The sequence below is a fragment of the Sceloporus occidentalis genome, unplaced genomic scaffold (assembly GCF_023333645.1).
Source record: "Sceloporus occidentalis isolate IW3139 unplaced genomic scaffold, rSceOcc1.0.p SCAF_4, whole genome shotgun sequence".
NCBI lineage: Eukaryota > Metazoa > Chordata > Lepidosauria > Squamata > Phrynosomatidae > Sceloporus > Sceloporus occidentalis.
The window spans coordinates 20,503,147-20,647,325 of NW_028316984.1; the positions used below are offsets into that span (position 1 = coordinate 20,503,147).

Below are 144,179 nucleotides of genomic sequence, written 5' to 3' on the forward strand. Positions count from 1 at the left end.
GCAAGCAAAGCGATGCTCAAAATTCTACAACAAAGACGTTTAACATGTTTGGGGTAAGAAATGACAGATGATTAAAATGGATTCTGAAAAGATATAGACTCTTACATGGGATTACACTGCACACCAAATAATTTCAGAAGAATCAATTATCAGCCTTTGATTATGTAGATCATGAAGAACTATGGCTCACCCCTGCATTTCATCATGAAATTTGTTTAACTTGTATACTGAACATATCATATGTAAAACAGGATAAGATTCAGAGGAAGGAGACGTGAAAATTAGGAAGAAGGGACCTCAGCAGTGGCACCATTTTACTAGCAGAAGACTTGGAACAATTACTGAAGAAAGTCAAGGAAGAAAGTACAAAGGCAGATCTACAGCTGAATATTAAGAAAACAAAAATAATAACCACAGATTATTTACATATTTTTAAAGTAGACAATGAAGACATTGAAATAGCTTAATCTTTCCCATACTTTGGCTCAGGTATTAATCAGAATGGATATTGTAGTTAAGAAATCAGAAGACTGGGATTTAGGTGGGCAGTATGAAGGAACTAGACAAGATCCTGAAGTGTAAAGATATATAATTGAATACTGATGTTAAAATGGTCTGTGCCACCATATTTCCCTTTTCTATGTATGCGGTGAAAGCTGGAAAGTGAAGAAAACTGACAGGAAGAAAATCAACTTATTTGAAATCTGGTGCTGGAGAAGAGTTCTACAGATATCGTGGACTGCTAAAAAGACAAATAAATGGGTCCTTGAACAGATCAAGCCCAATGTCTCCCTAGAAGCCCAGATGACTAAACGTTGTTATTGTTGCACTATGTGCCTTCAAGCTAATTCTGTAATTACTCTCTCATAGAGTTTTCTTGGCAAGATTCATTCAGAGGAAATTTGCCATTGCCTTTCACTTAGGATGAGTTGACTTGCCCAACCAAGACCACCCAGTGGGCTCTCATAGCTGAATGGAGTTTCAGACTCTGGTCTCCCAGTTCAACCCTCAAACCACTCCACCATGCTGGCTCCACTTCTTTACTCCATTTCCCCCCCAAATACACACACGCCATAAATGTGCTGAAGAGGTTTCAGGAGAGTGTTTTGCATAGGTCCCAGTGGGAGTTTCATCAACATTTTCCACCCCACATTCACCACAGAGTTTGAGTAACCAGCAAAACAATCTGGGAACTCTGACAAAACATGTAATCTACTTTTACCACTGAGTGCAAGGCAAAAATCCACAATACATTTTAACTGCTGCCACACTGCAGAAATAAAGCAGTTTGACATCACTTTAACTCCCTGGTTCAACACTATGGGAATTCGGGAGTTTGTAGTTTGGTGGGGCAACAGAGCTCTCTCACAAAACTGCATATCCCAGAATTCCATAGAACCATAGCTGCCACCTCCTCTTCTTTTGGGACACTCAGGCTGTACAACCCTTTCAACATTCAGCCCAGAGGTCAAGTCTTTGAAATTTCATTTGGCCTTCTAGTCTGGCTATAAATTTCTCTTGCCTAGTTTAATACTTGAACCTCCTCCAAGTTTTATAGTATGTGAACTGTATATTATTGCTGTAATTAGTCTGTTTTTTATATTTAATGTTTTACATGAATGCTGATTGTGCTGCTTTACATTCTTACTGTTAATTCTAAACAATAATAATTTAATGTATCAGTTCATGTGAGCACTAGAAAGCTGTGATTTGAACAACCCTTTGGATAGCTATGTGACCTCCGAGCTGTGGATTGTTTTAAGATGCATGTGTCTTGTCTGTTCTTTTAATTGATATGTGTTTTTAACTGTTATGTATTTGTGGTTTGTTGTTGTTGCTCCCCTTGATCTTTGATAGTAGTGTTATGGTTCCTGTCATGGTTTATTGAGAGCCAGGAAGATATGTCTATCCCTCCCGCCCTGTTCTTCTTTCCTTTTTCTTTCTTTGTTGTTGTTGTGTGCTTTCAAGTCGTTTCCGACTTGCGGCAACCCTCAGACGAACCTCAGGAGCCAGCATGGCATAGTGGCTTGAGTATTGGACTATGACTCTGGAGATAAGGGTTGAAATCTTGTCTCGGTCACAGAAACCCACTGGGTTTTTGCAGCAAGTGATATATACCTTGGGCAAGTCACACTCTCTCAGCCTCAGGGGAAGGCTTAACCCCTTCTGGACAAATCTTGCCAAGAAAATCTCATGATAGATTCCCCTTTTGGTCACCATAACTTGGAAACAACGTAAAATAAATAAAAATATAAATAAAATAACTGAAAATAAATAAAAGGAAGGACATCCCTCCTGGGCAGGAAAGGCTGAAATGGAGGACAGGTCCTGCAAAAAGGAGGATGTGTCTGGTTTATTTATATTGATTTTATTTATACCAAGGAGAATATCAAGGAGGAAGACCTTTGGCCACTTCAAGAGAGAAAGACTGAGAAAAGATAAAGACATAACTATAGATATAACTATAGCAGATGGAAAGAGGGGAGGCCTTTCTTTCTTTCCTTCCTTCCTTCCTTCCTTCCTTCCTTCCTTCCTTCCTTCCTTCCTTCTCCATTTCCTTCCTCGCCCAGGAGGCCTCCTTTGAATGGAGCCCAAGGAGGAGAAGGAGGAGAAGGAAGGAGGCGCTGAGGGGAAAAGGGCGGCCTGCAGGAGAAGGAGGAGGAGAGGCCTGTTCGCCGGAAGTGAGCGCCGCCTGCCAGCAGCCTGTGAAGGGAGGGGAGCGCCCTGGAAGCCCGGCCGGCGAGGAGAGCCACTGGTGCTGCTGCTCCTAGCGCTGCTGCTGTGGCAGCCATAGCAGAGACCAGGAACTAGGCGCTGCTCCTGAGAGGGAGCATTAGGAGAAGGATTAGCAGGAGAAGAGGAGGAGGAGGAGGACCCAGGAGGCGCCTTCACGGTGAGTCCCCCATCCTCTGCCCTTCTCTACTCAGGGAGCAGGAACACCACCACGCCTTCCTTCCCTCCAGACCTCCATTTCCCTTGTTTCTCCAAATGAATGGGGGGGCAAAGGGATTCAGCCTGGTTGTGGGGGGAGAGGGGGCTCTTCCTCCTCCTCCTCCTTCATCCCCCTTTTCCTCCTCCACTTCTTCTTCCTCTTCCTCCTCTGCCCCCCCCCCCAATTTTCTTCCTGGGGTTGCTGGGAATGAGGCTTCCTCTGGGGCTGGGTTTGGGAGAGGAAGAGGGAGCCAGGGGTAAGTGGTTTCCTCGCCTTGTTTTATTGTCTCTGGTTCTGGGTCACACAGAATTAACCACCATCACCCCCCAGTTACTCCCCATTCCTCAACTGCTGTCACCCCCCCAGTTTCTCCCATCCCAGAAACACCACCCCCATTTCTCCCCAACCCAGAACTACTATCACCCATTTCTCCCCAACCCAGAATTGCTATCACCCCATTTCACCTCTCTCCAGACCTACTATCCCCCCATTTCTCCCCACCACAGAATTACTATCACCCCCTTTCTCACCAACCCAAAACTATTATCACCCCCATTTCTCCCCACCCTAGAACTACAATCACCCCCATTTATCACCAGCCTAGAAATACTACCCCCCAAATTTCTGCCATCCCAGAAATACCACCCCACTTTCTCCCACCCTATAACTAACATCACCCCAGAACCACCATTAGCCCCAATTTCTCTCATCCCAGAACTACCCCCTCCTATTTTCTCTCTACTCCAGAACCACCACTACCCTCAATTCTCCCATCCCAGAACTACGACCCCCCCCCCCATTTCTCTCCAATTCCTCCCCACCCCAGAAATGCACCCTTCCAGAGGGAAGAAATACATTAATAATATGTTGGCACTGAATCCCCCTTCCTCCCTCATCTCTTCTTTCAGTCTATTTGGAGGCACAAAATGTGTGCGCCCGCCCTGTCTGTCTGTCTGTCTGTCTGGGTGGGTGTTGCATGGCTTCTCTGCTATATTTGAGGTGCATGGAGGGAGGGAGGGAGGGGGTTATTTGCTGGATATGTGTTTGTGCAATATGAAAAAGGCACTGCCAAGTCCTCCTTCTTCCCTAGGAAAGAAATGCTGTGGGGCTTCTGTCCTCCTCTTCCTCCTCCTCCCTCCAGCCTGCAGGAGAGGGAAGAGGGTGGGCTTGCGACAGAAAAAGCAGCATCACATCCTTTTTCCTCTGCCTGGGAGTGGGGTCCAGACTCCACACCCAGTCTCTCGCCTTCTTCCTTCTGGAAACAGTCAAGCACCGGCTTGAAAAGCAGAGGAGAAAGGTGGAAAATGAGAACCAGACATCCTCCTTTTCCAGGACATGTCCTCCATTTTAACCGTCTCCCACAAGGGATTTCAAAATGCCCTCCATTTTGAGCAAGTTTGAGAAGCATGGGTTTACATTTCTCTTGGGTGCTTTCAGCTTTTATTTTGTAACGCCCTGCATTTTTCTCCAAGGTCCTACGTTTTGCGGCGCCACGTCCGTTCTCCTTGGCGGGTATGACATCTGGTCACCCCTCTGGTGTGGGTCTAAGGTTCTGGTTAGCTCTCCCCATCCATCTGAAATCTGCCAAACCCCCACTGCACACATACACACAAGGATCGCTGTCAAACCAACAGAGGTTTGCACATCAAAAAATAAATAAATGCATGGAGAAGCAAAAATATCACTGAGCTGAAGCTTTGGAATAAACTTAAGGGCTGCAGGAGAAAGGATTGTGCAGGGCACACACAGAGAGGCATTCAGACAGTTGTCAGTTCCAGCAGGGACTCCACCCCACCATTCCCCTCTACAAGGATATGCAGATTCATGTGGAATAATTCATGAACACTTAAGGATATTAAGAACGGGGTGTTAAGGGCTCGAAAGTGTTGATGGGTGTGAAATCTGTGCTTCCTTTTAGAATGCATTGCGATAACTGGAGTATAAGTGGGCTGGTGCGTTACGGAAGACTCTTGCAGGCACAGCTGGTGGCTCCCTCGATTAAAATGAAGAGAGACACGTCTGATGTGTGGTGAAAATAGGACTGTTGCTATTCCCGAGGGGGTATTTTGTAACGTAGAGGATTGCCCAGCAAATATTTGTTCCTGGCAACTTACCCTTTTTTCAAGCATATTTTAATATTGGCATTTTGTGCAAGAAGACATAAAACAAGCCCTTGAATGCCATTTCTGTTCTCACTTCATTTACACCAGTAAATCTCAAACCTAGTTGTGTAACGCAGAATATGTTACAGAACCTGGAAGTTCTGTAAGGCTAATCTGTTATATTTGAAAGTCTGAATGGAAATGTTTTATACAATTTGTGATACATTAGTGCTATTGCTTTTGACAAAAATGAATGTTATGATTTATTGCCTGCACAACTGGAATTGAGTGTATGATGCTTCAGACTGCTGGATAAAACTGAGTGATAACCCAGAGTCAAGTGAATTTCATCCCAGATGGGTTTAGATTATCACAGTTTTACTTTGGTTGAATTGCAGCTATATGTGTGTGGATAAACTTTTAGCAAAAAACCAAAAGTGTATTTCTTTTTCTGGGACCCGTTGTAGTGAGACTAACCATATGTATAGAAATGAGTAGAGAATAGTTTTCTTCCTCTCTATGTAGCCTGTTAAATTATAGCTCTCTGCATGCTGAACAACCCCTTGTAAATGAAGGAGGTGGAGAAGTTGAGGAACGTGGAAAAATGCTGAATCAGAATCCAGTGTCTTGGTGTCTTTTCTCCAGTGACTAAATTTAACAGTGTTGGCTGTTCATGTGCCAGTTTCTCTTTAGGGGTATGCATGCAGAATATAGAGCTAATTGTTTTACCATGCTTCAGTTGGCATGTATCCCTCCTCTGTATGTCGCACTGGTTCCTAATGGAGTTTCTAAGAACAAGCACATTTAAGGAGACAGCTCTTGGGAAATGTACCACTACTTGTGATTTTTAGCATGTGTGTAGGCAGTATTGTGTGAGAGAGACTGGGGCTGCTCTCCTTTCATGTTTATCTGGCAGAAAATTATAAACCACAGTGAATACACTTGAGTAAACATGTCCATACATAGGCTGTGACTATAGCAATCAGTTCTGGACTTGGCAGTAACCATATGAACATGCAACCGTTAGCTCGTTTTTGTAAAGCAGTTTTTGGCAGGAGAAGACATCTTTAAATATGAGAATATATTTAGTAACCAAGGGCAGGTGAATTCTGCATCACAGAACAAGGCCAGTATTGGAATAATTGTAAGATGAATATGGCAAGGCATGGGAGACAGTCAGTGAATACCAAGTGCTGACAGTCAATGAATACCAGGTACTATAGGATATATTTAACTGGCAAAACCACCTCTGAGGATTCCTTGCCTAGGAGAACCCTATGAAATTCATGGGGTCACCATAGGTCGACAGGTGACTTGAAGGTACACTCATATAGACACTACTCATCATTCTTTGAAGATTTGTACAAAAAACTACATCAGATCTGAAATAATTGCCATATAATTTAATATTTTTGTGAATTTCCCATCAAGTCAGGGGCGTGTCTTCCCTTCTCATTTCACAGTGCCTAGTGTCATCACTATATGTTAAAAACTCTTACATAATGTATCTTTCACCCCCTTTTTTGTTTTCTTATGTTCTAAGTGTCTTTTCAGAACACAGCAGCATCCAGTCTTAGGGACTCCAAATACACACGCATAATTATAATGATACATACACCTCGTAACCTATGCTTATCTTGCCATTTCTTCATGCCAAGACAAACATTTTAATGATCCATTTGTGTTATATTTAATATGCACTTGCAGCAGCAGCTGTGTATAAATTCCTTTAGTTATATTAGGTAGGGTTGTTGTTGTTGTTGTTGTTGTTGTTGTTATCATCTCATGGTGCTTTCAAATCATAAACATTGGGTTTACTGCTTCCTGCACATACCATCAAGAGGTGGTCATTACGTCTAAATGGTTATTCTTTAGGGGGGGGGGGGGTCATGCTTTGGACACTAGCTTTAGCATGGTTGCCCATTTCTGTTCATATGCCACATCTTCAAAGCACTCCTTCATGCTTCTGTAGATACATTTGATAACATCTGTAGAAATCCAGAAAACAATGCAGTACCACCCCAGATAGCTTTTGAATCTCTTCAGCTAGTATTTTAAAAATGTCTCTTCTTTTTTGTTGCAGCCAAATCCATTCTTCTAGATATATTTTGTTTTCATTTATTCTGTCCTTCAGGCTATGCTTCCATTTTCTTTACACTGAGAAACTACCCTGACTTTCTGGTAAATTGCACCTTTAATGGTAATTTTCTGTGGGTATTGGAACAAGTCTCCCTGATCTTCATCTTTGTCTTGTACTACAGCAGTAAACCCTTTATTCTTGTTCTATTTGTGTTGCTTTTTCCATTTTTCCCCCATTTCAAAATGTGCTGCTGAAATCTCACATAGGACAGTTCTGGGCACCAGTTTAAGAAGGATATCAGCAAGCTGGAATTTGGCCAGAGGAGTTAAAAGTAGATAGGAAGGCTCAGGGAACTAAAGCCCAGTAAGAGAGTGGTTGAGGGAGTTTACCATGTCTAGTCTGGAAAAGAGATTAATGAGAGGTGATATGATACTCATCTTTAGATATCTCAAGAGCTGTCAAAATTGAAGATGAGGCAATCTTGTTTTTTCCTGCTCTGCAGAACACAAGACCCAAACCAGTAGATTCAAATTCCAAGAAAGGAGGCTCTGTTTAAACATTAGGAAGAATGTTTGGATTCAGTTGGACTAGATTAGCCTTGGGGTATCTTCCTATTCTGCCATTCTGTGATTCTATGAACTTACTTACCAAACTGGTATTTACCATACAATTTCCATTAGTCAGCTTTTATTTAGAGGAAAGAGCCAGTGTGGCGTAGTGGTTTGAGTACTGGTCTATGACTCTGGAGACCAGGGTTCGATTCTCAGCTTGGCCATAAAAGTCACTGGGTGACCTTGGACAGGTCACTCTCTCTCTCAGCCTCAGGGGAGAGGCAATGGCAAATCTCTGAACAAATCTTGGCTAGAAAACCCCATGATAGGTTTGTCTTAAGGTTTCCATAAATTGGAATCAACTTGAAGGCTAATAGGTTGTTGTTGTGTGCCTTCAGGTTATTTCCGACTTATGGGGAACCTAAGGCAAACCTATCACTGGGGGTTTCTGAGGCTGAGAGTGTGTGACTCATCCAGAAGAAACCCAGTGGGTTTCCATGTCTGAGTGGGGAATTGAAGTCTGTTCCCCAGATTTGTAGTCTAATACTCAAATCACTACACCATGCTCGCTCATTGAAAATTATGCCAGCCACAGTGGCTATGAACTTGGCTTTGCTGGGGAAAGGGGCTCACCTACAAATAAATGGCCTTTATAAGGGTAGGGGGGATATAAGTGGTGACATAGTCTAAGCCAGTGGTCCCCAAAGAGATTTTGGACTTCAGCTCCCAGAAGCCTCAGCCATGTTAGTCAATAGTTCAAAATCCCTTAAAGAGCACAATTTGGGGACCACTGAATTTCTAAAACAAACTCTTGCGTTTGAATTGTCTCTTTATTTCATTTATTATTTTAAGACTAGAAAACGAGCACAAATAGTAATACAAAGAAAAGTGAAGCAAGGCCACAGTCTTCCTTCTTTTTCTTTTACTGTATTATTACAATTATTACAACCTCATGATGGTGTATTTTATTGATATGGTGGCATTCTTGTCAAATTAGGTGTAAGTGCTGTAGCCTATCTTCATTTAGTGTCTGTAAACCATTGGCTCATCATTGTCTCATATTTGTCATCTTGAGTATTTGTCATCTTGAGTATCTATTTCATTTCTCTCCTCATATTTTGGCTTGCTGAACTAGTAAGCTATGAAAGCTACCACTTAAGACAATTTAATGATTTGTTAAATAACAAATGCATTATTAAAATAGCATAATATGATTACATTATGTTGTTGGATACATAAGGGAAGATATGTATCTGCCTTATTACTATACCATCATCACATAGTAAATTTGAATTAGTATCTTTCTTAGGGCTACTGGTCTTGGAAAGGCCTTGTTGGTCCCTGTCTATGGGGAAGCATAGGAGTTTCATGCTGTAACTAGTTGTTTAAACCAACCTATCTGTTTGGTCAGTCAGCCTTTCATATCCATGGACTTTTTTATCCACAGATTCAACCATCCATGGCTTGAAAATGTTATCTATCTATCTATCTATCTATCTATCTATCTATCTATCTATCTTCCAAATTTCAAACCTTGATTTTGCCATATTATACTGTATAAGGGACACCATTTTACTAGGCCATGGTATATAATGGGACATGAGCATCCATGGATTTTGTTATCCATGGGATCCTGGAACCAAACCCCAGTGGATACCAAGGGCCTACTGTACTTTACATACTTCTAAGTAAAAATGCATGCTCATTAAGTTGACGTAACTATTAAAATGCTAATTTACAATTAAGGAGGTAATTTATACTAGCTTACCAACTGGTAGTATATGATTTCTTCTGATGTTGTAGAAAATTATTTAATAGGTGATGACATGTCCTGGATCCAGAGGGTAGGTCTATGACAATATGCTGTTTTCTGGTTCACAGTACTGAGCCCATAATAAATACTGGTTCTGTTTGTCCATAGTGCTAAGGCAGAAATTGTGGTTTAATATACTAGAATGTACATGAATGACATCCAGCTTCATTCCTCCCTTTACATGAAAGAGTAGACAAGGCATCAGTAAACCAGAGATAAACAGGGGCCAGCCCCCCTCCCCCATGCATATATTTTAACGCTTTTTCAACTTCTTTTGGTCTGATTTCCAGATACGTAGAAAGGTTGAGGGATTGGGATTAAGGCAAAACACTGATCCTACTGGTATTTTGGGAAGGATGTGTGGTTCTGAGAGCTTCAGTGGGTCTTGGAAAACTTGGACAGGCTGAAGAAAAGCTCTGCAGGGCTGCATTTTCCCCTACCCCTGAATTAAAATACAGCTTCCCGTAACATGCAAGCAAGCCAGGTTCAGAAGCCTGTTTAAATTTGACTTAAAAGTCCCATGTACTGTAGTTTCTTTTAAAAGCCATTTTAGCCACGCCTTTCAGCAATACCTTTTACAAATTGTATGTTTGAAGAAGTAACATGTGACTAGTTAATTCTGATACCAGAAGCATTTGCTAGGCCTTTACTGGAAGCAGATCATGGAGAACCAATTTCCCCCAAACTGAATATAAGAAAGAGATAGAGCCTAACGTCCACGCATCTAGCCCCATTTGCTGCAGTGCATGGTGTGTAGTGCTCAGATTTCCTCTTATCAGAGCAGACAGCTGACTTAGGTTTGCAAACAACACTATTCTCTGAACACCTGATATTAAACATTTACAATTTCTTAAAGGTTTGTTTAATTACCATAGCTGATAAGAGGAACTTGGGTGGGTCAGGTATGAGAAGCTTTGAGTAAACTGAGGTAGGCAGAGATCTGGTGGACAAGGCTAGTAGGATTTGTCAAACCCCCTACTTTATGCGGGTGCCAGATATCAGTAAAATATTCATAACACCTGACCTTAAAAAGCATATTCTCTCTCCCACATTTCTCTTTTGCATTGAAGAGGTCAGTGTGTTTAATACTGGGTCATGGAATAAATGTGTAAACCGCATAAGTATAGGCTTAATTTTAATATAATTACCAGGTTATCTAAAGAAAGACGCAGCTACTTGGGAAAGGCATAAAAAATCTTACTTGTGTAAGATTTCTCTCATTTTATATGTTATCAATCTGTTTTATTTCTCTGTTTCCTGTTTTCTTACTCCTTATAAATCATAGAACATACCTTTAAAAAAATCATTTCCCTACAGTGATAAGATATTTCTGTAGGAAAAATTAATAGGGTGATATTGCCCTGAAGCTGCTTGAACAAGTTATACAGTGTGAAAAGTCTACTATTGGCATTTTTTACATAGTTATTTATTTTGCGGTGATGGCTCAAAAATATAATATAATCACATTCAACAGCCTTCTCAAGGTTGAATATAGACAGCTAGCTTAAGTGGTTTGGGGAGTCTATTTAAATTTATTGTCATTTACACTTTTGATTGATGTTACACATGATCCGGAACAAATGACACCTTGACAAGATTTGAGACTGCTGTGGACTGCCTCATGCCATTCTGGAAAGAAGTCCAGGAGATAACAGGAAACTCTTGATATTCCCCTGGGAACCCATGTAGAATATTGCTGGGTTCTATCTTGACTTTTCTTTCCCCTACCCCAAAAAATAGCCACTGAAGGCATTGGCCAGTCTTATACCACTAGTTGTTACCCATGATCTGGCTGCACTAGAACAAGTACTTCAAACTGAGGGGCTTCTCTCTTTCCATTACAAATAGAAGTGTCTGTGTTTACAGTAATTTCTTTTCACACTGCACTTTTTCTAAAGGTGTTGCTGTTATTCTACTCTCTGCTCCATTGTTCTATATATATATAATTCAGCTCTTTCTCTCTTCATGTTTATATCCTTTTATTTTATATGAAATTGGTTAACAGTTACTTAACTGGCTGAGAGAGTTTGCTTCTCCTTGGCACTCACATGCAAGATGCATTTTCCACAACTTTCTCTGGAGAATGGATAAACTATTGCAGATCTAAGGACTATTTCACAAGAAAAACTGTTTGCCAATAGAATCCTCTGTCTTTTGGATAAATGCCTATTTTTCCCTTGCTTTATACATCCTTCCAGCTGTATTTAATTTAAATAAAATGTGGATATCCTGATTCTTCCAAAGTGTGTAGTTTTTGTCAAGAACTGTTTTTTGTTGGAATCTGCATGCAAGTAATTAATTTGGAAGAGTAGCTGCTTTAGTTCCAGTTATTTCAGAGCATAATATAATTATGCCAGTGGCAACATGGATCACAGAACATAGTTGTATGTATTATTAAACTTTTTACTCTGCACATTCACAAGCAGAGACTCCTTGGCGGGATACAGACGGGCAAAAAGGGGTGTATTCATGACGTCATGAAGGTAGAGCCTTCAGACGGGCCTTACCTGAATGCCGCCATGAACACGCCCCCCGCACGCCCCAAGCGGGAAGAGGCGGCATTAAAAAGGTGCTGCTTTTCTCCGCTTCTTTTCCGTTTGATGCGCAGCTGCGCAGCTCCGTCTGTAAGCTGCTGCACCGGTACGCCAGAATTGCTACGCCGCTAATTTAAGTTGCCCATTTAAAAGCTCTGTGTCTGCTGTGTCGCATAATGAGTCAGGGTCCTGGAACATGCACAGTTTGCAGTCAGGCTTTAATTGCAGCGTCAGCTGCCATGCAGGTGTGGAAGCTGCAGCACAGCTCCAGCGCATTTTAAGACTCGTAACCCTAACCCTAACCCTAACCCTAGAGCAACATGTACGCATGCGCTGCTTGGAAAGTTTGGACTTTAAAGTGAGCCCCTACACACATTCCTGTGCCATTTTCACCTAACAATAAAAACCCCTAAAACTGTAAATATTTACATATGTACAAGGGAGGTGATGGGGGATGGCAGGGGGACAGCGGTGGCAGCGGCGACAGCTGTAGCTGTGCATTGCAGATTCAGCAGGAGCGCGGGGACCAAAGGAGAGGAGGCATCCATGATGCTGGTGACACTGGCAAAGTGCAAGCGGGCAAGGATGCCAACACCAACTGATCACCAGCTGGCAGGAGACCACCATTGTTCTTGGGCAGAGCGGGGAAAAAAGTTTTAAAGGGGCTTGGGCACTTTAAATGTGCCCATAGGCTTTCTGCCGCCGCTGCTTAGCGCTGCAGCTGCGCATCCTCCAGCCGGCAAAGGAAAAAAAAAGCCCCGTTTTTGGCCGCCCGTGAGGAAGCTGCCTCTCTCTTTGCAGCGTCTTCCGAGGTGGCGGTTTGGAAACTGCGGGTCAGAAACGGCCCCAGGTGAGGCGTCTTCACTGCCCCCCATGTGGAAGCCCCATCTCCTGAGCCACGCCCCCGGGGTGGGCGGTCTGGAGGCTCCGTATTCAGCAGAATACACCTCCAAGACGTCTTCCCCTGCCCGTTTGTATCCCGCCCTTAATTGTTATTTGCAGCTCAAGATATCTTAATGCCCAGTCATGAGAAATATCTCAATATGATTATTTTGTTTGTAGTGGTGTGGGGATAACACTGTGATTCAGGAGGATGTTCTTGGTCAGTCCTGGAGACCACAGAGATGCACAGTGGAAGCAATATCCTTTTAGTGTGTAAGTCTGTAGATCAGACCCAACACCCTCCCTTTTGAAAGAGGAGTCTGTATCAAAGCCTTTCAGGTTAGGAAGGAGGGAGTCAAAAGCATTTCCTAAATCAAAGCATCTTAGCATAAACAAAAGGCATTGTGCAGATATTCTCACCTTTCCTCAATGGAGTTTATGGCAATAAAAGGAGAAAAATGAAGAGGCTGTGAGGAAAAACTGGGAATTTCCAGTTGAAGGAGATATCACATGCACCCCAGAAAATTCCATGAATTAGGTAGGACAATGGTGTGATTGTTTGAAAGCACCTTTGGTTCTGCAAGCATTAATTAGTGAATAGAGCTAGTGTCGTTTCCTGTCTAGTTTGGGATGGGGGTGGCCTGTAGTGCTGGACTGAAATTTCTATAGTCTTCAACAAGGGCCAAAACAGATGGCCCTGAAGGGGCAACTTCAAGCCACCCCAGAGAAAGCTGGACCAGAGCCGCAACAATCTCACGCCATGTCCCCGATCCAGCTTTTTGCTGGCTGAAAAAGAGGCAGCAAAATACCAGTCATTTTTGAGCCAGCAAAAAGCCAGCTTTTCCACCACCACCGCAACTTTACAGTGCTCCTATGGCATGCAGTATATAAATGCTATGCCACCAGAGTGCCACAATGCTGGCCACCATCTGGGCGAGCGGGCAGCATGACACTGGCTTGGGGGCATCATTGGGGCATACGTCAACTAAATGCCACACCCCACACCACCCCCAAGCTGACGCTTACTGCTGGTCTGTTTCAGCCCTAAAATGGTAGAATTCAGACAGAACTGTGTTAATCTGGAATATCAGGAGTCAAAGAGATCTTGCAGCACCTTTGAGACTAACTGTGCAAAAGAAGTTGTAGCATGAGGAAGAGACCATGTCTACAAAAGCTCATGCTACAACCTCTTTCATACAGTCTCAAAGGTGCAGTAAGACCCCATTGCACGCTGACTAGGAGTAATGATAGCTGGTATCTAACAAAATCTGAAGAGAAACAGGTTGCCCACCCCAGCTCCAATTCTTGCTCAATTCAGATATAGCTCATGTTAAATTATTTGTCAGCTAGGGCTTCAGCCAGGATCCTTTAAGTAACAAACTATTGGGTTTTCATGAAAATGTGTGTGTTTGTCCAGATTATTCTCATTTGTGTTCGAAAATCTACAGTGGCTAGCAGGCAGACCCTGGAGAGGTATTTTCACAGTTTTCCTAAAAAAATGTAGATTTAAGATCAAGCAGGGTGGGAGAGAGAGAATGTGTACATTAGAGCTCTGTCAACAGTATCTTATAGGGAAATTACTGCCCAGGCAAAGCATGTTTTCCCCCTAAAACTGATTGCCTTCCTACTTCTACATCAGTAGGTGACACAACTGAACCAAAGTTGGGAAGACTAATGGATTCCAGACACTGTTTCCTACTGAAATTGGGCAGAATACAAGAAGTGACTTTGGCCTTGTCTGCATGGGTCAAAAAAACTATTCCCCCCCCCCCTTGCTCTGGTGTCGCCTGTCCGGACAATATATAGCCCAAATCCTGATTCTGGTTTGGAAAGTCTGGATGCTGTTCAACACATCCCACAACAGAATCAGAGTAAAACAAGGTTAAAACACATTTTAAAACTTATGTGTTGATCCAGCTCTTCCTGGAAGAACTGGAGCTCTCCATTTTCACAGCACAGTGACTTTCTGCCCAGGTGTCCTGCTGGGGTGGCAGTTGTGTCTGCCACCACCACAGGTTGCTTGTTATGAGGTCAGAACACTGCACCTCCCGTGCGACCATTCCTGAGTGCCTTGTTCTGACCTCAGAAGCAAGCAACCTGCAGCAGTGGCAGATGTGCTGGCCCAGTGGGACGCACATGTGGAGAGATGCCATGGCATGTAAATGGAGGGCTAGGTAATGGGGGGGAATGAGGCATCTCTTGGGCCAGGATACTCCAACCTGCCCCTGGAGTATCCTGGCCAATATAGATAAGGCCTCAGTCTTGGGAAGTAGAGGATGAAACTCATTGTTTGCATGCATAGCTTTGCAGTGGAAATAACTCAAGCTCAGCAGACTGTTTACAACCTAAAACAATAATAAGATTTTAACTGAACAGAGATTTGGCAGTAGGACTGTGCTCAATTGGCCTGTTTGGTGCAGTTAAAAACTGGTCTGCTTCAGATCCGCTGTTGACCAAATGATAAAAAATAAGGGTAAGAAGTTTTATGAAGACGCTGCTGCTATCTTGTCACATGCAGGTTGTTAGTTCTGCCCAACAGTTGACATCACGCCAAGATTATGTTGATAAATAGGCAGGATTTGTGTTGATAGAAGACTCCTAAAATGACTGGATTGGTAGCTGAAATCACTCAGGAGTTCTGGTATGCTTTATTGCAGATATAAAAAGGCAATTCTGTGTGCCCTTAGAAAATAATTTTACATACCTTGATTAGATGGAAGTTTTGATTTTTCTTGTAGGTTTGTGTGTGAGACATAATTCTTTCGAGGTACCAAAAAAAGTGTTTGAGGAAGAGCCACAGGTTCATAGTTGCAGTATTCAGTCCAGTTCCCAGTTTTGAGAATTTTCAGTTGAAATGTGTAATGTAGTATAGACTGGAATAAATACTGTCTAATACATTGGACAAAGGAGATGGTACTAGGGTCCAAGCCACAGTGAAGAAATAATCCAGTTTGAGACCGCTTAACTGCCCTGGCTCAGTGCTAGAGAATCCTGGGAATTGTACTTTGTTATAACACCAGAGCTCTCTGACAGAGAAGGCTATAAATACTGTATCTCATAAAATTGCAGTTCTCAGAATTCCCTAGCTTTGAGCCAGGGAAGTTAAAGAAGTCTCAAACTGGATTATTTCTTCAGTGTGTTTTGAACCAAAGTTAGACGGATCATTGTTCTGACCTTTTGTAAGGCACCTTCAACAACAATGAAAATTTTCATCCTTTTCTGTTTTTGTGGTAATATATATATATAGCCATCAATATTTAAATATTTAAATTCTTGAATTTGGGGTGACTGGTCCTCCTAATTTGAGGCAATATCCTAGGTGCTGGAGAACCCTTATGAAGTAGGAAAAGTCAGCCAGTCTCACCATGTTGCAGTGACCATCCTGGCAGCTAGGAAATAAAAGAACAGTATTTTATTTGGACGATATGAGCTGACTGTGTTTAACAATAGTGGGTTCTCATCCAAGAGAGTGTGCCAGGAATGTCTCCAATGGTATGAATTACTGTAGCACAGAGGTTTAACTGAAATCAAGCCAGATTTCCTTGGCTTGTAGATAATGGGGAACTCTGCCTTAATATGAGACAGGATGTTCGGTTTGTGTTGAAGCTGACATGTGTTATGATGAGGGAGGTGAGGAAAGTGGGCTTGACCAGGAATGATCATCAGAATGCAGCTGAGGTGTTTTGCTTTTAGAATTAGCGTGGTAATTTACTAGTCAGAGATTATCAGTTTATTGCCTATCAGTTGACCATTTTCAGTTCTTATTTTGGAAGGCTGGACCAAAAGATGCTTTATCAGTTTATGGTTTGATAAGACATTTGCCTGTTTTATATCTGTAAATGAAAGGATGGCATTCGCAAGAATAACACTTTTGCTTTGGTCCTGGGTGGATGGATTTTCTGAATGGAGCTATTATTAAAAGTTGTAACTCATAACATTTTTTAAAAGCATCAATTGCTTGTACCACAGATATTATTAACAGAAGTTTTTAATCAGCATAAGTATCAAATCTGTTGAAGTATTTTTGTCATGTTGTAATAAACAGAATCCTTTAAAAACAATTACTTCGCATTGTTTGACATGTGAATTGACCCACAATTTTTAGCAGTCCTATCCCACTTGTATTCTTTCTGTGCATGATTGAGTGTATAATTTAAGATTTAAGGTGTCTGGGATGAAGACTGTTGTTAGTAAGATGGTGGACTTGATTCTTTAAATTATCAGAGGAAGTTCGACTTAATTTCTGAAAATCCCAGCCAGTATAGCCAATGGCTTGGCAACCTGGGAATTGTAGTCCAACAATACCTAGAGACGTCAGTGTGGGAACCACTGCTCTGTTTCTGTCCATTTCTCTATCAGAGGCATTCAAAATATATTGTGGCTGGCTTCTGGTATTTGAATCATCTGTAAGATATTCATATTCAAATTTAATTCAGCATTTTTAGGCCACATTCCTATGCTGCACTATCATTACTAAAACTTCTTTAAAGGCTGTAATAGATTAATCAGTTAAACTGGGTGATACCTTAGATATGAATTAACTTCCAGATCATTGGTACTCACAGCAGGGTCTGCAGGTTCCTCCCATTTTTTCTCCTTCTTTGCTCTGGACATATTCCTGCCCTTCCCTTGCTGGCCTTTAACAAAGGCATGTTATATCACCATAGATGTTAAATGTAGTTTGCACTGACTAAGATCTTTTAACTAGGGTTTGCAAACCAGCTCCAAAGTTTGGTTTTATATTCTAATACCAACTGCACTTATAAAACTAGTTTTCTTTCCCCCATTATTTCAGGAACAAGAAACACAGGAAGGGATTTACAAATGACTCTTCACTCACTGATCATGCTTAGATGATCTTGTCTCTTATTAATAGATACAAATGAGTGTGTCCATGTGTGAGAGCCCTTCAGGAAAACCACAGTTCAACCAGGGAATATATAAACTTGGCTCTTGTGGAAGTGGGAATAGGGACTGTATCTGTTGGCAAAGGGCTCATTTATAATGGTGTCTAGATAAGCTGAAATATGACTAAACAAACCAGGCCAATGCAGTGAACCTGATAGTGCAGATTTCAATATTAAAATCAGTCTTAATTTTTATACCTTGTGTCCTAGATTTGGCTCATGTAATTCCCAGCAGACTCACATCTTTATGCCAAAAAGGATATTTTTGAGGAAAGGAAAATAATTGTTGTTTTGGGATGTTATTCACACTCAGAAATCTATCTGAACTGTGCCAATATGTTGCACAGCTGCTGAGATGACATAATGGTTTTTTTGTTCAACTGAGGGCGTAAATAAGAACTTCCTTCCTCCTTCATTCATACTTGTTCTAACAGCACAGAACTATGATTTTGAGATTTATTATGAAATTACTTTCCACTGTAAAACACTCTACAACAGTATCTTAATGTAACAGATTTACTTTCTTGATCCATTATGGAAATAGAAAGCAGCATAATTTTAACTTTCAGATTCTGGATAAGAGGCTGGTTGACTGCTGAGCACCTAATAATTACAGGTTGAACCCAACTGCTCTGAGTGTATGTGTTCCTTCTGGTCACTTGTTGACATAGGGAACTCCCATGACTTTTATATGGTTTTCTTGATTAAGATGTATTCAGAGGTGATTTGCCATTGCCTTCCTCTGACTGCAGCCTGCAACACCTGATGTTCTTTGGTGGTCCCCCATCCAAGTACTAACCAGGCCTGGCTCTGTTTAGCTGCCCATTGTGATAAAATTAGAATTGCTCTGGGAATGTTATGAAACCTTCATCTTGATGCGGACCTTACCTGATAGGATCATAGACTCTACACCTGAATCATCCTTTTAGCATCATTTTTTGCTGTTAAGTGTTGTTGGTGCTCCAGTGTCATAGGAAAGAAAGAAACTTTTGTAGCTAAATGTGCACAAATTTAGTGCCAGTCCCTGGCACATTGGGAAAAAATAATTGCCAATTCCCCAAATCAGAAATAGTGCTTTGGAATAACATCACAGCAAAGAGAGGATTTAACTTGAAGTTAAAAAAAATGGGAAAGCTCTCACAGACAGTCCACCTTTAGTGCCAGGCAAAGAAGGTTATCCTAGTCCTCTTTGTTGTTGTTGTTGTTCCAATACAGTGGGCCCTTGATATCCACTGGGGGTTGAATCCGGGACCCTCAGTGGATACCAAAATCTGTGGATGCTCAAGTGCCATTACATTTAATGAAGTAGTAAAATGCAGTCCCTTATATAAAATGGCAAAATCAAGGTTTGCTTTTAGAATTCATATATTTTTAAATTTTAAAAATATTTTCAAGCTGTAGATGGTTGAATCTATGGATAAAGAACTGGAAAGTTTTCCACTACGAACTGGAAAGTTTTCTAAGGATCTGGCCACTTCTACAGCATTAACCAGGTCATTGCTGTTGGTTACCATCAGATCTAAAATAGCTGATCCCTTTGTTACCTCTTGGATTTACAGGCCTGAAGCAGATGGGCAGCAAGGAGCAGCCTCTGGCTGCTCCAGCTGTGATTGGGCGGCAATTGGCCCAGGACCACAGTGACTGCATGGCCCATTCACAAAGCGGGCCACTGCCAGGAGCAGATTAAATCCACTCCTTTTTCCAGCAGCTTCTGGCCACTTTGGGGAGGAGCACCATCTGAATGCCATGCCCTCGAAGTGGACAGAAACCACCACTTTTGGCCCATCTGTTTCGGGCCATTTATAATTCATATCAGGGTGGTTTTTATGGAGCAGGTGGGTTTTAGTTATGCTTTTAGCTTTTCTATATTTTTATGTGATTTTATATTGTATGTAGATTATTTTAATTGTTTTGAATTTTATTGATTCTTTTTTAAAAAAATTATCTTGGGTCCCTCCTGGGAGAAAGCTGGCATACAAATGAAATAAATAATAAAAATAATATCACTGTTGTTCCTATCCCCTCTATTTTTAACCAGATGCCGCCAGCCTGGCTCCCAGGATTCAAATCATGGATCTTTTCACAGACATAAACATGTTTGATGTATAATGCAACTCTTCCTCCTTTCTTGTTCAGTCTATTTCTTTGAAATAGGTTATACTCCTCTATTACTACATTTCCAATCATGACCCATGCCACTAGGTTTCAGTGATGCCTAATATCATATTAGCTTTGCTGTATTAAGGGTTCAAGTCCATCCTGTTTGTTTCCCATGCTCTATGGATTAATGTAGAGCTATCTAAGACCATGGGTCATTCCCCCTAGTTCAGTGGTCGCCAAACTGTGCACTTCAAAGAATTTTGGAGTTCATCTCCCAGAATCCCAGACTATTGGCCAACATGGCTGAGGCTTCTGAGACCTGATCTCCAAAATGTCTGAAAGGCCACAGTTTGGGGTCCACTGCCCTAGCTATTTATTTAAGTTTTTTCTTTCCTCCCACTTTTGGACTCTTGTACTGATGGTTACCATCTTGTACTATTCATCCAGTTCTCTCTATAACATTCAGGCTGCTATCTCCAACACTTGATGAACTCCTGCCCTCAAGAATACTGTCTCCCTCCCTGATGTAACTCAGTTTAAAGCCCTCCTGATAAGATGTGTGAGCCTCTTGGCAAAAACATTCCTGCCAGCTGCTGTGAAGTGCAACCCATTACTTGCCAGAAGTCTATCTTCATCAAACTGCAGGCCATGGTCCAAGAAGCCAAATTGTTCCCAGTGATACCATCTGGGGAGCCAATTGTTCCCCACTACTATTTTCTCTCCCTTCCTGGACTATGCCCTTCAGTTGGGAGGAGAGGCATGAAGATCCTTCAACTTCCTATCCAGATCCTTGCAATCCCCTGTGATTAGCTAAAGGCTAAGTTTTGCAATGTCATTGAGTCCCACATAGACCAAAAGGAAGAGTTAATGGTCAGTGGGCTTGACAAGTCTTGTTACCCTCTCTATTACATCACAGATTTTTGCCTCAGGGAGACAGCACACCTCTTAGGTCATCATATCAGGCCTGCAAACCACTGTTTCTGTTCCCTTCACAGGAAGCCCATCACCATCACCTCATTTTCCTTCTTTATTTCATCTGCCAACTCTGTCATGCCTCATATTGGCCTCTCACCTGGACAGTGCTAGAGCATTTTCTACCTGCCCTGAAGATGCAGCTGGCATTATCAGTGCCCAGCTAAAGAATGGATGGGGCCAGCAGCAGGTTTTTAAAATTTATATGCCAACCTCTGTTTACCAGCAGTGTGGGGAGGGCTTCCTTCAGGATGGGTCTGGCTTCTCCCATACATCCAGGACAAATTACCTGTTCATCAAAATCCACTACCCCAAAGGGGAAGAGCCAGTCCCACCTCCCCAGTTTCAACCTATCTCATCCGGAAACAGAACAGTGACCAGGTTGTTTGCCCTTGAGTTAGTGAACCAAGTACCTGTAAAGGCCTGCTAAAAGGAATACTACTGTGATCACTGTGCCAGCCAGACTGTGTGGTTATAATTCACAGACCAAGCAGAAAGATTGCCATCCTTTAAGGCTATGTTTTATTAAATAAGATAAAGAATTGCCTTTGCCTCAAGCAGTACAATTGAACAGTTGCAACACTGTTTTTGCTTACTAATTAGCTAGGTAATTACGCAGGAAGAGTGGCTCACTTAAACTACTGTTGCAGGTGAGAATTCAAAATTGCAGGTGTCTTCACACATCCAGGTTTTTCCACTTGTCTACAAACTGTAGTGGCTAGTTTTTCATCTCTTTCTGGTATGTGCTGAAAGCTCTACTTATTATATGTGTTGGGAAAAAACCTTTTTTTAAAAAAAATTATGAGGTGTGAGTGAAGAGGATGGATTATTATGGGCAGACCATTTCCCCATAGCATGCAGACATTGTAGGCACTATAGAGCAAGATTTGGATTGCGTCTTTTGTTATATTATGGCTGGTATTTTATACTTAGAACTGTAGATAAGGTTGAGAATTAACCCACTAGCTCTGAATAGATTTTACAGTGTGGTTATGAGGTTAGATCACATGAAGAAGAGGATAAATATGTCAGAATCACACACTGTAAAAATAATATGAGACCATTCTTGATCTCCAAAACATGTTCTGTCTTGATTAAAAATATATATATTCCTATGCAGATCATTACCACAAAGAACACAGGTATTTAGCCTATGGCTTATGTTGACCTTTTACTACAGTGTTGACAACACAAAAAGATACTACAGTTAGCCCTGCACATTTGGACTTTGACTTTTGCAGCTTTGATTATTCACAGATTTCATTGCTATGTTCTCTCTAGGACTCACTAAATCCTTCAGTGCGTCTCTTCTGGAATTTAACCACAGAGGCATGTTGGAGGACCTAGAGATTCCTAGAGAGAACACCTCTCTAGGCATTTAAAGGTCCTCCAGCATGATTCTATGGTCAAATTTCCACAGGTGTTGACCATAGAATTGCACCAGAAATTCCTAGAGAGGTATTATCTCAAGTTGAAAACCTAGTAGTTTCTTATTTGCAGTTTTTCCACTTTCACAGGGGTCCTGAGCTCTGAACCCCAGCAAATGTGGAGGGCCCATTGTAGTTCCTTCTCATCCTCATTCTTGAATATAATGGTTGCAACCATTTATACACTTCTCAAATTTGCTTAATATGTATTGAATGACATGGTAGGGTTTATTGCTTTTTCATGTGGTAGATGCTCAGTGCTGGTCTTCCTCTAGTATAAAGTGTTCTAAAATGCAGTGAGACCTGACTCTTAAATTACAATTACACAGATACAATACATGTTAACATACTTGAGCTTAAGTTCCATTGAACTCAGTTGGATTTGCTTCAACATGCATAAGATTGGGCTGTTAGATTCACAGTTGATGTGCATTGGTGGTGGAAGTTCTTTTTCCCATGGCTTGTAGAGAAATAGAAGCTCCTTGTCCACAGTCAGGGTCAGGATTCAGCTGTCTCCTTGGGTAAACGAACGATGAAAGCTTCAAACACTTCAGTAAAGGAATAAAACAAACAATCCTTGGCTATATTAAACTTCCTTATTTTAAAGCAGTGTTTATGTTTGTAAGCAGCTTGCATTCTACCTCTATATCATTATAAAATTCTTCTTCCCCTTCCTTAAAATGAGATCATCTTTTCCAGCACTTAGCTAGGTTGGTCTGACATAACTCAAATTAAATATTGTTATATTTTGGAACTAAGAACTTAATGCAGTTAAAACTTTTACTGTTCTACACGTTATAATAAACCACATTTTTTCTCTTGTTGTTTGGTTAACTCTAACTCAAACTATCTTCTTCTACCCTCACCATAAAGAACACAAAGCTAATACATGCACTAGTAGTCCACAGTCAGATCACCTGGAGATCCAGTCACCCCAAATCCAAGGAGGGGTTATGAAGGGCTTGGGTGGAAGAGGCAGGCACTCAAGGCTAGAAAGTGTGGGGCCAGGCTGGAAAAGGCCAATGCCACACTGTCCCACACACCATATAAGTTGGGAGAAAAATACTAGGTTTAGGAGTAGATTTCATTTCTTGCAAATTTTTTGTAGTGTTGAAGCCTCATGAACCACGGTTAAAGAAAAAGTGCATTGTGTGAGTTGTGGGATACTTTTGTGCTGCTTCTGCAAAGTTAACAATCTTAAATGTGGATTTAGGATGATCAGCCAATAAATCACAAATAATATCAAGCAATGACCAACACACTCACTGTTAGGAGATTTCCCAGGAAGTATGTCCTGGGAGCACAATATAGAGTATGGGTAACATTGGTGACTCAGTTCTTCACACTAACTGACTAAAATCCAGTTAAATATGCTTATACAGCGTGGGCCCTTGATACTAGCTGTGGTTTTGTTGTGGGACTCCCATCAAGGATACCATTTTATACATAGTAAAATGTTGTCTCTTATATAATGGCAAAATTAAGATTTGCTTTTTGGATTTTTTTTCTTTATGTGTGTGTGTATGAATATTTTCAATCTGTGGATGGATATGGAGGGAGGACTGTATGCACCATTTCTTTGAAGTGTGTTTTTCAAAGATACACAGTAGCTGTCGCACAGCAAAAAAAAAGGCTGTTAACATAACAAGAATTAACTACAAACTTGAATCAGATTGTAGTTGGGTTTAGCTTACTGGCAGTCAGCTATAATTATATATTCTGTATGGTATATGCGGGAAAACATCTTTTTTAAAAAAAGGTAGCAGCTAGAAGATTGTGTCCATCTTTATGAAAACAAAAACATACCACAGTTGAAATGCTGATACAGAGTCCTTGTTGAAAGGAATTTGGCAGCTCCTCTGGAGTTTTACTGGATAAGTACCCACATTGTACAAACTAACAACGTCTCACATGGCAGAGAATCTAAGAAGTGGGCACTAGCAAAATTGCCACTTAAATCATTTTATAAAGGATAGCTTTAAAGAGAATCAAAGGATGTTTATTATTTATGGCTTTTCTCAAAAAATGAAATCATAAGCTGGCTTTTTGGATGTTGATGCCAAATTTCTCTATAAACCTTACATCTTTTAAAACAGATAAGCTGTTTTAACAGTTTCAAAACTGGATTCTAAGATTGCTTTAGACTGCTTTTAGGAGTTTTTATGGAATATTTTACTGTGTTTTAAAGGTGTTGTATCTTTGTTTTGTTTTAGTTGATTAATATTAGTTGATCAACTCAGGAGCCCATGTGGGCTGCGAAGTGATACAGAAATACTTTAAACAAATAATAAGCAGATAGCTTTACTGTGAAGTGATTAATTCAGAATATGTCATCTTAAGCCACCATATGTGTCATATCATAGTACAGTGCACCCGCACCATACGTGGGCACACTGTACGTGGCTTTCAGCTTACGCTGAAGCCACACAGCAATACAATTAATGGTGCACGTCCCCATGGTGTGCACACACCACCGTGCCCAAGGCCCATTATATTCAGTGGGACTTGAGTATATGCATTTTTCGCGTATAAGTGAGGGGCAAACACATTTTGATGACAGATTTTAAATTTTTCCAGGGGACAGCCAGAAGCCTTGAAGAACATAGAAAAGAACTTCAATAAAGTATGTTTTCCTTTGGAATGAGTACCGTATATACTCAACTATAAGGCTACCTCATGTATAAGTCAAGGGCAGGTTTTGGTACCAAAATTACCGATTTTGATGTGACCCATGGATAAGTGACGGGTAAAACTTAGGGGCATCTAACAAAGGATATAAAGGACAAATCAAAGAAAACAATGCCAAAGATCTTACAAAATCACAACAGGTATAACTGTTTGTGTTCATACTACAGGCTGGATGGATGAGAAATTAGAGGGGGTTCAGTGCTTCCAGGGCAGATGGCACTCTTGCCTTTCACTAGGGGATGGTTCCTTTTCTTAATGAGAGTTAAAGTACAGTATGTACATTGACCCATGGATAAGTCAATTCAGGTTTTTGGGGTCAATTTTTTTTACCCACATTTCTAGACTTAGATATGAGTACACTCATCTCCCTCCCCCCCCCCCCCCCCCCGTTCATGGACTTGAGCTCTGCGGTTTTGGTCCTTTGCAAATAGCAGGCATGGAGGGACAAAATGGGGCATGTGCACAACAGTATGCACAGGAGCATGCCCCCATTATAATCAATGGGGCTTGAATATCTGCAATATGTCTGATTCGTAGGGACGTCCAAAACGGATCGTCTGTGAATCGGCAGAGACGAGTGTATATACAGTAGGCTGCTTGGATTCTATCTGAAAATAAGTTTCCCCACAAATTTATGCTTTTCTCACCAGAAAACAACAACAGGGCCCTGAATGTGCTTGCAATATTACATCTTTGGTTGGTAGAGTCAGGTAGAGAGATGGAAATATGGGTAAAAGAAAGCCCTGCTAATATAGGTTTGTTGTTGTGTGCCTTCAAGTCATTTCCAATTTAGGGTGGCCCTGAGGCAAACACATCACAGAGTTTTCGTGGCAAGATTTGTTCAGAGCAGGTTTGTCTTTGCCTCCCTCAAAGGCTGAAGGGGTGTTGTTTGCCCAAGGTCACCCAGAAGATTTCTGTGGCCTAGTGGGGATTTGAACCCTAGTCTCAAGAGTCATAGTCTAATGGTTCTGTGGTTTGGCGGCTGTGGCTTCCTTCCGGTGGAAAAACAGGCATCGGCAGGCCGCCGTTTTTCTGCCATCTGTACTGCGCTTATTATACTCTAGTTTAAGGCCTAATATTCAGTGCTGCACTAAAGCTGAGGTCTCCCTTTCTACTTTGCAGCCCTCTGGGCTACACATAGTATACTTTTCAGAAGACATCCTTAAAATGTACTGCTCTATATGCTTTTAATGTTCTTTGCTTTGTAAGATAAATGCAGTTGTTACTCCTGACTAGAGTAAGACTCACTGGATCAATTCAACAACAAATGTATTATAGTTGGGACTAATAGCAGAATTTAGTCCTATTTTTTGATGTTATCATTTGAAATATAAATTAAGAAACAAAATATGTAAAATATCGAGAACTTAGAATAAAAGATTCTTGAATTGTTCTGTGACCAACTTACATCCTTCTTTTGAATTCTTTTCTTTATGTTTCTGCTGATGTTTGAAGAGGCCCTCACAAAGCCAACAACACTCCACTACAATTTCTGTTTAGTTGGCTGTGTTTAAGTGCAGGAGCCCCTGAAAGATGACGCTAGTCGGAAGGTGTAAAGCTATATTAAACCAATCTAAGCCTGAACTGGAAGGATAGAAGACCCAGAAACTTGATGTCTGAGATGGCTAGATTTAAAAACAAAGCAAAACATCCACTGAATAATGTTCGGTGTTTTTAGAGATTGTGTAGATTGTGAAGGATTCCACACTTTGGTGAGATGGTCCCATCTTTGAGGTAACTGTGTTCTCAATCCAAAAAGAAAATAAATAAACTTGTGAAAGTGGGCTTGTAAGTAGCTGACTTCACCATCCCTGGCTGTCTGTAATTGCTTGCCTGCCAACAAAGTATTTCTCCTTGAAATTTACAAAAGATATCCAGGTTGAGATGTTACTGAGGTAAGAGGATCTTTGAAACTCAAGTAGCCTTGCAGGATGCTGGCAAGTTGGAATGGTGTGTGGTTGATAAGGCATCTCTCTTGTTGAATAAGAGCACCTTGAGTAACCAGTCACTGGCTGATAGATTTGTTTCTGTCTCCTAGACCTTTGAAGACCATTTCTTTCACCATAACCAAAGAAGCTCTATATTAGAGATCTGCTTGAACTGGTCTGATAATGACCCTCTTTTCTCTTTGTTTGGTCATTCTGGCCGACCCAGATTACATGCTTTACTCTGAAGTAAGTGGAAGATTTCTAAGCTGCTCCTGAAAAAATAAAAATAAATTAAAAACAAAAATCTCTAGAAATCTCTTTCTTGCACAGTGACTGACCATAGCTTCTTCTTTAACTTCCTAGGTCGGACTGCTTCATGATTTCTCAGTCAGCTTTTCTGTTGCCCCACATTTCAGTAATTTTGCTTCCACCCATGAGTAAATTTCCATCTTCTCTCCCTCTCTTTTCCAGGTTATTTCAGATGGTAAGTGCATGGACAGAGCCAGTCTGCTTTCATTTTTGTATGTTGTATGCTTTGCAAGTGCTTAACACATAGCAATCTGGCCGACCTAGGCTGTTCTAAGTAGTCGCTTGTACAGCTTAAATCTCCATTTGGTTCACATTCCAATATTTTTTCCAGCCTCAATGTTGATTTTGACTTAACAGAATACTGAAAATAGCTATCCAATTCTCATAATTCGCCATCTGCCAAACATTCTTCAGAAAGTATTAAACAAAGTATACTTTACATGGAGCAAGAGAATTTTGTGGGATCTGAAAGACTATTCATAGCATGAGCTTTCGTGCGCTTCAGCCCACTTCATCAGACACATGAAATTTTGCCTCAGTTACCACTGTATATACATGTATTATAGGCAAGACACTTCATGTACCTTTTGAAGTCGACTTTAGTCCATGCCAGCTTATATGTTAGTACATTTGTTAGTTTTAAAATGTTATAAGAGTCTGGCTTGCTTTTGCTATAACAAACTAGCATAGATACCCCTGTTGAAAATTGTTGCTCAGATCAGAGGATGCTTTCAACGAATTGAAGACTTTCTACTTACAGATTAACATATAGGCTAATTTCCTCACAGGTGGAGGAAGGTTGATCATGCTTATGTATTGCCACTTCGGAAAACATCCAGATCCAGTATTCTCCCTGCATTTTTACTTCATTCTATACTTTAGGGTTATTGCATGGTTGAGGGGGATGAGCAGTCAGACTACAGTGGCATCTGAAAGTGCTTAGGTTTTCAGTTGTGTTACAGTGTGCTAAGTTTCCATTTCTTACTGGTTCACTGAGTACTGGGTGTCTTCTGCTGAAAGTGTTGCTTGTCCAGTTTGTTTGATGTTATTCTGCTGACCAAAATTAATTAGTGCAAGTCAGCAAAGTTTGGTGTGTGGCTGAATGTACCAGCCCCACTGTTCAGTGAAGGAATATTCCAGAGTTTGGCAACTTCCTGTTTTTTGACATCTGTTGCTGCATGTCCCTGCCAAAAACAGCATCCTACTTAAGGGATGGACAAGTAGATTTTACCTAACCCAGTCCCAACAAACATTGCTAATGTACAAAGTGTTAAGTATGTATTTTAATTATATCGAAAGCAACTAATAACAACAAAAATCCTATGTGTTGGGAGACTTAAAGAAAATATGCCATCATTATTCAAGGTGCATTCATTTGGTTTCTCTCAGTAAAAGAATGACTTCCTTCCATAATGTCAAATATTGAGTGATTGCAGGGAATGCACTGGTTGTCTGTTTTAAAGCTGATTGCCAGGTGGCCATCATTGAATTCATCCCATTAGCACATGAGATTGCATGTTGCATGGGCTAATGTTGGTATAGAAAAGCCATGATGTGGCTTTCTGATTTTTTAAAATTGTTTCTGTGTTATAATTACCTTTCCTATGGAACAGGAAAGGGTACAGTATTACCATAACCACATCCCATTTATAGCTTCTGCTTTCTGAAGGGGTTTTAATGGGGAATCTATAATGGGCTATGAGGAGGTAGGTGATCTTTTCCATCTCAGGACAACTGATGGTGCTAAGGCTACAGATATAGCCTGATGCCATTTTGGAAAGTAGCTTGCTCCCAACATTGCAAACAGTTTCACCTCACCTCCCCCACCAAAATTGAAATATACTGTACTAGTTACTTTCCATGCTGCTTGCCATAATCAGATTTATGATTAACACCTCTGAGAATTCATTGCCTAGGAAAACCCCATGAAAGTCATGGGCTTTCCATAAGTCAACAGATGTCTTGAAGACACATACTGCTGCTAATAATAATCCTAGTTGTGTTCCCTCAGCATTAGAGAAACAGAATATGGATACATGGCCAGGCATTATTAGCTTCAGGGCTACTGTCAGTCCTAGCAACATGTGTGCCTACTCCAGATTGTAAGTTTATTTAAATACATCAAAAAGATAGAACAAAGGATTTATTTATTTAGTTTCCTTTGAGGATATCTGTAGACCAGTGATAGTCTCCGGCAATTATTTTATGCTGTTTTGGCAACATTAATGATTACCTACATTTTACATGCAATGTGTTCCTCCCTTTTATGAACATAACATTATTAATCAAGGAGAATTATTGACTTGGTTATAAACATATTTTCCACAAAACAATAATTGGACTCTTCTTAACAAGGTAACAGCTGTCTCTTGCAGAAAACAAAAAACAACTAAATGCTCCCTACATACACATCCTGCCTGAACTTCCTTTTTATGCACCAGAAATAGCTCTGTGGTAGCGAAAGATTTATAGAACATCAATTTTTAGTGGGGTGCCACTAGTAACTTTCCTATTGCTCTAGTAAGAGAGCGATTCAAAGTGCATTACGTGGTTTTAAAATGTATTGCTAGAACACTATTATAGTAATTGTTGCTGGTGTAACAACCACTTGGGTTCTCTGACTGATGTCCTTGTTCAGGAAATCAAGAACTAAACGATAAAGCTCTTCCTTTTCTTGGATTTGGCAAGCTGCTGCCGTGGGATTTGCAAGATGCAGGCATGAATAAAGATTTTACTGTGTTCGTTTTTCACTCTGCAGGCTTCAGATGTTCTTCTTGCTCATCTTACTGCCACTGTTCTAGGAATTTTTAGTGTCTTTTCCTCCGCTTGCTTAAAGATAATCTACAGAGTAGTGGCTCTTTTTAGATTTCATGAAATTGGCTGGTGTTGTACTTAAATTTTCTTGCAGGTGCTGGAGGAGAATGTACTGGCTGTTCTGTTGAACTAAGCAAGCATTTTGGAATGAGAAGAGGATTCAAATGTATTCAGAAAGCAACACTTGCCCTAGACTTTTAAATCAATGTAAATGATACCTTTTCTCAAGAACAGGTTCTTGCAGTAGGAGAGATGTTAAAATATTCTGTGTGGATGAATTATTAAATTGAAGTAGATGCAAACATTGATGGCAGTTTATAAATTAGATATAAAAATGCATTTCACACTATCTTGTCCTGATATAAATGACTTGTAGAAAATGTATATTATATGTTCACATTTCTATGCCCCACTAGAATTTGTTTAATTTGTTGTCTAGACTTGAAAGCCTATGATTTTTCTCAGATCACTTTGGGAGGCAGGACTGTGCTGTCATATTTGAAGAACCAAACACCAGTCTTGTTTGAGTGCCACAAAAGTCAAAAGTAGCTATGCTGCAATAAGAAAAAAGTTTGGTTTCCATACAGGGAGACACTGGCGGGTTATAGACCGCCGCTTTGAGGCGGTCTGCCGCTGCCGCCGTTTGCTCCGTAAGGGAGCCGTCGCAGCCACACCGCACGGCTCCCTTACAGAGCAAAAAAGAAGCTCCAAAATGGAGCTTCTTTCTGCGGCGCCTCTGTGACGTCGCGAGGCGCCAGGGGCGCATTCGTGACGTCACAGGTGCCGCGACACGTTCGGACGCACAGCGTCCGATACGTAAAGATGGCGCCGGCCGTGTGGAACGGCCGGTGCCATATTGTACGGACAGAGTCCGTATTAGACCCAGGGGCGTCTAGAAGAGACGCCCCTTTTTTAAAATGGGACGTCCTGTGGACGTCCCAAGTGCCGGTTTGTAACTGGCCACAGACACCTTTCTTTTTTGTGTGAATTGGAGAATATTGAATGGAACCATTCATTCAACAGCCAGATCTTGGGAAATACAGGGATCTATGCTGCCTGAAGCAGGGACTTTATTCTGTGAAAATGCATCCCCTCCAACTGCTAGGCAATGATGCCCAATTTGGCTACTGACTCCTTTTACGTAGCACATTATATGAAAATATGAACCCTCGTCTGTTAATATTTTTTAATATAATATTTCTCTACTTTTGTTTTCCACCTATGAAGCACTTGTGTATTTAACCTACCAATCGAGGCAGTTTCAAATATTATTATTATTATTATTATTATTATTAACCTTTATTTATAAAGCGCTGTAAATTTACGCAGCGCTGTACATACAATCTTTTTAATTGGACGGTTCCCTGCCCTCAGGCTTACAATCTAACAAGACACGACACAAAAGGAGAAGGGAGTGGTGGTAGGGAAGGGACCTCTCTAGTAGCATAATACATATAAAGTACATGGCAATACAGGAAATGATTCAATAAAACAGGCAACAAAAGAACATCAAATAGCAAGTGACAGTTATGCAATGCCTGGGAACGCTTCCCTGAACAGGATGGTCTTCAACTCCGTTTTGAAGCTGGTTAAAGAAGTGATGGCTCTTGCTTGTGGGGCAAGAAGGTTCCAGGAGTGAGGGACAGCGAGTGAAAAGGGGCGAATCCTAGATGGGGCAGAGGAAATCCTGGGCTGGGACAGCAGACCTTGACGACCAGAACGGAGGGCCCTGGTGGGAAGGTGAGGAGAAATAAGGTCTGATAAGTAAGGAGGGGCCAATCCATGGAGGGCTTTAAACGTCGACAGCAAGAGCTTATACTGAATGCGGAAAGGGAGTGGGAGCCAGTGAAGGGATGTTAACACAGGAGAGATGTGGTCAGAGCGGTGGGCGGATGTGATAATGCGTGCAGCTGAATGCTGGACAGAGATTAAAGGACGGAGCTGAGAAAGAGGAAGCCCAGCCAGGAGGACGTTACAGTAATCAAGTCGTGAGATCACTAGGGCATGGACCAGGATCTTGGCAGTAGAGGCGGAGAGATATGGTCGGATTTTGGCAATATTGTACAAAAAGAATCTACAAGCCTTGGCTGTGGTCTGGATCTGAGAGATACACAACAGAGAAGAATCAAAGATAAAACCAAGACTGCGAGCTTGCTGGACTGGTTGAATAGAAATGTTGTCCACAGAGACAGAAAAGGAGTGTTGAAGGGTGGAGTTAGGAGGAAGGACAAGAAGCTCCGTGTTGGACATGTTGAGCTTCAAACGCCGATGGCGCATCCACTGCGAGACAGCTGTGAGACAAGACGAAACTTGCTGTTCAAGCCTTGGAGAAAGGTCAGGGGTGGAAAGATACAACTGGGTGTCATCGGCATACAGATGGTAGGAAAAACCAAAAGAGCTGATGAGTTTACCTAAGGACAGTGTGTAGAGAGAAAACAGAAGGGGACTCAGAACAGAGCCCTGGGGAACTCCAACAGATAATAGCTAGATTTTATAATTTTAAAAATGTTGGGTCAACCTTTGTTTATCTTCAACCCAGCAATTCTAGTCACAACCTGAAAAACAGTGTTAAGTACAGTTTGCACCCTCCTCCCACATTCCATCTTAAGACAGAGTACAGACATTAGCCACTCCCTGCCCCAGCTTTTTTCTTCTGAAACCCCACTATTTTGTGACCTTTGAGTTAGCCTTAATAACAGTGTTGTCTTAATACAGATTGTTACGTAAGTAGTTAGAGCACAGAGCATTTTTGTACATTTAAACCATGTGCTGTCTTTCAGGACATGCACCAAGATGAATCACGTTGAGATACATTTGATGGATCAAGTTTAAAACACTTTTTTAAAAGAGGCAGCTTGGTTTTTAAGGCACAATCGAAGGCTTGGACCTTAAAGCTATAATTTCACAGAAAGGGACCTTAAACAGAATTACACAGTTCTGCGACCTCCTTTAGGGAGCCCCTGTCTCTTATGTCCACCTACCCAATTGGTTTTCCTGCTATGAACATGAATTATGTGTGTACAGGTGATGCATTATAAAACCTGGCCCCAAACAATTTTGTACCTTAAATTTGGTGTGGCAATGCACTGGTGACCAATGCAGATCATGGACCAATTGATGGTTCCAAACAGTGCTAAAGGTAAAAGAAATTCCAGAAGTTAAATTTGGAAGTAACTAGTTCATGGAAGACTGTTTCCACCCACTCTAAATAGAGCTTTAGCTAGCAAAACTGCTTAATGTCACAAGAGAGTCTCCTGGATGCTAATACCTCCAACATTTCCACCGGAAACATTCATGCCAGGATCACTCCCAAGTTGCATGCCTGATCTTTCAAGGAAAGTAGAAATGTGATCTAGGACTGGCTTTGCACCTTTGGGCTCAAGGTTAACTGTGTTTAGTTACAAATTAGGTTCAGGCCATAGTTACTGGAGCTAGCTTTTCTGAAGCCAGTTGTAATTAATATCAACCATAGTTCAGCCTAGATAACATGGTGAAAGCAGAATTCAGTGCTTGTGACCCCTGCTGCTGTTTGTATAGGAAAAGAGGGGGAAACATCAGAGCCCAGGGCTCATTGCAGTTCCTTCAGATTGCACCACCACCATCATCATTGTCTCCTTCACCACTTCCTCACGATAACTAAATAGCTGAACCCTCCAACCATGATCAACAAGGATAAAAGCTTAAAAAACAAATGGTGGGTGGGGGGAACATTACAATTTCTTTAGACATTCAGAGGGCAGTTGGAACGAGAGTATTTGAAAGCAGGATATTTTAAAGCCTTTGGCAGAATTTCTCAGTGTCTGAATAAAAGTAGTGGATGCCTTGCTCACTGTCCAAAGTAATTGTCTCTCAAAGGGTGCTCTCCTACTGGTTTCTGCACTTTCAAGTGCTCAGAGTTTGAATTTTGTTCAATATATTTTGCTACAGAAAATCTGTTCTTTTTATCTTGAGTTGTTGGCCTGTCCCTCTGTATGTCATAGGATTGTATTCATGCAAAACAAACAGTCTTGTTTGAGATGCTTCCTTGGTTTCTTGATCTTTTGTGAAGATGCCAGGCTACCTTATGTCCAGTCACTGGTCTATTTTACTGTTTATCTCCCATGAGTGACAGCAAAGGTTTCTGGGAGTGACTTTTTCCCCAGCCCACCGGTCTGATTTCTTTGATTTGACTGACTCACATCAAGGGCAAAATGTGGTGTGTTGCATTTTTTATTGTGGGTGAATCTCAACAAATGAATTTTTTGTTTTTAGAGTAATATTGAGTAGGTTTTTTACCAGTTCATAAATTGTGAGGGAGGTAGCTAGTATAGTCTGATGCCTGTGTGCAGAAGCTACAACATTCCTGTTTCATATTGTATCTTAGCCATAAACCTATCAAGCGCCCTTAGGCCAACTAATCTTCACGGATTGTAAAGTATTCTGGGACAATATATGTGGAGTGCTTTGAATGTCGCATAAGTGACAGCAAACTTCATGTTAACTCTAGGTGTTATTAAAAACATAAATTTGTATAGTTGTTTTATTGGAATTTTATTGGAATTTCTCAGAATGTATTGACCCTGTGAAATTCATGGGGTCACCATAAGCCAACAAGTGATTTGAGGGCATATGACCACGTACGTATACTGAAGTAATTTTTCAGTTGAGAAACTCAGGATTGAATACTTGGAAAACATTCAGCAGCATTTACTGTTTAATAACAAAACTTTGCATAGGTTATAGGGATAGCATAATCTGGATTGTATAATAACACATAACTGACTTCCTGTTGAATAGTCTCCATAATTCTCTTGAGAGAAAAGAAGATGGGTAAAAGTATTTTCCACTTCACTTTCCAGTAAACGCAATTGCTTTTTTAAAAATTTCATGGAAAGAGTGTGTAGTGCACACCATTACTGAAGGTATTTGGACACCTTCCAGGCCATATAAGCAGTATTTCTGTAAGTAGAAGTATACTTAGCTATCTGAGAATGCACATTTCTTTGTTTGCTATATTGTATAATTTATGGTCAGCTCATAATCTCTGTGCTATCATTTTTTTCCTGTGCAAAATCAGTTGGTGGAAAATCAACAGCTACTAACCTGAGTAAAGTCGTGATGTATGTTGGGATTCTGGAAAGGTTTTTGTTGGGTTTCTGCTCATTAGGAAAAATGGCTTGTATAGACTCATTTTGGAAGCATGTTTTCTTAATCCGCCGATATAAACTTACGGGTTCTTCTCAAGAAAAGATGTTGCCTTCCTGTCTTTTTCTTCTGCTCTTTCTTCTCTTGTAGAAGGCCATACATGGCCAACTCTTGATTTAAAGCATTAGGTTGTGGTTCACTCTTTCTGGAAATATATTAACACAAGATGAACTTTCAAATCAGCCTGTTTTATATTTTTCACATTGGGGGCAACTTGGAACCTCATAAATAGTGATGTTGAAGTTTTTTATACAATGCAAATGTTTTGGGGATTCATGATGACTCCCTGTTGTAGCCATCATATTTTCCTTGTTAGAACACATTAAAAAAACAGATCTGTTCGATAAAAGGAAGAGAATGTCAATAAAATATTGGCATATACATTCATGTAATAACACTTTGAATGAGAGAGGGGTTAATCTGTATTTGTTTCCCGTTAGAATGTGTTTCATAACCATTATTTTCTCTGGCATTGCAGATTGTTCAGAGTTTCAAGCAATACCTGTGGAATCTTTCCAATTCAGAGACTGAGGGCCCGAACAGACAGGTCAAAATAAAGCTGCTTCGGGTCACTTGGGAGGTATGCTGTTTAAATAATGCATGTGTGTCATTTAAACAGCATATCTCTGAAGCAGCTTTATTTTGGCCTGTCTGTTCAGGCCCTCAGTCTCTGAAGACCCAGTAACACTTCAAACATAACTGATTGCAGGGGTCATTTATTTATAAAGAAATGTTAGGAAGATGATCAAGCATTAGTATTCTTGTAAGGTAATATACTGTAATATACAGTGGACTTGCCTTTAAATCTTCATTTGTTTTTTCTCTTAGATGGAGCAGCTATCTGATGAAGAACTTGATCATGGTGCAGAAGAAGACAGTGATAAAGAAGATCAGGATTTGGACAAGATGTTTGGGGCCTGGCTGGGAGAGTTAGACAAACTCACACAGGTTAAAGTCTGTCTCCAATACTTTTGGCATTTCGTAGCAAAGGAAGTCACATTTAATTTAGTATGATATGCCGCTGTTTGCTGTTGTCAACTGGTCATACCAGCAAGAGGGAGTAATACTGATAATGTGCAATTCCTCACTGTACTACTGGGCAGGTGACAGAATGATAAATTGACATCTCTGATGTTTGTTCCATGTAACATAGTGATATTCCAGTTGGTTGTGGCAGAAGATAGGTAGAATGATGTTTCTGAAATGTAAGAAGGGGTAAAACCCGTTCAGAAGGTGATACTAGATGTTAACTTTGACTTAAAATATTGTAGCTTGCTTCTGATGAATGGACGAACTGGGAAGCCAAATTAGCATTTGTAATCTTCTAAAAATGGGAATTATGGAAAAGAGTACTTGATAATCTGACAGTTGTTAATCTCGCCACTTTATATTGACTTTGATGAAAATATTTTTATTGTTGTCATGTGAGTTGGTAATGGACCCTTTTTTTTTTCATCTTTCATTTCATCAAAAATCTGCATGTCCAGAATTGCTATATGATGATAAAATTTCTGCTAGAATCCTAAATGTATAAATTTACAAATGTTCTTATTCTGTGAGTGCATAGTTGATTTGGGGTTTCAATTTACACTTCTTGTATGTCTTCAGTGAAGCATATGGATTAGGAATTGCAAAATGGGTGTAAATCTTTCAGTATCTGGATATGTTAACTTGAAATGGTAAAGAAGCATACCACATATTCTTGACTATATATCGATGTCCTGTATGAGTCGAGGGCAGGTTTGGGGGCCAAAGTTAGGGATTTTGCCTTTCCTCAGCTTGGCTGTCCTTTTAGAGGACCTCAGGAGGACACTCAAGCTAAGGAAGGATGGGGAAGCAAATGTTTGCCTCCCAAGCCCTTCCTCAGCCCAGCTATCCCTTCCAGAGGCAGCCAGGTTGAGGAAGACGCTTGAGGAGCAAGCCTATTACAGTAATACCCCGTATATAAGCTGACCCAGGTTTTTGTGTCACTTTTTGGGCATAAATTTCTCAATCTATAGTCAAGCATATACAGTAGATTGTGAAGAAAGTTGTAGCTATTGACTTGCATAGAGTGGTAAACCATAGTCACTGAGAATTCTGCCTCATTTGTGATGAATGTGGATCTTTTTACTGCTCATTTGTTCCTGCTTGGTTTCTACTGCCAGTGGGAGTAACTAAATAAAACTACATCAAACTCTTGCTGTGATATGAGACTCATGGTTTGTCCCTCCCAAATAAAGTAGAAATCAGAATCTCAGTTCACAAGTCCTGTTAAACAAGCCAGTGCTGTCTGATTTTTTCAACTGCTCCCACTGGTAGGAGGGACCACTCAGCTTCTCATTACGAATAAGCCATTCTGGCTTAATGCTGCATTCAGCATAGTGGGCTTAATGCCCACTATTTGTTAAATTGGTATTTGATTATAATGGGCTATTCTCAGTTCACTCTTTCTTTTTTTGTAACTTCCATGGTAATATTCAGTGAATATGTCATTGTACTATAGTAAGCTACACTAGAGACTATGTTTTCCTTGGTTGGTATTAATTTGTTCTTGACTAGATTGACTGCACAGGTGCCCATTAAAATGTTTACTGGCAAGTATATATAAGAAAAAGATACAGTGGGCCCTCCCCTTATGTGGGGGATCTGTTCCCAGTCCCCCCATGTAAGGAGAAATCCACGTATGCTCACATCCCATTGGAAACAATGGGATGCGTGTATGTGGCGGTGCAGACACAGGCACCATTGTTTTTCTTGCCGTGTGGCTTCCGCGTAAGCTGGAAGCCGTGAACAGTGCACCCCTATCTGGTGCAGGCGCACTGTACATTTAAATTTAAATGGCACAGGCATTTAAATGATTATTTGCTCGAATGTGTTCGTTTATGTTTTAAACATTTTGTTCATTTATGTTTTACACTACTTTAGTTTATTTTGCTTGTTCTTCCCATTTCTTTATTTAGAGTTTGGATACAGACAAACCCATGGAACCTGTAAAAAGATCCCCTCTTCGCCAAGAAACTAACATTGCCAACTTCTCCTATCGCTTTTCTATGTACAATATCAATGGTAAGATGGTTTACTAAATGGACTTTCAATAGAGAAGAAAATTCTTTGAATTAAGATGCTCCTCATACAAAAGAGTGTGCATGCATACATGTGTGTGTGTATTAAAATCTAGGATTTTTTATAAAATACAGTGGGCCTGCTGTATCAGCGGGCCATCCACAGAGTGGAACATTGCCTCATCAGTGGCAGCGTGGGCACACTGATACAGACATGCAATGTCATTGACGTTGACTAATACGGTTTCTGTGACAAACCCTCAGTTTCTCATCAGACATCGGTGTAGATAGGAAATTTGAAAATCTCTGCCATAGATTGACTAAGTAAGCTCAGCAGTAGAACAGTGAAATGTTTAACACAGTTGAACATAGCAGTAGAATTTTGGTTGTTGACCTTATTCTTCTTGTTCATTACAGAAGCCTTGAATCAAGGAGAATCAGTGGATCTTGATGCCCTCATGGCTGATCTTTGTTCCATAGAGCAGGAGCTCAGTAGCATTGGATCACAGTCAGCAAACAGTATGTCAATGAAGCGCTTTGCCACAGATGGAAAAACAGCTCAGAAACCACCTGGTGGTGGTCGAGTGGCTGCCAAACACAGCAGTATGAAAGGATTATCATCATCAAGTAGGGTAACAAAGCCTTCACATGCCATCTTTTCTCTGGATGATATTACTGCACAATTAGAGAAGGCATCTCTTAGCATGGATGAAGCTGCTCAGCAACCTGTAATGGAAGACAGTAAGCCTGTAGTTGCTACACAGCATAGAAGAACAGCATCGGCAGGTACTGTGAGTGATGCTGAAGTCCGTTCTATCAGTAATTCCTCCCGCTCTAGCATCACGTCTGCAGCCTCTAGTATGGACTCCCTAGACATTGATAAGGTGACAAGACCCCAGGAACTGGATTTGACTCAACAAGGGCAGCCTGTTAGTGAGGTAAAGTATAATTTATTCTTCACAGTAATTAAGCTTTTAGAATACAACTCATTAGTTCATCCCAGTGACTTTGTAAAATGTGTTTTATATACGTTTCAAACATTTTTTGGAACAGAATGCCATCTTCCTGTCTGATCATCTTACTTTCACATTGCATATTGAACACTGAAGTATTCAAACATTTGTGTAAATGGTCAGGACTATATAATATAACAGCAAAGTGACAGAATTTATATTGATTCCCTGGCCAGAGCTAGTACACTTCATCTTAAAACAGTAACCATCTTAATGCCACTGTCTTTGTACAGGTGCAAAGACAGCAAAAGCATTCCTCTCCTGTGAAGCTTCATTGGTACAGGAACATGTTAGACCTATTCCTAGCTCTTACGCTGGGCATTTGGTGCGTTATATCACTGCACTGCTTTCTAATACAAACTGATGTAGCTTGAGGGTCTTGCACTTTCCAACTGCTCAAGGAACAGAGTTGTAAACAAGGAAATGTTCATAGCCCCCATTCTGTGAAGATGGGCAGGGTATGATCAAAACCTCATACAGGAGAAACCATTTTGGATAGACGGTGAACTTTGAAACTAACAGTGAGGACCTTCAGCAAGGGAGAAAACTTTAAAATAACAAAGACCAGATGCATGTGGTTAAAAGGGAAAAGATGCAGTAAACAGAGGAGTCTGAGAGAGTGGTTTCCAAAGAAAGGGTAGGTGGAAAAGTCTGAAGTCTGCACATTCAAACATGCACATTCTTTTTTGTGCGTAAAACAAATATAGGCGTAATGTGAAAATTGGCTGTTGGGGTTCATTTACACACTTTCAATTATACTCTCTCATTGTTTTGGTTGTAGTAGTACAGGTAGTAGTCATTAATGTACTGTATATATATCCCTCCTTTTTCCTAATACCAGATTTAAGGCACCTTACAAAAATTACTACAAATACAGTAGTATCCCCCATTCCAAGTAGCTAACACAATCAAGTTGGAGGACCCACTGGCTGGGCATCATTCTTACAAAGAGACATTCACATGTAGACGTAACTGAAGGAGTCCCAGAATGAAGGAAAGAGTTGCTGATGAAAATTAGGTAGCATACTGGCAGGTTCCCTCTTGTTCACCCATATACTGTATTCATGGTCCTTCCTATCTCTGTGTGGGGTGCTGTAAATCCCACAGAAGAGATATGTTTCTTAACAGATTTTTTGTTGTTTCTCATTTTATTTTTATTTTTAAAAACTCATTGCCTATAATATATGGGATTAATTTATGTTATGAGAGTTAAGTGATGACAAACCACAGTCAAAATGTCTTTACATTCTTGACAATGTATAAATGGAGGCAATTGATTTCTCCTAGGAACTTTTCTGATGCATTCTGTATTAGCCACTGTGCAAGATAAAATGTCAAACTGGAGGACTCTTTGTTCAAATCATGTACTATTAGTTTTCAAATTTAAACAAAAAATGCAATATAATGGCATAAGTTAATAGATAAGTTAAATTTAAGGAACATTTTAACAGAAGTTATAACATTTCCATGATAGTGATCGTGGAAAAAAATTTTCCTGCACTTTCTCTAAAAGCCCCTCTTCCCCTGCCTTTCTGAGAGGTTCCTGAGTAGTGGGAAATGGGGCACGACAAAGTGAAGCTGTTAATAACTGGATGGAGTTCTGACCAATTTGAGGTGAATTTCCACTCCCTCCTACCAGCTCTTTATTGAATTCATAACCCTAGCTTCCCAGTGGGCAAACACAGTGCTAATGACCTGCACAAGTCAAAGTGTGATTTGGTGTTTTGGAAAATGGTTTGGTTTATTTTGGACTGATTTGGGAACTGTCAAATTCAACCTGGGTTCTAAATCAAGTTGAGAGTCAGGACTCCAAAGTTTGTGCCTTTCTTTGGCTACGGTAGGGGAAAATGTTTGTAATACTGTTCTTTCTGTTGGTGTTAGATGGAAACACACATACAAATTGCAGTCCCTAAAAGGCAGAAGATTTTATTCTGTATATACCGTTTAAAACATAATAATAGTTATTATTATTGTTATAGAATTATGTCAATCATTTTCTTTAAATTCTTGAGACAGCAGTGTCACTCAATCCTGCTCAAAATTGAATAGTCAGAAGGCAGGGACTGGAGTGTCATGTGGAAGTAGACATAATATGATGAGTGTCCCTCTAACCTTTAAAACCCACAAAATTTTAACCAAGCCAATGTCTTGGAGTGAAGCAAGTACAACCTTCCCCCTGCAAAAAGACGGTTTTCACTACTACTATAGATCACAAACTTCATCAGTGAGTTATTTGCATTGGACAATAGCCATAATACCTGATGGAGTCTATTGGGTTGATTTAAGGGAAAACAAACATCTTGATGTGTTTTGCAAGTTGCTGTCACACCACACTTCTACCTATCTACACTAGGGAAAGGGTGATCTTGTCTGCAGAAGACAGAACTTTTATGGCCCCCAAAGTCCCTTCTGGGACTGAGTCATAAAAGCGTGATCCAGAATCTGATCCAAAGTCCCCAGACTTCCTGCAGATGACATAGTTTGGGCAGCAAGAAGTGACATTATGGCCAGAATCCTATTGGGCAGTTACAAATGTGCACCCTAGAGTTACGCACTTGTGACTGCAGGGATGTAGCCAGGATTTTGGGAAAGGGGGGGGGGGGTCCAGAATAAGTGCCACCATTATAATGGTGCTTGGGTGCAGCGGCACGCACCATTCATTGTATCTAACAGAAGGGGGGTCCGGACCCTACAGGACCACCACCCCTTGGCTACATCCCTGGTGACTCTTTCATATTCATGATCCTTATATAGCCCCTGTTTTAGGGGCTACATAGGGACTGTGAAAATCCTCTTGCCTTCACTTACCGAGAAGCAGCCACTGCAGTTGATGGAAGTCCATTCCCCTGTCAGATCAGGAAGCAAGTGCCTCACAGTTCCACCTCTTCCCTTGTACAAGTGATCTTCAGCCCAAGGCAGAATTGTGACTCAGGTCCAGCTTCTGCCTGTCACACTGGAGATCACTCATTGGAGGGTGTGCGGTGTTTCCTACTTTTGTATTCCAATCACCTGTGATTGAAAACAAGCCCTGTTTTGGTGTGTGATCCATCTCCTCCTTGATTCTAGCACAGAATCTTTCAATTTCTTCTTCTTCTGCCTTTGTAGTTGGAGGATAAACTTGGATTATGGTTATATTTATAGGTTCCCCTGAAGTCTTATTGATATGATTCAGTCAGACTTTGCATTATATGTTTTAACTGTTTTTGCTGCCTCTCTCCTCGCTATTAATGCCACCCCATTTCCTGTTACATTTTCATTTCCTGAGTAAAACATTGTGTAATTATCTGATTCAAAATGTCCCATTCCTGTCAACTCCCAAGTATTGCAATGTTGATACATTCAGTTTCTTGTTTTACTGTATCTGCTATTACTAGGTGTTTAGGCATATGTAAATCTTCCAACAAGATTCCAGTTGTTATGACTTTCAGTGTCCCTTTACTTCATATAAAATATTTTTGGCTTAGTTCATATCTATGATACCAATTTCATTTAATGATAATTGTTGAGTGTTGTAGTTATGCTAGTGTTCACAGCTTATAGCTCCAGTTATTTTTAAAGCTTCATCTTCCCAAGAATCAAGAGTAGCAGGGGAAAAATGCAGTGTTTTGTTTCACTGGTAAATTGGAAATAAAGTAATATTAGTGTGATTCCTGTAACTGTTCTCTTCATATGTATGGACGGACTTAAATTACTCTGAATCATGATGTTATTCCTTTCTGTTTTGGTCATGGTCTGCCAGGACACATATGGCTTGCTAAAACTTCCAGCAATCTAAATTCCATTTTAGTCAACAGAATTGCAAACGACAATCAGCTTTGTGAATTGGAAATCATCCATTTAAGCCAGGGTGGTGTAGCATAGTGTTGGATTGAGACACTTGGAAGGCCAGGATTTGAACTACCACTCAGCCATGAAAACCCAGTGATTGGCCTTGGACAAATCACTTTCTCTCAACCTCAGAGAAAGGCAAAGACAACCCCCTTCTGACAAATCCTGCCAAGAAAATTCTGTCATAGGTTTATCTTAAGGTTGTCATTAGTCAGAAATGACTTGAAGGCACACAGCAACAACAAAATCTCTTTCCTGTAACTACAAAATAATTTAAAAGTCCGACCAGTAGTGTTTGAACCATATTGTTATTTGCACAGTAATTATTAATTATTAGTATGAAGTGTTATAAAAAGTAATTATTAGTATCAACTATCATAAAATTATTTATATAAGAACATAGTTTTTAAAAAATCATTTCTGTATTGATAATTGATAATTTAAACCGAACTGTTTTTTGTGTAGGGATTCTTCCATATGTATCTCCTTAAGCGGAACACTCCTTTTCAAAATGCACAGTTAGGATAGTTCACCATAAGCAGTGGGAGGTTTTGTGTGTGTTAATTTAGAAGAAGAATATAGAATATTTATCAGCAATGATCTTGAAGTATTATTTTGGCCTGCAGCATTGGCAGCATAAATATCAGCAGCTTAGCATCTGTTATTTCTGGAACAAAAATGAAAGCAAAGCTTTCACTCTTCCATTGGAACAGGTCCAGCAGAGTTATTCAAAGTAGCCTAAACTTGTAATTAAAGTCTTGTATATGCACTACAGGTTTCAGGAAAGGGAAATAATAATCATAAGTGTGGTTTAAGAAGATCCAATCCCATATTCAGAACTATTAGTCACATCTCTGAAGTAGTTATTGAACTGATTTTTAGAGATCTCCAAGTATTTTTTAGTAACATAATTTTGATAAACATAATCCATACAGAATGCCTCTATGCACTGGGCTCTTAAACCACAAACCAGCATATTTGGACATGATTTTTTCCTTTGCTGCATTCAGTGCAGGCGCTGCATTTTTGTGTGTGTTTGGACTTTAATTTGGCATATATAAAACTGGGTTTTAGCCATCATATATGCAAATATGATACACAATTTCAGCTACTGACTCACACATGAGCAGTGGAATAGCATTTAATTGAATAGTTCCAAGATAATATCCTTAAGACTAACATCTTTCTCCGAACAAAAATTGCTTTGCAGCATTTCATGGCTATTGTGTGTGATAAAAGTACTTTAAATAGTTTATGCCAAATTATTATTTCATTATATGCTACCTTTCCACACACAATGTTGTCCAAGGTGAATAAAAACAAACAGAATAAAACAGAATAGTATATACAGTAAAACAAGCCAGTGAAAAAGGAAACAGATCAATAAATCAGCCAATTAAAATCCAACAGCTGCAGCTCATAAGAGATTATCTTGGAACACCAAAGGCTCATTGGGATAAAATCGTCTTTGTGTGTGGTCAGAAAATCATCAATGATGGAGCTAAAACAGGGCTGCGCTTCCCTAGGAAGAGAGCCCAAATGTCAACCGTATGAGTTTGGAGTAAAATATTTATTATTTATTCTGTATTTCTTTTCTTTTATTTATTCTGTATTTTCTTTCTTTTCTTTTCAGGAAACATACAAATACAATATGTATAAAGGCATGTAGCAAGAATCAATTTAAAATTCATTGCAGAAGCAGTAAAACACAATAAAAGCAGCAGACAGAAAAAGAAAGTACTGGATAGGCTTCCTGTACATTAATTGATTCATTCTGATTCTTCATTCATTGGTAGTGCTTCTAAATAAAGAACAAATGGATGAGCGGAACAGTAAAGAATATCTTGCAGCTCAACCCTAACTCCACCAAAGAATGATGTCTTTATTGAGCCAACCAAAATGCACAATTACATGTTGCAAGCTTTCAAAGTGCCACTGGCTTCTTCATCAGGCAAGGTTTTAGAAAGGAAAAAAATTGAAGATGTTAGTCATGGGCCTGCATTTTGCTCTTTTACTTTCAGGGTGGTATTACTTTCAGGCTGGAACCTCCTCCTCTGGCCATGTGGTCACTGGGAGATTCTCAAAGTCCAAGCAATGTAACATCTATTTGCAAAACAAAAAAGATGCTTCTTTGTAATCCAACATGCCCCCATCCTTTGTGAAGCCCAGGCCCCTTTTGTTAGGTGGAGGACACTGAATTTATCTCATCAGTCCTAAATAGATTTAAAGTGAAATCCCATGTATATCCCTATCCTGTGTGTGTTTCAACAGTTGGTTTAAGAGACAGCACAAACTTTGGTTTTACCTAGAATTTGGTTATGGTGACTGTTCTGTCTTCATTGTTGAATGAAACTGTGAAGTTGTATATTAGGAAATATGACGAAGAGTGAAAATAAATACATATTTTCCTTAAAATTGTAACTCTATAAAAAAGCAACTCATAGAGTCTGCAAGGATGATGTGTGCTGGTCAATATATTTAATTCACATTACCATTCCTTGCCCCTATCCTGCATGATAGTAAATTGCTCCTCCCCCCATTCTTTTCTCCTTCCCCTTTCTTCTTCCTCTTGACATTTTCACAGCATATTGTTTCTATGGAACATTCCAGCAAGCAAGCCAGACGTCACATTGACTTTTCTGAAGAAGAGGCCGAACTGGCTCCTGTAAGTTTTTGGTAGGGTGTGTGTCTGTCTGTGTGCACCTGCATGTTGTAGTTCCTTTATAGACAATGTATAGGGGAAGAAACCTGCAGTATGGGTTCCAGTAGTACAAGTTGGATTAAACCCAACAGAAAGGTCAAATGCACATTGGAAGAAACAGAGCAATCAGCTCAGTTTACTCTGAAACAAAATTAAAAGCCTATGCAAGAGGACATAAAACAGAGAAAATGCTTTCCAGAGTTGGAGTTTCATTCTTGAAAGAGCTTGATATCAACTACTTGTCTGATCTACATTGACAGAGACATGCTGAGAAAGATTTATCTAGATAGTCATAGGCAGGTTTGTATGGGACCAGTCCTTGACAAATGTTACAACTCAGTAACTTTTGCGTACTCAGTCCCAGTTAATCACATAGGCCAAGCCTCTACATTGCAGTTGTGTAGTGTAAATTTATGCTATGAAGCTGCACAGTGGTTACCACCCCTGTTATGAGTGCCAGTATTGCACAACCAGTTGTGTATTTGTCAGTGTGCTTACTTATTTTCCATTGGCCAATGAAGGGGTTGCATGGCAGTCACTTGCTAATTAAACTGTGATTCAGACTTCCTCCACAGTGAATCAAGAGGTAATTTGGTGAAGATACTAACAAATAGTTAGACACCATACATGACCATGCAACCATATGTACACCAGTGACACTTGCACAACCCTGCTTGCACAGCCATGAACTGAGTATGACAATTGCACAATGCCTGGAAAGATGCAAAAGGGAACTGGGGCCTGTTACAAATGGGCATAAAGTACGGACTGGGTCCGTATTAGGATTGGAAAGGGGCATCACTTCCGGACGCCCCTAACCCTAATACGGACCGAGTCCGTACAAAATGGCGGCGCCCGTTCCATACGGGAGCCGCCATCTTTACGTAGCGGACGCACTGCATCCACACGTCACGCAATGCATATGACGCTGCGAGTGCGCCATTGGCGCCTCGCGGCGTCATATCTGCGCCGCAAAGAGAAGCACCATTTTGGCGCTTCTTATTTGCAGCATGGAGGAGCCTCGCGGTTTGGACGCTGGGGCTCCTCCGCGCTGCAAATGAAGACGGCGGCAGACCGCCCCTTCTGGGCGGTCTGTAACGTGCCTTAGACTTCATTTAGCCTCTGAAATAACAAGAAAATCTTAAGCCTGTGAATGTTTTGATAGTTTATATTTCAGTGAAATCAGGCAGCCCTTAAGTGAACCAGAGTATGAAGAGATACAGTATCTGTTGCCTGTTTCCTTGCACACGTCTGTAAAACCTGGCATGTTTTCAAGATGTGCATTTTAATTAAATAGTGTGTTGCTATTTCCAGCCCAATACATGGTTTGTGATAATATACCTCTTGAAGAGCAGTTTCTGACATGGAGGTCCTTCTAGGCTTAAATAAAAGAACGTCTAGTCTATGGGTAGATAACTTTCAAAGCAGTTGGAAGAGTTGCAGCTAATCTCTTTTTTCAACACAGTATAAGTTATTAGGTGATAAATTACTTGGATGTTAAAAAGTGTTTTTCGCCATGTACAGGTTTATCTCCTTCCACTGTCAATGTGAATGTTGTGTAATGGAGAACTAGGTGAAGCAGTAGTGTGAAAGCTAGGAATGGGCATACCTCAATTTTGCTTTCTCTCGACCTTGATTTTTTTTTTCAGTCTCTGTATCTTTCCATCTTCATTATGAAGAAATATTTAAAGACAGTATGAAATGGAATTTTCAGCTATATGCACTGGACAAATTCAGCAGATAACAGTTATTCCAGTCATGTACCTTTCTGCCATGCAGATATTAAGGATGTGGACCAGTGTTTTGACCTACATTCTTCATATCTGTATGGCAGAAAGGTACATGATTGGAATAACTGTTATCTGCTGAATTTGTCCAGTGCATATAGCTGAAAATTCAGTTCCAAAGCCAGTTTAACACATTTGTGACTGGTTTGTATTCACAGTCCCTACGTGTTCCCCGTGAATGCTGTGAATGATGAGGATTCTTTTCCCATTGGGAAGCAGCTGACTGACATTCTCACACACCCCTTAAACAAGCAATCTCTGGTACAAAGGGGAATTGTGACAGGGACCCTGCTTTTGGCTCTCCCGTTATCAGTCAGCTGCTTCCCATTCAACAAGGGAACAGACCCCAGGCGCTAGCAGCAGCAGCTGCCCAATAAATAGTGACCGGAGGGGGATCAGATCAGAAGATCCTACATAGCTAAGGTGATTATGCAGCTAAATAGCTGATAGAGAATTTTGGCCTTGGTTTCTGTCAGGAAGAAAAATCAAGTGAAGCCCAAGTTCACCACCAGACAAACATGGCTGGTACTCGCAGCAAGACATTTAATAGCTAAGCACTGTAAAAAGCTAACCCTTTTGCTAGGACAGACAAATCAGTCAGTTTCTGTTTCTGCCACATTGTATTTTTTTTTAATTCTCAAATACAGACTCCTACCAGAAATTTCAATGAATGAAATTTTTCCCATCCTTTGTGAAAGCATTTTGCTTTTAAACTACTGTACAATAATGCCATCTGCTGACTAAAATAGGAATAAAATTATCTAAAGTTACTGCATTTAAAATTGGCTAGGCTAACTTAAAATATTTCACATCACCTAGTATTAGCTATATGTTAAGGTTTTAAAGAGGTTTGCAAAAACTTGTTTGCAAGATGTTTATTAAAAATAAACTATTAATATAAAGTTAATCAATATAAATCTACTATTCATAAAGATAGAAGTTGGAACATATTTTGGTTATTATCTGGCAATATTTTGCTTTTCATAAGTAGGCGCGTGTGGAAGATACTTATATGCAGTATGTTTTATCATTGTGTGGTCAGGGATGGGATGAGATATTAACATGACAGCAAAATCAGCCAACAATCCTCTGATTGTTAGGATGGAGGAAGCAATTTATATCAGGCAGCTTTTGGTGATTCGTCCCCTCATAAATACAAAAAAAATCATTGTAAATATAAAGACAACAAACATACTTTAATCTTTTAAAAGCTCTCCTATGTTTTGAATCCCTGGTTTTATATATATATTTTATAGAAGAGCACCTTCCTGTTCTCAGAGATAGGAGGGTCTTTGTTTTTACCAGATTTTGTGCTTTACATTTGTACTAGCTGTGCACATTTAAATGCCTTCTTAACTTTTATTTGTTCCTCTAGTAGACCTTTTTTTTCTGGACTTCTTTTCTTTGTTCCTCTAGTAGGTCCTTTCTATCTGGACATAAATAATTTTATTTTCTTAAGTGTATGTTGATTATTTGTTGTTTGCTTCATCTATTGCTAGGACATACAAGTCTACATGTGTGGAGTCCTTTTAATTTGGTTCTACATATACAGAAAATAAGTAGGACTTGCGAGCTTGAACTCAAGAGTGGAATCTTTGGAAAGCAGCAATTTATTAGACAGTTTCTCTACAGTGCAAAATAATGGTCAGCCTCTCCTCACAGTTCAGCCTCTAAAAACAGTAAACATCTCGTGTAATGGGGTTCTGTTCCTGGGAACATATCTGCAGTCCACAATGCACAGAGTTCAGAGTTGTGATTTTTGCTGTTAACCACATAATCACTTCCATCTTGATTTGGACTTTAGAAGTTACTTGAACTCTTCTCTTCAGAACGTTTACATAAAAGTTTGCTCTGTAGAGTAGTAATAAGGAATAGAACTTTGTTTTGAATTTATATCCTGTCTTTCTCTTAAGGAGATGAGGCAAAAAAAACCTGGTTATAAAATACAATTATACAAGGTATTTCTGTAGTTGACATTCAGCCATTAAAATCACTGGGCGACCTTGTCCCATGGACTTTTCTACTTAACCTACTTTACAGGATGGTTGTTAGGATACAAAAATGGGGGGAAACTGTGTATGTCACCTTGAGCATCTTGGAGGAAGGAATGACAAAAATGTAACAAATAAATGTAAGTTGGGGTTTTTTGGGGGGGCGGGGGGTGCACAGCACAACGACTGAGAACACCATTCATTTAAATAATTATCAGTTGTCTTCAGTTGTTCTCAGTGGTAGTACACAACCAAATCTGGTGGGTTATAATGCATCTGAGGAAGTAGACTGAAATCTACGAAACCTCATGCTGCCAATTTCTTTCTTTCAGTTAGTCTCAAAGGTGCTACAAGATCTCTCCAAGCACAGTGATTTCATTCATTAAATAATCCATAATAGGATGGGTTTACTCAGTTAACTAATCCTTGAAGATCTGTTGTCTAGAATAAAGAAAGTGGCTGGAATTCACTAAGCCAGTTTAGGGGCTACATAGCCAGTGTGGTGTATTGGACTTTGGAGACCAGGGTTCAACCCCCCCCACTTTGCCATGGTAACCCCCTGGGTGACCTTGGGTAGGTCACACTCTCTCAGCCTCAGAGGATGGTGATGGCAAATTCTCTCTGACCAAATTTTACCAAGAAATCTCTATGGTATGTTCACCCTTGGCTCATCATAAATCAGAAACAGCTTGAAGGCACACAACAGCAAGGGGCCAATCCCCACTCACTGGAAAGCAGCCACTATGATTCCTGTTCCCTTGTTGATCAGGAAGCAGATAGCTGATAGTCCCAACCTCCCTCCTCGCAAGAGCAGTCTTGGACGTGAAGGAGAATTGTAATAGGTCCTTCTTCTGGCTATTGCACTGGAGATTGCTCACAGAAGGGAATGGAAACAGTAACCAAGTGCTTTCTGAGGAGCAGGGAAACCGCTGCCCATCTATTTCAGTGGCTGCTTCCCAGTAATTGGGAATGTGGGCAGGGGGGGGGGGCATTGAACCAGGATTCTTAGATTCAGAACCCAGCAGAGCCAACCAACTTTTAACATCCGCTATTAGGGGAAAACTTCAGTAGGCCTTTTTCACCTTGCCATTTCTTCCCATTTCTTTATTTTCCCCCATCCTTTCTTGCAATGTTGAACATTCAAATGGAGCTCAACTGAGCTGAGCCTAAAAATTCTCCCAAAAACTTCATGGCTTGCTGCTGCCAGTCCAGGCTTTCTGTAGAGTACACAGTTTCTCCCTTCAAAAACAGAGCAACATATGCTTAAAAATTCAGGTCAAGAAGTAGTTACATGGTTAGTAACAAGGAATGGAGAAATCATAATCAAAATGAGTCAGGAAATAAATGGCTTAAAGTAGGTGTAGGCTACTTTAGCAGAGTCTGAGGGCCAGTTTTCTGCCCTTGAGAAACTTTAAGGGCCACATGGACTGGCAAAAATGCCAAAGGTGTAGGCTACTTTTGAAAGGCCTGGTTTTGAAAACAAGGTCTTTTTTATTACAAGGATATTTAACTTTGCTGTGAATATTTAACTGGTGAATCAGCACTCCTGCAATGCACACACACACACACACACCCCAAAATGGGACTTGGTTTGGGTTTGAGGTCCACAGAAATAGTCGGGGGCTCTACCCATGAGCTAAAAGTATGGATTATAAGGGAACTAAATCAAACCAGCCAGTTTTATTTTCATTCTCCTATTTGAATCGAGTTCATTGTGTTTTACAGAACAGGTTGTATTTGAGTGCATAAAGCTAATCTGGGATTAGTTTGGCACCTGCTTGGCAGCTGCAGACAGGTTTTATACAGTCTCTCTGGTTGATCTAGGCTGACTAAAACCTGCAGCTCTAATGGGCTTAAAAGGTAAGGAGCAGCCATTTCTGTTGGGTTTCAGTTGCCTTTATGCAAGAGACTACAAGAGGATCATCTGGTCACACATTCCGGGTGGAGTTTATGATGAAGTAGAGTCAATCCCAGGCATCCCTAGCAGTGTAGTGAAGTATATCTGAAAACTGCCAGAACTGAGTGGATTCTCTAGCCCAGGGTTGGCCACATTTCAAACAAACCAAGTATGCTATGATCCAGCAAGCAGAGCCTGGTACAAAGATAGCACTTAGATGTAAAGAATGTTGGGGCTAGGAATTAGATTTGAATGCCAGCATTAAACAGAGTGAGCTATCATAGTGTATTAATTTGAGTGTTGGATTAGGACTCCAGGAGGCCAAAGTTTGAATCCCTTCTCAGCCATTGAGATCCATTGGGTGGCCTTGGGCAAGTTACGCTCTTCCAGCCCCAGTGGAAGGAAAAGGCAAACCCTCTCTGAACAAATCTTGCCATGAAAACTATGTTAGGTTCGCTTTAGGGTTACTATATGTTGGAAATGACTTAAAGGTACATAACACACACACATATACACTAATCAGAGTGTACAGTTCTTCCACACAGAAATCCACCACTGTCCCACTTTCTTTCATTCCATTAGAATTTAGTATTGAGAAGAGTCATTCTGTTTTTACTGCTAAATTACTGAATATCTGAAATCCTTGCTGACCCGTGCCAGCTCACCCAGGGATCTACATTTATTTCATTTATATTTTAGCTTTCTTCCAGCACAGAACTCAAGGAGGCTTACAACAAGCTTACATTCTGCCCATTCCTATTTTGTCAATAAAACAAAAATCTATACTACTAATTTATTCTTGCCTTATGATGAAATGTTTGAATAAGTGGTTAAAGTTTTTCTGTGCATTTTCTTGTATCATCATACTTTATCCGTTCAAGTCTAGTGTGTTGATATAACTTGGAAAAATTGTATGGAAAATGGTTGCTTTTAATTTTAAGCAACTCTGAGTGATGCGGTTAGTATCCTATACTAATCTGTTTTTATTTGCTTAAAACTGAAGAACACACAGAGTCCTTGACAGCAAGAGTTGTATTCTTGTGTAATATTTGACTGGAATATATTTGTAAAATCTCTAACAAGTAGCGCAAGTAGTCATAACTTCAGAATTACAAAGTTTACAAATCTTTGTTGCTCAGATGTACAAAAAGAACCTCTTTATTGCTTGCTTGCTTATTTTCAGCTTGAAAATTCACCTAGAATTCTCTCTCTGTGTTTCATATGGAAAGAAAATATGCCACCTGTCTGCTGCTAGTCATGCACTATAAAATTACCAGCTCTGACTTCCTTTTGACTTAATTTCTTTCTTTTCTTTTCTGCACAAGCACTCCTATTTGGACAGGGAAACCTCCCTTCTTCTGAGAAACATTGCAGGAAAGCCTTCTCATTTGCTGACCAAGGTGATACTACTACTTCTCACCTGCATGTGATCGTTTCCTTGTAGATAGAGGGGTGTTCCTGGTGTGTGTGCCTGTATATGCATTTGGATTTTGCTTCTGATAGCTTGTGTGCTTATGAGAATAACTTGTCCTCTGTTCAGAGGGGAGAGAAGTCTTTATTTTAAAATATACTTAGTTGTCTAAATCTGCACATTGTTCATGTGTCTTTTCCCAAGATCAAACCATTGTAAACTTAAGATATTCCAGAAGCAAGTTCTCAGGGATAGTAAGGCATTTCAAAATGGCACAGATGTTTTCTTGCTTTTTAAAAAAAATCAGTAAACTGTTCTGTTTAATACAAATCTTTGTTGTGCTACAGTAAAGAACTTGTTTGCTATTTGTAATTGCTCTCTGTGTGGCATAATACCCTTGAAAAGAACATTTGTAAAACTTGGCTTGTTCATAGCCTGCCCCACCCAAAACCCCAAAATTACAGTTTGCAATATTCCTATGCCTAGGATGAATTACATAAGTCACTACAATTCAGGATAAGCATTTGGTATAGATGTGTTTCATTTAAATGCTACCTCCAGAAACAAAAATTTAAATGTTTGCATAACTTCTGTGGCATGGACAAATAAAGATGAGTGGGCAGGGAAAAGTGACAAGCAACCATGAGCTGAAGAGTGAAGACAGTGTCCGCCCACTGAATACGAATAACATCTGCATTTTGCTTTTAAAAACTGAATTGTCACTGCATATTGCACCTTACTAAATAGAATTTTGATGTTGTTAAGAATCTAAATGCAACACAAGATGCCAAATTCAGTCCAAATCTTGAACGTGGAATTGTGCAGACTTCCAGATGTTGTTCCCAGCCAGCATTCCTCAGTGTTGGTTTGCTGCTGGGACTTGCAATTCAATAATATCTGGAGAACCACCCCTGCTGTCTTGGGAAACCATGGTTTCTCATTATGTTTAAGCCCATGAGCTTAAGTGTGAAGTAAACATTCTCTTGTGTTCTGGGCTGGTCACTTACATTTGTTGTAATTGGAATGCAAGTTCCAGCAGTTGAAGGTACTCAGTATAGTCAACCAGTTCTGGTAGTACATGCTCATCTCTTGCCACACTGGATGAGAGGTCAGCTCAGAAAAACAAATCATTCCAGCAAAGCCCCTGGCTTCCCTCCCAGTCCCTTCCTTGTCCTACCTTTGGGGACTCAGCTTTAGTTTGATAATAAGATATTCATACTCAATACTCACATTTTGGAAAGAGAATTACTTCTTTGTTGCAACAGAAGAAACAGTTCAGTCTCAGAATTTACTTATTCAGTCGCAACTTAAATATTTACCTAGAACCAATTGAATTTTAAGACCTAAATCCTACAGTTAGTCCCAACTGAAATAGACTCATTAAATCAGCAATAACATCAGTTATAACTGGAAATGCATAAGTACAAATTCCATTGTTTCAGTAGGTAGATTCAGACTTAAGTATTTTTAAAAGGTACTTTAAGGCTTTCTAAAATGAATTGGGATGTGTTTTTTTCTCCTGAGGCAATGAAAATCACCCTTAAGAATTATCATGTCTGCCTTGGAATTGAGCAATGTGTAGGCCTTGTTCATCTGTCATGGCAAGCCTGGCTTATCGTTTAGAAGCAGTATGTTCATAAACACTGATCTCTCCCACTGTGAATGGACATGGACAAACAGTAGCAGACCTCCATGGTTTGTTTACTAAATTGTGTGAAGCAAGGCCTCTGGCTGATTAAGGAAGAGATAATTCAGGATGACTTATAATTCTGGCTTCTTGGAAAGAAGAAAAAGTCCTGCTTTGCACATCACACTAAACAAATCACAGATGGTTTTGTTAGTTGTTCCCACTTGTAAGATGAACTGAACAGGAATGAAATTAGCTCATTCACAGTAAACCACCATTCTTTCTGTTCCCATCATGAAAGATCACCAGCCAACTTAGAAGTACAAAAATTAACTACATAGTCAGTAGTCCATTACTATAATTCTCTTTGTGTTGGGAGTTATTCCAGTTAAGGAAGATCATCAGTACTGATGCTCTGCAGCACATAGAACCCGCAGTCCATGAAAAGAAGCCATTTTGTGCTATTCCATATTCTTTTGTTTAAAAATCCTTTTGAGAGTGGGGTTCATATAGTGGCACGATTTATGTATTTACTTCTTTACTGTATTTATACCCTGCACTTGAGCCAGAAAGGCTCTCAGAGCAGCTTATAGATTTTTAAACTATTGTCTGTTAAAAGTAATTTTTTAGACCTCCTGGAAAGGGGAGGACTATATTTAGATGCATGTTCTAATGCATGTTTATGGGGTAAATATCAAAACCTCAATGAAAACATTGTGTTCTCCAAAGCCATTACCTGGGTTGTTGCAGAAGGTGGCTGTATTCTAGCATTGTTTTCTATTTGAACAGATCGTTCAGAAGCAATTTTTTATGGCAAACAATTTAACATTGCCTCCCCAAAATATCACAGACCCACGGATGTAATATTTCACTGGTAAAATTTTATATTGTTTTCAGTTAACATCAAAGATCTAGTGTGAGAAGATGATCCCATTTGAAAACTGCTGTATAACCAAACTGTAGCTCTTTTTCAATCAAAATAAGTAGCGCATAGTAGCATCAAAGAGTTTGTTTCTAGAGCAGCATCACAGAACTCATTAGTCCTTTCTTGAACTGGTCAATTAGTTTATTCTAATTGTAGTTCATAAGCAAATCATTGATTTGATCAGCGTATGTGTGTCTGTGTGAATGGACAAAAAAACCCTATTTCATTCATGCTTCCATTCATCTAGAGTCTGGATAGCTTTTTAAGACTAATTGCATTAGGCTGTTCTCACCCAGTATGAACTTAGCTTCACAAGTAATCTTACCGTCATACAAACTAACTAAGGAGTCACTGCAACACTGGCAGTTGTTTTCCTTCTGCATCTGATGGGTGTCTAAGGCTGTGAAACACATAGGTGTGCTTAGTTTTTTGTGGGTTTTTCAGGCTATGTGGCCATGTTCTAGAAGAGTTTCTTCCTGACCTTTCGTCAGCATCTTCTCTGAAGATGCCAGATGCCACAGATGCTGGCAAAACGTCAGGAAGAAACTCTTCTAGAACATTGCCACATAGCCCGAAAAACCCACAAAAAACTATGGATGCCGGCCATGAAAGCCTTCGACTTCACATAGGTGTGCTCATTCATCTTTCACCTTACCAAACAAAATTCAGAAACATTCTAAAAGATTCACAGAACTCCTTTAAATTTTAAGGTGTTTGAACATTTTATTGTTTTAATGTTTTAGCTTGTGAACCACCTTGAGAAAGCATTGTCCCAAAAGACATAGAAATATTAGAAACAAATAAACATTGCAATAAGCTTGAATGAGCACTTGAATTACCAGTCATTTTTTTTACTAATGGCTGAGGTCTGAAGAGCTGCTTAGGGGACTTCTGCTGGGATGGGAAACCACCTGATTTCTAAGACATAGCACAGAAAGGTTGTGAAATTGGGAGTTAGAAAAACTGAAAGCTGAGAAAAATTAACCTAAAACTCATTTGGTACTAGGTGCATAACACTTCATTTTGGCTACTGTACTGATGTTAGGAAATAGCACAGTAGCATTTTTGTTTTACAAAATAAACGCGCGCCCGTTGTGCCCCACGCGCCGCTGTGCACAAGCCCCATTGTTTCCAATGGGGCTTGAGCATAGGCAGAATTCGCCTTACGCGGAGGGGTCCGGAACGGATCCCTCGCGTAAGGAGAGGGCGGGCTGTATATATTGGGGGGGGAAATGTAAACGGTATATCTGAGTGATTATTTGTGATTCTCCCAAAAATTATGTACATGCTTAAGTTCAGCCATAAGAGTTCACAGTGTCACAATGAATACTTCCCTCATGTACTATAACAGAGTTTTCTGTTATATTGAAATTGGCAAACTGTAATTTGAAGATAATTTGAAATCCTGCTTTAGAAGGAAAACATAAATTATAGTGTGTCAGCATGAATCTAATTATAAACTAGGGTTTGTTCAAATCAGGAAGAAACTTGTGAAACTGTAATGTCAGGCTAAAGTTTGGCTTTGTGCATGAACTAGCACTGTGTTAGCTGTGGTGATGTGTGATTTAAATATGCCCTGAAACCTGAAATTTATTGTTGCTATTTATTATCATTATTATTTTTGGAGCAGATAATTTTTTCTAGCAGGTGTTCTGTAGGAAAGGGAGGAAGAACATGTAAAAATGAAAAGGAAATAGAGCCACACAACAAAAGTTACTCTTTTGCATAATGCTCTCTCTAAATCAGAGCTTCAAATTCAGTTTTCAAAAATAAGAGAATGACGTAAAACTTGAAAACATTCTGTCAAAATTATTCTTAAATTACTCTTAAAAGTACTAGTAAAGTAACTTTGCTCTTACATTTGGTTTTAAAATGTAGCTTTCTTACACCCTTATGACTCTTTAACAATGCTACTTGTACATTTTAAATTCCAAACTCTAGTCTTGATTGATTGATTAATTGATTGTCCCTTGTCCCTACATATTTGCATGAGTTAGGGGCACAAGACCGCCATGAATATGGAAAAACCACAAATAACAAAAACACCATGTTTTTACCTGAGAGGACACCTCTCTAGGAATCTCTAGGTCCTCCAGTGCAACTCTGTGGTCAACATCCAAAAGACACTGACCATAGAACTGCATTGGAGGAGCTACAAGTGCCTAGTAGGAATCTCTAGGTCTTTCAGTGCAACTTTTGGTTAAAGTTGACCATTGAGTTGCACTGGAGGACCTAGATATTCCTAGAAAAACATATTAATCAAATCCATGAATAATCAAATCTGCAAATATCAAAGCTGCAAATATGGAGGGATGAGTGTAGATTTATAGATCAGATTTTATGACCCCATTCTTCAGCCACACAGACAATGGTTCTCAACCTTCCTAACGCTACGACCCTTTAATACAGTTCCTCATGTTGTGGTGACCCCCAACCATAAAATTATTTTCATCTTGGTTCCTAAGACCATCAGAAATATGTGTTTTCCAGTGTTCTTAGGCGACCCCTGCGAAAGGGTCGTTCGACCCCCAAAGGGGTTGCAATCCCCAGGTTGAGAACCACTGCACACAGAGAACAAATAAGACCTATTCATTCAACCAACATAGGGCCAAAATAGATGGCCTGAAAAGGGCAGGTTTGGGCTGCCCAATCTGCCCTGGAACTGACCTAAATAGGAGCGGAAAAGATCCACTCCTATTTGGGCCAGTAAAAAGCCGCCTTAAGCGGCCCAGCCACAACCTCAGGACAGCTTCTGGGCACTCCGGCAGTGTGTAAACACCACGCCCCTGAAGCCACCTTTGTCTGATTGGCTGGGCAGCTTCCGGGCATCTTGGGAGCATCATCGTGTAAATGCCATGCTCCAAAACCAGCCGGAAGTTGGCTTAACTTGCATGTCTATTCCGGCAGACCTAACATATGTCTATGGGTATAGAATGGGGAAATCTGATACTGCGTTAATATTCTTTTCCAATCTATCATTGGTCTTGCAGATAATTAAAAGCATCTGTCCCATCCCTCAACTATGATCAATTATATATCATTCATCTTGGACAAATGTTTACATTTACATGCTGGTAGTAAATATAGTAGTTTCCTCAGATGAAGTGGGTCTCAGCATGAGCTCTCCTAGAGCAATATATTGATTGCTAAGTATGCTGGTAGACCAGACACATAATTTAACTCTGAATTAACTGTTCACTCATTTAGGAAGATGAGTATCTAGACAGGTAAAAATGTTCTGCCCATGCCCATCAGGCCGACATCTTATTATTTATTTCTAGCTAGAGTTGACCTATTCAGTCAATTGTTGAATGATCAGGCAACACATAGGTTAAATCATGTTGGTAAAATAGGTCTACTCTAATCAGGACTAACAACAGGTTATAGTCCTGAGTGAAACTGTCCACTAAAAATAGTTTTTATCAGCAATGGAAATGAATTCAAGAAAAATGTCTCAGTACTTTTCACTTTCCATAACCATAGACATTGAAATCAGGAATAGCAGAGCTTCAACTCTGATTGCCTTTCTCTCCTTATAGTAAATTCCTCTATTTGGTTTAATGTTAAAGAATTAAATAGAACTCTCCAGCAGTTACTGATACTTGATCAATAAGACCTCTGAGCATATTTTTAAGCTGACAAAGCCGTGCTTTGTTTGTAAAGCAATTGGTCTGTTACTGGCTTTTTAGTCATTTGATCTGTAGTCATAAAGGAATGAAACAGGCAGGGATGAACTCTTCTAATTTAGCCCTAAAAAATTATTTATTTAAAGCTGGAATTCCCTTTCTTTTAAAATGGCTTTTAGCCCTGTGAGGTGTGAAGCGCACCATTAACCTAAAAAACTGTGGCACAAAAAATCCCCGCAGTCCAGTGTAGTCCAGTGACACAAAGTTCCCACTGACAAATAGACCAGCAACAGATATACAGTTTGAGATGAAATAAAATATGGCTCCACAGCCACCTAAAATATAGCACCTGGGAAGCCTCGACACTTAATGTCAAGGTTTTAATTTAAAGCTTTAAGCCCTTGGTCTGTCTTGTATTAGCCATTCAGGGCAGTACTACTCAGTAAAGTGTTAGGTTAGCAAGTGCGAATTGGTGGCCAAAGACTTTGCTTGGGTTCAGGAATATCACTGTCGGCCTCTCTTCTGCTAATGCACAGTGCATCACAAAACAATACAGGAAATGCTATCAGGTACCTGTTGAATTCTGTGAGACCAGGCAATAACACATAATTCTCAATTCTGGCACATTTTCTTTTGAATAGGTATGATCAAATAGAAATAACCTTCCTTGAAACTGAAGGTATTTGAGAAAGTTCCCTTTAAGGAGGATGTGACTTCTTGAATGTTTCATTCTCTTTTGCTGTATGTTTTATCACATAAATTCAATTGCTTCTAAATTTGTGCTACGGAATTGTTATGCTAGCTTCACTTTTCAAGCTACATGAAACCATCTTCATGTTGAATAAGAATGGGCCCTTATGCCAGCTTAATAATATCCTTTGTTTCTTGCCTAATTGACTATTCAGATAATGTTTCAGGCCCCATTTATCATTGCTATTATCAACTGACTTGTCACTTTCATTGAAGATGATTGTGTTTCTCATGAACAAGGCCATTGCTATCAGCAGCTGTTGCCTTTTCACTACTCTTTGTAGTACAAAATGAAAATGATGGGACAGGAAGTAGCTACATGTGGCTAGAAGAACAGGCTTGGGGAGATGCTCTTTGGGAGGATGAAAAGATGAGCATGAGAGCAACAATGCTTATACCTTTGTTAGATCAGGTAAAACTTTGAACATGGATAACACATGTTTATTAATCAAAAAATAATAATACTTAATAATACTTAAAAAGAGAGAGGGTATGCAGTACATAATGGATTAGTACAGGTGCTATGTTCGCTTAGTGAGAAGTGATTTCAAAACAGGAAAATACTTGTGCTTTATAGCTGGAGTTTCTTGAAGTACATACAACTGAGAATATGGGAGAAAATGCCAATAGGATGAATAAGGGAGCTGACAAATAGTATTTTTTGCCTCAAGAGGAGATTTTTGCCTTTCTGTTTAATCTAGTAATTGTTGCTAGTAAGCAGTTAGTATTTGGATGATTGCAGTCGTAGCTCAGTGTTAGTTAAATAATGTTTTCTTTCCCCACAGGAGGAACAAGCTGCAAAGTTAAAGGCTGAAAAGATCAGGGTTGCTTTAGAGAAGATTAAAGAAGCACAAGTTAAGAAGGTAAACTAGAGTTTCATTTTTACACTGTTCAAAATCAGATTTGTTTGTAATTGTGTCTGGTCTGAAAAACTAGCTTTCTGTTGTTGAGTATATACCTAAAGCATTCTCCCTCTTGCAAATATACTTTTCAGTGTATTCATATCATCTTTTATCTTGAGTTATTTTCCCAGGAGTTCCTCCAGCTTATATCTCATCATAATTTAGTACTTGATTTCTGAAGATAGTAGTAATAAGGGGACTCTGTCAATAAAGACTGAAGCATAATATTTTTTAAAATCAGTAATTGTTGTTATAACCAATATTATAGTGGAGTGTTCACAACCTCACAAATAGGAAGCAGCAAAATTACTCTGTTTTTACTGAGAAGAACTATGATTTGGGCATCCCTTATTTTGCAGGTATTTAACATGCTCTTAAGTACCAACAGGACAATTAGAGCCATTCACAGAGTATGGATTCATTAAGCCAAAATTCTAAGTGCCACATTTGTGGCCTCTTCAAAGTAATTGACAGCAAAATTGAACTAATTAGGAAAAGACATCAGAACAAAAGTGACAAAACACTCTGTATGTTTTCAAGTTCCATTTGGTTGATTCTCAAACTCCTTCCTTTTCTCAACATACAGCTTGTAATCCGAGTCCACATGTCTGATGACAGCTCCAAGACGATGATGGTAGACGAAAGGCAGACAGTAAGACAAGTGCTGGACAACTTGATGGACAAGTCTCATTGCGGGTTTAGCTTAGACTGGTCTCTGGTAGAAACCATCTCAGAATTACAAATGGGTTAGTAAAGCTTGAGATACAGACTACTTCGTATTTGTTGTGCTAAACTGATGTAGAAGGTTACCAGTACATGATCATAATACAGGATTCTTTGCTAACTTGATGAAGTATTTGAGCTTTCAGTTTTCTAAATAAGTTCTACAACTGCTCAGGGACTTTTAGAGTAGGAATCTCCTTTTAAAATCCCAAGAAGTGATCAGATGTGTTTTTCAAGTGTAGCTACTCTCATAATGGCAATTAGAAAGTATTGTAACAAAAAGTAGGAAACCATTATTGAAACTGGAAATATATAAACAAGAAAATGTCTTATCAGTATTTAGATAATGGGATGGATTCTTCTGCCCCTTTTACATCTCTGAATTGTTTTTCCCCTATATATTCCCTTCTAATTCTCCTTCTAGTCATTCCGGCTTCGATCTCTTTTCAAAATGGCTATGTTGACAATGCTTCTGCGTCTTACAACTTAAAAAATTAATCTTCTCCTTTGTCTTGGTGTAAATGAAAGACCTCGCTGGGTGTTTCATTTCAGGTTTTGGGATACCTTTGAACAGATGCCAATAATGAACAGAACAGAATTCTGTTTTGTTATGATACATTTTATTAGGCAAAACCAAGTTTGCCTTTGCAAGTTTTACAACAGTAGTAGCTTCTATACCAGGGGTAGAAATTTAAGGGTACGTAGACCCTCAGGACTATTTTTGCAACCCCACCCAGAGAATATGTACTATGTCTGCACCGATGATGCACATACATGTTTCCCCTTTTATGGAAAATGTCCCTGTATATCTCTGGTTTTAACAGACAGATAGTTATAGAATCATAGAATCATAGAATCTTAGAGTTGGAAGAGACCACTAGGGCCATCCAGTCCAACTCCCTGCCATGCAGGAAATCCAAATCAAAGCATCCCTGACAGATGGCCATCCAGCCTCTGTTTAAAGACCTCCAAGGAAGGAGACTCTATCACCTTCCGAGGAAGTGCATTCCACTGCCGAACAGCCCTTACTGTCAGGAAGTTCCTCCTAATGTTCAGGTGGAATCTCTTTTCCTGTAGCTTGCATCCATTGTTCCGGGTCCTGTTCTCTGGAGCAGCAGAAAACAAGCTTGCTCCCTCCTCAATATGACATCCTTTCAAATATTTAAACAGGGCTATCATATCACCTCTTAACCTTCTTTTCTCCAGGCTAAACATCCCCAGCTCCCTAAGTCGTTCCTCATAGGGCATGGTCTCCAGACCCTTCACCATTTTTGTCGCCCTCCTTTGGACACGCTCCAGTTTCTCAATGTCCTTTTTGAATTGTGGCGCCCAGAACTGAACACAGTATTCTAGGTGGGGCCTGACCAAAGCAGAATACAGTGGCACTATTACTTCTCTTGATCTAGACACTATACTTCTATTGATGCAGCCTAAAATAGCATTGGCCTTTTTAGCTGCCGCATCACACTGTTCACTCATGTTCAACCTGTGGTCTACTTGGACTCCTAGATCCCTTTCACACGTAGTTTCATTCAGCCAGGTGTCACCCATCCTATATCTGTGCATTTTATTTTTCCGCCCTAAGTGCAATACCTTACATTTCTCTGTGTTGAATTTCATTTTGTTAGCTTTGGCCCAGCTTTCTAGTCTATTCAGGTCATTTTGAATCTTGATCCTGTCCTCTGGGGTATTAGCTATTCCCCCTAATTTGGTGTCATCTGCAAATTTGATAAGTATGCTCCCAATTTTGTCATCCAGGTCATTGATAAAGATGTTGAATAGCACTGGGCCCAGGACAGAGCCCTGTGGGACCCCACTGGTCACTTCTCTCCAGGATGAAAAGGAGCCATTGTTGAGCACCCTTTGGGTTCGGCCGGTCAACCAATTACAGATCCATTTAACAGTTCCTTTGTCTAGCCCACATTTTACAAGCTTGTTTGCAAGAATGTCATGGGAAACCTTGTCAAAGGCCTTACTGAAATCAAGATATACTATATCCACAGCATTCCCTTCATCTACCAAGCTGGTAATTTTGTCAAAGAAAGAGATTAGATTTGTCTGGCATGACTTGTTCCTCTGAAACCCATGTTGACTTTTTGTGATTATGGCATTGCCTTCTAGATGTTCACAAACTCTCTGTTTAATGATCTGCTCCAGAATCTTTCCTAGAACTGATGTCAGACTAACTGGACGATAATTGTTGGGATCCTCTTTTTTCCCCTTTTTGAAGATGGGGACAACGTTTGCCCTTCGCCAGTCTGCTGGGATCTCTCCTGTTCTCCAGGAGTTTTCAAAGATTATTGCCAATGGCTCCGATATTACTTTTGCCAGTTCTTTTAATACCCTTGGATGGAGTTCATCTGGTCCCGGAGACTTAAATTCATTTAGATTAACAAGGTGTTCCTCTACTATCTCTTTACTTATTCTGTGCTGAAATTCCCCTATTCTGTCCTCTGCTCCATTATCCTCAGGTTGAGCACCCTTTGCCTTTTCTGAGAAGACTGAGGCAAAGAAGGTGTTGAGTAATTCTGCCTTTTCTCTATCTCCTGTTAGCATTTTGCCATCTTCTCCACGCAGTGGCCCTACCGTTTCCTTCTTCTTCCTCTTGCTGCGGACATATCCAAAAAAGCCCTTTTTATTGTTCTTAACCTCTCTAGCAAGCCTGAGTTCATTCTGCACTTTAGCTTTAGATTTAGCTCAAATCTATGTGGTTTGGGGGTATGAGGTACTATATGGCCACATCCTGGGGGGGGGGGGGGGGCAAATGAAAAAAGAGAGAGAACCATAGGTTTGGATTTTCTACATTGAAATGGTCCCTAATTTTGCAAAATCAGTTAAATATTTGTTTATGCAACAGACACACTCATAACATAATTGGATCCCTCAGGATTAGGGCCATAGTTTGTTTCCAGTCTGTAGGTGTTGATATTAATGGGGAGAGCACCTGTCTATACTTGGTGCATTATAGAAACTCTGTAATTGAAAAATATGGATTTCTTCCAGTACAGCACTCTGTTAAAATGTTTTGTTATGTGCCAGCAAATCATTGACTTTTCGTCCACAAAATCAGGAAGCTGGGCTTCATGACTAAAATTTACTGTATCCCTTATAATTATGTAGAGAGAATCTTTGAAGACCATGAAAATTTAGTTGAAAACCTCCTCAACTGGACAAGAGACAGCCAAAACAAACTTATGTTTGTTGAACGTATAGAAAAATATGCACTTTTCAAAAATCCTCAGGTGAGTATAATACTTTTTCTGTACTTGATTACCTTTTTCTGTTAATTGTTCTTACATTTGATTGCATTAAACACAATGCACTCAGAAGGAAATAGAACAACTTGACAGAATTTAGACAAACAAAAATTACAGACTGAGAGCCAGTACATTTCTATCTTGCTTACCGATGTACTAAGTGGTGTACAAAGTGTAAACTAATTGCCGCCAACATGCTGGGTACTCATTATAGTGACCTACAGAAAGATGCGAGGCTGAGTCAACTCAGAGCCCCTGGCTGGTATTGAACTCACAACCTTGTGGTTTGTGAGTGAGTGGCTGCAGTACAAGCATTTAACCACTGTGCACCAGGCCTCCATGATGTAGCCAGACACTTCTGTGATCCTACTTGCTCCCCACTAGGAATAGATTGGCCATGTGGAGAGCCTTCAGATGTTTTTTGGTAAGTTGAAAAGGCTTTGCGCACTGCAGAGGGAAGAAGGGAATAGCAACGTCCACAATACTCAAAACATCTGTGTAAGAGAAACTTACACCAGCATATGCCTTTAACAAAATGTCAGTCTTAACAGCTGTAGTATTAGATACAAGGATCCATCATTTTTCCATTAGCTGGTAGGGATTACTGTACAAATCAAACTGCTGATCCCATCTAGTCTTAGCATACTAAGATTTCATAGTTCAATCTAGCTGGCTTCTCAAATTCCATCATTCTGAAAGGTTCAGGCTGGGATTTTCCTAGAAGTGGTATAAAATTTAATCCTAAATTTACAAGGGAGTAACGCCTGCTTTAATGTGAACAAACATTCATAAGATTTTAAGAGTTAAGCAATTTTCGGTCACTGGGAATATATAGAGAAGTTGCTATGTCTGTGCTGTGCATTTTCACATGTTTATATTTTGCATAAAGCTTCCAAAGCCTAGTGAAGGTAAGATACTGAAAATTTTAGCTTCCTTGTTTTCAGAAGCCTGGAGAAGATGCACTCACAAATATTAAGGAGAGGCAGGAATAAGCTAACAGTTTCACTACTGAATTATTCTAGATGCTGCAGCTGAAGTCTTTCTTTCTTACAGAATTATCTTCTTGGGAAAAAAGAAACCTCTGAAATGGCAGACAGAAACAAAGAGGTACTATTGGAGGTAAGATTTCCTACAATATTGATGAGCTGGCAGTCATTTTACTACTACTCCTATTTATAATATAATGGTAGATTACTCCATTAATTGCATTATATACAACATGGCATCTGATAGTGCTGAAGGCATTCCCACCTATGAAGCTCATATGCTAAATCCTTTCAGCAGTTCATAAAAAAGGGAAATTTTAGAGCAAGGTTGGAAAACCTGTGGATACTGCTGAATTACAACTCCCAGCATGCCTAACCACTGGCTGTGCTAACTAGTAATCATAGGAGTGGAACATCAACATCCAAGAGGCTACAAGTGCTGTAGCCGTCGGGTGGACCGGGAAGCTGTGTTAATTGATTTTCTATGGTAGAAGAGGATACAGTGGCTCAGAACAGTTCAGCAGGAAACTGGTTTCATTAAAAGAGGAGACCAGAAAGGCATACAGAAATTATGCAGGCGACAGATAGATGACAATAGCAATATACAGTATGTCATGTAGAGTCTTTTTCAGGTACTAAATTGCCCAAACAGGAGAAAAAATACGCTGTCAGGTTTCCTACTGATACAAGTCTAAATAATTTTGTAATACTTTACCATGACATGTTTAAATTACTGCTCATTTAAGGGCTAGAGAAGGAGAACATTGATGCTTCAGTATAAATAATGAATTTTAAAAGAAAATTTCTGGTAAATTTTCCTTCTTCTTCTAGGAGTGTTTTTGTGGAAGCTCGGTAACAGTGCCAGAAATCGAAGGAGTGTTGTGGCTAAAAGATGATGGCAAAAAATCTTGGAAGAAGCGTTACTTTCTTCTGAGAGCTTCCGGAATCTATTATGTTCCAAAAGGAAAGGCTAAGGTAAGCTTTGGGCATGTCTACATGGGTCAATAACACCAGTCTCATCCTCTCCTTACCGTGACCTGTCTATGCAACACTGGTCCAAAGCCCCAATTTAAGTATGGACTGTCTTCACAGTTCTACACCAAAGCCTCCCTGTCCCTGCCTAAATCAGATTTTTAAAACTCACCTTTTGCTCCAGGTTTTGCAGGAAAATTCAGAGCACACCAGAGCAATTACAGGTGGTAGTCTATACATGCATCCCACTGTGCCACCCAGTGTCACCACTGGCACTAGTTGCTCCCTCTTAGATTGTAATGTGCCCAGCCATTTGTTTGACACTGAGTGCCTTGTTGTGACCTCAGAGGGAGTGACTTGCACCAGCAGGCTGCACAGTGGGACATATGTATAGACAGCCACCCAGCATCACTCCACAGTGCAGAGATAATGGCAGGACTCTGGTGCCAGAAGGTTCCAGGAGCAGTATCTTAGTGTGACTATCATGTTTTTAAAGCAAAACTGACTCAGTCGATAATTTGAAATTTTTGTTGAAATTTTATTGCAGATTACTTTAGCTCTATCAAAATTAATTTGTAGAAATTAATCATCATCTTCTTGTTTTTAATCACATACATGGTAAACACATATTTATCAGCAAGGCAATGAAATGGAGATGTTCATAATCAAAACATTAGCTTTCCTTGCTTTCATAATAAGAAAAAGAACTGCCCCCAAAGGGACTCAATGATAGTTTTAGAAAACTAATCTAATCTAGGGAGTGCCCTTTCCTGACCTCAGCCATTGCACCAAACAGCACTAGCCCCCCCCCCCTACAATCCATAATGAACACAATTCATCCACAATAGTTCCATCATTTCTAGGATCCAAAAAGCCTAGGCAAATCTATGTCTTTGACATAAAAAAGATGATGGAGTCAGTGCTAAGCAAACATTGTAGATGAAAGTGTTTTATGGGTGCGGCCTTTAAAAAGACCCCAAATTTTCCCCCTCCCTGACTTGTCTGGGGATGACACACAAAGAAGGACTTTTGTTGCCAACCTCAAGGTACAGGTAGGTTTCAATCAAAAAGATGGTCCTGGTGCTATCGGAGTATAGAGCCAACACAAGGGAGTGTAGATCAAAACCAGCAATTCAGTCTGGCTCTTAAGATTTATGGTCACAGATTACCTTATTTGGCCTGAGGTTTCTGTCTGAAACTAGCTTCTTAGAAGTGGCACATCAGTGTTCAGCACCAAGGGTAATGGTAAAATGCTTGTTTTATCCTTTTTTTTTGTCCTGATCAAATATGTTTCTATTTATAGGTCTCACGAGATCTTGTATGTTTTCTTCAGCTAGACCATGTAAATGTTTACTACGGGCAAGACTATCGGAACAAATATAAAGCCCCGACAGACTATTGTCTAGTACTAAAGGTAATTTCAGTGTACCAATATCAAAAATGAATGGATGCGCAAAGGAAAAGAGCTATGAAAATTGATAATGGAATACAACTTGTATCTGTATTGACTGTAAGGCCCATCTTATTGAATGTAACCATGGATCTCTTTTAGCATTGCATGTTTCAGGTTGTATCAGTTATCTTGAATTGATTAGGAAGTGCCTCCTTAAAAGCAGCCTGAGCACAGATGCCTTTTTTTAAAAAATTGTAAGAGGGAAAGGGGAAAATTCCTAACCATTTTTTGAAGTCGTTTTCCTTCAGTATCTTTAATGTGCCTGTGTAAAGTATATCAACTTTTATTGACATATTAGATCAGAAAATGTAGTGGTATTCAGACTGTAGAACTGCTTCTGAATATGATTGTTCTGCCTCCCTTGAAAGGCTCTTAAATTTGGAATATTAAAGTTGTTTTTAATCCAGTTGGAACTAAGTAGATAAACTGGTTTTTTTTCAGCACCCCCAAATTCAGAAGAAATCCCAGTATATTAAATATTTGTGTTGTGATGATATAAGAACCCTTCATCAATGGGTAAATGGCATCCGTATTGCTAAGGTATGTCCTTACGTCTTTTCTATTCTTTTCACAAAATTTTGTGATTGGGCATTCCCCCTGGATCAGATGTTTTTATAAATTTTATCTATCATAAGAGAAGGAAAGTGTAAACAGTGATGGCAGGAAGGCTTACTTGAAGTCATCCTTTCAAATACGGACCGAGGGAATACCAGTACTTCCATATATCGACGACCAAGCAAATGTCCAGTTATAAAATCAATTAAAACAATAGTTTGTGGTTTTGGTCCTATCCATGCCAAGTGCTTAAAGAAAATGCTGTAAATTAAAGCAAGGAACTACTGAGAGCCAGAAAAGTAATGAGAAAAGTGCAGAAGACAAGCAGAGTTTTATGACTGAGCAGACAGATTTGGTGCTGAGTGGTTCAACCATGTCAACAATGAACCCCGCTCCTCTACCCTAAACTTCTCCACTCTGGGTGGGACATAGGCCTTTGCAAATGGTGATTTACAGAACCTGAAACAATGGTGAAGAATATCCATTGAAACAGATTCTGTTCATTTATGTCATGGGATTCAGTATGCTTTCTTTAGTTGAACTTTGTCAAACATATTCGGGGCATCTAATATATGCATATTGAAAGCTACCGGTCTTACTTAAAAATGAGTAATTTTTGTCTGCAAAGAATACAGCAAGTTTATAATATGTAACTCAGTACCATTGAATCACATGGGTAGAAACAACTGGATTCATTGGGTCTTTTGCTGCCCAGAATAGGTCCCAGTAGCTTGTGGAGTGCCATGCGACTGTCATCTTTTGGAACTATCTCTTACTTCATTTTAGATTGTCCCATCATAGGGTTTTCATGGTAAAAGACCTTCAAAAAGAGGCTTTGCCATGCTGCACAGTACTAACAAGTGTTAGCTATGGTGATCCTGTTGTTGTCTCTGATAGATCCTCCGCCAGTATCACCACCACCCCACAGCTGCTTCCCAGTAGCTGTTTGGCATCTTTAGTCTGGCTCCTCAGCAAAAGCCTGTCTGACATGGAAGGCCCTGCCAGTAACATAGCCTTATGCCTCACAGGAACACACACTCCCACCACTGCAGAAAATAGTGGGTGCAGCAACATATCCCACATTATGTGGCTCCCATCTTCCTGGATGATATTTGGAGGGCTAGGATGCAGGGCCTGTAGAAGAAGAGGAAGTGAAGAGAAAGATGGGTGCTTATGTGGTCTTCTGCTTGAATGCGATCTTTTTTGCTTGCTTTTAATAGCTTTTATTTTTTTGATAGTTTAATTACATTTTAAACATGGATATATTGTGAATTTTTAGCTAAGTTTGCTTTAACTGTTGTAATCCACCTTGAGTCCTGAGCTGGGGAAAATGGTGGAATATTAACAACAACAATAATCTCACATATTAAGAAATAAGAAGGATTTTCATTGATTTGAAATTCTTTATACCATTGTCTTATGATTGTAATATTTTGTATGATATATTTTGAATAAATTTTATTTTTAAAAAAGAAAGAAATTCCAGATTTTTACATTTAAAAGTGTCATATTCCTACTTTGTAATATTAGTCAGCTAATCAATAACAGTGTCCCTCTTTCTAAATTCCATGCCAGAAATCTTTATTTGTGGGCATATGTAGGCTTCTATTTTATCATCGTAGTCAATATTGAAGCACTGTCATTGATTGTGTTCTGCACAAGCAACAAAGATTAAAGAAGAGTATCTGGAAATTTGTCACCCACAGTGTTAAAAGAAAGGCTGTCTAGAAACAGCACGTTGCAAAAAGGTGTCCATTTTAACCCTGTAGCACTTGTGGTGTATCTGCCCAAATAGTTACTGCTGTAAGTCCACAAGGCAAGCATCTGTTTTAACTTTACAGATAGCTCAATAATGACTTGGAAAATCAAGACTCCAATTTTTACATTACATTTCCACCAGTTATTCTTTGCAATCCAAGGTCTGTCAGGTTTGTTGTTCTGAAATTAAAGGTTATTTAGGAGGGTGTGAGTTGGATGATGCAAGTGGGAAATACTTACTCTAAAAGTATTGACACTGCCTGATTTTTTTATTCAGTATGGAAAGCAACTGTATGTGAACTATCAAGAAGCTCTGAAGAGGACAGAATCAGCATATGACTGGACATCCCTGTCCAGCTCTAGTATTAAGTCAGGATCCAGCTCATCTAGCTTGCCAGGTGAGTCCCAATAAGCCTTAAAATACACAGTGGTATGTCTAAATGCAATGTTTTAAAGCTTTGATTAGGTTACTTGTAACAAAATATGCATTTTCATCTGTCCATCTCCTTTGGAAACCTGAAAATGATATTTATAGTCTAAATTCAGAAATGAAATAAACTGGTTGTCAGACAGAAAAGAAGTGGGTTAAAGAGAGATTGCACTTAGAGCTTGTTTAGGTAATGACATGTGTAACCATCAAGGTAAGACAGGTTTATTCTTTAATGAAGTGTGTCTTTTCTCACCTTGTTAAGACACCAATCCAATTATCAGGGAAGTGCTAGACTGTACCACTGTTGCTTATTTATTCCACAACCATAGAAGGATGTGGAAGTGCTCTTTCAGAATTAAAATATCAATTGATTTCTGTCAGTTCCTTTTTGAACAAAGATGCCAAACATGTTTTTGGGTTTTTATTTTGCACTTTCAACAGAATCTCAGTCCAATCACTCTAATCAATCAGACAGCGGACTTTCAGACAGCCAAACAGGACACGTCCGTTCCCAAAGTATTGTTAGTTCAATCTTTTCAGAGGCCTGGAAACGTGGTACTCAGTTGGAAGAGTCTGGTAGGATAAGTGTAAGTATATGCAGTTGGCATTACTTGATGGTTTTTGCAGGATGTTCGTTTTTGCTATTGTAAAATTCAGCCTTGCTTGCAAATCTTGATTCTTGCAAACAAGGAAGCCAGAGTTCTCCCTTGCAAGACTAAGTGTGAAACGATAAAAGTTTCATACGTTCTGAGAATGTGCCGTTGCTGAAACGGTGGCTTCCTGTCACCCCCTTGGTTACCTTGTCACTTGCTCCCTTGTGGTTCATGCTGTGTTTTGTTCTTGTTTTTCCTGTTGCCTCAGTCTCGTGTGGCAAACGCAAAACCTGGATCAGCTGAGAGCTCCACTGCAGTGATGGCTTAAGCAGGGCTAGAGTTAAGGTCAGGGCCTTGTTCGACCTATTAACCTGGGTGAATGGTGCAACCAAAATCAAGCAGACTAACTCCCCCCCCCCCCCGAGACCTAATCTTTAAACACGATGGTTAGTGCACAAGTGTCTGAGTCTCTAATTGCCTAATTTAACAGTGTTATGCATCCCCACGTTTATTATTAATCTGTTCTAGTTCTCCTTTAGCATAGGTTACTGGAAAATTCTTCCCAGAGTGGAAAAAAATTAAAACAGTGCTGTGGTTTGCTGAATTTCAGATGCTTACTCTCTGCAGTAGTATGCGTAATCTGAATCAGAGCTACAAAGAACTGCATAAGGAGGGCAAGGCATTCATAAACCATAGAATTGTCTCATTTTGTGCTCCAAGATTATATGTTAATATGATGTTAAAAATTAAATTACCTTAGTATCTTGACCAAGACTTACCAGTATTTTGTGTTCTGTTTGACCTCTTGCTGTTCCCCATGAACAGTATCATGCATGCCATGACCGCCTTTCCAGCACAATATGAAAGTCATGAGAGTTTTCACCTATACTTTTCCTCTATACTGATCATCTTTATTTATGTGTTCCACTGATGATACATTAGTTCTTATTTTTCTTTTCTTCTACAGTTGAGAAGGATTAAAGTTTTAAAAGCTAAGGGGCAAACTCTGTCATATCAAGTCCTCTGTAGCAGAATTATGACTATGCAGAAATTGTTACACATGGTTTTTCAGCCTACCACATAGCCACACTTATCTATGAGTTGTATGACACTTTTTATTCAATATTTAATACGGCACTCTAACTATGCATGTTCAGACAAGCTTTCCATAAATAATAATAATTAATATATTTTGCCATAAATATATTTTTGAATATATTTTTCTCTTCCTTCTTCCAGGCTAGAATGGACTCGATGAACCGACCCTTTATTTCACTTGCCCCACCTTTGTCCCCACAGGCTAAAACAGCTGCCCCATATACAGCATCCCAGCCATCCCCACCCCTTCCACCCCCTCCACCTCCACCACCCCCTCCGCCCCCTCTCCCTAGCCAGTCTGTGTCATCTGGAGGTGGGTCGGCAACCGTGTTTGTGAAGTACAGCACTATTACAAGATTACAAAATGCTGCTCAACATGGTGGTCTTCTCTATAAACCTCCCCTTATGATGCAGCAAGCGACACCACTCCCACCACCAGGAAAACCTCAGAACCTCATACCTCCCAATGGAGTGGTCCCTCCACCCCCACCCCCACCGCCACCACCTACTCCAGGGTCAGCCATGGCACAGCTCATGAAGCCATTGCCCTCCAACCCATCAGTACCACAGTTCACACCACTACCCCCTCCAGCCCCACCTCTCAAAATCCACCAGGTTCATCATAGTGTTCACCAGCCTGCTGCTTCACCGCCACTACCACCACCTCCACCCCCAATGCCTGCACCCCCACCTCCACAGGCTCCTCCCAAGCCTGCCATGTCTCTGCCTACCCAAAACAGCACAAAAGCTGCCTCTCCTATAGTGACTCATCCCACACCCCCAGCTCCTGCTCCTTCAGCAGTAAAGAAGCAGCCAAGTTTCACCACACCCCCGGCGCCATTGTCTCCTGTTCCTCTAGGCCCTACTCCACCACCCACTTTGCCCAAGCAGCAGAACTACTCCAGTAAGCTTCCTCCTTCTCCACAATCCCCTGTGCCATCAGTTGTGAAGCAAATAGCCAGTCAGTTTCCTCCTCCTCCCTTGCCAGTCTCAGAGCCCCAGCCTTTAAAGCCAGCCCCTCTGAGTGTGCCACCACCATCTCCTCCAGCAGTGAAAGCCAAACCAAAATGGCAGCCCACTTCTGCCCCTTCTCCTGACTTTCCTCCTCCTCCCCCTGAAAGTACCCTGGTGTTTCCACCTCCACCTTCTCCTTCTCCACTAGTAGTATCTCCCACCCCAGATAAGACAGCAGGTTCTCCTGTCAAAAAAGCTGGTAAGACATCCAGTCCTGGTGGAAAGAAACCACCCCCTACTCCTCAGCGCAATTCCAGCATAAAGTCTAACAGCTCGGCAGAGTACCATGAATCTAAGAGACCTTCTGTGGACAGCCTGGTTAGCAAATTTGCACATCCACCAGAGCCTTCAGGGTCTCCTGCCAAGGAGTCTTCAACTCCTCCTGCAGCGCCTCCAAAGCCAGGAAAGCTCAGTCTGCCTATAGCACTTCAGCAAGCAGGGATTTCAGCAAAAGCACCTGCCGTAGGAGGACCTGGGAAAGGTGCTGTAGAAGAGTTTCCTTCGCCTCCATCAGATTCAGACTTTCCCCCACCTCCTCCTGAAATAGATCTTCCTTTACCACCCGTAGAGATTCCAGCTGTATTTTCAGGCAGTACCTCTCCAAAAGTTGCTGTTGTCAATCCCCAGCCTCAGCCCTGGTCTAAATCCTCTGCGAAAAAAGCTCCCCCACCAACCCGTCCCAAACGTAATGACAGCACCCGACTCACACAGGCAGAGATGGCGGAATCACAGGTGACTGCAGCCGCCCCACAAGTGCCCACCTCACCCAAGTCCGGCCTTAGTGTTCAGCCTGGCTTCCTGGCTGACCTGAACAGGACTCTGCAGCGCAAATCCATCACCCGCCACGGCTCCCTCTCTTCTGCCCGGATATCGAGAGCAGAGCCAACGGCGACTATGGATGACATGGCTTTGCCCCCACCCCCGCCTGAACTTCTCACAGATAAGCAGAAGACCAGCAATTTTGGAGGTAGTCATATATCAGGCTATGCAACTTTACGGAGGGGCCCACCTCCAGCACCTCCAAAGAGAGATCAAAACACTAAACTGTCAAGAGACTGGTGATAAGACAGTGTGATACACGTTGGCTTCTGGCAGACGCTACAATCAACAGGTCTTGCATTGTGACTCCTTGTCTAATATCCACAGTCACATATAAAAAGTGCTGTTCATGGTAGCTATGATGACAACATTTACTTCCAGAATCAATTCAAAAAGGGTTTACTGTCTGTATTTGGTCTATCCAGATGAGGGGTAGGCTGAAATGTTTTGGTTTTAAAATCCTTCGTATGGATTGGACCAAACTCTTTAACACTTCTTTTTTCCTTCAGTTTAGGAAAACAACTGTTGTCTGTCAGCGTGAGACATGTTGGTGCATGTATTATAAATGTAGGTATATAATATATTGTGAAATATTTTGTTGCAGTTATAGGGGATAACCAGAATGCTTTTGTACATCTGTATTTATTGTTTCAGTCAACTGATATATATATATATATATATATATATTACGAGAACTTGGATTGTGTATCTTAACTAGAAAAAACCTTTACCTTTGAAAAATGAAGATATTAGGGGGCACTTTAAATTGGCAAAGACCTTTATTGGCAGTTGCTGACGGGTATACAATGCTGACAGATTATGCCAGTCTCTGTACATTGTCAACTGATTGAAAAATACATACACAATCTACCAAAACATTCTGGTTTGTAATACTACTGAGATTTAGGTCCGTAAATAGAAAAAAAATGCTGTACAGTGGCGCTGCAGTGGAATATATTTGGACAATAGAAAAGGGTTAAGAAGAGAGCGTATGGAATTAAAATACCTAACAATTGACTTGTTGTTTATTAATCCTGTGCACACTTGGGCCCCACTGAACACAGGTCTTTCCTCTGCATAAAAGCATAGGAATTGGCTGTACGACTGCAATCTAGTCATGCTTATAGGGAGTAACTTTTAATGTACTCAGTGGGGTCTACTTTGGCAGGATCATATAAAACAAATACCCATTATTCTTGGCTGTTTTTTATTTTTAAATTTTTTTATGTACTTGTGGGTGTCTTTTGCATTTAAATGGAAATGGTGTATCTGCCAGCTCCAATTGAAAGAATTCTGGATGTGCTGATGGCATATCTGACAGCAGATTCTGTTAAGTTAGGTTGACAGTTGGCATTCCTCAGATTGCCAGTGTGCCAGCTTACATATGGCCATTGCACATGCATCTTTTCAAGTTAAGGTTTAATCTAAGTGTACATGCAACTACCACCCTGATTTCTTCAGCTGCTTACAGAAAGGGGAGCATTTATTAAGCATTCACCAGTTAAAAAGCTGAAAGGTGGCAGAGGAAAGAAGGCAAAGCAGATACGGGAGAAATTGCTTTATTGACCCAGGAAACATCTGGGGGGGAAGGCACTAGAAATAATGATGCATTTCTCATACACCAGGTACTGGTAAAAACTCAGTGTGAAAGCTAGACAGTAGGGGATGCCTTAGCTTCTGCCATTTCTGATTGGTTGGGTTTCAGTGTAAAACAGTGCTTCATACTAAGGGTCTGTGGTATAAGAGGAATGCTAACTTTGGAAGTGTATTTTTACCATGTATTTTCCTTAGATGAAGAATTCCTAGATCTAAAACACTAAGTACTGTATACGCAGTGCAATACAATACGTAGGTGGTAAAATTCTGCATATTGACTACTGTGAGACATTTATCGTAAACTGCATATTGTTTATGCTGTGAAGGTGTATCTGTCTGTCGGGGAGGAAGGACATTCTGTTTGTTCTGTACTTTAAACATTGATTAGTTGAAAGAGAATTGTGTCCAAACTGGAGTGGTGAGTATTGCAGTTAGCGCAGTTTATCCGCACATTTTGAAGTATTAAGATAGCGGGAGTTATATATTGGGCTTAGTCATTCAGACAAACTGTCCACCCTGACCCATTTGTATTTATGAAGAAAAAGGTTTTCCAACAGGAAACATTTTGCCCTAGCAAAAAAGAAAATTCAGACATACCTGCCTTGGTACAACTTGGACCGGAAGAGTTTTAAAAGCAGGAAAGGCTTGGTGCTGTGTCATCTGATGCTGATCTCCTTCCCCAAATGTGCCCTGGGCTTAAATTATCCTCTTGTGGAATAGTTTACTTGAGCAATAAGAATATACCATTGTGTGCATTTTTAAAGCACTGCTGTTGGAAGGCACTTTTTTGTATCTTTTGAATTGTTTAGAGTTTTGTTTCTTCTATTTTTGTGCTTATAAAGTGTCCTTAACCATTTGCATTACTGCATTTTAGCATGTTTGACGTTATCTTGCTAATGCCTTACAACAAGAATACGGTTGTTTTCCATTGGTAATGCATTGGTGCTCTGACTTTGTTCCTACTGCTGCTTGGACCAAATGCTGGACCCAAGAATGAAGATATCATTGGGGCAATGTGAAGAAGAGGCCAGATAGCAGCCTTGCAAGCCAGGTGCACAGGCCAGGGGGGGAGAAGCGTGTAGGACAGCTCTGGAACAACTACACCAGTCTGTTGGCTTCCTTATTTTGTATGTTGTTGGTTATTTTGAACAGGTGTCTTTGGGCAACTTTAGTTCCCCCATGTTGGCAAAACTGACCAATATTTGCATGGATAAAATATCACTTGCAATGATTTAACAGGTGTGGAACATGAGTATCTGTGGCCCAGTTGTGGTTGCAAGGCAATGTTTCTCTGACATGGAATTTGCCCCACGAAGCAAAAAGCAACCGCTGGGTCAGGAAGGCATCTTCTTAATCAATAAGGTGTCTTCTGAGGCATTTTAATGTGTGACTTCCCAGATTTTTTTCCTGGTCCTCCAAACTTTCCAGGTGAGTTTATGCATTAATATTTATCTATTTATTTTACCAATACACCCTGGTACTGATTGATCCTTTATCATTTTTGTCATTGTCTTTTCTACTAACCTTATTTCAAAAACTACAAATGGCCTGTAATGTACGTGAGGAGCATTCAACCACAGTAGGGCAATTCATTCACATACAAATTGCCATCTTTTCAAATCATGAGAATAGAATTGTTGCATTTCTTATAGATTGGTTGCCTTTGCACCTAAAGATGTTCCCTGACAATAGCATAGTGATTACTGTCATTTCTTTCACAATGCCTCTATTTTCTATTTTGTAAAACTATTTATGTATTCATACTCATTCCTAACTGAGTTTTTCAATGCCTTGTGGCTGCAGTTTCATTGCAAATCTCCTTGAATGTTGTGATCTGTTCCTGGAAATGAGGCATACTTTTTAAAAAACCTCTCACCTCAAAATTAAAAATATTTAATTAGCATTGAATGAGTTAAATGTAGATGAGTCCTGAAAACTAGACTTCACAATTGTTCTGACTAACAGCTGAATTCATACCCACCTTAACTTCAGTAACCTGAAATGTAAATGTTACCTCTAGTTTTCCACTTCTGTAATAATTTCATTAATTGATATACTGGCTAACCAACCACACATCCAAGTAGTTTTTTGTATAGTTGCAAAAAGGGCACTACACATTTCTGCCAAACGTTTTGTTTTTTATATTTAAAGTAATAAATTGGGTTTCATTTTGGGGGGGAAAGAAAACATAGTTACAAGCTAGAGTATCATGGTTCGGTTTAAACTCAAACTTTTGGTTGCGTCCCCGCATTTTGCAGGTGCGTATATTCAAAATGTTGTTTTCCACACTGCAATCATTCTGGCTTGTTAATAACAGAGGTGTAAAACAGATGGAGTCTGTAGACTTGTGGAGTCTATCTACATGGATAGTTGCTTTTGTAAAATAATGAAAAGCGGATCATTTAAAAGTTTTCCTTCCCTCAAAGTTGAAAACGGTTATAGCACATGACCAAATGACACCTTATATTTAAGCAGGGAATTGGCAAAGAGTCAAGCAGGCAATTGTTGAACAGCAGGGAATAGGGGAATTAGGATCAACCCCCAACTGCTTTCATCCCTTGTGCCTGCTATTTAACCACAGTGCATTTGCTTTCCGTAATTACTTCCTAATCTGTCATTTCTCCATTTGGATATACAGAAGCAAAATTTTCATCGAAAACTCATTCCATTTAAGATGCAAAGCAGGCATCAGAAACTACCTAACATAAGTGAGCTGCACATCCCTTTATTACTCACAATTTCTGTCAGCTTTGTCTATTTTCTCAAAATTCCCCTGTGTCCTCTGAGAAGGCCTACTGCCGTTTCTTAAAAAATAAATAAATCTCCCTACTCCCTAAGCCTAAAACAAGGAATGTGGACCCTCACACTTGTAGGGAGTGTGAAGGCATGTTAATTTTTCCTAAAAATCCAAAAACTTTCGGAATCAAATGGAAGGCATTTGGGGGGGGGGGGCACATGCAGCCCACAGGCTGCATTTCTCCATCCATTATAAGGAGCTTACTAATCTAATTGCCGTTCCAAGCACTGTTGAGTATTTAAAATACTTACGTAATGCATACTAAACACTTCTAGTTATGAATTTCATTTAAGGGATTCATTTGAGGCCTGATTCTTTGATGGGAATGGTCCATCCCTTCATCAGGCTAGTTGCTGCTATGATCCTTCCACCCACCTACCTATGGGGTTAAAAAAAAACCCTATCTTCCTGACACTCAAAGCCCACTCTTATAGAGTAACCCGTGTCAGTACAGCAGGATGCTACAAGTGCGTATGGAGCAGGTACTTCACACTGCCAAAACCCAGTTTTGAATCCCTTTCTTGTGGGCTCTTGTCACTGCCACACAAGCCCCTTCTGAAGGAAGTTAAGGATTCCCATGAACAGCCTTCGGCAGCTGCCACAGACCACCTGCCTCATATGCTACTTGCCTTACACACTGTTGATGGGGCTACTTCTTATGGTTGCTTTTAGAATGAGTGGATGAATACTGCAGCATTTCTGTAGTAAAAAGCTAATGTCAGACACACTATGTGCACAGCTGACCTTGGCTTTGCTCTTTGGGGGCCCCTACATACATATCCTCTCAATGATGAATAAGGCAGCCCCAAAGTAGTTTGGACTCCCTTGGTCTACCAAAGAAAAACAAGACAGCTGTAGTACTTTTCTTACAATGCTTATTTGCAGCCTTGCTACAAGCGCAGGCCACACTACAAAAATAGGGGGAACAGCTTTGAGTAGTTTGTGTGTTGCCTTTGTTTGAATGTGGAAGGTCTCCTGTAAAATTATCTATTATTCACTTTGTGCTGTAGCTTATTATGCTACCCACTATGTACTTTACCTTCAGAAAATGGATGGAGTCATTTGTCTGCTTTTTCCTGCTTTACCTATTTTGTAATTGTAAATCTTTAGGATTGTAAATTGTGGGAAAGAACATTAGCTTTGTTTCGCAGCCATTGGTAGAATCAATGGTGGTGATCCTTGTAATTGATGATACACATGTACGACACCCATGTGTCAGCAATGATCTTTGTCTGTGCAGCAGATTTGTGCTAAAGTGCTGTAAATACATTCATGTTTACTGCTTTCCAGGAAAAAAAATTGCACATCTTTGAATGGGACTGCCTTCCCCATCTCCTTTCCCTTTAAGAAAGAAAGCAACGCGCATTGCAAGTGATGATAACTTATGGTTGAGAAGAGGTTTGTTCTATATAAATATTCTATAAATATGTATAAATATACTTTTTTAAAGCATGGGAGAATACAAAACGCATTCATGACAAAGTACTCAGAAATCATTATACAATGGAATATGCACAAGTTAATAAAGATATAGTTACATTTATCTGTGGTACTGTGGTGTAAACTGCCAGGATGCACTTGGCAAAAATATGCTCTTCTATCTAGGATTTTTGTTTGCGCTTTGATGTTTATCCCACAATCTAGCAGTGTATTTCCATACTGAACACTAATCACCAGCAGCACCTTTTTACCCACAATTATTATTATTATTAACCTTTATTTATAAAGTGCTGTAAATTTACACAGCGCTGTACATACAATCTTTTTAACTGGACGGTTCGCTGCCCTCAGGCTTACAATCTAGAAAGATGCAACACAGAAGGAGAAGGGAGTGGTGGTGGGGAAGGGGATGAGGGCCAGCAGTTCTTCTCTACCTCCGAGGCCTGGATCAGGGGAGATAGACTGGAGGGAGGGCTTGGGTTCTTAATGGCACAAGAACCCAATAGCACAAGAAACCTAGAGATTGGCACTAGGGGGTTCCTCTACCATTTTAAGAATGCACAGGTGGCTGCAAATTCTGATCTCTCTTCAGACATAGCCATTCTTTGAGCAAACAAATTACTCTCTTCTTGGAAGAGTACATTTGTTATTGTTGTGTGCCTTCCAAGTTGTTTCCAACTTATGGCAACCCTATCATGGGCTTTTCTTGGCAATATTTGTTCAGAGATTTGCCATTGCTTTCCCCTGAGGTTGAGAGAGTGTGACTTCCCCAAGGTCACCCAGTGGGTTTTCATAGCCAAACTGAGGATCAAACCCTGGTTTTCAGAGTTGTAGTCCAACAGTCCAACTACTATGGCACGCTGGTTCTTTAGCTTTGGCAAAGTTACTCCAGGCTGCTGTGGCACCATCACAGGAAGGTTTCTCATCCACACAGCAAGCTAAATAATGATTGGTGGCTTTGGCTCAATTGACTGTCATCAATAAAGATACTAATGGAAGGAAACCTGGAAATAGGAGGAAGGCTTTATTCGGGTAGACAAAAGAATGTTCATTTAGATGATACATTGAATATAAATCTTTGGTGGACTTTCATAAGTCTATCAACTTGTGTTCTCAAGATATAATGGGAGATTCCACATGATAATTGTCAGCCTTTTCCCTATTTTTTCAGATTATAAAAATTTGAGAAACTCAGTTGTCTCACCAGTTGGTTCTTGGAAGTTTCCATAAGCTCCATGTAGATAAGTAACAAGAAGTTGCCTTACAGCAGGTCAAATTCCCCACCAGGCCCAGTATTGTTTCTTCATTGTTGTCTCTGGACAGACTGAAAAAATATTTACTGCACTTGAACTGTAGTGTTTACAGGTATGTAGTAGGTTGTTTAAATAAAAGTCTTTTACTTGTAGTTCCCCCACCCCCCTAAAAAACCTAGCTTGCTTGTGTATTCCCATTATGAATACCAAAATGTGTGAGGAAGACAGGATTACTAAATTACTTCAACTATTTTACTGAGTATTTTTCCTCCCGGTACACACACCGCTGGGTTGCTTTTGTTTTAACTGTGTCAGCATATACCAAATTACACTGAAACAGCTGACACTTAATACCAGCCTCCTCAGTAATTCATCTCTGATAAAAGGATAACGGAACTAGCTTATTTTTATGTTACCAGTTGTTTGGTAATCCATAAAGACAACAAGAAACTCCCCATTCTTCTTTGTGGTCTCTGCAAAGCACACAAATGGGTTATTCTGTGCCTGCGCAGCATTTCCAGATCCTACTGGAATTGCTGGGGAAGACTTTTTGGTGGTAGCTTCGCCCACCCTCTGTATAGGCAGGAGGTCTTCTCGCCCTTTCTCAGTTACTTTTGTCCGCCGCGTGAACAGCTTAGGAACCTCACTCAGGAATTGCTCCTTCCTTAGCTTTTGCTTTTGCTACTGCTTTGCTCTGACTTCGTTTTGCCTTTGACTACTCTTTTGGACTCTGACTAATGGTAACAACTCGGACTCCTTGACCATTCTCTCTCTTTGTCCCTTGGCTGTCTTGAAAATGTCTGCACACTCTTTTAAGAAGTGCTCTGATTATGGGACCAACATCCCGGCACTCAGTGGACCCTCTCTGTGCCTCCTCTGCCCACTTCCTGCCCTCACTGCATGGCCTTTACTCCACAGGCCAGCAAGAACAGGGAGATGCTCCTGAGATCCATGCTCTATGCGCAAATTTTGAGGCCTCCCTCTAGAGCTTCTGCCAAGGCCACTGCCGCTAAGGGCAAGCTCTCGTCTCTGGCTTCTAGAGTCCCTGCCAAGGCTACTGCTGCCGAGGGCACTACCCCCTCGTCTCCTCTGAGGGTCCATGCCAAAGTTACTGCAGCTGAGGGCAAACCTCATACGGATGTCTCTGGGTCCCAAACCCCAGACAAACCGATGTCCACGGATCAGGATGTGGTTGGCCACCCATTCTCATCAAAGAGGCGTAAGTCTTCTGAATCCTCCAAGTCCAAGGACTCATTCCATCATCCCACAAAAAAGCCTCATCCTTCTGCGGGCGCCGACACCGATCACCAGTCCCACACCAACATGCCACCCCAGCCAGCCGATACCGACCTGGCTTTGGTACCGTGTGCCTAACCAGCACCTCTGACCCAGACGTCTCCTGGGCTCAACTTCGGAGGTCGTTGGCTTCAAGGATGAAGACTACAACGCATCCTCTGTCATTGCTGAACCCCCTTGACGGGATGTCATCTTTGATGAAGCTACGGACTCTTACTTCCTGCCTCTTGATCCGTCTGAAGTGTGTGGTGGCCGGTTAGTCTCAACCTTCCAACTGGCCGAATCCTCCTTGCCTCCACCAAGGTCAGCTGCTGGATCCATTCTGGGGAACCCCAGACGTCGACCTTTTTGCCTTGCATCTCAACACTCAATGCAACCACTTCTGCCCCAGGATCCCTTCACCTCGGTCCTGAGGGGATGCCATCCTCTTCCAGTGGTCTGGCAAAATCTTCCATGTCTTTCCACCATTTCCTCTCATCACCAGAGTGGTAGTGGAGCTACGGACAGATCAGACCCAATCCTGATTACCCCTTTGTGGCCAAGCCAGCCATGGCTGGCCCCACTTCTGCACGTCTCCCGGGACCACTTCTGGCCTCTGCCACCAGCAGTGGTCCCGATCCCTACTTGAGACCTCCAGCTCATCTTAGCAGCACTTTTATCTCACCTTTGAATCTCTGGCTTCCTGTGACCTCAGGTTCCTCACCTTTCTACCAAAGGTCGTGTCCACCTTTCATCTCAGTCAGGACATCATTCTCCCGACGCTAGCCCTGAACTCAACCACCGACACCGAACGTTGGCTCCACTCTCTTGATGTCAGGCGGGTGCTAGCCTTCTACCTCGACAGGACCGCGTCCTCTCGACATTCCTCCAGACTTTTCGTCTGCTAATCCAACCCCAAAATGGGGCTCCCAGTCACACCTCAGCGTTTCTCCAAATGGGTGACTTCCACAATCCTTCTCTCTTACACGATTTTTGGGAAGACTCCGCCTGCTTGAATTCAAGCTCACTCCATCAAGGCGGTAGCTTCATCTTCAGCCTATCCTCTCCGGAGTTCCCTTGGAGGACATTTGCAAGGCTGCAGTATGGTCACAACCTCTGACCTTTATCAAGCACTACAGACTTGATACCAGACACCGACGTGAAGCAGCCTTTGGCAGAGCTGTTCTCCTCTCTGGAATGCACTAAAGGTTAGTTGGCACTTGTCAAACACGACACTCACACTGTTTTTGGTTTAATAATTGTTTATTGCCAGGACACTCCCTCCTCCACATGGGAGAAGCCTAATGCATTTGTGTGCTTCGCAGAGACCACAAAGAAGGAAGACAGGTTGCTTACCTGTAACTGTAGTTCTTCGAATGGTCATCTGCAAATCCACACAAATCCCGCCCATCCTCCCCTCTGTCGTGTCCTTCTCTCTTCCTTGTCTGCTCTTACGGCAGACCAGTTTTAGAACTGAGAAAGGGCGGGAAGACCTGCCTAGAGGGTGGGCAGAGCTACCACCCAAAAGTCTTCCCTAGCGATTCCAGTAGGATTTGGAAATGCTGCGGAGACGCAGAATAACCCATTTGTGTGGATTTGCAGATGACCACTCGAACTACAGTTACAGGTAAGCAACCTGTCCTGCCTCCTTTTCACCAACACTTACATGTGCTGACATAATTAGGAATCCAGTTCATATAACCTTTATTCTTTTGGCACATGAGATCTTCCTTCATTCTGATTTGACTTCCAGGTTTAATAAAAGATACACAGTTCAGAACCCAGAAACATGTCTCAGTACTATTATAATTATTCTGTAGGCAGGAGTTCAGTCACGGAACAAGCTCAAGACGCTTGGAAAGGGTCAGAGTGTGCTTTTTGTTTTTTATTTAGGACTTGTAACAAGAGGGTTTAGTACACAGCAACAGTTAATTCCAAATACAATTTAAAAACTTTTAAAAATTTGTTCCTCCACTCATTGGAAGGTGGTTTAATGGCACACACAATTGAACAACCAGCAACACAGCCTTCCCTAGAATCCTGCACGTTTCCTGTTAGCTACTGGGTTACCACAAGAACTCAGAGCAAGCTGCCACTATGGTAGCATAACTGCCCATCCAATTTGGAGTTGGTCTCTTTTGAGAGACAAAGCTTGACACCCAAACCACTTAAAACATATCTATCCAAACCGTGTGAACTTTTAATAGGCTGGAGACAGGCTTACGTGTACTCTAAAGAGACCCAGTGAAATAAATGAGGCTTAAGATTGCCACCAATTTTAAATGCATCTTAAGTGTAAGTCTGGATCTAACCCAGTGTGTGAAAAGCCAGAAGCTGCTCTTAGTATAATCTCACCCATGAGCATTTGCCACGGTTCTAATGGAAGTCAGTCTGTATTAATTCCCCATTTATTACTTAACATGATGGAATCAAAAGAGAGGCTAAATTGCATCAATTCTGTTCCATGCTTCAGTGTGAAACCAATCACCATTTTCTGCTTTCAAGGTGCATTTGGCTACAGCCTTTTATCAGATAAACTGCATTCGGGGGGAAGAGCAGACAAATAACATCTTTTTATAATATGCATTTTAGCACAGCAAATGAAGGTATGGTCCTTTATACATTATCAAGTTCAAGTCTATCAGCAAGATTCAACTTTTTTTAAAAAAAAAAAGTAATACACCACCCTATCAATGCACTGAATGCCTAGCTTTGGGCACATCAGCTAGTTTTCTCTTCAGTTTAAATACTGCAGTTCCCATTATCCAGTAAAAGTGACAGTGTCTAATACTGCATGCTAGACAGGAATCATTTTTCACTTCCAACATCATTTCTCATTAATAAAGATCCCCCTTCCCCACACTTCCTTCACATAGTTTACCAGCTGTGCAAAGATTTTTTTTCCAAATAACACCTGCTTCTTGCACTTCAAAACCTTAGATAGGTGTTCATCAAGTAGCTAAGTCAACATCATTTAGAATACAAGCACAACTACCATTATGTAAATCAATATTCCTTTCATTAATCCAATGGCCAAACACTGCTATTGACAAAGGCTGCCCTAGCAACTTGGAATCCTATTGTTAGTCCCCACTAGGATGAGCCACTGAACCAATGGGATTGACCTACATGTTGCCTCCTTGGTCCCTAAATGATTCAATGAACCTACTCAAGTCACAACTAACCAACATGATTCAGGCCTCAGCTGGAAGACATTCCACATCCCTTTACCATTTTAACCCCAAGGTTATACAGCACCCATTCTTTTTCAGTGCTTTCTCTGGCAGAGCATGCCATAGGCCATATATACCAGAGAATACATTTGGGTTTTTTTTTAAGGGGAGGGCGTTTAATACTTCATTAAGAGCTCAAAGCAGAGCTCAGTGGGATAACAATGGAGACTTGCAACCAGTAAGATCCAAAAACAATTTTAACTTTCTAAAGAGTGGCTCATCTCAGGCAAGAAATTATTCCTTTAAAGAGAATGAGTTGTTCATTTCCCACTTCACCCGCCAAAATAAGCAAAACCCAGAGAGCAAGGTGCACATATGTCAAGCCAGCACCTGCCATGGGTTGCTCCACCTAAAGCCAAACAGCCTGTTTCTCCTCTGTGCCTTCAGCTATGCTCTGAGGATGAGTGTTTGCCTTCAGGCTATGCTACATGAACTGATAGGAAAACAGGCCTAAGAGTCTCATGCAAGATTATAGGAAGGACAAGGCTGTGGCCTCCAGAGAATTCATTTTAAAATGTAATCCAGAAGGGTGGGAAGGATACACATGCAAAACCACATTAAAAGCAGACCATCCATTCACACAGGCAACTGTTAGTACTCAACACACTGAAATGAATCCTTAGAAACACTAATCATTAGCAAACTGGCAAGAAATCCTTCATGAACCTATTTTCTCATTAAGTCACCTTTTCCTCCAAATGTTGCTAATATAATCAAAGATATAAAAAAAAAAAAAAACCAGCCACACTAGCAGTACTTCAGATCAAAAATACTGCCTGTGCCAGGCTGGTGTACCATGTAGTAAGACATGAAAGCAGCAGTTAAACCTCTCCATGGATTGGAAAATACTCTTTACCATCTTTAACATGGCATGTGCAAGCCCTCAGATGAGGCCGAAGAGACAAGCGACAGCAATTTATACAAAAGGAGGGCAAAGGCAGCCCCTGGAAACAAAAACATAACAACCCTCAGGCTTAAAAAAACAAAGGCACCAGAGATTAGTTTCTACTTTAGACAGACAGCTCTTTTTGCACAGAAAGATTTGTTCCTGGTGCTTTGGGTAAAGAGATCTGCTCTTCTAAAAAAGAAGAAAACAATATTGGGGCAAGATAAGGTACGGGTGGAATCTATGTTCAGATCTGTGTGCCATTATTGCATGGGGTGGAAAACTGAGCACTTGGGGAATGAAAACCATTTTATGTAGGTATGTAGATTGACACTGGATCATAATTGGGCTCAACTATTTGCTCTCTGCCAAATACTGAAATAACAGTATAAAACATTTTGACACCTTTACTTGATTTCTGACTGGAGGATCCTGAGGAAGGGGAGCCAATTTCCCAGGCCCTCCCATCTCTCGCACCCCACCCCACCCCAATTTTTTTTTTAAAAAGTAAACATTAAATTAAAATAACTGGAGAAAATTTACCATTTATCGATGGAATACCACCCTCACTGACTTGATATAGCATGCAGTCTATGCAACATTACATACATAAAAAGTCTGATTACTTTGGGCCTGGTACATTGATAGCATCATCCCTAGACATTCGACAGATTTCAAATTTGTACAAAAAAATAATAAGCGTGAAATCCAAAGAATTTCTTTACAACATTAGTACTGCAGAATACAAAGCATAAAACCAGCAGGATGAGAGCAATCTAGAAACACCCGCTGCAACAGCTCCACAGGAAGATGATCATGGCCGAGGGGTGGGCAGGGAGCAGCCACAGCATCTGAATTGTAGGCCTTCTAGGAGAATGTGGCACCACCCTCCACAGAAGCTGAACAGTCTTCTAACTCTCCCACTCAGCCAAAGAAACTTGTCTCTTTTAAACAATAAACAGAAACTCCTTATGCACCATTTCTCTATGTCAATGCATTTTTAAAAACACCGCAGGTCTCTGAAAACAATCCAAACCATTTCATGCCCAAAGATTTCTGTTCAAATTGAGGGTACACTGAGTTATGGAATCTTGACCCAATTTTCCTGGATTTGCTCACTAAACAAAACCTAGCTCTGGTGGTCAGGGCCTTGCAAAGAGACAGACTTAAGAGTTCAAATGCTAACTTCAGCACTAATGCTACAGCAACGGGATCCTCTGTTTTGGCGTGTTTTTGCTGTCAGGCAAGCTTCTCGTTCATAGACATGGCTGAGTGAAGGAGAGCCGGGCCACGGAGGTGGGATGAAACCCCAGCCAGTTGGACCCCGTTTGCAACGGCCCAATTCAAGATCAAATTCCAATCCAGCTGTTCAGGAAACGCAGTATTGGAAGGAAAGATACATTCACTTGTATCACCAATTTATACTACTGAAAACGAGCCATGAACAATATTTACACCTGGCTCAAGAACAACTTGAGTCCCAGATGCAATTAACTAGAAGGATAACAAGTGGAATTGTTTTCCCAGTACTTCCCCCCCCAGCCGATTTTAAACTGGTTCTACGAGAAGTGCAGAGCCGAAAACCCACCGGAGAGGCCATCTTGCAGCCAGTGCCATCTTCCACGTCAACAGCATTAATTTTCACCTGTTTCACCCGCACTCTTAGATCAGGAGAAAGACATCTGTTGACGGTTCCAGATGTCCGCTATGCTGTTACGAGGAGGGCTTATTCTGTCTCAGCCCCTAGACTCTGGAACGCACTCCCTAATGAGCTCCGCATGTCCACTTCCCTTGACGTTTTCAAGAAAAACTTGAAGACTTACCTTTTTTGTCAGGCATTCCCCCCATGAACGTTGGTATTATTTTTCTCCCCCTGAATGTGACGTTTTTCCATTCTGTCAGCCTTGTAATTGTATTGTTTTTATCTTGTTATCTTATTGTATATTGTGTTTTTAAATTGTGTTTACTATGCTGTAAACCGCTATGATCCATGGAATAGCGGTATATAAATAAATTTTATTATTATTATTATTATTAATTGATTTTATGTAGTTTTAAATTGTTGATATTTTCTTACCTGTTCTAAGCAAACCACTTTTAGTTATCTAAAAATTCATGCAGGGAGAAAAGTGTCCATACAATATGTGTGAATAGATCCACTTATCCTTAGAAATCCTAATGGGTATATGGGAAAAATCCTCGCGACTTAAACCAAGTTTCTCAGCTATCTTGTTATTATTGGAACCCAGTCTTGCATTCATATCGCCTGCCACCAAGATTAATAGGTTAGCATATGCATCAAACAAAGCTGTGAGAATTAGTTCTAAATCCGACCATTTAAACTCATGTTCATACACTGAATTCTGTGGAGGGCAATATATATTAATCAGAAAGAGTTGCACTCCACTAGACCAGTCTATTCGAAGAATAAGAATACTACCATCAGGGTTTGACTTGGGGCTAATGGGGTTCTATCCGATAGCATCCCCACAGACAGAGGTGTACGCCAGGGTTGTCTTCTGGCACCTTTTTTATTTAATTTCTATATTAATGATGTCGTCCAGGCCTTAAAAGGATCAAAATTTTTCCCAGCTACTATTCAGGATGTTAAACTTTCAGTGTTGTTATATGCTGACGATATTGTTTTGATTTCGGTCACCTTAATTGGAATGCGCAGACTCTTAAAGAAGCTAAATGAATACTGTACAAAGGAAATGTTAATAGTCAGTCACTCTAAAACCAAAGTTGTGGGTTTTGGTAAAAAAAAAAAAAAAAACTTCATATGTGGAGCCTTGAGGCAAAATCTATTGATCAACAATCCTATTACAACTACTTGGGTTTAAGATTTCAATCTAATTTGTCATGGAAAACTCATTTTGTTGCTACTAAGCTAAAATCATCCCTCTCTATAAATTCTGTTGAAATTTCAGACTTCAAGGAAGTCACTTAGTAGCGCCTACTATCGAGGTTTATCAAAGAAAAATTGTTCCTCAGTTATTATATGGAGCAGAAATTTGGGGATACAACAGTGTCTCAAATTTAGAAACTGTTCAGAACTTATTTCTAAGATCCCTGTTGGCTGTCCCTAAGTGTACCCCTGTTTCTTTTCTGAGAGCAGAAACAGGCCAATCTACTCTTCTAGCTGGTACACATACTGCTCTTGCCTTCTACTGGTTAAAGTTGTTATCCATGAGTGATTCTAAGCTCCCCAAAAAAAGTTTTTCAGAACAAACATCTCTTAATTCTCCAAACTCCTGGGTATTTATAGTTAGAACAATATTACAGAGCTATGAGATTAATGTGGACTCACTTCCAAATTATGCCACCCGCAGAGTCAAGCAACTGATCAAAGAGAAAATTTATCTTGCTTCCAAATGGGCCGATCTTCTTTCACTTTCGAGCTCTTCTTTTTCTCTTTGGTACCCATTGTACAAGACTTCATTTGGGTTAGAGTATTATTTTATTAATCTTACTCTGGCCCCTGCTAGAAAAGCACTTACTGCTCTAAGATTCCAATGTATGCCTTCTGCCTATTTGACGGGCAGATATAACAACACTCCTGTCCATTTAAGACTATGTATCTGCAAAACTGGCGAAGTGGAGAATAAAGAACATTACCTTCTACATTGCCATCTATATATATCTCCTAGACAAAGATTTCTTGATTGTATTTTGAAATCCCTTTCTGGTAGATCTTGCTTTCAGCAGACTTGTGTCCTTTTGGCTGGCAACAATGCATTTGTTACTTCTATGGTAGCAAAATTTGGTTTAGCTGCTAGCAAGATTAGAATTAGCTTTCTTGATGGGAATGACGGCTAGATCCATTCTAGTTTTATGGTTTTATTATTTTATCATTTATGATGTATTATTTGCCTTTTGTTGATGGATCTCTTTTATTAACTTTACCATGTTGTTTTTGGTGATTTTTATGCATTTTTAAAACTCTTTTTGTATTTACTGTCTGGATATATTTTATATTGTGACGGCCTTTAGCTTTTAACAATAAATTTCTATTCTATTCTATTCTATTCTATGTGTGAATAAAGGGCTGCCCAAGCCCAGCATGTGTTACAGACGTACCTGTCCATACCAAGGACAGGTTTTAGAATTACACAGCAGCCCTGGTAAGGCTTGTATTGCTTTAGAGTTGGGGAAGTGATATGAATAGGGTCGACATGGTTGTCCACTGTTGCCAGACACAAAACGTGGAACAAATTGTCCTACATTTTGTCCCTGGTGGTGGTGGACAATTATGGCAACCCTAGATATGAAGCACAAAGCAGTGCTGGTTCTTTGTGTGATGGAACATGTTTGTCACTCTGACAAGTCCTTTTAGGTTTGCTTTTGCCTTTTACACCATGTTACCATGGTTGACTTTAAACTGGGTTGTAGTAGAAGGAACCACCTTCTTCAGTGCTTGCAGAATGGTGATGGCATAGAAGCAGCTTTCTGATGGGCTGGCCAATCCTGAGCTGATTTTGTCTACTTGGAGACAGCTTTTGGTTGTAACTTAAAGTTAAGCTTCTGATAATGTCTAACTGGTTTGGACCCTAGCTACAGCAGCGGTTCCCAAATTTTGGCCCTGCAGGATTTTTCAGACTTCATTTCCCAGAATTCCTGACTGTTGGCCAAGCTGACTGGGGCTTCTGTGAGTTGAGATCCAAAACACTTGGAAGACCAAAGTTTGGGAACCACTGCACTAAACTAATTGAATGCTTCAGTAATGTCTGCTTATTCTGGAATAAGTAACGACTGCATATTCTGGTTGTGTCCTCTGTTCAGACAAATGATGTGGCATTTCCCCAAAGGACAGAGAAAAGACCAACTCACCTGTGATGTGAGGAATCCAAAGTTAAGGCAACCTGCTTTTCTGTCTTTTCCCTTTTTGAAGGAAGAGGGGCAAATGAAAAACCAGGGTTATTGGAAAGTTGACCACAGTACACAAGGCCCCCTACCAGAAGTAAAGTGCACCAGTAATGTGAAGAATCAACGATTTCTGTAAAGCAAGGGGGAAAAGGCATATCTGCCTATAGAAGCAGTTAAACCAGATGAGGGCTCTAACTGCACTCTCCTCAGTACATCTGCCTTTTTACAGCTCTGGATAATCTTTGGGAGAAAAGGAAGAACGGGGGGAAAATCCTCTGGGCATTTTGATGAGTAATGCAAACATAAGGGGACAACTTTCACATATAATTTCTTAAACCACATAACATCTGTTGTTCACCAGCACAGGTTACTATGCCTTAGCTCATTAACTAGCCAGAATTTGTCACTGCCACTGGTCCCTTCTCTCTGCAAGTTCTAGGAAACTCAGCAATAGGAGAAGAGTGCTCCCACACACAGAAATGTAGCAAATTCCTTCCCCAAAGATACTGCACAGTATCTCCTCTTTTACAGTCAGAGTGGAGCACCACGTCTTCCTCATGCATGCTGAGCAAGGACCTGGAGGAGGAGGAGCAGGAGTGCTAGCCTATGGTAAGCGCATTTGTGGACACCTGCATTTCCACAGAGGTTCTTCCCAGGATATGGTCTGTCTCGGGTTTATGCGCATTCCATTCTACCTTAACGGATTATGCAATCTGACCCCAGCAAATGCTCCTCCATTTGGCAGTGATCACAGTCAAATTTAGATGTTTTGTGTGTGTGTGTGTGTGTGTGTGTGCACACGCGCGCATGTGTTAAGAGCCTTAACATATATACATTATATGCAAGGGGTAGAATGATCCTAGTAGAAATCTGTTTCTATGGGCCAAATGAAGTGGTTGGAGGATTATACAAGGTTTTATTACCTTGTTAGTTTACACAGCCTTCCTAATATTGTTAGCCATGACTTCATTAAGTAATGAGTAGCTCCACGGGGAGGAGGGAGAGACCACAATTGGGTTTTTAATAAGGTAGCCAACACATATAATGCCTTGAGCTATAGTTTTCACTTTTTTATCCAATTGTATGATAATTCATTCACAAAAAGTAATTTGCTGAAGTCACTCAAGTCTTGGCATCTGTGATGAGATGAGCACTGAAGAACCAAATTCTTGGCAATATAGCAAAGGTGTTTTAAAAGATTCTGCTACAGGGTAAGATGGCAGAGTGACAGCTAAAAGGCACAGAAGCTGGTGCCAGGAAGCAGCAAAATGCAGCTGTAGTCACAAAGGAAAAAGATCTAAAGTGGCTAAAATTGTCCCCTCAATAAAGGGGACTCGGAGGGGCTCATGGGAGTCTATTCGAGGACCCAGCATTGGAGAATCAAGAAGTAGTCCCGAAGAAGACTTGACGTGGATGGGGACTGAGAAACCCATGAGCAAACCACCACCGCATTTTTTTGTAGCTGGGTTTCCAACAGAAACCAGCCATTACCAATTTTAGTACAATCAAAGTTCAGTTTAAGGTAATGAAGGAACATTGGTATCAACAAAAGCAGATCTTCAAAATAAACATTCCACCTAAGATTCATAGACTTTGTGGACTTATTTGGAGAAAGTGAAAGTCAGAAATTAAAAGGCTGTATGGAGACGTGAGGAGAGAGAAGAGGAGGTGTGTTTGAAACATTATCAGCGTAGACAGGAAGAAATTGAAACAACTGTAATAACAGAACTGTAAGAAATAGAGGAGTATTTGTCGAGATTAATATAAAGGGGCTATACAGTATAAGTGCAAAGAAGGAACACAAAAGCAGAAGGGGACAGAGAAGGAGAAAGGAAGACAGGACTAGATAAAAAGAAATTGTGATGGGAAAGAAACAGGACTGGATATGGAGACTTAAACTGATAGAGGCTGAGAAAGAGAAAGATAAAAAAACAAAAACTGAAATGGAAGAGAGAAAGCAGATAGGACTGGATAAGAAATAAAACAGAGCATGGAGCAAACTGAATGGAGTTGAAGAAGATACAATTAAAATAGTCTTAAATAAGACTATTCAAGATAAATGCAAGGAACTATTATTAAAAAGCATTTACACATTTACAAATAATTACCAAATATATACAATTAGAAAATGTTGGACAAATTATTTTTATTTAATTATTTGATATTAACTAAGATTACAAATATAAGGATTATAAACAACAGCTGGAAATCTGAAGTATTTGAATGGAAGGAGGAAGAAAAAAGAAGCAAACAGGACTATTTGATGACAGAAAAAAAGAACAGAAGTATCAAGAGACTGAATATATAAAGAATTAGAAAATATAAAGACCAGGGGAAATTGATTAATTAAGGGTATTTGACTGATTAAGGGAAGCAATCATAAGTTTAACTATTTTAAGAAATCATAGACTACTAACATTAATAATTTAATTTAAATGGTTTTGAAAAAATTTTGAAATAAAAATGAAATGAATGAATGAATTATATTTAAAGGTGATCAACTTAGGATAATGGAATATAGAAGAGAGAAACTGATTGAATATAGAAATGTCACTGGATACTATTTGAGATAGTCAACTCTAACTAATTTTCCATTGATATATTTGTAAGAATTATTTTTGGAATTTAGTATGTGGTGAAGTAAGAACATATTAAATAGAATATAGATGGGGTTAGGAATATTATCATTTACATTTTATGTTACCATGTATAAAAATAATAGAAACTGTTTCAGAAGAGGATTTAGAAATTGATTGGTAATAGAATTTAAGACACATTTATATTTTAAGGATTATCTGAATAGAAGCTATAGATAAGGTAATGATAGAAGTGCAGAAACATAAATATTTAAAGCATTGTGTGTTAGTTACTGAATTCCTGTGTATAAGAAACTGGGGAGGGGGAAATTGGGGAGGGGGAACTGTTGAAGAAACTCTAACAGACTTAAAAACTAGGTTGAAATGAAAGCAAGTATGAACAGCAACATAAAACAGATAAGATCAGTGACTGAATATAACTCAAAGGTGAAGGCAAGTTTGTTCAAGGTCATAGTTGAAAAACTCAGTAGCTGTGAGAAAAGTAAGATAAGGGAGCAGAACAAAACAGTGACATGGAATAATAAAATGATAAACATAAAAATTCTGGAAGAAATTAATAGGGTAAGACTAGAGATACATCAAGAGCTAAAGGATTCAAGGAGAAATAAGATAGGATTTTAAAGGAGAAATCAATGATCTAAAGAAAACACTGAGTAAAGTAATTGATGACGTGGCTGAGATTTAGGAACGAAAAGAAGAGATGCCAACGGACAAGAAAGTGAAGCAAATTTGTTGAAAGAAATAAGGCAAAGGAAAAGATGTCTGAAGTTACGAGGATTGAAAGAACAATATAATGAAAATTTATATGGGAGATTAATCCCAATTCTGGGATGGAGGTATCGAGACATCATTTTGATTCTGAAATTGATTTTTAAAAATTTTTTAAAATGTGCAAATTCCTCAATGGCAAAGAAATAGAATCTGTCAAGAGACATAGTGATATATTTCACTAGAGAAAGTCAGAAATCAAATAGCTGAAAAAAGTTACAATAAGAAATTAAGGATTGACAATACAGAAATTAATCTCTTCAAAGACATACCAGCCATGGTACTAAAGAAGAAATTATGTATTCCTAACAAGATGTTTAGAAGCTAAAGGGATAAGATACAGACAGGAACCATTAGAGGAGATCACAACAAGCATCATAATATGAAAAAAGGTCTGGGAAATCAAAACCACTTCTCTCTTTGGCGGGATACAGACGGGCAGGGGAAGACGTCTTGGAGGTGTATTCTGCTGAATACGGAGCCTCCAGACCGCCCGCCCCGGGGGCGTGGCTCAGGAGATGGGGCTTCCACATGGGGGGCAGTGAAGACGCCTCACCTGGGGCCGTTTCTGACCCGCAGTTTCCAAACCGCCGCCTCGGAGGACGCTGCAAAGAGAGAGGCAGCTTCCTCACGGGCGGCCAAAAACGGGCCTTTTTTTTTCTTTTGCCGGCTGGCGGGTGCGCAGCTGCGCAGCTGCAGCGCTAAGCAGCGGCGGCAGAAAGCCTATGGGCACATTTAAAGTGCCCAAGCCCCTTTAAAACTTTTCCCCCCGCTCTGCCCAAGAACAATGGTGGTCTCCTGCCAGCTGGTGATCAGCTGGTGTTGGCATCCTTGTCCGCTTGCACTTTGCCAGTGTCACCAGCATCATAGATGCCTCCTCTCCTTTGGTCCCCGCGCTCCTGCTGAATCTGCAATGCACAGCTACAGCTGTCTCCGCTGCCACCGCTGTCCCCCTGCCATCCCCCATCACCTCCCTTGTATATATGTAAATATTTACAGTTTTAGCGTTTTTTATTGTTAGGTGAAAATGGCACAGGAATGTGTGTAGGGGTTCACTTTAAAGTCCAAACTTTCCCCGATTCTAGCAGCGCATGCGTACATGTTGCTCTAGGGTTAGGGTTAGGGTTAGGGTTAGGGTTAGGGTTAGGGTTAGGAGTCTTAAAATGCGCTGCAGTTGTGCTGCAGCTTCCACACCTGCATGGCAGCTGACGCTGCAATTAAAGCCTGACTGCAAACTGCACATGTTCCAGGACCCCGACTCATTATGCGACGCAGCAGACACGGAGCTTTTAAATGGGCAACTTAAATTAGTGGCATAGCAATTCTGGCGTACCGGTGCAGCAGCTTACAGACGGAGCTGCGCAGCTGCGCATCAAACTGAAAAGAAGCGGAGAAAAGCAGCACCTTTTTAATGCCGCTTCTTCCCGCTTGGGGCGTGCGGGGGGGCGTGTTCATGGCGGCATTCAGGTAAGGCCCGTCTGAAGGCTCTACCTTCATGATGTCATGAATACACCCCTTTTTGCCCGTCTGTATCCCGCCTCTATTTTCTTGCATAATCTTCCATCATACTCTGAAAATTACACAAGAAAGTAAAGAGAGGGGTGGTTTTGGAGTCCCATACCTTTTTTCGTATTATGATGATTGTTGCATGGAATGGATAAAAAGTGGATGACACTACAAGGGAACAGGTTGTTGTCTTTAAAAGGCCATAAACCTAGGTATGAGTTTATCACATTATACCATACATACCTATGGCATAATAAAGTAGAAATGAATAAAGAATTTAAAAACCACATCATAAGGAGAGCATTATGGAAGGTGAGGATTAAAGTAATATATATATATATAGAGAGAGAGAAAGTTTCCATTGTGGGTATCGCCACATGAAGCCTTCATGAGAAATGAGAAATAAACAAAACAAAAAAAGTTGTCTCAATTATAAACAATTGCTAGAATGAGATGGGGGGAATTACACTTAAAAGAAGAGAGAATCTACTTAAAGAAGGTATAAATTGCCAGTGGTTTACACATCAACAATTGCAAGAAAGAATTACAATGGATATAAAGATTGAAGGAACTGATATAAAGAAAATAAAATGGCATAATAATTGACCAAGTGAGTCAGCCAAAGCAGCATATGAGGCAGTCACCTCTGTTTCTAAGAATGTGTACACAGTGGGGCCCTGGACCCCAGTGTAGCTGCACCCTTCAGAAGGACTAACTGCTACAATTCAGATGGCTCCAGTCTTGTGCAGCACATACATGCCCCTGTATTGAGAATGGTTTCATACACAGCAGTAAACTATGTACAATATTCAACAAGCAATCAAGATTAAGATAATGATAGCAATTTTTAATGCATTTTAAAAATGAAGGAATTGTTTAGATTTCGACTGGGGAGGGAGGTGTTACCCAAAATATTTTTACATGTCTGAGATTTACAAGTTTTGACTGGGCAAAAACATGAAATGTATCACTCCAAATTATCATGCTTTAAAGCTATTTTGGCACAATTAAGGTACCTTTTCAATGAAAGTCATTCATTACTAATGGAAATCATGGCTAAAAACTGTATTAGGGTCATGAGCTATGCAAGAAAGGTAATCTTATTTAATATTTCCAGACAGTGCCAATACACCCATTTTTAAACCTCTGGTACAATGAATTTGTTCCATACCTCCTGAAAAATGATTATGTGAACAAACTCTTAATGGTAATGGCTCCATCTAGCCAAATGACACAGCTCTCCCCAACAAGCCAGTCCTTTCAGGATGGACAATTGTTTTTCATCTGTCACTCCCATAATCCACCACCACTGGCTATGGTGACTAAAACTGATGGTAGTTGTAGGGAAAAAGATCTATAAGGCCACAGTTGCTCATCCCACCATACTGCAATTCCATTTTATTGAGTATGGTCAAGGCAACACAGCTTAGTTTTAAGATTTGAGTCTGTCATCTTTGCAGGCACTCTGACCACCCACTTAAGAAGTAGTAATATTGAAGACCACAGCCTTCTATGCTAGGATAGTAACTCTTGGTAATACCGTTTGTTCATAGCATAAAACAAAATGGAAAGATTCCACAACCTTCCTGCCATGGTGGTTTAAATCAATACAGCCTGCAGAGCTTGGGAGTGTGAATACATTACCAGGTTTTGTTGGGTTAATGAACTTTTGGCTAATTTAAGAAAGAAAGGCTGGTACAACCTAGGTTCCAAGTACATTACTTTTCATGTGTCAATGCACCCTCAACTAGTCAGTGTAGCTTAACAGATCTATGTAATCAACTCAGATGATACATGAAGTAGGTTATCACATTCCACATACCTGGTATTAAAGGGGATGGGGGAAGTGGGATTGGAAATGGTGGCAAGCACAGATTCCCACAGTCCCAAGAAAAATCCTTTATCCAGTTTAATCTATTTGCCAAAGAAGAGACGCTGCTCCTGCCACCAGCGGCAATTTCCTTCCACACTCAGTGCAAGGGGAGCCCACTCCTCATCTCAGGCTCAATCATGATCAAGAGCCTCCACAGCTGCTGTTTACCCAAATGCAACTACATTTCAGATATCATCTGATTTGGTCCTAAAAGTTCTGAAGCCATCACAGCAGGACTGCATCCACACAAAGAAAAAGCCACCACTTTACTGATTGGGGGTGGGAGAAGAAGCATATGACTCTCTTCAGTTTCTAATTAGTGTTCAAAGAAAACCATAAATAAGGGAGCCCTTTGAAATCCTAGTAAAATTACCCAACAGAACTGGGAAATATTTGCCTGCTTGCACAGGCATTTTACAATATGTTCCAAAATCTGGAAATGGAAAAGTTAAACCATCTCATTGGTATACATGATGATAAATATTTGAGCTGATCAGGGCTTCAGCTGAAACATGCAAGTAAACTCATACTTTCCCCTTTACCAGAGATATTCATTCTCTCCAGTCTAATTCCCCAACATATAAAACATGAGGTAATTCCTTCAGACGACATCAAGCCTTGGTGAGAAGAACCAGGGCTGATGTGCAGATCCACCACATCTGGCTTACACATGCCCTGAAAGCATTATCCGAACAACAAGAAGAACATCAGGCAAGCGGGTGTAAACCATTCTCTAAATCCTTTGGAAAGTGGGGAGCACTCCAACGCTAATTTTAAATTTTCCTGCGATGTTTCCTAGCACAAGGGGAATAACCCAACTTTGTGGATTGGTTATCTCTGCCATTCAGAGAATGAGGCTACCTATAAGTCAAATGAGGGACACAACCTAATCTTTAATGTTGATGTTTTATCTTCAATGTCTGAAAAATAATTTAAAGGTGTGAATGGCCAAGCCTGTGCCTGAGAAGGGTCTGTATAAATAGGATACCATTTCTGAAACTACATCCCCATACATGGTCAAAAGTAAGAGACAGGTGAACCTGAAACTAGCTCCTTGCATGTCCAGCACAGGCTACATGTGCTGAACAGCTAAAGAAGCATTTGGATTAGAGATGCAAGGAACCAATCTGAGATGCAGTTGGTATGTGCATCCAAATGTTTGCCAGCACAATACTACTCTTGCAATAGTTAATAGTGTGTAGCATAGAGATACTGGAGGGGGGGGTGGCAGGCTGGGGTAGGGGGCAAAGGAGCAAATGGCCTATCAAAGTCAATCCTTCAACACTGGCATTTGGGATGTCCCAGTACCAGGGTTTACAATTATTCCTGAGAAAAATCCCATGTCTAGATTGAATGGGTCACAACTGGAACAACGGATCAGTTAATTGGCAAGCTCTTTACATCGCCTGACTCTACACCTGAATGGATCTGTTTATTAAAATCTCTCATAATGCTCAGCTCTGCCACTGCTGGCCAATGGAAGAGCCATTTCTTCAAAACAACTCAAATCACTATTTTATAAAAAGGGAGATAGGAGCAAAAATAAAATAAAATAAAAGTTAGAGTGGTTTTGTTACAATGATCCTTCCTTCTTTCCTCCCATCCTTCAGTTCACTTGCCAGGGTCTCTCCCACGTGCTGGTGGAGATCTGGAGAGCCCCACAATCCTTGACAAGCAAGGGGCAATTATGCCTCTTGCCATCCATGGTGGTCTTCACTCTGAGTAGTGCATGATGGACTCCACGTAGTTCCCTGGGAAGAGTCCTGTTACTCCATTCATGACACCTTCATACCACCCATCATCATTTTTCTTAATGACATAGATGATGGCACCTTCTTGAAAGGAGAGTTCATCCTCCTTGTCTTTAGTGTAGTCATAGATCGCCACAACTAGGAACAAACACAAAAAGAAAAGAGAGAGCTCCTTAGAAAGCCACTGCATGGACTGAAGGTGATTTCAATTTCACAACACTTTCAGGCAGTCCTTCTTTCCAAACAGCAGAGATTTTTCTTTCATGCAGCGATAGCAAACATGTGGCTCTCCAGACCCAGTGGGACTGTGTGATGCCTGACAGCTTTGCATGTTTGTGCTATCTAGTAATTAAAGTAGGGTGCATTACAAATAGTATTTTAGGGTAAAGTAAAATGTGAGAGTAGGGAGGGATGAATGTGTGTGGTAAGCAAAAGTTATGTTGTATGCTAGTTGAATAGAGAGCACGACAACGTTGAAAGGGGAGAACGAGTGTGGAGTTAGGGGGTGTGGTTCTGGTGAGTAGGGCTACAGGAGAGAGCAGGCAGGAATTTAGATTAGCAGTACAATGTAAAGTGAGCTGTTAAAATGAGCACTTTTAGTCAACTCATTTTACAGGATGTCTAGTATAATCAGTTTGTTCAAGCATGCCTGTTCATTTGGCTTAGCCAGCAAGGAGTTTGTGAAAGCGATATGGTGGGAGATTACCTGTAAAAGGTGGAAAAGTAAACTATGTTATTTCTAAAGCATCCTCTTGCTCCTGAGAAGTGGACTTGGGAAAAAGACTATGGCAGGTTATAATTCCCATTATCCTGCCTTATTGGTTTTGCCTTGACTAGGGCTTATGGGGTCTATAGTATAATATCTGGAAAGTCACACACAGCTCTACTTTAGCAATTTCTGATGTAAATGTATTTTCTCCTCCTTTGCCTGAAGCTGGGACATATTAGTATTTCTCCACATATTTTAAACAACTTCCACAATCTCTGACACAGGCCATACTGGTTGAGGGTAACATCTGGAAGTGTCAGAATGCCTCCTTCTAGCTTAAAGAGTCTGTTGTTCAACCAAAAGCCTAAACAGACATTTTGATATTGATAAACATTTTCTTATTGAATACTAGAATTCTCAATAATATGGGAAATAATTTTTGCTTCACTGGAGTCTCATCACAGTACTACAGGGAAGACTTAACACTGGCTGCTCCTACTGGGACTAGACCTTTGCAGATAACACACATACACAACTATTTGGTGAAAGATACATACAACATGACTCAATTTCCATTTCTACATAACAGAAATGGTCTTGGTTAAAATGTAGACTATTGATTAATGTGGACTGAAAAAGAGATGGATGGTTTTGGTGCAGAAGGAAGTTACCTCAAGGAATACTAACTGTATGGAAGCTCCTTCTTCACAATTGTTCACTGACAGAATGGAGAGATAAGTAGAAGGAGAAAAAGCAGAGGGGCTGGGGAGTGGAACACTGAACAGGTATCCTATTCAAAAGAGATCCCCAATCTACAATTCTCTATTAACACTGACTTCACATGCTGGGCTTTCCCTGTTTTTTCACCCAACCATCCAATACAGAACTGCCAACAGATTTTAGTAGACCATCGTAATTCTATTTTACTGCTGCCCACATAATCATGTGGCTGACTGCCATGCAGAATCATCATTTCAGCTGGAATATACAATGCCTTTGTTCAGATCATTAAATCCTAGCAGAATTAGCCAGGATATTCATGAGTTCTGTGTACAGGGAAAGATCCATCTGCTACTATGTCACTCCTCTATTTCCACCAGTGGCAAAACAAATCAATAAGCCACAGGTTACCACAGCAAACTGAGCACTATGTTTAAGGGCTCCCAGAAAGAAAGATATGATTTCTTCCCTTCCAAGACAAAAAAAATTATCTGAATTACTAATATCTTACTTAAGAGCAAGGATAGTAATCATATGGTCCTTCATATGTTGCTGGACTCCAACTGCCAGCATTCCTCAACACTGGCTATGCTGATGGGAGCTGCAGTCTAACAACTTCTGGATGGACTCCCACTCCTACATTAATGGAATTATACATAATTTTACAGTTAGTATGTTTTGCACATTAGCATCTCCTATATGGCACAGCAAAACATATCTGTTTATCTAAGCAACTACAGTTGCCCCTCCAAATCTGCAGACTTGAGATCCGTGGACTTGAAAATCTGCGGAGGGGCAACTGCCATTAACCTCAATGGGGCACGCGCACTCATCCCATTCAAGCCTATGGGGCTTGAATATGCATGAGATTTGGAACTTGCGGGGGGTCCAGAATGGTTCCCCCGCAAGTGACAAGGGGCAAGTGTATTTTTAAATACTATGACTCACATAATATAGTAAAACCTCAAGAGGAAGATAATCAGCACTTACTACGAGTGGATTTTTAAGTTCTTGTTCATGGTCTCTGTGACTCACACAAACGGGGTTATCCTGAACAGTGCCTCTTTCAGAATGTTCCATAGCATTCTGAAGAGTTCTGACAGTAGCCACATCCTCCTCCAGTATCCCTACATAAAGGGATTCCCACCAAAAGCTGCTAGTTCCTTTTCATCTGCTGCTGCTGCCTCATCAGGAATAGCATTTGTGTACTTCAGATTGGAAGACTTCTTCCTTGAGACATCAATTGTCTGCACTGGATTTCTAGCCACACCAGACCTCCAGGCTTTCGCAGCAGCACTGGATTCTTTTAAGAAGTGTGTCAAACACAGCACTAAGGTTCTAGGCCAATGTGGACTTGAAGTGCCCTCAGTGTTAGGTCAAATCCCATATTGGTGCTTTGTGTGCACACTCTGTGGCATTCACACACAAGCTAGATGCAACAAAGAGCTCCACTTTAAAGCTCTGCTTGAAGCCTCAAGAGCCTGAGCATCATTAACAGCCCTCGACATTGAAAGACAAAGCGGGTACTCAACATCAAGCCTCCAGTTCAAAAAAGTCAGTACCATGTATGGAGAAGTCAGCTTCAGTTCCAACCAACATCAGTGCCCCAAACATGAGGCCAAATGCACTTTGGAGACCATTTGTACAGCTAAAAGGGCCAGAGAAGATACTGATAAACATCTCCTTGTTGATAATTAACCTCTGGCAAGTCTCTCAAGGTGGAAGCACAGACAGTGCTGAAGAACAAACACAAGAAGTGATCAAAGGAGAACTCTTTCCCTTTACCTCCTTCACATTCAGTAGTTCCATCATCCACCCATCTCTGGAAGCTTGCCTCTGAAATAGCGTTCAAGAGACTGTGGTATCTCCATAACCAATTTCTCAGAAGCAGTATACTATGGTTACAGAGACTATTTTCACTCAAGATGAGTCAAAAGTCCATGTTTCAGATGGAGAAATACAGGAATCTTCTGTTGTTAGAGTAAGAGATTCTCGTTCTCCAGTTGAGTTTATGCAAAGCCTCTTTCTGAACTTCTATGTCTTCAGTGTCACTTTAATTCTAAGTCATGCTCTTATTCTGGTTCAGACAACTATTCCACCTCATCGTATCAGTACTACCAGACCTGATGACATCGTCGGTCCTGTCAGCGTGTTGTCCATTGCCAAAGATATCGTGGCTATTACAGATATAAATACTCTTCTATTCTGATAGAAGTTCTTCCACTGGTAACAGTAGTTCCAGATGATATACTTACCAGTATAGGAACAGGGTTGCTTCAGCACATCACTCAACACACAGGAGGTGTGATATGGACCGCATCCATTCTGCTGTCATTCCTTCCAGCCAGCAGGGATATGCATCGGTGGATCATACTTCCACCAAGAACAGCCCATCCCAGGATCAGACCCAGTCTCAGTCAATTCATTTTATTCATTTTACTGGATGTAATCCCGCCTTGAACCACAGGGAAAAGCGGGAAATATAAACTATTTATTGTTATTATTATTATTATTATTTCCATCCCAATAGACTGCTTCAAATACAAAAGAGAAATCTGTTTCTTCTATTTCTACCATTGCTGTTGCCATCCAGACTATCTATTTCTTATCGACATCTGGGTCTTCTGGATTGGAATTGAATTCAGATTGTGACAGTGCCTCCCAGGAAGTCCCCTTCAATGGCACTGAGTGCCATGGACCCTTCTTCTCCAGCTAAAGATATTAAGGCATTTGTCAGAGCAGGTTGTGAGGAAATGCCTTCCTCTTCAGTTATCATGGCCTCATATTGTATGCCTTTCTTCCTTTACCTCTTCTAACCAGTCATTTCCAAGCTTTATCAGGATAAAACAAACTGCATCATGATTGCTCCATGTGGCCCAGACAGCTGTTGTTCACACATCTGCTTTATCCATCCCAAGAAAAGTATGTTTGGCCGCCACATAGACCGGATTTCCTCACCCTGTACAAAGGCCGAGTCAGACACATCAATCTCAACACTCTCCACCTGTTGGCTTGGAAGATCCTGCCCTAGATGCCTTACCATTCGCAGTAAGAGATTATCACGACCATGCAACATCCTTCAACGAGGCAGTACTATGACTACAAGTGGGATTAGTTTGTTGCCTTCTTACTTCCACTGTCGATTGATGCACCTGAGTATATTGTCACACATAGGTTGGACTATCTACTGTGTTTGTCGAATTGAGGTCTCTCTTTGTGTTCTGTTTGTTGTCACTTAGCTGCCATTTCAGGAAGTTTTCAGTTTCTTGGTAAGCTTTCTTGTTTTACACGTCCTTCAATTAAAAGATTTTTCAAAGGATACAAGCACCTCATCCTCAAGTATCGAGCCTGGACATGATTTGTGACCAGGTCTGCAGAAGAACCTTCCTTTGAAACTCTACTGATTGTCATTTTGTTGTATGACATTTACAGGAAAAGGTTGCTGTTCTTATGCTTGTTGATTATAGATATGATTTTCAGTAAAGTTTGATTGTTTGCACCGACACTCCCGCCTCCTGCTTCTTGTAGCTTGCTAGTCTCCCATTTGTGTGAGTCGGACACCACGAAGGAGGAGGACAGATTGCATACCTGTAACTGTAGTTCTTCGGATGGTCATGTGAACTCACACAACACTGCCCATCCTCCCCTCATCGTGCCTTGCTAGTTCACATGAATGGTTTTGTCAGCGTCCTATGGAACTTACAGGTTTTGGCACGAAGCTCCTTATGCAATGGACCCTTGCAGTATCCACTGAGGTTTGGTTCCAGGACACCCCAAGGCTACCAAACTCTGTGGATACTCAAGTCCCATTATATAAAAAGGCATAATAAAATGGTGTCCCTTATGGAACACCATTTGGAAAACTCAAGGTTTAAATACTGAATATTTTTTGAATATTTTCAAGGCATGGATGGTTGAATCCATGGATAAAAAAATCAGTGTGTACAGAGGGCCAACTGTATAGGGCTGCTGGAGGGGGGGTGAGGCTACCACCAAAACTCTTCACAATGCTACAGAATGCTCTGAAAGAGGCACTGTGCAAACATAGGATAATCCCATTTGTGTGAGTTCACAGATGACCACTTGACCTGTACTTTCATTTCTTACTAATTAGCAGCAGATGAGAGCATTAAAATATCTGTATGTGAGCCTTTCCCTGGTTATTCAGGAATCCTGGATGAATGAGGAGAGTGCCTGCTATCAGGATTCAGGACAGGTAGAGAAGGAAGAGGAATTTCACAGGGCCTGGCTAATGATGGTATTGCCTGATCTCACATTGAGGAGGAGGAGGAGGAGGATACACTGTCCAACTGCAAAATATTCATTTTATTATGCACCAGCACTTGGCAAAATTTCAAATATAAGAAACAGCTCCAGGCTGAAATGTAAAACCTACTGTGCTTAATTCATGTCAAACGCACAGACAATTTTTTTGTCTTCTGTTGCAACTTTATACTACAATGTCCAGCCAACACACCTTTCTCCAAGTAGGTCCTTGGAGCCCATGGGGGATCCTCTTCAGCATAGGGATCGCTATATTCAACTACAGCTGCTTCTTCCTCTTCATAATCTTCCGGAGGAGGTGGTGGAGGGGGAGATTCATCAAAGACTGGTTCATCTACAGGGGGTGGAGGTGGAGGAGTATCTGAAACTAGAGTAGAACCAAAAAACAAAACAAAACAAAAATTCCTAGGGTTAAATGCCTACATAGCACATTCCATGGATGGAGTGCTTTATAATTCTTCTTTCCCATGTCCCTATTCATTCTTAAACAGGAGAGTGAGGTGGAAAAGGCTAGGTTATGCCTACAATCCAAAGCAGAAAGAGAAAAAGAAGGCCAGGAATCAAGATTTAAATGCTCTTTCAGTTTCAAGTTTCTCACTCTATAATGTCTATAACATTATAGTTCACTGGAGATAATTACTTTCTGCTAGTCTTTCCACTTAAGTGACATTGGACCAATTTTTTTGGAGGGGGGGGAGAGATAATGGCAGTTTAGGCCATTATCCAATACATGTCAGGTTGTCTTCCCAGACATGGGTTGGGGAAGAAAATGCATCACCCTGCTCTCACATGAAAAAACACTGTAAGAGAATTTAATAATCAGCTAAGGAAAAAGAGAGCTACACAGATCAGCAATCTTAGATATGGAATGAGGATATACAGGAAGCAATACAGGCCTGTCATCAACACTGACTATTGTCACTCATCATTTGCACACACAGATGAGTTCAAAGATGATCTCCAAAATCTAGTAGCTCTAAGTAAATCACATTACAATGAAAACTTACTATTTTCCTGAACTCTGGCCACAAATCCCATCAGTGGTAACTGAGGAGTTACCTGTAAGATGGAAGGAGGAGGTGGTGCGAGAGACACTGCAGTGAAGGACAACAAAAAGAGGAACTTCTGATTAGAAACATATTGAACCAAAATATAAAAGAAAAGGCAAGCTTCCTACTAATGGAAGTCAAGTAATTGAATTAAATAAAGTAATTTAAGTAAGCAAATACTTTCTTTTAAAAGGCAATTACTCCTCTCCAAGCAATGGAAGTTCCTAGTTAAGTACAAAAGAGGGAAACTAAAAGTAGTAGAAATTGTAACTGGCCAGTTTAAAAATAACAATACAGAAACTCGCTTTAGCTAGTATTAATAATACAGGCATTTCTTTGAATAAACACTGAATAAACAGTTGACCATCTTAGATCACATGGAGCTTGTCTCTTCTCTGTTTGCTGTTTGACAGAGAGCAAGCAAGAACTGTGCTACAGAACTATGTTTACTTTCTCCCACAGAGCTCACTGGAAGCCTCTCTTGTATGGGAGTGTCAAGCAACTGACCTCAGTCACACAGTTCCTTTGGAGGCAAAACCTAAACCAAGACCCAAGATCCTGCAGACTCAGGAATCAGAACAAGAAGTGGGCCTTGTTCATCTGCTGAGCCATATTCAACGTCAGAGACATTCTCAAGGGCTACATTGTGGCAGGGGAAGGCAAAATGGTAGCACCAAAATACCTGTGTATTTTAATTTCAAGTTCTTATAGAAAGTTCACTAAGCTTTAGGTGAGACAGTCCAAGCTTTTAGAATGGGGGAAATGCACAAAAGCTGGGAAGTCACCAAATGATGCTGTCATGGGGAAAGGGATATGGTCATCTGGGAAGCACCAGAGAGCTGGATTGGGAACCAAGAAGGACTGGATTTGGTTCCTTATTATGAGATCTCCCTCCACCCCTGAATCAGAGGAAGGGGACAGATGCCACCCCCAATCGTCTCAAAATCACAAACTTTCTGACTGAGGAGTGAATGGATGCCTTTGTTTCTATATATGAGAACATTCAGTAAATGTACTGTTTAAAGACCGAGCTGCCAAAGTATGGCCCTTAGGCCACTGAAGTCCAGTATTCACATGCATATTCTCATTTGTCTTTCTACATACAAAATGTCTCTGTAGCTTTCAGTCCAAATGTTGGCAAGCTAACAGTATACATACTTTGGAAGCCACTCTGTTATTACAGGTGCTGGGGGGGGGGGGGGGGTGAACTACCTCAAAAATGTCCCTTCCCCTTTTCTGAACCATATTCTCAAACACTTTCTCCTCATATTCCCTCAGTACAAAATTAACAACCCCTTTTCAGAAGTCTATTTCCAAAGTCCAATTCTTGCTCCCCTACCCTGCCAATTTTTCATGTTCTGGTACTGTGGCAATCTGGGTTGTCCTCACCAGCCCTCTCTCCACAATGGGGCTTTGTCAGCAGCCTTACTGCTCCTACTCAGAAAGAGGTACAAGTCCAGGGATGTCTCTGTCATTGTCTTTGAGCAACTAAAATTCTATGTTTCCAGGTCTCCACTTATTAATCATTTGCTACAAAGAAAGCTACTTTCTTTGGAAATTTATCAGCCTAGCAAGCCTTCTCTTTAAATCATTATTTTTGAAAAGACAGGGTTAATTAGGACCATGCAACCTGTTAACAGATTATTATTTTCCATGCTGTCTCAACAAGGAAACAGCAACTGTTTAAAAGCTGATCCACATAACGAATGTGTGACCAACAGAATCCACAAAGAAATGCTGAGTGCCTAGAAAAGCTTTTATCAGGGGGGAATAAACCCTCAAAAGGTTTGTTTTCCTAAAAGAGTGTTTCAATCACTCTATGGGTGTTCTCGATCCATCTCTATCAAGAACCCTGCATCTTGTACTCAGCATTAATCAGCATTTTAGAAGCTACATTGTATTTACTTTAAGGTAAAGGTAAAGGTATTCCTCATTGACAAGGTTGTCGTGTCTGACCATAGGAGGAAGTGCTTGTTTTCATTACTAAGCCAAAGACCCAGCGTTGTCAGAGACTACTTTATGATCATGTGGCCAGCATGAATGCACAGAACACTGTTTATCTTCCCACCAGAATGGTACCTATCTATCTACTTGTGTTTGCATGCTTTCAGACTGCTAGTTTGACAGAAGCTGGGACTAGTGATGGGAGCTCACCCCATCATGTGGCACCCGGGCCTCGAACTGCCAACCTGCCGATCTTGCAATCAACAGAGTCAAGTATCTTAACCCCTTTAGCCACCACATCCCACACATATTTAATTTACACAATACAGATTAAGTATATATTGTATATACTCATGTATAAGTCTACAAATGTTAGTCGGAAAATTGACGCAAAAAACCCGAGTCAACTTATCCAGGGGTCAGTGTAAGTGCTCTTTCTTCCACCTAGCCTTTAGTGTGAGCACAGCTATCCTGCTGGAAGTTTGTAAGTTCTTTGGCATTGTTTTCCTTTGCTTCATCCTTTAGATCCTTTGTTACATCCCCCTAAGTTTTACCCTCAACTTATCCATAAGTCATCAAAATCCATAATTTTGGCCCCAAAACCTGCCCTCAACTTATACGTGAAGTCATCTACTTATAGTTGAGTATATATGGTACATGCAAAACTGTCCCACATACATATGAATGTGCATGCATACAGGTATCTGAAACTAGCAACCAAAGTAACACACATATATGCCAATGCATACTGTATCGAAAAGCAACTGTCAACTGGAGACGACGTAGGATTAGGTGTGGAAGAGCCAGATTCAAAATGCAATTTAGCCATGAAGCTCAACCTGAAATCTCTGCTACGTTGTTAGTTCTCAGGCTCACATCCCACTACAGCCTATTTGCAACTTTATATTACTTTGATAATTGTTTCAAATAAGCCTCTTAGGCTTAGTGTTCATGAACAAGGCAGATCATAAACCTGTGTTTAAACTGTATCCCTTCAGGCTGCATGTTGTAGTTCGTTCGCATCAAGGAATATTTCCTTATGAAATGACACATCTATCTACAGAGAGCTAGCTTGTCAGAATTTTCTACATTCAGATGAAATGTGCACATTAAAGAACACAAGAGGTGTGAATGTTACATAACACAAGCATCACACCCACTATAAAAAGAAATGGAAAGCCCATGCACATACTGTATCACCTCATCTGCTCTTTCAGGCCTCATAAGAAGCATTAGACACACAGAAGCAGAACTCAAAGTTCTGTTTGATCAAAGCAAGACATCTACTTAAGCAACACAGCTGTAAGGACAATATGATATGGGCCTACTGTATGATAGGCTCTTTCAGGCAGCTTTGTTACCAGCTGAAGTATGAAACTGGCTTCCCCACACTGGCTTCAAGGAAATGGAACTAACTTTGTACAGATTTCCTTCCAAACATCTTGAATGTCAGCAGTTTCCCTTTCTTGTGAGCTTATCATTGGATATACCATATGAAAGGAAATCTTTTGTAGTAAGGATGTAATTCCACTAAAATCTTTGTAGCTGGAGGGAAAAACCAACAATGCAACCCTATCAGATGATGGTATAACCACATGCAGGCAGGGCCACAGCACTGGCATCTTTCTTGACAAGCAGGAGTAGTGAATTCTGTTATGTTCCATCTTACCTGGATTTTGGCTATAAAAGGGCCCTCCATTCACTTGGTTTTGAAGGCTGTTCTGTGAAGTGATGGAGGGAGGACGCCTGTAGGGCAGGGAGCCCCCTATTGTTGGAGGGGTATGTCGAGTAGCCGGTCTGTTCATGCTATAGAACTGAACAGGATGGCCTGTTTTGAAAGAAGAAAAACATTAAGAGGTGAAAAGGAGAATGCCTTGAAACTAAAGACTGTGTTTCTACATACACACATAAAATTCACCGTAAATGAGTGCCTAAAAACAATACCATAGCTATTTAAGCTTGTTCAGATGATTTGGTGGTTGAATATGAATACAAAAGTGCTCAGTTTATAACAAGGCATTTCAAAATGACACAGTAGGCATGCTAGGGAGGAGACTCTAAATGATAACACTTAACACAACACTGAAAAGAGAGCATGCTTTAAGATGATGAATTGTAGTATATTACAATTGTAGTATGTCACAAGGTTTGTTCTTTTACCTGAGAAAGACATTGACCAACATGGAATAGGTATACAACAAGTGTGCCTGATTTTTCAAGATAACCATGTGTGAATAAGCATAATGATGAACTTTGTTGATCAGTTCAGCCACAATGTCTGAGTGAAAAAGCCCCACTTGTTTAGCAGACAATCAGAAATTGCAGAATAACTGAGAAAGGTATGCCCAAGTGAATCACTCCCAGGGTGCTCCAAGTTTGAATAGACTTCAACAATCACGGAACAGTGAATTTTTCATGCATGGTTACTGACTAGCCTGAGCCACTGCAACTGACCTGTTTTTTGGAGATGGGTTGTCCCTCCCTTTCCCCACTTCACTTCACCCCTCACTTTCAAATCCAAGAGCAACATTATGGTTAGGTCTAGAGCAGGGGAATACTTTTATAGATGTCAGTGAAATAAGCCTGAAAAATCAATTTGGCTACCAGCTAATCATGTTTTTTCCTCTTAAATATTTAAGCACCTTACATACTTACCATTTAAAGGTTTATCAAAACTGTATTGGGAATATCTGACACATTAAGAGCTAGCTACAATGTGTCTACAAAAAGCTGAATTTAAATATTTGAAGGCTCCTGTAAATAAGTTACTCAGATTAGTGAACAGATGTCAGAGTAACAACTATTAAGAACTATGGTAAAAAGATACATATTTAGACATTTTTCAAAGCACATATCTGCACCTCATACACAGAGGTACAATAACCCAAACTATACGATAACACACAAGCTGTACTATCAGCACGCTGAGAGAGAGAGATGCCAGACTAAACTAAATCACTTACCAATATTTGCCTGTTCACAGTCTTAAACTGGCAAAATGTCACTTGCCAATTTGGCCTGCTTAAGCTTCCATTTCACTAAATACTGAATGAAAAGACAAACACTCTCATTTTCCAAGAGCTCATAGAAAGCAAAAGCTACTGGTCCAGTGTGATATGTCATGCATAGATTTTTGTTGAACGGACCATGTAATAACTTGTCCCAAAAGAACACAATTTTCCCACAAATGACATCAACACAGAACACTCATAAGATTTGAATGTTAGAAAACAAAATCTCTTTCTCTCAATGGGGGGAAAAAGGATAAATATGGATATCCATTTAATGAAAGATGTGAGGATAATTTGACCATCCTTAGGCAGCAATTGCATCTTGGCTGAGCTGCTTGCAGAGAGCAAGAGACACTCACCTGCAGAAGGAGCGGAAGAGGCAGCAGGGGGAGTTGGAGAGGTGAAGCCATCAGCAAGGGGTTGAGCCCCTGCGGCAGTAGCAGCAGCAGCATCTGGGGCAGCAGAGGATGGGACGGTAGCAGGAGTGAGAGCGGTGGGAGCAGGGACAGAAGTAGCAGGAAGGGGAGAAGTGCCAGCCGAGCTGGCAGGGGCTAAGTGGAAAGAGGGGGAAGAGGAGGGTTAATAGGGGGGTAAATAACCTGTCCAGGTTAGCAAGGATTAGAAAAGCTTTTTGAAGATTTTGTGTTAGATGTTCAATAAATTCTTAAAGTTCTATCAAAAAAAATGTCAGGAGGAGGATTAGAAGAATGACGTTTATGTGAAGGAAAGGGTGTGCCTCAAACACACAAAGAAAATAGGGAAAATAGAAACACTTTGCTCCTAAATCTATAAATCTAAATGACTGTCTTGGGCAAACCCAATACAGTGGTACCCCGGGATACGAATTCACCGCGTTACGAAATTTCCGGGGTACGAAAAAGTTAGATTTAAAAAAACTGTTCCGGGTTACGAATGATTTTTCGGGTTACGAAAATCTTTTCGGCGCGTTTCGGCGCGAAATTCAAAGCGCGGCTAGCGGCTAGCGGCTTTCCAGCGGCTTTTCGGGTTGCGAAATGTATCGGGTTACGAACGGCGCCGCGGAACGAATTAAATTCGTAACCCGAGGTAGCACTGTATTAGCCTTATTTAAAATAAGTTCACTGACATTAATAAGGCCTATCTTAGTTATGGCTAACCTGTCTCATTTGTTTCAATGGGCCTGCTCTAGGTAGAGGTGATGCTGGATTTAGTCCAATATTTATCTCATGGTATAGACTCAACACTGTATGCTAGAGGAAATTGAACTTTTTAAGCCAACCTCTACGTCAATTATTATACAGTGCTTTACTTCGCACCTTTTCCCCTTCCCAGATATTTGTGCTGGCCTTAAGCACTCCGGTCCACAAGCGCCCCTTTTCTGATTCCCCCAGAAGAGTTAACTGCCCTTCCTGGAAGCTTACAGGAGTAGCAATACAGCTTTCAAATGAGTTGCAGGGGCCCCTTTAATTGTTTTAACATCAGAAAATAAACATTTCTCAAAACAAGAAGTGGACTCCCAAAGACCTCCAGCTTTTTGAATCTGGGAATTTTTTGTAGTCCACACAGCACCTGGAGGAATCCAGAGACAGGAACATACAGTACCCTCTAGAACTGCTACAGTTCCCTATGCCTGCTTAATCATTTTTAAAAATAATAATAATAATAATAATAATAATAATAATAATAATGAAATTTATTTGTATCCCACCCCTCTGAGAACAATCGGGGTGGGATACATCAAAGAGGAAATGCTATACATTCCTTATTTTAAGATCATAACTTATTTGTCAATGTCATTTTTTGTCTTTTGTTGAGCGCACAAATAAGACACAATGTCAAAATCTGCTTAAATGAGGGGGAGACACAAATGTCTCTATTATTACAACTGATATAGAAAAATAATAATCTTTAACCATGTGGAAATACAGATTAACATATCACTTGCTATAATCCTGTAAGGATTTTGTTGCTTTCAAGGGAAAGAAAAAACTTTAAGTGAAAACTTGCACTGATTGTACTGATCATGACTTCACTGTACTCCGGAAAATCAGAATGAGATCAATTATAACCTATTTTGTATTCCTGTATTTCTTCACTCATCAATTCAATAATGTTAACAACCCAAATATTTTCAAAACATTGACAATAATCTTTTCATATTCATAATTCTATGACATTGTTTGTATAAAACCAGGATGGGCAACTAGCCCTCCAGATGATTTCCGGCCCACCATTCCCATCAGCCCGAGCCAGCACAATTTTGAGGGATTATGGGTATGGCAGTCCAAAAATATCTGGAGGCCAAAGCAGCACATCTGGATTATAGAGGATAATTAAATTTTCCAATAATTGAGGGCACTTGCACCTGATAATTCACTCTACCCACTGCAGTCTGGGTGGAAAATTAAGCTCCTATTTAGGCCTGAACTTTCTATTTGCACAAGAGATCTCTATTTGCATTGACCAATGGTTTCATGCATTAATGAGGGTCAAAATGCAGCATATGCAATAGTCTCTGCTACACAAAATCCAATGTCTCTTCTCTGGTATAAGAGGATGTAACTAGAAATGTTGGATTGCAATCTCGGCATCAGGCCAAATGCTTGGATCTGTGAATCCACACTCAACCAGTTTTGTTAAGAAATGAAAAGAGACATTTTGTGGAAATATCTGGCCAACATACTTCTGTTTATATTCCTTAAATGGCATTGTCCATATCTCCTCACAATGGACATAAGAGTAGTAAAGGCAAGACTTTAAACAAGAGTTGGAAATGTAAGAAGAAATATAAAACACTTATTTATCTTCCAAGTTGGCACAGGGCTGAAAAAAAAATGACAAACCAGAGCAATGGTCACTTACCATGAAGGTGACAGAATCATAGAGTTGGAAGAGAACACAAGAGCCATTTAACCCCCTGCCATACCTTCTTCTGAAGAACAGAGAAGTCTTCCAGTGTTACCCTTGGCACCTCCCAGAACAGAGGGAGAAGTCGTATAACATGTAGATCTTTACTGTGGATTCCTTCTCTCTCACACACACACACACACCGTTTGTACAGTGGACCCTTGTTATACACTGGGGTTTGGTTCCAAGATCCCCTGTGTATAATAAAATCTGTGTATGCTCAAGCCCCGTTAAATATAATGACATAGCAAAAAATGGAATATCGAGATTTGATATTTGAAATTTATACTTTTTTGGAACATTTTCAAACCGTGGATGCTTGAATCCATGTATAAGGGTCGACTGTACCTTCAACATGATTCTTCTGTTTCTGGACAATACCAAGGATTACCCACTTTGAGTGGACTGCTTCCAGAAAATTTATTTATTTACCTTCCAGAGAATATATGCATTTCCATAGTAACTCCTTATTACTAGGATAAAGTTCATCATTATAAATTGCAGGACGAGCCAAGCTTCCCATTTACCTGGATACACACTGGGTGGGGACGGAGTTGGGACAGCAATAGGGACTCCCACACTTCCACTTCCACTGTTCTCTCGACTGCTGCTCCTACTGCTGGGGTGGCTCCCTCCACTGCTCCCACTGCTGCTAAAGAAATCAAAACCACCAAGGTATTTATATTCTATTCGGTGTGGGACTTACAAAAACAGGCTTACAATGAAAAGGCTGGCTAAATCTGCAGTTTTGGGGACAAAAAAAATACTTTTCAAAAGCATTTGCTAATGACTAAGCAAAAATTGGAATGCACTTCCTGGAAGGTAACCCTGCCTGCTAAATTTTAGGAAAGTGCCTCCAAGAGACTATCCAAAGAGCAGTGGCAATATGGCTCTTGGGTGAGAAAAGTACAGGCCTCTGTAGAAAGCTGGTTTCACATCCACTGTTCCCTAGGCAAAAAACAATTTTCAGGACAATGCAATGAAATCTTGGGAACATGCTTTTCCTCCCTTCCCCACCCATTTTAGCCAATTTCCACAGTAAAGTCATTTTACCAAGGCTATTTACAAGCTATTATATGACTTATGGAAGTCTAGAAAGAAATGAAATCATCCATGTTTCCTGTAGTTAACTAAACTATCTGTCACTTCAAAATCACCTCTAATTTTTGCAAGCAACAAAATCAGCATGAAATCTCTGGCTTCTAAACATTTATATTATGAATGAGAGTTTCATTACATATGAGCAGATAGTCCAATATAGTCCAACTATAAAAATTAAGACCGGATGCCTCAGAGTAGACAGGCCAATAATAAAATGGAATTAGATGCAAGCATACTGAAGAGCTTATTTGTCCTGTTGCACAAGTCAGCTAGTAAAGTGTATACTGCTTCTGAACAAACTCTTCTTAGACATATCATTTCATATTGTACATTGTGTACATTAAGCAGCATGGTCTCCCTCAGACTCCCAATGGATTTCCCAGGAAATCACATGAACATATGAAGGTCTAAGTGAAGGGATGGGGGTTAAAAGCAGATTGCTATAAACTGTGTTGTGTGTCTTAATTACTGTTAATATTTGGCGCAGGAGCAGACTGAATACCTGTAAGTGCGATTCCTCTGATTCACAGAAGCTGTTCTAACAGGGCTCTGCTGCGAGGGAGCCATATTACGGGTAGGGCTAGGTACATAGTCATTTGGTACCACTGGAGGACGCACTGGCTCCAGTGTGCGATAGGGAGAGTGACGCCTACACAAGAAAAACATATGTATGGAAGCAATTTCAGACAATGAAATACACCAAAGACCTTTGGGCAAGGCTGTGTATAATTCCTGCTCGCTGAACAGTTTGAAAATGCATAGGGCAGAACCCGGTCCAGTGCAAGTGCAGCACCGGAGGAGGATCCCCTTAGACTAAATACAGTCCAGTTTTCCCCTGTAGGTGCACACGTAAGCAGTGCACAAAGATCTGTGCATGCCCCCCGTAATCCCATCCTACCCTACCTGCCTTTCACCACAAAATGGGTTGCTTTCTGTAACCTGTACAGAGCAGATAGGGCAAGCTGGATAAAGATTCAGAAGGCATGCACACAGCAACCATTTTCCCTTGCTGGCCTAGCTGTGCCACCTGTGACACATCTGTGCATGCAGGTAGGGTGGGCAGGGGGAAGTAAAGTGGGAGGCAGGACTCTGCTGAGCCTATAAGACCCTTCCCCATCCTGGTACCGTGCCTTCAGTGGACCTAATTGGATCCGTGGATTTTTTCTATCCATGTATTATAAGATAGTTAGATCAGCTACTTACTCCAAGTATACAATCAAAAATAGAGCAGAGTTTTTAATAGTATAAACCTTACATTATAAACAAAGCATAAAAGGCTCCTGCAGAAATTCACTTGGCTTATCACCTTCTCTTGGCAATAGTATGAAATATTTTATCTGCCTACCAAGAAGAGAAAACAAGACATCTCCAAACCCCAGTGCCATTTTTAACCACTTACAGGCCATGAGACAATAGTAACAATGATAAATTATTTTTATTTGCTTCCTTGGCATTTTCCCCATCCACCTTTTGGTGAATTTAAAGGTGTACTTACCCAATGGTCCCTTTCCCTGACATTGGTGGACTGGGTGGTTTCTGGGTGGGCGGTGTGGTACGAGGCAGACCACCCATTTTCATATTCTGTGTACTAACCTGCATGAGAGGTAGTGGAAAGAAAAACAGACTACACTGAAAACAATAAGGATGAAACAAGATTCCTTTGTCAACTGATTTATCTTTATCACATTACTGTATTATTTTATTCACAACCTTAAAAGAAGCTAATTATTTTTAAATACTGTAGGAATGCCCTTATATGCTATCTCTACCATGCTCAAAGTTATTAGTTGCACTCAGAGGACCTATGGTTATATGGTGTGTTTAAGAGTTGTTCTGACTGCCTTTGCTTTTAAGCTATCTAATTTAAATTTAGATCACTGGCAATGTGCTGGCACACACAAAACATTTCAGGGCTATCAAGACAAGAACGTACATGTAGCCTGCATTCTACATCTACTTACATGCAGTAAAGCATACTGAACTTCCCATGTCCACTACAAAAGATCTACTCACTAGACTCCATATAGGACCACTTCTCATGACTACAATTCTAGCAAAGGAATTCTGTGTGTATTTTCAGGAGGAACACTGCGTCCAGTGGTTGGATTACACCTGCAATCTCATGTCATCATGCAAGACAAATTGGGTTTCTGGCCAGACCCACAGGCCCAAAAGCTGGGTGTGGCTGGATGTTTTCTGCCATATATATCAATGGATAGCAAGTGCAAGTTTGATACAGCATAATATAAGAAGTGTCCCTCAAAAGAAATATGATCTGACGTCCATAAAACCACTCATTTTTTCATCGGAGTCTTGCATGGAATTTTACTAGACATACCTACAACAGAGAATGTGTTCTTAACTATATGAAGCTCTTTTACTATAAGCAGTTCAAAAACACAGGTATAAGAGTCATAAAAACTAGTAATTCCTTAAATACAATTAATCTAGTATCCCCATTTGGGGGGGGGGGGGGTTGCAAATCCTTTGCCAAGCTTTGATGAATTTCTCATTCTGCTGGGGGGGGGGGGGAGCAGATCTTTTTCAAAGCAACAAGAGCAAATATTATAGTGGGGCATAACAGTGTTGCTGCACCAATGGCTATCCTTGTTCTTGCCAAGAAAGGGTTGATTTGGTATAGCTCCCTCTGGTGCATTTCTCTCTACTAGGCTTAAAGGAGCCGCAATGATCAGCATGCATCCATAGAAGCTATTTCTCATACAACAGCTGGAGGCAGGCTGCTTTCTAAAACAGGAAAGGATGGGCCTATCCCACCTTCTACATGCCAGATTCATCTTTAGGCACAGTTGCTGTGGCTCATACGGTTGCAATAAGAAAGGAGAACAAAATGGGAATGCCATAAATGTCCTACAGTCAAAGCTATGCTAAACACTGATGCAAATCATTACTAAAGGGGCCCATTCAGACTTTGAACCTTAAACTAAACATTCCAATGTTGTTGGAGGGAAATACTTACAAGTATCTATTCTGATGCCATAGATCTGAATTAACATTTTTTACAAATCAGCTTTATTTTTAACATCTGTAATTTTACTTGAAACAACCCAATTAAACATTAGTTTGACCTTTAAAAAAGACAGAGATGATCTTCCTAATATTTATTGCCATAAAAATGATAATTTCACCAGCAGCTGGTGGCTCATTTTATAGATCAGTTTTAGGAGAGGCTGATGACAAATTACACTGCAGGTGCTGTAAATACAGGTAACAATAACTACATGTCTTCAGCTGATCAACATCAACGTGAATTGATCTAAGAAATAAACTCTGTTTATAGCCATATAAATTACAAACAAGAGAAACTGCAGTGACTTGACAGTTTCATATGGCAGCCTAAATCCATCTGCTAGTCTCAGCTAGAATGGACTCATGAGGGCTAACTTACCATTCAGCAACGAAGTGAGTGGGCCTACTCTAGTTTAGACTAAGAATTTGTTTTATACCAGAAAATGTCCGCTATTGCTACAAGTTAAAATGATGAAATCTGTATTCACATCCCTAAAATTCCTTCTTTTTTAAATAACATTTTCTTTTAGTATGTATCAAGATCATGAGATGAAAGTCCCTGGCTTTCAAACCAACATTAGCATATAATTTAAAAAAAAACAAACTCAACACTAAATACTGTAATTTTTTCACCTGCAATTTCACCTCCTTAGGATCCAAGCTAAAATCAATTTAAAATTTGAAGAATAAACTCTTTATATGATTGAATCAAATCCAGTACAGTGGTACCTCGGGATACGAAATACCCAGGTTACGAAATTTTCGGGATACGAAAAAATCCCATTGGAAAACATTGTTCCGGGTTACGAAAGTTTTTTCGGGTTACGAAAAAACTTTTGGTGCTTTTCGGCGCGATTTCACACGGAATCGCGGCTTTTCCCCATTAGCGCCTATGGGAATTCGGCTTGCGAAAGCCTTTCGGGTTACGAAATTGACAGCGGAACGAATTAATTTCGTAACCCGGGGCACCACTGTACTCAGGACCAACACAGTTTCTATTTGGAAAGCTATCAAAAATCTTGGGTAGTTTCAATTAAGGAGCCAAAACAACAAAATGGACATGGCAGATTAAGGGACTTTGGGACAATCTCTAAAGAGCTTTAGAATGGAAATCTTAACAATATGGGAACTGTATCAGACAGGTAAATAATGTTTATACATGTTGTCACATGTGCCCTTAACTTTGAAGTGTATGTTCTCACTACTGAAGAATATGTTCTCACTCTTCTATCCCAGGTACATGGAACAGAAAGGCATGATCAGCCACAGATTCTCAACACATGTACACAAGAGGGGGGGAAATCTATGGAGCTGTTTTAATATGACTATGTGCACTATAACCATATGGTTCTCAAAGTTTATTTTCCAGAAATTCTTAGAGAAAACATTTCTCTAGGCATTTGTAGGTCCTCTAAAGCAATTCTAGGGTCAACTTCCAGTGGATGTTGACCGGAGAGATGCACTGGATGATCTAGCAATTCCTAGATGGATATTCTCTCCAATTAAAAAAAAGTGTTGGTTTTGTTTTGTTTTTTAATTTGTGATTTTTCCACATTCAGAGGGGCCCTGAGCCTCTAACCCCAGTGAATGTGGAGGGTCCACTGTATTACTATTTCATTTCAACTCCATGTTCTTAATCCAGAGGGCCATTAAGTCATTTCGGTTTTCCCAGTGAGTAGGGCTTCTCCAGGACATATTGCAAACATCCAAAAATAATAACAACAGTCTTCTCCAGGAAAAATTAAACTTTTTAACCTGACAGAAAAGAGTTTTTTAAAGGATTATTTACATTATACTGAACAAAGGAAAACAACTCTTAGTTTCAAAAAGCTGTCTTAGAAATCAGAAATGGTTTAAATTTTGCTAAATTTATTACACTGCTCTGGCTGAAAACCATCTATATTGGTAAGAAATTGGGAGCACAAGAAGAAAAGTCTCCACAAATCAAATGGAGAGTCAAATAAGACAGGCCTCTAAAATAGCGTTCAACTCTTGAACAGGATAACCTGAGTAATTGCAAGTAATATAATAATATATAGTTTATTTATATTTTCCTGCCTCTCTCAGATGGATCGAGGTGGCATTACAGTCTGCTAAAATACATACATCAATGCTTAAAATACATATACAGTAAAAGAAACAAGAACGTGGGGGGCTGCAGGTCCCTCTGTCACATACATTTGTCCCCAAAGACTGGGATGAAGGAAAGGAAATGCCCCCTTCCCCAAGACACTGTTCTGATTGCAGAATCACCTTTTCATTGCTCCAAGTCAGTGAAATGTCTTTATGCTGAATGGGGGTGAAAGTCAAGAAAACAGCTGTAGGGAAGATTTTCTTGTTCCACCCCAAATCCTAAAAGAAAGCCTTGGGAAGAAAACTTAGGCCAGAATACTATTGGTGACATATGGTCCATGTGAATCCTGTTAGTGACATTTCTGGCATAACACAACCATATGTACTTTTAAGTTGATTCCACTGCTTCTTTGCTCAACATTCCCATCATGTAAGACAGCTTCACAGCGCTGGAACACTCACCTGAAGCCATTTTCTACCAGAGAGTCAGCCATTTAACAGCAAGAGAAAACTGTGGGATGCTCAAGCAGTGTTAAACTACCGTTCTATAGCTGGGAGAAGAGATAAATGGAGATCTGACAGGGCAATGGCTCCTCTTTTATTCACAACTGCACAATGACAGCCAGATACCAGCCAGTTGTCATAAGGATGTGATCTGGCACTGAGAAACTGACTTCTGGGGGCAGGGGAGATAGCACAACAGAAATCCAATGCTGGAACATTACACTCCAACCGCACAAAGGAAGGTTTCAGCCTAAGTGTCCATACAGAGGGTGGTCTCAGTTGCAACACTTTCTATACAAAACAATATGTTCTTGCAACTTGTATGTGAAAAGTGCTCAGTGCCTGGGTTAGAGCTATTAATGTAAAGAACAAGAAGCCATGGGGAACTAGTAGCCCATGGATTACATGAAATCAGAGATATGTTAGCCTGTTCTGCCTCTTCAATCCTGGCCCAAGTAGAGACAGGACAGCTCCTTCTCCCATGGGCTGGTAAAGTGCTTTATAAGTATGGATCTAGCCAGATAGGCTTTTTTAAAAGTCACTTTTGCTGTACAAGTGTGTGCACACAGATTTACATTTACACAGGTGGAGTGGATGGGTAGACTGATGAGACATATATATACTAATGGTGAAAGATGTGTGTGAAAATCTGTATACATAGATCCCAACCCCATCTCATCTATGGAGTGGGTGCACGTTAGTGAGAGGCATAAGATGGTGGCAATAATCGTAAGAGAGTAACTGTAAGATGGTTCTGGCCATGCCCACTGCTGACTTGCAGCTCCCAAGAGAGGGCTTGAGGGAATGCAGCCCTCTGGGAAAAAAGCATTTCTTGGTCCTGCACTAGGGCATATACTTATCAGCCAAACCCTAAAATACTTCCATTTCAAGACAGGAGAATGCAATTCATAATTTGTAAGCTCTGCAGGGGGGAAAAACACCTTTCAAATATAGCCTAGAGGGACACAGTTGTCACATATGATACAGCTGCCTCTATTATTAAAAGCTACCTTAGGCCCAGAACAGACGGTCCTGAAGAGGCGTGCCACAGCCAATTTTAGGGTTAGGGACCGCACACCAACTGCACGATCCCTAACCCTAGAATGGCATGGTGGCGGCCTAATGGCAGCGTCCCATCTACACAGGTGCCGCCATCTTGGCGTAAGTAGTGCGCAGCATATAGACGTTGCTGCGCATTGCTTACATCACAGGTGCGCCCGGCAACCCAAAAAGAACCCATTTTTTCCAGGTTCTTTTTGGGGCAGAGGGATGCCAGGCAGTTTAGCTGCTGTGGCATCCCTCCAGAGGAAACACCTGCTGCCAGGCCGCCCTTTTGGGGCGGTCTGTCCCAGGCCAATGTGAAAGCATGAGTAAGCCAATGGACACATATTTTCCTGTTGAAAGGATCTTGAAAAGCTAAGGTGAATGTGACACAACTGCTTTGTAGGCTGACAGGCATGCAGGCCAACTTCATATTTATCCAAATTATCCACTACTTCTTTAGCATTACTTATATTTTAGTCTAACAACAAACTTAGAAATTTGAGAGCGTCTTGCTCACATATTTGTCCCTATCTACAGTCCTGCTACATCAAACTGACAAATGGACAGTAGACATTGCTTAGCTGGTGCAGCAGCTGGGAAATGCTAACTGATAGTATAATTTCTCTTTTAAAAAAACATGCCTCACGTTACTTTTGATTTTGCAAGATAGAATATGCTTGCAAATTCATGTACCACTCAAAGGCAGTCAATTCACATCATACAACAGACAAAAAGATTATTACAGAGGGGGAGATCTAAGTATAAATGTACATCTTATTTTTCTCATGAAAACTGTTGAGCTTTCTTTACTTTACTAAATTAGAAAAAACAACTAAGAAAGTTATTTACGACTGTATAATCCCCACACCCTATGAAAAATTAACACTCTCCCCATATGTAACAGTCTGAAGAACAAGAATGAAATCCAGCCCTGTCGTTTCTTACCTTAAATCTAAGCAACCACTTAATGCATAAATGAAGCAAATAAAAGAGGTAAAGAAGAAAAGCATTGAAAGGTTAGTTGAAACTTCAGGATATGAAGAGAGAAGGGAAAAAAGAAAGAAGTTAAGCATTTAGCATCAACAAAATAATGTCTCAATAGATCACAGAAAGAGTGATTAAAGCAGAATGTGTCATGAACAAAAGGTTTTCAAGATGATTTTTTTATAAAGTTACAGGCTAACAGAATCATTTTAAGACACTATTAATGTAAAAGGGGATTAACACCCAATGTTTCAAGCATTGCTCCTTGATATACAGCAGAACTAGTAGCCCATGGGGGACTAGTAGCCCATGGACTACTAATTCTCTTCTGCCAGCCAATCTTGTTACTAAATAAACTAATTTAAACTTAGCGTAGATTGCAGCAAATCTGACTACTGCACATACAAATTGTTACTACAATCATTATTTGTTATTTTTAATTAAAGGGTGTATATTTTTCCTCCTGAGAAGAGAGGTATGGCATATTTCACAACTCTCAGGCAATACTAGACACAGTGAGCATTATCAAATTATCTAAAGTTCCAGTACATTACAAAACTACTCCTTAGCCTTAGCCTATGCAAATTTCATGAGCCCTTTAGTGATGTTTTCATGAAGCTGCATACATTAAAGTTGACTGTGTCAACTATACATAACAACAGACATTTTGACTTCTTAAATTAATGCATAACATTTAGAATTTTGCTATCTACTTAGTTCAATAAGCAAACTGGTCTTGTGACCAAAAGACAAGCTATACTTTTAAGATATAAACGAAAAATATGGTTCCACAAGAGAGTCTACACACCTATTGTTAATGCCCTGTCCTGCTAGGGGTTCTCTCTTGCAGGCTTAAAAATATCTGATTTTTCCCCTAGAATAAAACTGCAGATTTAAGTGATCACCCTACAGAGTTCACTACAAATACTTAATTCTTCTCATTTTTCTCTGTCCTGCTCTTCTGCTAAAGGGCATTAACATTAGTTAGCAGATTAGAGAGAGATGTAGTTAGATTTTATTGGTTAGGTAAAGAACTACCAATTCATCATGTCTGGAAAAAAGATACTGGATTATATCCTACAATATCCATCCACAAGAACACATTTTACTAGTAGAATGGATTCTCCATCTCCCATTTCACCTCATCCTGTGAACTCCTCTTTTCTCAAGGGTTAGAGATCTTCCCAAGCAGATCTATACAAGCAAACAGAAGTCATGTATACAATGCTGGATGAAGCCCATACAGATTATCAAAGATGGTATAATATTATCAATACTTGCTATATATTTTTCTACATTCTTCCAAAGTAGTGTGTTACCCAAATATTTCCTTTTGGGTAGGGCATGTATGCTTGCTGTTACTTGTCTACCTATTAGTTAAATTATAGAAAACAGAACAGGGAATGGACAACAATATTGTTCCACACTGCAATGGTAATCATGACTGGTAGAGCCACTTCCAATTCTATATTTACTTTCCAACACTTGAGAAACTGATGTTTGTTCTAATATTTACAGCAGGGCTCCCATATACATGAACTATAAGAATTACTATGTTACACTTCTAATCCATGAATATTTAAAGCCTCATTTAACTTAAGATGTATTGCCTACTTCTAAGCAGCGTGCTGTTTAATATGAAAAAGATTTCCAGTGAAGACTAAGGGAATATACTTGTATCATATGAGTTCAAGTGTATTTAAGCTAAACATGCCTTGATTGAAGAGATTTTAATAGTTGTTGTTGTTTTTTTAATTCAATCAATCAACCATTTCAGTAATATCCCACCTTTTTTTTTTCCAAGAGGAGAAGTAAAGGCAGCTACAGTGGGTCTCAAGATGGCATGAACCCATATGATACAAGTTTAATCTCGTATTCTTCACTCACATTAAGTGAATGGAGAAGCAGCAAGTAATGTATGTAATTCAAAAAAGCCATAAAAGGAAATGCATTTCTCTGTGAGCTTAAATAATTCCCAAATAAATAAATACTGAACCATCACTTGCTGCAGCTCTGGTGACTAACAGAGTGGCAGGGCTTGCAAATAATTCCTATACACACTACCCTTTCTTTTCTCAGTGGTATTTTCCCACTTTATCCACCTCACACCTACTTCACATTGTTTCAAGAGTACATTTTTGAAAAGACATGCAAAAAGGGGAACAAAATTTGTACATGCTTTTAAATGTGTACCTACACAAAACATGCAGGCAAATTGTACATGTAACTCAATTTAAAAGTTAGCAACAAATCTGGCTGTATTGTAAGTGCTGTTAGAGTTACATGCACAGTAGTCTAGACACTTTCCCAGTAATCCTAATTTTCAGATTTTAAAAATCATCGGATCGGTGTGAGACAAAGCAAATGCCATGCAAGTAGTGGCATTATATCTGGGGCACTAGCAAGATTTGGGACAGGTAAACAGAAAAGGGAGGGTACACAGAATGCTGTCACAAAGATATTGTTTGACATCAGAAACAAAAGGGGAATAGCACCAAATGATTTATATGATTAAAGCTTTCCATCAATTTCTCAAAATGCAGGTATCACAGCCAAAACAGGAGGGTATTTATGGGAGAGGGGTGTTTTTAGGAGGGACAGAGACAGAGAAAAATAATATGGGGTCAATAAGAATTACTGTAAGAATAGAGAATCCATGCTGCTATCTGAAGAAGGGAGTCCACACACAAACAATTGCATTCTGAAATTCACAAGCAGATTCACAACTTAGAATTATTCCACATCACCACTTACCTTTACCCCATGCCCAATATCATCCAAAATTGTATAATCAATAGGTTTTCTAATATAACGAACTGGTCTCTCCAGGTTAGCTGGTGCAATGATTTTGTGAGTTCTTGAAGTATTTTTGTTTGTGGTCAAGATGCCAATTTCTCTTCTAGCCACTTTTTCTTTGTGTATGTCAACCGTCTGCAAGCATAAGGAATTTGCAAATACAAAGTGATTAAACAATTTTTTCTCTGTTTATTAACATGCATTAAGAAAGCTAGTCAATATCACAACTGCCTCTATCACTTCACATATATTTATTGCCTCTTGTTCTACTTTAACTAACATGTATTTTCATTTAATGTAAATTTTGGTTTATATTACTCAGTATTACCTCATCCACCTAAATGACAAAGCAGAAGTCCAGTATGTCCGAATAAAACAGGAATGTATTTCACAGAAATGTAAGGCTAATGGTAATGCCACATAGTTAAACAAACTAAGCAAGATCTGAAGGCTTGCCCTTGGTTCTTATTATGTTTGATATGAGTGTGACATGCATCTTCATGGCCATCATCATGTTCATTTTATGTGTTTTCCTTCAATTATGGTAATAAAGCTCTCTGTCAGAAGAGATCCTCCAAAAATATGAACCACTTATGCAGGCCTTGCGTCCACCTGAATGTTCTCACAAACAGAAATTGTACATCACTAGTCATGGGCATCACACCATGGATTCTTTTCTAATATCTATTGAAACCTGAGTTAAAGAGACACCAATAGTCCACTGTTCCAAAAGGTCATTCCATAAATTTAATACAGCGCACCCACGTCAAATGCAGGGCTTGCTGTACGCGCTTTGAGCTTACGTGTATGGTAAGTCCCATAAAACAAAATTGCAGGTGCACCATGCACAGGAGTGCGCTGCCAAAACCTTACACATTTTCCCCCATAAACGAGGAGGGGGATCTGGTAAGGATCCCCTGCATATAGAAAGGGCCCACTGTCTTAGATGCCACCAGGGTTGTGGAGATGGAGTTAAGAGTCAGTAGAAATGTACCAACTTTGACTCTAGCTTCAAAATAAAAACTTATTAAAAGCCTCATTTGTTGCCTACTTACTTTACTGGGAATCTGGGAAAGATTTTTAATGAATCAACTATATTGTACGTTCTCTCAATCTAAGTAGCCTGATGATTCACATGGTGGTAATGAAATGCCTTGTGCTATCATCACTTTACTACAGTAAATTTGTTCTTGTGAAAGCCGGCATAGTATAGTGGTTTGAGCACTGGACTACAAGCTCTGGAGACCAGGGTTTGAATTCCTGCTCAGTTATGGCCAAGGTCACTGAGTGATCTTGGGCAAGTCACACTCTCTCAGCCACAGAGGCCAGCACAAGCAAACCCTTCTGAACAAATCTTGCCAAGAAAATGACATGATAGTTTGTCTTTGGGTTATCATAAGTAAGAAATGACTCGAAGGAACACAACAATAACAAATTTGTTATTACAAATTAATATATGTTTTCCATGTATGAAGGTGTCACAATCAGACAGTAGAAAATTAGAAGAGATGGTGCCGAAGGTTTGGCATAGTATTGCTGTTGCTTTAGCGCTTGAAAAAGTTGCATTTTTGAGCAGCAACTCAGATAACTAAGAAATTCTGAAAGTTTTAGTCCAAAAAATAACTTTCTGAGCTCTGCATTGTAACATGAAACATGCTTCCAATGTTAGGTGGAAACAAGACAGAAGAGGACCTCAGTTGATGGTATTGGTCTGACTTCATTGAGAAAAACACTTATTATCTGAAAAACTGTGTGGTGCTTGACCACAAAGCTTTTGCCTGAGAAGCTTTTATTGTCTGTGCATCCTGCAAGCTCCAGTAACTCATCCTATAGTACAAATTCACATTACACACTATGAAGCCATTGGCATAATCAATCATTTGGGAAAGCTGATAACTCGGTTTAGAATGATTACCAAGAAAAATAAACTATTACATAGTGCTTCTGGCCATTATTCCCTTAACCAAAGGGAAAAATGGAAAAGACAATACTGTGTTTGTCTAGCAGATAACAAATTATGTGTACAATGAACCATCAGAAAGCCATCCATGTGGGCGATTTTGGAGTATGCCAGATTTTAGAATTCCAGAGGAAAGATGCTCAACCTGTAGTAGCACCAAGAACATATTCTATTACCACTTAACACATTACACATACTAGCAGATTGTATAACCATTATTCTCTTTTGCCAAAGCCTAAGTTTCTCATGTTTTAAACAAATCGAAGTGTTCTAATCTTAATTAAGAGAAAATCTTTCAACAAACAAGATTATACACCTAAGGTAAAGCCCTTTCTTGACCCTGGTCAAATGCTCTCCCTTTCTCAAGTATTTCTAGAAAATATAGTGGGTTTTGTCAGTTTCAAAGAAAGGAATTCTTGATCCAGTGGAGAAAAGACAGAAAGAGATGCCTTGTTCCTTCAGACTATTTTAAATCACTTGGCTTGTAGAGAAGACCAAGATATAGGGGCAAACCCATTAGGTGGATAGAGCCAAGAAATGTATGGCTTTGCAAGCCTTTAATAAAGGAACAGTTGCATACATGCCGAACAAATTATTAGGCTGAATAAGTGAGGATTTTTTAAAAGACAAATAAGTTTTAAAGACCTTTCAGTAACATGCCTCCTTAAGTTCATACTGGGAGCCTTGCATGTATCATGTTTCTTTACTCCAGATCCTGTGCAGATACAAGGCCTGTTTAGCTTTTACATTCCAAAGCACTAAATGTTCCTATAAAGCATTTCCTATTCAGCATGGGGCCAACAGCTTTGAAATCAACCCCATCTTTAAGTTTTTATTGCTTTCAAAAATGTCCATATTTATTTTAAAAAATTATCGTATTTTAAAATGATTGATTTCCTGATACAAAAAGATTTTGTTATCCCCATAAAGATTCTAAGAATGCATACGCTTGCATTAATAATGCATGCAGAAGTGACATGTTTTAAACAAAAGAGCAAGATTTAAAATTAAACATGCAAACAAATACAAAAGGGAAAAAATCTATGGGGATGAAAAAACAAAGCCAAGCTAATCAAGTATCCAGAGCCAGTGAATTTTTTTTCTTTCTCTCTGTGACTCGCATGTAAGGGTTCTCTGTGCATGCACAGAGCTAGATAGAACTTTCTAGAGCTAGAATAGCAATTTCTGACATGAGCCCCACATTTTTTTGCCAAAAATCTCTTAATTTCTTGCACTGTACAGAGACAGACAGACAGATCTAAAATCTCTTGTTACTGTGAACTTTCAAGTCATTTCCAACTTATGGTGACTCTACGGCAAGCCTATCTCACAGTTTTCTCAGCAATATGTATTCAGAGGGGGTTTGCCTTTGCTTTCCTCTTAGGCTGAAAGAGTGTGACTTGCCCAAGGTCACACAGTGGGTTTCCACAGCCACACAGGGATTCCAACCCAGAGTTTCCAGAATACTAGTCCAACATCCAAACTTAGGCACCATCAAATTTCTAGGTATTCAGACAGCTGGAGTCGTCGTGCCCCCCCCCCCCAATAATGACAAAAACAGAGTACAAGTACAAAACAGAGAAAATTTAAATTACATTTGCCATTTAAAGGTTAAAAAACTGAATTCCAAACTAATGTGGTTTTTTGACATTTTTTATTGCTACTGAAAATGACAAGTAGATTTTCTAGATCCATTTCATCTGCCAAATTCTTTCAAAGTGCTTTTTGTAGCAACCTTGTGGATATTTAGCTATTACAGTCCTCTTATCCTTTCACTAAGACTAGAACATACATGAGAATTATACACATTTATCATCAGAACCGCAGTTAGATTAAGCAGAGAGATGACTTTTGAATTCAGATCCTCAAGATGGCCCAAATTAAATACTGCATTATACAAAACTGCATACAAAGATAGCGGACATAAATAACGTCGTCTCACTTGTGAAATGTGGTTGATTGAAGATTCCATGCGCCTAAGCTGGGATGCCTGGATATCCAGCATCTGCAGGACATTGTTGGCCAAGGTGTTGATCAAATAGGCTACGCTAGCTAAAGACTGAGTTGTGTATGCTTTGGTTTCTTCTAGAGCTCGTTGTTTATCTGTTGACTAAAGAAAAAAGAAAATAATCATTACAAGTGTATAATTTTCTCATGTATTACTTTAATATTCAACAATACCTTTTTAAACATTCTCAAAATGTGAGGCAATGCATACTTGTGCAATTTTCTCTCAGAATGTCCAGCCATTCTGAAGCTTGCATTAAGGTCAGTCACACAATCACAGAAACTTTAACAAAAACAGCATCCAAACGGGAATGTATGACAATAGTCCAATATACAATATGAGCCGATATAACCACAATAACAGGTGAAGAAAAAACTGTGATCTATGCACCAACCATTTTCTCCAAGATGAGAGATAGACAGATTATACTACAATTTTTTTAGGAAATCTATATGCATACAGACATCTAACCAGACCAAAGCACATTTTTTTCATGTTCAAGAGTCTTGGAATTTTTTGGTTCCATGTTTGGACATACTCTTTTATCCAAAAATATATTCTCACTATGCTGCAAGTTTGTACTGTATTCCTTTAGCTTTGCTGTAGTCAGCATAGAAAGCTTTTTTCTAAACAGGTAAAGCCTTTTTTAAAAGTGCTACTGTCTTCTCCAACCTACTGCCATCGAGGTAATTTGGATTACAACTTCCATTGGCACAATCAACGCAATGGTCAGGAAAGCAAGATATACAATAAAAATATCTAGTGGTGACTAGGCTAGGAAAGTCTGTTCTGAACATAAATGACACTGCTGGAAACCGCCACAGGGAACTTCCCTAAAATAGTGGGACGTTCTCTTATGAATTACAGATTGCTAACTGCAAAAATAGTAATGAGAATCTTGGTTCCTTGTGTGACATCACCAAGAAAAACAGATCCAACAGTTCCCAATTACACTAACACAAACATCCTGTTGTTGTGTACCTTCAAGCTTCCAAAATTAATCCCTATCAACATTTTCTAGTTGCATTTGTGTGCACAGACACACAGACAGTGTTCCAAACTTTCCAACATCTAGTACCAACACACTATATGGATGCATCTAACTGTTAAAACTAACTCTGAATATTCCTTGCCTAACTCTGAGTATTTCTTCCCTATGAAAGCCATGGCATCACCATACGTTGCCAGCCAACTTGAAGGCATGCAAGCATGCATACACACAATAACCTGAATTTAGAGCAATCTCTATTTCACTTACTCTGAGATGTGCTATCAACACTTACTTGTTCATACAACAGAGGCTGCTTACTCTGCAAATAAATTCAAACACAGAATAGACAAATCATCCAAAATCAAATCTAGTAGCACTGAGTCCAGCAGTGTGTCTGCCACAGAGATTCTGATGGTGAAAAATGCCACCCACTCCACAGTTTCCCACCGCGGCCTAGAGTGCGGAACATGGGCACAAGAAATTTCCCCTTTGCCATGAAGCTAGCTATATGCCCTTGCTAAAGTCACTATAAATCTCCACAAGATTGTTACAAGAATGCATTGAGGTAATTTCAGATATGCCACCAAGTAGAAAAAAGAGATTAAAATGTGACTAATACTAGTTCCACCACAAGTCCATCACAAGTTTCAGACATATATCAACCAGAAAAATCATCCACTGGGGAAAATTCCAGTAACATCTTCATTTCCTTTGCCTTCTCTAGAGTACATATTTGAACTGATTTATAAACCATTCCCGCTTTCCAGAATCATTGTTTGTGAGGGAACTGCAATAGTGTGAGGAGGCAGGGATTTGGCACTAAGCTCAATATCTTCATACTACAATTACTAACATTCTTGAAGGTGGTGATGGTGGTGGTGATAGAAGTTATAATAAAGAGTGTGTAAATGTGTGACCTTTGTCTTCTCCTTCCAGATGCTTTTAATCATTGATGGGCAGGAAAATGTTGGCTAATCTCTTCACTGAACATCTTATTTTCATTCCACTACAGCTTGGGAATCTTATGAAGGAAAGGAACAATATCTGAACATCCGAAAAACACAAAGAATTCACCAGTCTAAATACCAAAACTCAGGCTTTAGATGTGGAAGTGGTTCACATCATTCATAGCTGGTCCCCACAAAACATTCACAAAATCAGTTAATTGCTGCTACCACTCCAAATGAGTGCTAAATAATTCAATATAGTAATAACTTTCCAACTGTTCTCTAGCTATTGGGAGATACCACAATTTTCTCATCTAAAACTCCAAAGCTTGTCAGTAGCATAAACAAAACAGAATATTTAGGAATTCCACACAGCTTAAAAATAAAGAGTGCTGGGGAATCACTAAGGGCATGTAATCAGAAGGTAGTTCAAAGTGTCGGTGAAGAATAATCTTGTCCCTAGATAGTCAAGAGAGACAATACTCCTCCTTGCATAATTACATGATTACATACCATTTACAATTTGTTTCTTTCTGGGGAAGTTATTAAACTGTATTTTCTAGCAATATGGTATATAGTACTGTGCCTTCAAATCATTTTGAGATTAATAAAAATGAAAGAAATCCAGATTATACCTTTTTATATAAATGCACACTGCACTTTTCCACCATAAAAAGGCTCCCAAAACGATCTGTTCCATAATGGACATGAGACACTGTGTAAATTTACAGTGCTTTATAAATAAAGGTTAATAATAATAATAATAATAATAGTAATATAGTCTACAAAAATACTTTTATTGGATGCCCTGTTCTTACATAATAAAAGACTATGGATGGTACGTTTTTATCATCTTTGTTCTTTGACTGGAGGCACAAGTAAACATGCCAGTTAGAGTTATCTTCTCTACAAGTTCAACTGCCATTCGGCTCTTTTCTCAGGTGGTTCCCACTCATGTTTATCACTTTCTAGGGCAACTCTTCCTCTGCCTCTACTTCTGAAGGATTCCAGTCCAGTCTCTGGCTCCACCCCCAAGATCTCAGCCTCATTCTGAGCAGGCACTCCCCTGCCTTGAGCCTTGGGTAAAAGTTAGAGAAAAGAGCACACTGGAGTTGTTGTTATGCCCCATTTCCTTTCCCCACTCTGGCCCTCCTTAGTCCTTCTTCATCCCAACCTGAGAGAAGGATGGCTTCTCTGCCTCCAAGCTGTTATTTCCTCAAGGTTGCTTCTTGGCTCATTATTATTATTAGTAGTAGTAGTAGTAGTAGTAGTATCCCGCTTCTCCCTGTATTGGATCATACTCTAGCTTCTTGGTGTCTCCCTCAGGAATCGTGATAACCAGCTATTCCCCAACCACTTTCCTGTCTCTGATATGATCCCAACTTGAGCACTTCCTTTTGGTCCTCTGTTCACCTTCCCTTCTCTTGCTTCTTCCCCCTCCCTGGCCATTTTCAGGTTCCCCAGATTGTCCTTCTTGTTCTCTCTTTTTCCTCCTCTCTTCCTTTATAACTCTTCTTCCTCTCTTTATATCCCCAATCTCACCTCCACCTGGCACCACATGCCTATCTGCAACTGCAGCTGATCCAACACCTTGGCCAATGTTGGAGACAGGCTGCACCCATTCATTCCTGCGAACTGCCAACTCCCACTGTCTGTGGCCATCCTCTTCCCCAAGTATTTTGTGCTGCTGTGGGCACTCTTATAATTGCCACGGTTCATTTACACAAAGGCAATTAAAAGCAGCAGCATTACAATACAGAATTCCAATGAGGAACTGACTTCACATTCTCTTTTCTAATGACTCCAAGATCTGTCCCCTGTGCCTCTCCAATCTTAACAAAAGGCACAAGATAATCTGATCTGAAATCTCTGGGCACAGATTGAAAGTTACACACTTTTAAGTCCCATTGAATTAAATGGAACTGAATTAACTACACAATTTCTCACTGAAACCTGTAGAATTCAAATGGGTTTCACATATATTTCACAATAAAGTCTTCAGATTGCCTCAAATATTTTTCTTCCAGAAGGATATCCATTTCCATTTATAAAACAGCACTGGAAAAGGAGTGCAAGGAGGCATGGCTATACAAGATATACAGTACTTTAAAGGTCCTATCAACAATAAGAAACAAATAGATTTTTAAACACACACGCACACACCCATCCAGCAAAAGCATAAAAGCATCAGCAGTAAATACAAGTTATTTCATACACAGTGGCTATGATTGGTGGAAGCAGGCAACCCAAAATCCATTCCAACAAAAACTGCCAATTTAACTACTGCATATTTACAAAATGATGGGTTTTGCGGAATGTGAAACTTGCATATTAGAACATCACAATATGAAATATACAACTTACGGTTTAGAATATAGTACAAAATTTATATTTGAAGAATTTCATTCCTAGGCAAAAATCCTTCATTGTGATAATCACACTTTTCACCTTGTGGTTTGTTTTTTTAAACTTAACTAACACAACACCAGTTGAAGTAGCAGTACTGTACTATGTTCATTTTAAAGATCGTCTAATGTGCTAAGCCACACATTAGGGCAACTGTTCCAGAGTGAAGATTGCACACGTGTGCGCACAAACTGTTTAACAGAATGAACTAATGAAACTTAAGGAATTCAAATGGCAGTTATAATCTATTTACACTACAACTGATTTGCAACTTTGTTCTACTTCAAGTAGCAAAAAAGAAAGCATGGAAGCAATGAAGCAATCAGCCATTAACAACTGAATTTAAGGAAGCAACAGCTTTGAAAGATGTGAACTTTAGTATGTGCAAAAGGTTACATCCTTCCTTCTCATATCTACTATTCCAAACAGTGCCAAGGGAATGCAGTCAATAATCGAGCACTCCCACCTATTTAGCAAGAGCAGCATTTTTAAGTCAGTTGCCAGCCAACAAAGAAGTCATCTTTCAACTTGGAAGTAGTAATTTGCTTTTTAAAGTAACTAGTGAAATCAGCTTTGGCAACAGGAGAACTTTTTGTTTCAGCATGGAACAGTCGCAGCCCATTTTTTTAAAAAATGAGAAACTAACCATCTGGTCATCTGTTTCTAAAGCAATGATTTCATCAGATGCAACTGAAATAGTTTTTTGGTACCATTTGCACAGCAGGGATTTTTTGAAACAGGCAGAAGGGAGCTAACTGTCCATCTTCCTCAATGTTCCACTTTAGCCAAAAGACTTTGTCAAAACAAGATGAGAACTAAATAACTGCAAACCCATCTTCCTACAAGTTTTGTATTATTTATAAAATAATCTAATTAAAGATGGATGTCAGCTCCAATGCTACAAAAATGAGAGCAATTCAATTTAATACATGTTTAGAAATGTATTTTTATTGCTCATGTATTGGTATGTATGCTTCCTTCATGAAAGGCAGACAGGCACTCCTATCAGAAGCACTGACTGGGCCTATTTACTAGTTTGGGATTCAAAACCAAGGCCACCACCTAAAAAATCATAGTATGAATTCTACATGCTTGAAGAACATAAGCAGCATAAATTTGCACAGCGTTTTTAAAATAACTGACTAGGAAAGGAAAACATTTAACAAATCAACTAAAATGGTCTAACAGCCATTCATGGAGTCTCAGAATTTACAGAATATTTATATGAGCTGAACATAGGGAGATAAAAATCTACAAAAACCAGAACTTTCTTTCTGCAAGTCAGTGAAGAAGAGAGAGATAAATACCAGCAAATGACCTTAACATCCTGGCAGGCTGATATGGAGACTGGCATTCTTTTATACACCTGGGTTTCAAGCCATTTAGGGCCTTTAAAAGGTCAAACCCCAAAGCTTTCAGTAAGCTTGGAAAGATGATGGACATCCAGTGAAGTCATTCTTTAAATAAAATACTATGAGATATGTTTACAGCAACATTCTACATTAGCTGAAACATCTTTCCAAAACATCTTCACTAACAGTCTCATATAAGTGTTATTTAAGATGGGAAATGAAATGATGTGGGGTGGGCAGAAAATGGCCTGCTCAATCGCCTAACAGATTACACTGAGCATCCTCAAAGTGCGCATGTGATCAGTCAAAAAAAAAAAAAAAACACCAATCTGCTGCAATAAAATACTCAAGGTCCAGTCTGGAAGCTTCTAGCACCTTAGAGCAGAGGAAAGCCATGGAGATAATGTAAGAAAAAAAGGATTGTTCCCCTTCCCTTCTCCAATGAAGCTTGAGCAGAAATGTTAAAGCTCCTGTTGCAAGGTGGGTTAGGTCCCCCCAACAGGACTATAGTTCCTAAGAAGTGGAGATAAGCTGCAAAATTTCATTGCAAGTTCCATACACTTCCTTTAATGGCAGAATGGGTGGCAGGTCCCATACTATTAAGTCTGAAGAAAAATGATGCTAGCATCAAAACAGACATTTCTCCATATCTAGGAAACCAAAATATATGTAAGTACTTAATTTTTAAAACAGGACTCCTAAAAGGGAACGAAAAGTGGCACTTCATGGACATACACACACGCTGCCCTCATGCTGCTATGGTAGCCAAAACTATGACCTTCCTCCTGCCTTGCAACTTCTCTGGGCTAGAAAGAGCCTGGGCATCAGGTCCAAACGTTTTCTGCACTGTCACCAGGCTCAAAGGAAAGCCAAGGAGACATTCCTTACAGTGCCCAGGCTCCAAGTATTTATCTCTGGTTTTCTGGCAGAAGTCTTCAGTAGCACTTTTATGCTCAAAAACAACCTTCTCCAACTTACTGTAAAGCCAAAACAAAAAAATTTAAAAGAAAAAGAAACCTCCAGCTTTATAAGCCTGCAGGAGGCTAGATATAGCCCAAACACATTTACCTGATGTTGGAGCTAAATTACAAATATATCCTTAATTCATTACTTATTTAGCTCAAACCGAACCACACATCAGCTTTGTGGGTTGAAAGGGCCAACAAACCAAAGAACTCCAGTCATAAAGAGAAAATGCACTATAGTCATGATAGCAAACCAATGACATGCATGCCCTCGCTGGCACATGAAGCCATTTTGGAGGGCACGCAGAAAGACAGGAGAGCAGGTGAAGAGGAGGAACAGGCGAATGCCCCCCCTCCCCACCCTCATGGGCCCTTAACTGTCTCTGGGAAGGTCCCGCCCCCAGAAGGCAGAAGTCCTGCCCCACGAATGTTCCAACCCCCAGCACCAAGTAACATCCAGTGCCAGAATGCCTTTGAGTTTGGGCACTCAGTTCCTAAAAGTTTGCCATCACTGTAGCTTTGATAATATATCTAACACACTACGTTGGGATTACTTTTGAGATGTTTGTATTTAGAGGAAATTTGGGGCTGCTTTGGAGATTCAAGATAAGCAAACCACTATTATTTTAGCAGATTTTGGGTAGTTTGGGGCAAAAATATCTCCCCAAAATTGGACCAAAAATGTTTTATAAAAAATTTAGTCCAGAGGTTTTGGGTGGCTTCAAGGGCTGCACATGGGGAACCCAAGAGTTGTGTATGGCCCAAGGGACAAACTTTGCCCATCTTGATATAAAAGATCACAAAAATGTATGCTAGAGAAATATATTTAAAACTATGTGCAGTATTTGCAAACAGTTCCATATTTGGCTATGAGTCCTCAGTTGTACAATACTCAAACTTTATCCAGTTACTAGAAATCATCAATGCTGAGTTAGGCAGTTACACCTATGAGTTGTCCTATTGAGATCTAAGTGCAAGGAATGAATGAAAATGGAGGTTACAAAATGTACCAAGAGCCAGCATGAGCTATTCTCATACAGGCTAAGTACCCCTTATTTGGAACTCCACACAATAAATGTCAGGTTTAGACTTGGGTCCCATCTCAAAGATATTTCACTATGGATGTGCCTGTGTGCATGTGCGCACATGTGTGTATGCAAATATTCCAAGATCCAAAAAAATTCAAAAAAAGAATGAAATCCAATGCTTCTGGCCCCAAGCATTCCAGATAAGAAAGACTCAACCTGTATTTAAAGACTTCGTTGTGTGTTCTAAAGCAAATTTTCTCAAGTGATGGTACTCCAGCTTTTCACCAGGGGATGGCGTGTTAAAAGCTTAACATTGTTCCAACAACAAAGTTATCTTAAATCAACCACAAAGAGAATGGGCTTCTATATTCTATTTCCACATCCCTCTCCAGCCAGTCATATGGTTCATGGTAGTTGCTCAAATCTATTGTGTTTCATTTTTTGCTACACTTAGTACAGTAAAAGGTCAAGAAAGGCCCACCTTTCCTAACTGTTAATCCGCCAACACAGATGAAAACTGAATGGTACAATGAATTAGCAAAAACATCCAGTATGTACCCTTAAGCAGGATGTGTGTGCTCTCTCACCATTCTGTGCAGCAAAGAATTTAACACCTTAAAACTCTCAGCATTATCATTTCTGTAAAAAAGCAGGTTTGCCCTGGGGCACCGCAAATAGCCTTAAAAATGGAAATCACTCAAACAAGTAAGCACCAGAAAGAAAGAAAAAGCATTTCGTACTCAACTGCTCACATGAGACAATTGTTTCTTTTTTGCACAGGAGAAGGAGTTCTCTTCTTTAAAAAGAGTGAGAGAGAGAGAGAGAAAGGGAAAGGAAGAGAGAGACAAAGAGAGAGAGAGAAATTAAACCAGTTTTCCCCCAAAATGATACCCTTGAGATAGTTTAGATTTCAACTCCCATGATATCTTACCACTGGGTATGATAGCTGGGGCTCATGGGAACTGCAGTGTAAAATATCTGAGAGCAGCAGTTTGGGGAAATCAGAGTTAAGCATTGGATCTCCAGATGCTAACAGTGAAATCTCATTTAAAATAACCTATTATCCAGTATGAAATAAAAACAGCAATTGTTAAGCATGGTTCTCCAAATGCAAATTGTATTTACACATCAATGCATATGAAAAAGGACAAGAAAAACATGCACATTTGTGTAACAGTCTACATCAATTCAATCAAAAAGAGCCATTGGAATATACAACTGAAGAAAAGGAAAAAAAAAACCCACTCTATTTGGGGATACAGTCTATCCTTCTCAACACAGTTCTGAATTAGGAACTATTGCATTGGGACTACTTTGTCATCAAGGTAGTATGTTGTTCTCATTGTGAGTTAACTAAGAAGACAATAGATGACTGAGGCCGATGCAGCTGCAGCAATATGGGCATAGTGAGGACACAACTGATAAAAAAGTCTAGGGCAATTCCTGGTCTACAGGGGAATAGTGGAAAGCGGATGAAGGCCCCGGGATGGCTACCAATCATCATCTCATACAGGTTGCTCTGCAGAATGAGGATGACGGTTGTAAAAGGCCCTGAGCAGCACCATGGCGTACCATGAACTGCTGCAATACATATGAGATATACTAGAAGTAGGAGTAGGAACCATTAATGGCTACATTAAGCATAATACAAGAAGCAAGGTTCACAGGTGCTAGTCTAAACACTATACTGGCAGAGGGCTCTTTGATATTTTAATAAACACTATGATCTCAGACTCATATCAGTCTCCACAGTTGTAGTACAACACTCAAACCATTACACCATGCTGGCCCTCTTAATATTTTAATTGCTTTTATCTGTTCATTGTCTTGGGGGCCCTTAAAGGTTGAGAGCCAATACAGAAACAACTTAAATACATAAATAAATAAGCAAATAAGAGATGTGTAGGCCAGAAAAAAGGCAGGAAACTGAAGGGAATGTTTTTCCTCATCCCACCCCCAAAAAGCAGAGCCATTTAAGATATCCTCCCCTGCCCCCCCCCAAAAAAACAAGCAGAGCCCCAGAGCCATTTCTTTGTGGGGGGGGAGGGGGTAAGTAAATTGGATTAAGAGAAATTTTCTTTTAGAATAACAAACTATTTCAGACAAAGTGTTGTTATATTTACTTCTCTCACTTTATTTCTTAAAAACTATGTAGCAGTTAAACTATGTAGTAAGTAAGATTATATTCAGTACCATATATCATTGCAACTTTTGGGGTTCCTTTTCTCAGTTTTGTTTTATTTTTTAATAGGAATGAGGGCTGTATGTCTGCTTGGCACTATGGAGGACTAGGTGCAGCACCATAATTTCCCTTGCTTTATTACAGGTTCTTTTCCCTGTTCCTCATAAACTAGGGCCTGTTGCAGACTGTCTAAATAAAGCTGCTTGGGGTCTCTTTGGAGGTATGCTATTTAAATGATACATGGGTCCTAAGAGTCCGGAGGTTGCGCCAAAGCCACACTCCATTCCTAAGCACTGGAGTGCAGCTTTGGTGCAGCTTCCGGATTCTTAGGATGCACGCATCCTTTAAACAGCATACCTCCAAAGAGACCCGAAACAGCTTTATTTTGGCAGTCTGTAACAGGCCTAGGAAAACTAAAAAGGTTCCTTATTGTTCAGTTTTTACTTACTGTTGAAAACCAAGTACAGTAAACTCTTCCCATCCATGGATGTTCAGTCCAGGTCCTCCCCACCAGATGGGAAAAAATAAGGACAACTGCACACCATATTATTAAATGGGCAGCAACGTGTGCATGTCCACATCAGAGTCGCTACATGGGCTTTGGCAATCTGTGGGTAGTCAAATCCATGGATCACTAGCCTGCTAATCTGTAAAGCAGTGGTTCCCAACCTGTGGGTCGGGACCCCTTTGGGGGTCGAATAACCCTTTCATGGGGGTCGCCTAAGACCATTGGAAAACACCTATTTAATTAAAGTTATGAAGTAGCAACAAAAATAATTTCATGGGTTTGGGTCACCACAACATGAGGAACTGTATTAAAGGGTCGCAGCATTAGGAAGGTTGGGAACCACTGCTGTAAAGCATACTAATATTATTGTACTATTCCAATTTTTCTCAAAATGTGTTGGTTTTTCTGGCAGGAAACCCTTTAAAAAGACACACACACACACACACCCGGACACCCCTTCCTCCACCTATTTCAAACTGTTCAGATATTTTACTTCTCTATAGAGAATATTTCATTTCCTTTCACAGGATTTTACTCTTATACACATGCTGCCTCTCTTGCTTTTCCCCAGCCCTTTCCCCCTCCTTATTGTTATTGAACTGCTTCTCTTTTTTGTGATGTAGGAACCTATTCCTATTCTTCCCATATTACTTCTGCCTCTGGTACCACAGTGTCTGTTCGATTAGTAATACCCAGGAACACATCTACTTTGTCAACTGAAGTATGCTTGTATTTTACATAGACAGATTTTCTTCCATGCTTATAAATAATTTCATTTGTTCTTGAATTGCCTACCAAGGTATTTTAAACCTCCATTTACACATTTTATTGCAGAGTGCAGAAAATAGCTTTTTAACATGCTAGTTCAATGAAAACTGAACACTGAGAATGTTTATTTAGATAAGGATTTACCAGTAGCATCACTCTGTTTATAACACTAAACAAAAGTGCTGCAGCTTAAAACCATGAAACAGAACATTATGTTACAACGAGAGAACGTACCCCTAAAACAATGTCACAAATACATTTCAGGCAAAGTTCTCCCATCTGTAGCTGCACTTGCTTGATTTTCAGTGCCACCCCTTCATCCTGTCACAGGGCTTCACTGCCTTATAACCTGAGGGGCCTTTCAGACTACCTTTTGTACTGAATTGTAACCCGGATTAAAAGCCAGAAGTTCCCCTTGGCACCAGTTTAAACACATCAGAATTAGGCTCTTGCACCCCCAATCCAGGGCAACTCCCCCTTAGAGTGGTTTTTCCGAAAGTGGATTATTTCCCGTATCTTTTTGGAAAACCCGTTTCTTCCCTGCTGCCAGCGAATGTGAACTGGGCCCCGGTCATGATCTGGTCAAGTTCAGGGGAGGGATTTAAGTCAGAGGGAGGGCAGAGGGTGGAACATGCCTCCCCTCTCACAGGCAGATTTCTCTCTCTCTCTCTTTGTAATTATTTTTGACAGATTATGTGAATACTTTTTCTACAGGTTGATACATATTGATAGAATGTGTCTGCTTGTGCTACATTTCCCTTTCGTTTGCTTGCAGCCAGCACGGCACGTCACACTGCAAGTGGAATTTTGTGTGTGTGTGTGAAAGAGACAGAATATGTGAATGCTACAATGTAAATGTTACAAAAGTTTCCCTTTCAATTTGACAAATTAATACAATGTGTGAATGCTTTTGCTACATGTGTGTATGTAAGGAGAGATGGCATTCTGGGGTGGCAATTGGAGGGAAAGCAAAGAAAGAGAATTCAGAGATGGCATTCTGAGGTGAGGTATTATTATTATTATTATTATTATTATTGTGACAGATTACACGCATGCTTTGGACTGGAAGAGAAGAGAAGAGGATGGCATGGGGGGGAGGCAAGGGCTTCGGAGGTGGCACTGGGCTTGAAGGGAAGAGAAGGGAAGAGGTTCCAAAGAGGAGGAAATGCTGGGCTGGAAGCGAAGGGGAAGCTAGAGCCTGGCATTCAGAGGGAAGGCTGTGGAAACCCATGACTTTGGGGGAGTCACACTCTCTCAGCCTCAGGGGAAAGGCAATGGCAAATCTCCTCGGAACCAATCTTGCCAAGAAAACCTCAAGATGGGGTCATTTTAGGGTTGCCATAATCTGCAATGATCCAAATACACACAACACACACACACACACACACACACCTGGAGGTTTTTAAATTTGACAAGTTGACAGAATATGCGCACACTGCCACCAGTTGTTGTTTTTTAAAAAGGAGGGGGGAAAGAACCAATTCTGTTGGCCAATGATTGTAGGATATGCCACCTTTGACGAAAGCAAAAGTGAATTTGATTGACAACAATGGAGGCTCCATTTTAAAGCGGTACTGCAAATGTGAACTTCAGAGGGGCAAATTGCATCAATCAAGGTAAAGGGTAGTGAGAACTTCTACCCAGTATGGGAGCAACCAGATCTGCTCAGTTCTATCAAGAGCAAATGGGCTAGTGAGAATGGGGCCGAAGTTTACCTTCTGGCCTTGGAAAGCATGGACAAAGCCACCTCTGAAGTTAAAGCTAGAAAGCATAGAGAGACTGAAGCAGAACTGCTATCAACAGTAACTGATGGCAATCTTCACCCACTTTCCCAGACCCCCTCAGGCTTTCTTCCTTTATCCTGGGAAGAAAGGACTAAAGGGACACTAAGACAAGTCTATCATGGGGTTTTCTTGACAAGTTTCTTCAGAGGGGGATTGCCATTTCATCCTCTGAGGCTGAGACCTACCCAAAGTTTAAGATTTCATGAAAAGCTCTGGATTTTCTGCTGAAGAACCCCTTGGCAAGTACTATAGACAATCCAATTCTGCAGTAGCATCCAAACCCTGGAACTTTCTCCTAAAAACATATGGTCTTCTAGATGTTGCTGGGAAAAACACCCCACAAGTTACAGAATGCACAGTGAATGGTGAAGAACAATGACAGGTGCAATCCAACAACATCATGAGGGACAAAAGTTGCCCATCTCGTTTCTAGATGTTAATCAGTGTTTTCCTTTTCTGCCTTCAAGGAATAGAAGTGAGTAGATAAACTGAAATTTATGGCATATAAGTAGCCATGATATATACTGCATCTCTCTCAATTCTTGCTCTACAGCAGCTCTGCTCCTTCCTGGAGGGGTGAAGTCAGAAGGTGGTGCTGGAAATCTCCTGTTCAAAAACCTGGCCACTGACCTGTGGGATCCCTCAGGTTTCATGCTACTTAACATATACATGAACCTTCTGAGGTCATCCAGAGTTTTGGATTGTGGCACCATCAATATGTGAATGATATCCAACTCTACTATTCCTTTCCACCCCAAACCAAGGATACTGTACTGTTCTTAAACCACTGTCTGTCATCAGTAATGGACTGGATGAGGGCAAACAAACTGAAACTTAATCCAGACAAGGCAGAGATGCTCTTGGTTAGTTGGAAGGCAGATCAGGAAATAGGGATCCAGCTTGTATTAGATGGGGTTAAAGTAC

General features: G+C 40.2%; 2 protein-coding genes across 16 annotated transcripts in view; one reads left to right on the forward strand and one right to left on the reverse strand.

Annotated features, from left to right (window-relative positions):
* The first annotated feature begins 2,729 nt into the window (after positions 1-2,729).
* On the forward strand, positions 2,730-80,308 carry LOC149313571 (ras-associated and pleckstrin homology domains-containing protein 1-like). Of its 4 annotated transcripts, none has more exons than XM_089519345.1 (16): positions 2,730-2,893; positions 36,052-36,177; positions 38,166-38,271; positions 38,685-39,205; positions 45,693-45,773; positions 52,810-52,884; positions 60,609-60,686; positions 61,312-61,471; positions 64,569-64,690; positions 65,759-65,824; positions 66,523-66,666; positions 67,967-68,077; positions 68,558-68,656; positions 70,707-70,827; positions 71,301-71,446; positions 72,692-80,308. In XM_089519345.1, exons 2-16 carry the CDS (start codon positions 36,052-36,054, stop codon positions 74,624-74,626), a joined length of 3,891 nt encoding a protein of 1,296 aa, XP_089375471.1. In that variant the 5' UTR covers positions 2,730-2,893; the 3' UTR covers positions 74,627-80,308. The 4 variants fall into 4 exon arrangements, with proteins under 4 accessions (XP_089375471.1, XP_089375472.1, XP_089375473.1 ...); XM_089519346.1 differs by having other exon boundaries at positions 36,052-36,171; XM_089519347.1 differs by lacking the exon at positions 45,693-45,773.
* Positions 80,309-97,426: 17,118 nt separating this feature from the next.
* The window catches only part of LOC149313572 (abl interactor 2), a 61,400-nt gene continuing 14,647 nt past the window's right edge, over positions 97,427-144,179 (reverse strand). Inside the window, exons 2-12 of one of the 12 annotated variants that reach the window (XM_089519351.1) lie at positions 130,259-130,426; positions 126,315-126,491; positions 123,522-123,539; positions 117,424-117,521; positions 116,431-116,577; positions 115,355-115,479; positions 112,301-112,492; positions 110,600-110,758; positions 106,945-107,031; positions 106,131-106,271; positions 97,427-100,362 (exon numbers count right to left, since the gene is read on the reverse strand). In XM_089519351.1, coding sequence (XP_089375477.1) covers positions 100,187-100,362; positions 106,131-106,271; positions 106,945-107,031; positions 110,600-110,758; positions 112,301-112,492; positions 115,355-115,479; positions 116,431-116,577; positions 117,424-117,521; positions 123,522-123,539; positions 126,315-126,491; positions 130,259-130,426 — 1,488 coding nt within the window. In that variant the 3' untranslated portion in view covers positions 97,427-100,186. Of the gene's footprint in view, positions 100,363-106,130; positions 106,305-106,944; positions 107,032-110,599; positions 110,759-112,300; positions 112,493-115,354; positions 115,480-116,430; positions 116,578-117,423; positions 117,522-123,521; positions 123,540-126,314; positions 126,492-130,258; positions 130,427-144,179 lie in introns of all 12 variants that reach the window. The other 11 variants (XM_089519349.1, XM_089519350.1, XM_089519354.1 and 8 more) reach the window with 11 other exon arrangements.

Coding starts and splice junctions, on each gene's coding strand:
- LOC149313571 (XM_089519345.1), top strand. CDS start 36,052: ATGGAGCAGCTATCTGATGAAGAACTTGATCATGGTGCAGAAGAAGAC. Junction 36,178..38,165: donor ACAAACTCACACAGGTTAAA/GTCTGTCTCCAA, acceptor TTCTTTATTTAG/AGTTTGGATACAGACAAACC. Junction 60,687..61,311: donor AAGAAGCACAAGTTAAGAAG/GTAAACTAGAGT, acceptor CTCAACATACAG/CTTGTAATCCGAGTCCACAT.